Genomic DNA, 144,179 nt, shown 5'->3' on the forward strand with positions numbered 1-144,179 from the left:
AATCACAGCTGGAAGAACTGGGTTCACTTCCTGTTAAGTTTGCTGGGTGACCCTGGGCCAGTGGTTATTAGGTCGGATATGATTAGGGGGTGGGGGAGGTATTCTGGATCATGTTTCTCAACTTAACCTAATTCAGATTTATTTCAGGATAAAACCTAGGAATATATGCTCTGCCCTCAGCTCCTTGGAAGAATGGGAATAAAGGGCAAAATAGTCTTGGTCAGGGAATAAGGGAGGAAGAGAAAGGAGAAACCTCCTGCCATTGTGCAATAGCAGTCGCGCAGTAGTAGCTGATACTGCAGCAGCCAGGCAAATGGCTTGGGGGATGTATAGGGAGTAGCATAGAAATCGAGCACTTTCTCTAATTCCACCCCTTTTGCAAGGGTAAATTTGCTTTGGAATGTGGATAGACTTTTCATTTTACCTAAAAGACCCCATCCACCCCCACCCCAAGAACTATCTGAAAAAAACTCAAAACCCCCACACTAATTATGAAATGAGCTGGAGAGATTACGCCCATAACCCACTATAACTTGGAATAAGACTTAGTCTATACAGAGAGAAGATGAAAGATGTTGTGATTGAGGATGATGAGGAAGAAAATTTGCCTCAGGGTTCAAAATCTGAAACAGCCCTCAATTCAGGTATGGTCTTAGCCAGGGATGGCCAGCCCTGGCTGTCCTATCAAAGATTGTGGGATATAAGGATTCCATATTTGTGTGTGCTCATTCTCTCCTTCTTCTGTTATATGTCAATGCTGTGCCTGAGCATACGGGCTGTAAGACAGTGATGTCTGTGGTTAGATGATGCTAGGTTTGTTACAAAGTGGAGTTCTAAAAATCTCATCCCAAAGTGTACCTTCCATGAACCAACAAAAAACAGAATATAAAATAAGATGCAATCTAAACATATGTGTTAAATTCTTTTAATTATGGTAATGTTTTAAGGATTTTATATTGTGAAGTGCCCAGGATCATTTTTGTATGGGGCGGTATATAAATGTATTAAATACAAAAATAATTTAAAAATAACAGTTTTGTGGATTTTGTCAAAGCTGGTTTACTCCAGTGCTGAACAAGTTGTTGAGGCAAGTCTCACAATCAGTAAGACTTGCCGGAGGGGGTTCTGTGGGGAGAGCAGATTTAGCCCACTCTCCCCACAGATGATCCAGGCTGTGGCCCTGGGCAGCTGGATCTGCAGCCCTGGGCAGCTGGATTGGCCACCCACAGGACTGCTGGCTCCATCATGGAGCTGGCAGGAGCTGTGAGGATCTGAGGCCGCACGGCACCCAGAAGTTCCAGGATGCCCCGCTCGAGGGGGGGGGCATCCTGGAGAGACCCGCAGGGCTAGGAGGCTGGTTTCAGCCTCCTGGTGAGGGTCTCCTTGTGTTGCCATGGTGTGGAGCCACACCGCGGCAACACACGATTGAAAAGATGGGGTTAGCGAAGCACTCGCTCCACTAACCTCATCTAACCGGAGGGCTATCTAAGCAGGTTACCCACTTTGAGGACACTGGGCTTGCCAAAAAGTGGGCTAGGCTCCCTTAGCCCGCTTTTTGGCAATCGTGAGAATCGCCTTGTTGTCTTTTCATTTAGAGAGATGTAAACCCCCCTCAAACCATCTTGGTAATTTTTTAGCTTTACTTGAAATTTCTGAATTGGGTGAAATTCATTTCACACAAGTGAGTTCTTCCAATTTCACCTTAAATTCACTTTATGTGAAAAGTGGCAAGTGAAGGTGTGTGGAGAGGACCATTCTTCCTATATATGCCCTTGAAGAATATCCGGAAACTGCAGCTAGTGCAAAATGCGGCAGCTAGGGTTTTATCTGGAGCTGCCCGGTGGGAGCACATCACACCCATTTTGAAAGAGCTGCACTGGCTACCAGTTTGTTTTGGGGTCCAATTCAAGGTGCTGGTTTTGACCTTTAAAGCCCTTAATGGTTTGGGCCCAGGATACCTGAGGGATCGCCTGCTCCCAAGGGTTGCTGCCCGCTTGAAGAGGTCATCTGAGGGGGCTCTGCTTCGGGTGCCGACAATGAGGGAGGCTTGGTTGTTGTGCACGCGGGACAGGGCCTTCTCTGTTGCTGCCCCCAGACTCTGGAATGCTCTCCTGGTGGCTATTCGCTCCTTGGTCTCCATCACAGCTTTTAGAAAAAGTGTAAAATCTTGGCTTTTTGCCCAGGCATTTATTTGATTCTCTGCTGCTGCTCTTTATAGTCTATACTGCTTTTATGCCTTTGTTTTAAATTTTTTAATCAGATTTGCTTAATATTTTTTTCACCTAATATTTTAATTGTGTCTTTTTTACCATCTTGTGTTTAATTTTTTTGCTGTAAACCGCCTTGGGACTGCTTTAATGAAAGGCGGTATATAAATTTAACAATAAATAAATAAATAACACTGTGTTGATCTTATCAAAATCCTTGAGATTCTTACAGAAGTTTTGACATGGCAACTCAAACTTAGATGCTCTATCTGGATGTGGATGTTTAAAAATTCTCTGTGCCCAGAAGCATAACTTAGCAATTCTCTCTCATCCATTTGACAGCAGCATACTCAAAATTATGCATTCAGCTAATGCATTCTAATTATCAAAAAGTAGGTTTAAAATATTGGTAGGAGTTTTCACCTATCCAATGAATGAAATTTTACATCAGCTCCAGCGTAGTGTGTGTCATGTGTATGTTACTGTAAAGGAGCTACGTAGTTACTCTCTTTCAGATGATTATCCATTATTTTATTCTGCTAATGTATAAACCACATCTCCTGTGTTGCAGGTAAGTGCTCTGAACAAGAATCAGGTATATATTTATCTTCAGCATACCCGTTGCTAATCCCATGCGTGGCAGCTCCTGCAAGATGGTCTATATCCATGGTCTTTGGGGTGAGAAACCTCTGCCAAGAATTAACACATAAAGGTGCCCCTCAAGATTCTCTGAAGCCTTGTAAGAACACTTTTTATGTGTGCTCCATTTTGGTTTCTGATGTTAGGGGATACTGTAACAACAATATGTATAGCACAATCATATGCATCAGAAATAAGTCCCACTGTTTTAAAGGGAAGTTACTCTCAGATAAATGTGTGTAGGGTTGCAGATTTAGTATTAGTATAAAGACAACCACAAGGCCCTGTGGTCGCCAGGAGTTGACACCAACCTTAATGACACACTTTATAGTTCTTTTGAGTGTTCAAAGAGATTCACATGTATCATCTAGGTATAATGCTTAAACAACCTTGTAAGATAAGTGAGTATTATTATCTCTCCATATTGTGGGGAGTGGGGGAACTGAATGCTCTTAGCATTCAGCTTATTTGAATGGTAAGAGCAAATGCTCTGGAATGTAAATAACTAATGAGGAGAAGATTTGGCTTGCCTAAGATCACCTAATTTGCTCATGGCAGAGGTGAGATTCAAACCAGGGACTCCCTGAGTCATACCACAGACTCTTAACCACTACACACCAGCTGCAGTGAGTATGATATATGACTGAGTAAAGTGAGAGGATTATTTTTGTGTCATTTTACTAGGATGTGCCCATTGATCTTCCTACACTAGGCTGTTAGTTCTTTGAAAATTCTTTATCATTCAGATTCTATTCCCATGCAGTGGGACCAGGCAAGGCAAAAGCAGAGGGTGGGAAGCAAATGTGGTCTGTATAGAACAAGATCATCTGAGCAATATTATTGCTTAGATCAGTGAACATGCTTCAGCCAGAAGCTTGTATAGGGTTCAGGCAGTATCACTTGAGCCACTCTGGTCATTTGGTGTTTTGAAGAGTTGAGATTAAGTCCTCCATTTTGCGTTCTGTTATGGTTAAGTTGTATGGTTTAAAATGGCAACCTAAAGTCAAAAGGTTAGGCTAGGAAATAATTTACTGGGGTCAAAAGGTTAGCCTAGGACATTAGTCTGAGATGTAAAATTAGCCTAGGAAATTCGTTTCTTCCTGAGGTTAAAAGGTTAGTCCAGCAAAACAATTAAAGCCTGAGGTAAAAAGGTTTGCCCAGGAAACAGAAACCAAGAATTCAAAATCTGCCCTGACAGGGTACTGTGCTGAGGGGAAGTAGTTTTAGTGTATAAAGGCAGAGTTGAAGAGGGGTTTGGGTGACAGTTAGAGGGCATAAGAGAGAAAGAGTTGGAGAAAGCCAGAGGAAGGATCAAAGGTGTTGCAGGAAGAAGAAAGCTGCTGAACGCCTGAGGAACTGGTGAGACTGACTGCATTGGGGACACAGTTTTAGACAGGATAGCTGGATGCATTTATCCTACTTTTTATAATTTTTTGCTCAGTTTTTTTTAAAATTAAAATATTCAGGAAACAATTTCTAAGACTATAATTGGATTGTGTTGTTTTCTTTCTAGGGAAAGACCTAACTTTGTTCAAATCTCCTGTGGACTCTAAGGGTGTGAAGTGCTGGAGGGGGTTCTGTGGAGAGAATAGGCTTAGCCCGCTTTCCCCGCAGATGATCAAGCGGCAGCCCTGGGTGGTTGGATTGGCCTCCCACACGACTGCTGGCTCCATCATGGAGCCGGTGGGGGCTGCAGGGGATCGGGGGCCACATGGCCCCCGGAAGTTCCAGGATGCCCCACACGAGCATATGGGGCATTCTGGAGAGACCCTCAAGCCCAGGAGGTTGTTTGCAGGCTCCCGGCAGGGGTCTCCTCATGTGCTGCCATGGAGTGGAGTCGTGCTGTGGTGGTACACAATCAGAAAACTGGGTTAGTGGAGTGCTCGCTTCGCTAATTTGGGTAAGGGGAGGGCTACTTTGGCGGGCTAGCTGCCAGAGAACCACTGGGCTCGCCCACGAACCTGCTGGTTCTCACGATGAGGAAAAACCGGGCTGGGCTTCTTTATCCCAGTTTTCCCCCATTGTGAGAATAGCCTCTAAGTGTTGTTCCCTATCCCACACTTACTTGCCATCATACTCTACCTGAGTTGTTGTTGGAGACTGAGAGATACTGTGGGCTGTTTGATGGAGGGAGCCAGGGAATAAAGATTTCCTCGGTGGCAGTGGTGGAGTCCAGAAGGTGGGAGAAACATGAGGTTGGTTTGCTTGCCTCCCCCTGCCTCCCTTATTCACAGGGCTGGTTACTACCAGACTGTGAAAGGTGTAAAGATAGGAACATAGGAAGCTGCCATATACTGAGTCAGACCATAGGTCCATCTAGCTCAGTATTGTCTACACAGACTGGCAGTGGCTTCTCCAAGGTTGCAGGCAGGTAATCTCTCTCAGCCCTATCTTGGAGATGCCAGAGAGGGAAGCTTCTGCTCTTCCCAGAGTGGCTCCATCCCTTAAGGAGAATATCTTATTGTGCTCACACATCAAGTCTCCCATTCATATGCAACCAGGGCGGACCCTGCTTAGCTAAGGGAACAAGTCATGCTTGCTAACACAAGACCAGCTCTCCTCTTCACAGGATACTGACTGGTCTCCCTATAGTTTCTTTCTTCGGCCTGAGTTGAGATACACGGATTGAATTCTTGCCTGAAAACCCTCAAGCCATCAATTTAGAAGTTGCTGTGAGCCTCAAGTCCTAATATTAGATCTCTGTACAGTAGACAAGAGAACAATGAACTTGTTATTCTCTGGTTTCTTTTTTAGAATAATAGTAACCTGTCAAAGATAAGGAGCTGAACACTAGAGGAGATTTAAAGGACAGGACAGGGTGAGTAGGCTAAAAGGTTTGTATATTTATGTGTGTTCACATTCTGGGGGTGAATAATACTCACAGGGGAAAAGGTGGCTCATGGATCAGTGGGATCAAGATCAAGAATATAGCTCGGCCTAGCTTTCCAACATCCTTTTTATCCATCCCTAATGTCTGATTTCCCACCATCTGCAACTCATTGTTTTTAGGGTTGCTGTTGAACAAATATGATATGTGGATAAATTGTTTAAGGAATTCATACTGACACCATCTTTGGCTGTGAAGGACTGGCCTTTGTTCAGTGACCCTTCATAACATGTACATTTGCTTTACTCAAAATCACTGTGAGGAAAACACTGTTGATTCCAGCTGTGAGTTTATAATTCTATTTCTTCCTTTTTTTTTGGTGTGTGGACTATTTAGAATGACACCACAAAAATTCTGTATTACTGTAATTTCTTGTCTTGAGGAGGGATTATAATACAGATTCAGTTGGAATCCTCACAGTCTTTTGTGCATTTATCTATTTTGTGCATCTTTGTTCTGGGGCCTTCCACTAAATACTGGAAGTGGTTTAACAGTCGTTCCTTCTGGCTGGACAACTCAAGGAACTCAGTTCTTGGTGAAGCTGGGGAACAGAATGGTTTGCACCCACACCAAATCACAATTTCCAGGATTATGTGGGGAAGTTACTACAGTAACGTTGCTAGAAAATGGATATTTTTCTAAGACACATCCTCAAAAGCAAACACTAATGTAATGAAATGAAGATATTTTCTTTGTAAGTAACACATTATTTATTATGTATTTTGGGGTGTTGGGCCTGTATTATTTATTTATTTATTTATTTATTTATTTACACAGTCAGACAGGTGTTATTGACTGGTTTGTTTTATCCAGACATCAAGTCCTTCCCAAGGACCTGGGATGGCTGGATTTTATTGACAATGTTGTTGCTGTTATTATTATAGATATCATCGCAGAATATAGGCTGTTCCCAGTAAAGCTGCTTTTTGTAATTGGCTGATGGTGATTTCTGTGGCCTCTATGGTGTTGAGGTGCTCTTCAAGGTCTTTTGGAATTGCACTTAGGGCGCCAATTACCACTAGGATTATTTTGGTCTTTTTCTGCCACAGCCTTTCAATTTCAGTTTGTAGATCTTTGTATTTTGTGATTTTTTCTATTTCTTTTTCTTCTATTCTGCTATCCCCTGGTATTGCTATGTCGATTATTTTAACTTGTTTTTCTTTCTTCTCAACTACAGTTATATCTGGTGTATTGTGTGGCAGATGTTTGTCTGTTTGTAGTCGGAAGTCCCATAATATTTTTGCATCTTCATTTTCGACAGCTTTTTCAATTTTATGGTCCCACCAATTTTTGGCTACAGGTAGCTTGTCTTTTTTTGCAGATGTTCCAGTGTATCATCCCTGCTACCTTGTCATGCCTTTGTTTGTAGTCAGTCCGTGCAAACTTTTTACAATCTTTGCTGTTTGTTGTTGATTTTTCTACTTTTGCTCTTATTGCATTTGTTCTTAGTGCCTGTCCTTGTGCAGCCAGTATTAAACCCTCAGTTTTCTTCTTCTTCTTCTTCTTCTTCTTCTTCTTCTTATTATTATTATTATTATTATTATTAATTCGATTTCTATACCGCCCTTCCAAAAATGACTCAGGGAAGTTTACAGAGAGAAATAATAAATAAATAAGATAGGATCCCTGTCCCCAAAGGGCTCGCAATCTAAAAAGAAACATCAGATAGACACCAGCAACAGTCACTGGAGGGATTCTGTGCTGGGGGTGGATAGGGCCAGTTACTCTCCCCCTGCTAAATAAAGAGAATCACCACATTAAAAGGTGTCTCTTTGCCAAGTTAGCAGGGGTTAGCACTATTTACATTAGTGCTTATGGTTTAATTGTTCAGAAATTTCTCCACACTCCTAAAAATGAAAAGTCTTCATAATTGCTCAAGGAAGAGATTTTCATTGCACCATTAGATGATTGCCCTTAAGTCTGATGAGAAAGGGATTTGTGCCAAAGTTCTATACGGAGCTCCTCTATATTGTGATATCTAGATGAGGGGGGAGTGGGATTATGGTCGTTGTCTTTTGCCAAATATAAATGCACACAAACAAAATAATATGAGTTATATTGATGAAATTATGAGAATAAAAAACTCAGAATGGTTTTGTTGGTTTTTTAAAAATGTCATTATTGTGCACTTCAAAGTGGAATAACAGGGAACATAACCAATCAAAATGTCTCAGTTGGTCTCTCTCTCTCTTTCTCTCTCTCTCTCTCTCTCTCACACACACACACACACACAACTATCCTTGGGGCTGACTGGACCCACATGCCTTTTAGTTGTCTCTCTGCATATCTGTCTGTAAATGTCAGCAGGCTTGGCTTGCATTTTTGCTTACCAGACCAGACTTTGCTTTATTGATCTCTCTCCCCCTCTATATTCATCTGTCCACCTGGCTCATTTCTTTGTGCAGCTAGCTTTGTCATCACACTCTGTGCCAACATGACTGTATAATGAAACATGTCCTTTGCTATTTTGAATGTTTTTTTTAGCTGCTTCTGGTCGCGTTGGAAGCCAGTTGTCCTCAATGAGTGAAGTTGCACCAAATGCAACTGCAGGAAACAAAGAGAAAACCCAAATGCCATTGTTTCAGCTGATCTGCTCTAGGTGGCACTAGCAGATGGAGCAAAAAACACCCTCCAGCTCTCTTCAGGTAACCCTGGCTTGATAAAGCATTGCCATCTCCCTGCAGCAGCCTAAAGCAGTGTTAACTGTGGCTAGGAAAAGCACCACCCTCTCTCTTTTTGAGTCATGTCTGGTCTATCTAATTGGACAAATGAGTCATTCATTCTGGGTGCCAGTCCTAAAGTGATTACCCAGCAGCTGCTTAAATGGCTCATCAGTGGGATGAGGAGAAATGCAACCTGCAAACATTGCCCCTTTGCAGAGAAAGCAGCAATTGATCAGATGAATTACTGGCAACCAGCCTTTTTGACAATGGGGCCACAAGTCCAGCCAAAGAATGAGAAGGTGCCACTGTAGTGTGCACAGACAGTGGATGACATGATGTTCAGCCTAGCAACTCCATAATGATCCATCCTGGGGCTGCTATGGATTTCAGAGGCAGCCCTCATGCTTTTCTGAAGCAGCATTGAGGCTGTCTTTGAAATCTGAAGTCTCCCTGGGGCAGACCATTATACAGAGATGGTAGGCTGTGCATCATGTCAGCTAGTGTATACACAGCCTTTGTACCTCAGTGTGAGGAGCAGGCAGTGGTAGAGAGGCAGATAGTAGCTGTAGGCCCAACTCTATGGTATAACCAGGCCCAGAGGCCTTCCTGCCTTTGTCAAGGCCTGCTACGAACTTCAAATGTTACGAGGTATTCCTTGATGCAAGTTTGCCACTCATGGGATAAGAAATGCAAAGCAAATGCTTCGCTTACTCAGTTATGGCTCCTCAAAAATAATGGTGGTGGGGTGAAGAGAGGCAGCTGCAGAGTGGAGCGGAGAAGATGTGACTGGGTCAAAAAGGGGACTCTGTAGAAGGAAAGCAGAGCTGCAAAGAGACACTGAAAGAAGACATCCTATGGTATCCTAAACAAAAAGTTTTTGTCTTGAAAATAAGCTCAGGGCCAAACTAAGTGATACATCTATTGCATGACTGGGACGCAGGGGCTTGATTTTTCAAACATAAATAGAATGTACAGGGGTACCCAGTCCTCCACAGCAGAGGGGGTTTAACTCCTTACCCCCTCCCCATCATGTCTTGATCTAGGTAACCCACCCCCATATATGTGGCTTCTATTTGATTCAAGAGAAACAGTCCTATTAGAGTCAATCGGAGCTTTCTTTCATGTCAAATAATAGTTATTGGCAGTGGGAGGGAAGGTTGATCTGAACTGTGGTGGGGACAAATGATTAAAATGTCCCTTTTGCTGCAATTGTGATCTGGATTGGGTACCCTCATGTGTTCCATCTACATTAGGGATGTGCTCGAAGCATTTTGCGCACATGTGGGGCAGCATAGAGTAAAGAAAAGAAGTAAGACAGGTCATACCTGTAGCTGGGGCTGATGGGAGTTGTAGTTCAACAACATCTGAAGGCTCCCAGTTTGGGAACCACTGCTCTGGAGGCTTATTTTCTGCTACCTTCCAGGCAAGAGAGCATGAGCTTCTTCACATTGGTGTAGCAAAAGTGGGGCTGCCCAACACCTTCAGGAAGCCAATATCCAGATCTACCTGCCAACCGCATCTCATAACTCCAGTCCCTTATACACTTCCCCCTCTTCCTATTTGAGCTTTGAAGAGAATGGGTAACCTAGATGAGTATTTGTTGAACTGTGTTCCTCAGTCCTTTTGATAAAGTTCTCATCATCAAGGGAGGGAAGGAGAAATTCCCGGACACCAAGTTAGAAACCCAAGAAAGGCAAATATTAGGGATTTTTGCAGGCCTCTCAATGAACCTTTTCCCTGCTTTTCTGTGTTTCATTACATTATTGTCCTGCCCTTCCTCCAAGAAGGTGTGTTCGTCAGATCTTCACTTGACCATTTTATCCTTAGAACAACCCTGCAAGGTGGACTATGCTGAAAGAGAGTAACTTGTGAAAATCTGAACCTGGCTCTCAACATTCTTGTTTTTAATGCCTGCATTGCCATTCTTTCAACATAATCAAGGCAGCGTGCAATCATAGTAAACCATTATACATCACAAAACAGTTTTAAACAATCTAATGTTTATTATATGCAAATATATTACAACAAACAACAACATAAGAATTAAATCTAGTGGAACACCCACTCTTTTCAATTGGAAAGTACTGGAGGGAGAGCATCTTGGCAAGCTCGAGGTATTTTGGATGAAAATTGCCGTGATGAGGAGATTCTTTTCAGAGCCCGCAACAAATTAAAAATTATCACTGTTAATTAAATCTCTTCAATTAACAATTTAAATAGAATTTGAAGAAAGGGGGCTATAAATAATATTATGGGTGTATTGATTATGGAGGGAGGGCTCAAGAAGTTCTCACCCCATCTCATCCTACCAATTACTGTAGTTTTACATGGAAGAAGGCTGGGACTTAGCAGCTGCCCTCATCTGTAACAGAGAAACTCTCTATTTGTCCGTTTGACCCACAAACACATAGAGCTTATTTTTTTCACCAAAGATTCCAGTTACAGACATCTGCAGAATTGCTTTTTGAGCTAACTAAAGGAGACCAGTCCTTAAGAATGCATGCAGGCCTCCTAAGAAGAGCTGGCAACTCTTACCCAAATTGTCCTTATTATTTTATATTGATTGATTGATTTAGCATATTTGTATACCACCCACTACTGAAGTCTCTAGGTGGTTTAAAACATTAAAAACAAGCCACAAAATTTTAAAACAATTTAAAACATAAAAGTTCAAATTAAAATAACTACCCATAAAAACCACTAAATAGCTAGAAAGCTTGGTTGAAGTGATGTGTCTTCTAGGGATTTGCAAATCAATTTGGATTTGAATTGATTTGACATGAATCTAGTCAATTCAGGTGATTCGAGCTCAAAACGAATCTGCCCAGACACTCCTGGAGCTCGATTCGAGCTCGAATTGAATCATGCCAGATACGATTAAAATTGATTTGAGATTTAGGTTCCTCCTATTAATTCCTCCAGATTCTCAGCTTTCATTTTTTTAAAAGCTAAGCTCTAACCCTTGTAGAAGTGGGGCTATGAAGCAAAATGTGTGATCACTATTTTTCAATTGTTTGGATTCTTTTGATGTATAATAACTTTTCCTCAGTGAAGAGGATTCATTACACACCTTCATTTCTTCTATTCATTTTGACTGTCTTTGGACAGTGACAACTGTCAACTGTAATGTGCCATCTACATGCCCCCCTCCACAAGGCAGTGGGGTACAACTCAGTTCATGTTCTAGGAATTTTTTCAAGTGTTTAGACTCTTTGATGTCTAATAACCTTTTGTCATAATGAATCCCTATGAGGATTCATTTCATACCAAAGAGTCTAAACACCTCAAAAATTCCTAAAATATAAACTGAGTACCCCAGTGGCTTGCAGGTTGTGGGGTAGTTGACACATTGGATGCCAATAATTCCCCACCCCCACCTGCAAAGCAGTGGGGTCAAAATGAAAAAGAAATGAAGGTGTGCAATGAAGACACCAAAGAATCTAAACACTTCAAAAATTCCTAAAAAAAGAAACTGAGTACCCAGTGTGTGTGTGTGTGTGTGTGTGTGTGTGTGTGCGTGCGCGCGCGCACGTGTGCGGGGTGAAGTTGGCACATGGCACTTGGCAGTTGGTGCTCCAAATGAACAGAAGAAATGAAGGCATATAATGAAGGATTTCTTAACCTTGAGGCCCCAGATGTTGTTGGACTTCAACTCGCATCATCCCCAGACATGGCCTATGTGGCTGAGGATGATGAGAGTTGTAGTCCAACAACATCTGGGGCCCCAAGGTTAAGAAATCCTGATATAATGAATCCTAATTGGGATTCATTATGAGGAAAGGTTATTAGACACCTATCTAAACACTTCAATATTCCTAAAAAAATAAATGGTGTACCCCACTGTCTTGTAGGTGTGTGAGGGGGTAAGGTTGGCACATGGCAGTAGGCAGTGTCCAATGACAGTCAAAATGAACAGAAGAAATGAAGGTGTGCAATGAATCTTCATAGTGATTCATTATGAGGGAAAGTTATTATACACCAAAGAATCCAAACACTTGACAAATAGTGACTGCACATTTTGCCCCAGAACTGCACTTCTACAAGGGCTGGAGCTTAGCACTTTAAAAAAAATTAAAGCTGGGAATCCTTGTTATTTATTTATTTATTTATTTATATAACATATTTTTATACTGCCCAAAACTTACATGTCTTATGGTTACATCTGTTAGGGTTGAGACAGGGCAACTTCAAATACCCATTATTTCCTATGGCAGAAATATACAAAATCAGTAAAAACTTTTTTTTAAAAAATCAACCAAGTGCCCCGCTGCCTTCAGATTTGGGTGGTAGATGATACACATGGGGATCTACGTATCACTCAAATTTGGTGCCCCTAGGACCTTTAGAAGTGGGCCAAGTTGATCCAAATATGAATCAAATCAGATCCAACTAGAATCAAAACTGATCAGATTTGAGTTTGCAGATTCAGGTTTGAATCAAATCTGGCTGATTCGATTTGACCTCAAATCGAATCTCAAAAAATCAATTCGTCCACATCCCTAGTGTCTTCAGCTGTTTCCTAAAAGTCAACAGGGATGGAGCAGCTCTAAGCCAGCATGGTCTAGTGGTTAGAGTGCTGGACTAGGACTGGGGAGACCCGAGTTCAAATCACCATTCAGCCATGATACTAGCTGGGTGACTGTGGGCCAGTCACTTCTCTCTCAGCCTAACCTACTTCACAGGGTTGTTGTGAGGAGAAACCTAATCATGTAATACACCGCTCTGGGCTCCTTGGAGGAAGAGTGGGATATAAAATGTAGTAGTAGTAGTAGTAGTAGTAGTAAGAAGCAGCTCAGCAGGAAGTAAGAGATTTATACACCTTTTCCTAATCAGAACCGTCATCCAAATATGGTAAACCTTCTTTACATGTTTGATGATCAGCTCTTGTCAAGGTTCCTCATTCCGAGCATATGCCTAATTGGCTATTTCATTTGTCCATGAGCTCAGTTCATGTTTCCCTTCGTGCCTCCCCGCAATACATTTTTTTGCTTCTAATTAGCTGTGTGACACCTGTGGTTCCACACACCCACCCACTCGGTTCTATGTGGAAATCCTCGCCCCAATGTACTGTGTTGTAAGGCCTATACTTCCTGAACAGTGATTACCTGACAGCAAGACATCTGTGCCTGGAACTGTATGTGACTAGGGTCCAGAGACATAAGGCCTGCTTCTTTAAAGCAAGCGTTTTTAAGCCACTTCAAATTGATCCCTCTTATCCATACTATCACCTATCTTATCAATGTTTTCTTTATCAATAAATTCTACATCTTAGAATTTGCTTAGAGAGTCATATTCAAATATGAAGCTCTCTAAGTTCAAGGCCAGACCTTCTGGCAACACAACAAAGCCACTGGCACCGCTCTAAGTAGCCCACCTCTATAGCAGAAATCCCTCTTCATCTTCCTGCCTTCTATCCCATTTCTTCTCCCTCTGCCAAGTTCACTGCAGTGTTCTCACTCACTGCTGACCCAGGAGCAAAGATCAGAGTTCAGATGTGAAAGAAGAGCCAGATAAGAGGGCAGGGGATGAATGAACATTGGGGATGAATGAGTGTGTGTCAAAGGGAATACGGACTGGCATTTGGTTCCTGGCTTCGGGCTCCAAAATGTCTTGGGTGAGCCCTAACTAGGAGATCTTGGGCCAGTCATTCTCTTTCAATTTAACCTACCTCACAGGGTTGCTGAGAAGATAAAATAGAGTGGGGAGAACGTTGAACTCTGCCCTGAGCCCCTTGAAAGAAGGACAGAATAGAAATGAGAGAAAACAAAACCAACACCAACTGTTTTTTGTTTCCCTTCAGCCAAGACAGACGAGTGTGATGTGAGATTCATTTTGGGGCCAGTCCAATTTAACACCAAAGTGAATTTCTGTGAGAACTCACCTCAGGTTTTGAAATGGTAAAGCTCTGGAATGGCATGACTCTAAGATGTTAAAAGTGAAATTTGGATGCTCAGGGCTTGCTGCATCAAAGAGCTCTTTAATCAAGCATTATTGCCAGTTCTGTGCCTCTATAATTCTATTATCTACCATTGTAACACAGAGATTTCTGGATTAAATTTGAAACTTCCACCATACACATATAATACCTTATCTTTTAATACCTTATCTCCTGTGGTGCCCCTTCTTAAATAAATCTTCAGACAGGAAGAGGCTCCTTTTCAAAATGACACTGAGAAAACAATAGTGCTAGGTAACATGCAGAGATGTCACATTATCTCAGTACAAAACGCACATATTTGCTCTTTCAAGTATAGTATCCTAAACACCCAAGTTTGAGAATACTATCACAAGGTCAGGAAGGAGTAAGTAAGTAAATTTATTGTATCCACTGGTCATAACACAAAACACATACCACACAAACAGAACAGAAAGTCTTAATAAAATAATTAAAAAATAGTGAACTAAAATACCTATCTGCAGTTACAGCAATAAATATAGCATATAGAGTAAGACTAGACCTAAAACTACAATTTAGAAGAAGGCTTAGTAGATATAAATCCCTTTCTAAGTTTGAAAGACAATAAAGCAAAAGTATCAACTAAGTAACTAACATGTGTAGGCTATTCACACACACATGGAGGAAACCGGGCTAAGGGAGCCCAGCCTGGTTTCCCCCATGCGCGTGAGCCACCAGGAGCCTTGTGGCTCCCAGCAGTAGGGTTGTGCATGGAACCGTCTGGCCCAGTTCGGTTCAAGGCCGGATTGGCCTCGAACGGAACAGGGCCAGTTCGGTCCGGCCCCCATCAAACCCCCACCCCCAGTCCAGTCTGGCAGGTCGGCAAACTTTTTTTTAAAAAAAAATTAAATGTAGGCCTCACAGAGGGCATTTGTGCATGTGCAGCGGCGGCCAAAGTGGCCACCGCTCAGCTTTACAGAGGTCCAAAAGGGCCAAAAAGACTATCTTTACCCGGCCGCAGCAGTGATGAGGAAGGCTGGCGGGGGGGAGGGAACCCTCGCGGACCCCCCTGCAGCTACAGCAAGCCCTCCGAAGGGGCTACAGGTAGTTACTTTACATTTAATTTTTTTCTTTAAAAACAAAAGGTTTGCAGACCTGCCAGACCAGACCAGCGGTTCAGTTCCGGTCTGGATGGAACTGGGGTGTGTTTGTGTTGGTTTGATCACAAACCCCCAGACTGAATCGTTGGACTGTGGACCGCCGGACTGGTTCTGCACATCCCTACCCAGCAGTTAGCCCACTTAATTGCCCCCCCCCTTAAATGAGGTCAGTGGAGCGAGCGTTTCATTAACCCCGTTTAGTTGATTGTGAGTCACCATGGCGTAGATCCATGCTGTGGCGACTCACAACTAGACCCCCAACCGGGAGGCAACAGGAAGCCTCCCAGCCTGAGGGGTCTCCCAAAAATGCCCCAAATACTTGCGCAGGGCATCCTGGGTCTTCCGGAGACTGGATGGCCCCCAATCCCTACTACCCCTACTGGCTCCGTGACGGAGCCAGTAATCATGTGGGTGGCCGATTCAGCTGCCCGGGGCAAGCTCCCTGCTTGTCTGTGGGGAGAGAAGCCCGCTCTCCCCACAGAGCCCAGTTAGGCTCTACAAATGGAGCGTGTGTAGAGCCTCATGGAATCACATCCACAAGATGGTAATTTAAACATTCCACATCAGAGTCCTTAGATTTTTTTAAATTTATCAATAATCTGCCTCAACATTTCCCCCCTTATCACATAATAAAAGGGGCAGTGTAGGTCATAGTGGATAATGTCCTTCTCTTGAACTGAACCACAAGGTTCAGTCAGTACCAAGGTGGAAACTCTGAGGACTGCACCGCAGCAGCATCTCAGCTAGCATCCAGCTCAAGGAGCCAATCACAGATGTTTTCTCTGCTCCAAGACCCTGGAGCTCAAACTAGGAGCCTTGGGACCTAAGAATGGGACCTTGCCTTGTGAGTACCATGATTCAGACCTTGGAGAGTTCTGCAGAAAGGAATATGCACCATTGGCCTCTGCAGTTGGTCAGTAGTGTGAGGCCCCTGGACTGGTCAGTATGAATAGAAATACTAGGAGGTTGCCCCTCTGCCTTTGCTTGGTCAATAAAGCAGCATCTTCTGCTTTCTGGCTGCTGCTGCTGCTACTACTACTACTACTACTACTACTACTACTATGACAATGACAATGACGTATATTTATATGCAACTTTTCAACAAAAGTTCCCCAAATGGTGTGTGTGTGTGTGTGTGTGTGTCCCTTTCCCCAAAGGGCTTGCACTCTAAAAAAGAAATATGATAGACACCAGCAACAGCCACCTAAGGGATGCTGTGTGAGGTTGGATAGGGCCAGTTGCTCTCCCACTGCTCAGTAAAAAGAATCTCCACTTTAAAAGGTTTGCTCAGTTTGCAGGGGAGAGCTAACTTCTTGCTTTTCCACCTTCCCACTGAAGTGATCTAGGTCTAGAGTTGGATAGAACTATCCATAGTCTCTAGCCTGGCCCTGACAGATATGTGGGAAGACTGAAATATCTGTGGAAATGAAAGGACAAGCTTCACCCATCCTTAATGCAATGAACTTTTCTCTCTGCTTCTATTCCTCCCTCTCTGTTTCCCATTCCCATCTGCCAATGTTAAAACATTCAAACTCTAGGCTTCTGTCTCAAATCCCCTCTTCAGTCAAAATGGCCCTTTTTGTTGTAGTATGCTTTATTGTGCACCTGCACAGTCAAGGCACATTGCTTGACATTAAATATAATGCAGTGGGCGTAGCTGCTGTTTGGTGCAGGAGCTGTAAAATTTGAACATGCCTCACTAGTTGACCGGTTGCCCGGGCAGCAGTAGAGGGGATGCTGAGAAATTTCCCTTAATGGTCTTGTTACACCTGCTTTGATTGTAAAGAATTGCAAGCATTTCTGCCTCTTAATATGGTGGAGCAGGCGAACCGTGCCTTCCGAGGAGGATATGGAGACATAAAGAAACTAAATTAATCATGTATGATTTTCCATGCTCATACAGATGTTCAAAGTTTGAGCACCACCCTCAGTGCACAACATTCAGCCCATTCCTACCCAATATTACTGTAATTTGCTTCATAGCATGCAGTACACATAAACTAGCAGATGATTTTACACACACACACACACACACACACACAAACACACGCTGTGCATTCCAACTGGAGTTGCTGCCAAAACATCATCACAATTCAAAGTGGAGGGTCCTTTCTCAGGAGAAACATCTGCAGAAAGTTGAGGGAAGCCAAAAGAGTTTTGATAAGAAAAGCAACATTTCTCAGAGAGGTTTAACACACTCCTTGTTGAAATTGTCCCATGGGTTACTTTGATCTAAGATCTGAAGCCATCAAGCCAATTCTTAAAGCAAAGTCTGTATGTAACATGGGATAAATCTGCATTGACATCATACAAATTATGAAGCCCTCCAGCTGCAACTCTGTACAGCACACATGGAAAAGGGACCATAAGGGATGGGTGTGCATCCAACTTTCATCTGTAACTTCACACTAGTACATCAGAGAGGCTCTTTGAGTTTGTCAAGGAACACAACAACTTACTCTGCATTCAGTCCAACTGGTGCTGATAATCTTTGTTCCCTTTTCTAGAAATGGTTCACTTGTATCATAGCCACAAATGCCATTGCCGTATTGTCAGCATTCAGTGGCCACAACAATCCAGCCTCCAGAATCCCAATTTTCAGTTATAGGTCAGTCTTTAACCTTTTCCATTCTTTTTTTAAAAAAAAATTAATTAAGTGATGTGTCAGGGAATTCAAAGCTGACATCTCCTGCAATGTCCAACTTTGCTTCAGTGTGGTACACAATATATAGGCTACTGACAAGAGTGATCGATGACTTGTGGCAGCTCTTCCATCTTGATTGCACTTGATTTGTCAGCAGCTTCTGACAGTCTGGGAGTTGGGTATTGTAATTGCTAAATAGGACCGTAGAGAACATACCTACATTGGCTAATTAGTGGTTTCCAACCCTCTGGTGTCATCTATTGTGGGTAAGTACCACTAATCCATATTTATAATGTTGGGTTTTATATGGAAAATGTGGGTGCCATCCTGAAAAAGGAGGGTAGCCTGTTTGAGCTATTCACACAATCATTGTTGACATTATGAACTCAACACTGGTTGATTATGGTGTGCTGCACTGAAGTGAAAGCTTCAGTGCATAAGCCTGCCTAGTGTCTTATGCAATGAAAGGTTCATTCAACTTTTTCAAATAGCTCTTAAGGCATGACAAGTAGTGATTTAGAACTGGAGTGGAAAATTCACAATATTAGTTTGATCTAGCATATCAGCTCACCAGGGTGGCTGCAAAGAAGCAGGAATCAGCATTTATTGGCTTAACCAAGTAAAATGATCAAGTACAATGTTCAAATCATGGGGGAAATGAAATCCACAAGTCCCATCCCTTGACTCCTCCAGTTTCATTTACTTATTTATCACATTTATATACTCCCTGATATGTGTATCTCTAGATGGTGTACACAATTTAAAACACAATATAAAACAGTAAAAACAATTAAAACAGTTTCACAAAATAAAAGTTAAGAATTTCATGAGGATAAAAACAATTAACCAGTTTAAAATGTAATTTCAGTTAAAAGCCTGAGAAAAGATGTGTGTCTTGAAGATCTTCCTAAAAGCAATCAGAGATGGAGATGCTCTTATTTCAACAGGGAACATATTCCAAAGCCCCGAGGCAGCCACAGAGAAAGCCCGGTCCTGAATTGCTACCAAATGAGCCAGTGGCAACCATGATCAGACCTCTCCAGCTGATCTTAGTGGGTGGCAGGGTTCATGACAGAGAAGGCGCTCTCTTAAGTACCTCGAACTCATGCCATTGAGGGCTTTATAGGTAATAACCAGCACTTTGTATTTCACTCAGAAACATATCAGCAGTCAGTGAGATTATTGTTTACATCAGTGTTACATGGTCCCAGAGATTAGTCTGGCTGTAACATACTGTACCAATTGTTATTTCCAGACTATCTACAAAGGCAGCCCCATGTAGATTGAATTACAGTAGTCAAGCCTGGAGGTTACCAGCATATGCACCACTGTTTTAAAGTCATTTACCTCCAAAAAGGGACATAGCTGATGTATCAGCCGAACCTGATAAACAGTGCTCCTGGCTAGGGATGTGCAAACTGGCTTAAGGTTGAGCCGGTTCCCCATTGACTGGGCTTGTTTGATGGCTTGCCCTCTAGCCAAACAGAGCCCAGTTTGATTGGTTAGGCTAGGCTTCGAGCCAACCTCCCACCCCAGCTGGTTTGGGGGTTCTAAATATGAGGAGAAATTCATCCGGCAGCCTCTGGGGTGCTGCCACAGCTGTGTGGGGTGTCTCAGAAAGTCCCCCCTCCCCCCATCAGCCTCCCTACAGTCTTCTTTGGGTCATTAAGACCCATTTTCAGGCCTTTCTGGCCCTCTCCCAGCTTGCTTTGGCCATTTTTGAAGTCCGCATTGGCCATTTGTGTATCCAGAAAGGCTTGAAAAAGACCGGGGGTGGCCAGCGGAGGAGGGGGAACCTTCTGAGATGACACCCCCCCCAAGTTTGGATGACTCGCACGTGGTGGTAAGTATGATTTTTTCTTTCACATTTAGAACTGGAGCCAAGCTGGAGGGTGTTTAGGGGTGTGCAAAACTGAACATGCTCAGTCCGGTTTGAGTCCGGTCCAAACTCAATCCAAACCAAGCCAGCTAGTTTTGTGCATACCCCTACTCCTGGCCACTGCCTCAACTGCCAATCCAGAGACAGTTTTGGATCCAGGAGCACTCCCAAACTACTTACCTGATCCAGGAGCACTCCCAAGCTACATACCTGATTATTTTAGTCAAATAATCATCCCCATAGCTTCAAAGGGGCCAAGAGGGCTTGATTCACCCTCCTGTAATTCTCACATTGTCCTAGCATAGCATAACAGATCAAAGGTTGGCCCTGGAAGAGGAATCTTCCCAGTCTAAATCTAATATGTAATCACTACACCATATCATCTTTCTACTGATTGTGTGTTGTGATTTTCCATTTGCAAATTCATGGTTTAAGCATCTGAGTAAGAATTTCAGGTCAGTTTTTAATGTCTGCTTAGAACAGTGGAATGTGCAATATATCTCTGCTAATTATGGTTATATGGAATGACTCAAAATCTTACACAGATCTACTTTCTCATAGCACTTGGTGCTTAAAAGCAGAGAAATACGAACTTCAAAATCTAAATTGTTTTAGCTGAGACTCCTGATTTATCATGGAATTTGGAATGTGCATACAGCCACATGCATGCACACACAAAGAAACACTCATGTTGTTTAGCAAAATGTGCATTTTTATTTTTAAATTTTTAAATTCATATTTGACATGCAGCTTTACATTAAAAATATGATTGGAATTCTGCATACATTGACTGGGTTTGAGGGTTTAATTTTGAAGGACAAGTTGACAGAAGCCAATTCTTGGTATCTACAGTTTTTGCATTACTACTGAATTTTGCTTAAAGTGAAGTTTTGAGGCAAATCTGGAGGCTTTCTTCGTCAAAATATCCACAGCATTTTGAGAGAAGCAAAAAAGAGTTTTGAAGAAAAAAACCTAGTAAAATTCCTCGGAGCATTCTGCACAATCACTACTCTGTGTGTGTGTGGGGGGGGTGTCTGTGAGTTGTTTTAACTGTTACTAAATATGTGTGATTTTGAAGTTATGAGCTGACAGCAATTGGAATGATAAACATTATGAGTACACCTAATGGACCCTGGAGTGCTGACACACTCAGTAGCTGCCCAATTGCTTTGAGAGCTGGGAAATTACTTAATAATGGAGCACAGCAGTATTATCTCAATCTCTCCTGTGCAGCCTTTGTGTGTGTCATTGTAGCATATCTATGCCTTCTCCCCCAACCCCCTCCATCAGCACTGCACAACTTTGGACCCACCAAACTGAAATCAGCCTTCTAACCATGCTGGCACATTTGCCAGGTGTTTGACACCACCTTGTTTTTTGCACCCCAAGCAGGAAACAAAAACAGAGACCTTGTTGAGCCCCTAGTGGACTGTCGTACTGGCTGATAGGCTCTTGTTTGTTTGTTTATTTGTTTACATTTATATCCCGTTCTTCCTCCCAGGAGCCTAGAGTGGTGTATGACTTACTCACAATCTCCTCACAACAACCCTGTGAAGTAGGTTAGGCTGAGAGAGAAGTGACTGGCCCAGAGACACCCAGCTAGTCTCATGGCTGAATGGGGATCTGAACTCGGGTCTCCCCAGTCCTAGTCCAGCACTCTAACCACTACACTAGATAGAGCAGCTCCATCCCTGTTGGAAACAGCTGAAGACACTAGGGATGTGCACGAATTGTTCCACCTGTTCAATTTCTTCCTGCTGATGGTGGCAGGGCCAAGTTTATTTATTTATTTAAATTTTTAAATTTATTTTTACATTTTATATCCCTGCTCTTCCTCCAAGGAGCCCAGAGTGGTGTACTACATACTTAAGTTCATCTCCAGGCACCATCCTCTGCCACAGTAATTGCCACTAAGTTCCACACCAATCTCAGACTTCATCCTCAGATCTGTCAGGCAATACTTAAAGCAACCCTGCACATGTCAGCCATGTCTTGATGCTATACTCATCATGAATTGATATGTAAAGTCACCCTTAGAGGCGATTCTCACAATTGCCAGGAATGGGCAAAGAGGGCACGGGGGGAAGACTGCTGTCAACTTACCTTCCCCCAAAACGACCAAGCAGGCTATCTTTGGTGCGACTCCCATGCACCCACACATTCCACACTCCATGAACTAGCGCAGAGGGATCTCCAGCCAGAACTTGTTCCGGCTGCTCGTATCCCACAATGCACTGTGCAACATGTGCGTTACACTGGGGGATTCCATGTTTCATCAGGCTGAACTCAGCCCGACAAGACACAAAATACCCGGCAGGCAGGTTAAGGATGAACTTGTACCCTTAACCTCAGCTAACAGCCAGGTTGATTTGGAGGGTTAGGTGGGCACGAAGCAGAGGGATCCATGGGGATCCCACCTCTTTTCATGACCAGCCTAACCCTGTCTGAGCTGCCCCAGCCTGGGTAAGGCTAGCCACGAGAACAGCTTCTTAATCTCATCGGTTATGTGGTTATTCTAGACCTGAAGGAGGTATATAGCAGTACACTAGCATTAGCAGAAGGGCTGCAGTTTAATGGTAGAGCTTCTGCTTTGCATGCAGGAGGCTCCCAGGTTCAATTCCCGGCATCTCCAGGTAGGACTGGGAACAACCACTGTCCAAAATCCTGCAGAACTGCTGCCAATCAATGTAGACAATTCTGACTTAGACCAATAGCTGACATGGGAGCTATTCTGATAATCAGTGGAAAGTGGACTAAGGGTGTTTAGCCTGATTTCCACTGATCATGAGACTCACTGGGCTTGCAGCCGAGCCCGGTTGAGTCAAAGTGGGTCACCCATTTATGTAGCCCTCCCCTAAGCCTGAATTAGTGGAGTGAGCACTCTGCTAACCCGGGCTTCCAGATCGTGAGTTGCTGTGGCGCGGCTCCACGCTGCGGCGACTCACAAGTAGACCCCCAGAGGGGAGGCGAAAAGCCGCCTCCCAGCTCCAGGGGTCTCTCCAGCATGCCCTGTGCGCTTGCGCAGGGCATGCTGAAGCTTCTGGGGGCCAATCGGCCCCCGCTCCCCCCAGCACCCACCAGCTCCGTTATGGAGCTGGCAGTCGTGTGGGCGGCCAGTTTGGCCGCCCAGAGCGTACTGTCTGCTCATGTGCGGGGAGAACAGGCTAAGCCCACTCTCCCTGCTCAACCTTACAAGTAAATGTCTTTCGAGGATTACAGCATTAATCAGGCCACCCTAAGGAGGGTATTACATAACAGTAATACCACGTTTGAGAAAGTCTTGGGTACTACTAGACTTTACTTCTTGAAAAGAGTTTCTAGAACAAGACCTTCCTGAAAGTTCTGAGATCAGAGAGGGTCATTTGGGAAGAGATGTTTCTGCATACTGACACAAGCATTCCCATGTCACTCTCGGTTTTTATTTTGGAGATGTTTGTTTTGATGTTCATTTTAGAGTTGATGCTCTGGAATTGCTGTGCTTAAAAGTGGCTGGGCCAGTCATACCAAAACAATGCAGATTATTTTACAGAACTATAGTATCTCACAACATTATAAACACAGAGACAGAATGTGCCAAATTATCCAATTTTATTCTTCAACAACCCCCTGCTCAGTTCAGGAAACTACAGCAGCAGAAGGCAACCATATGTATTACTAGATTTATATCCTACTCCTCTTTAGAAAGCTGTGACCAACTGACATGCACTCCCCAGTAGTGTAGGTAGGGGAGAGGGGGCCCGTGTTCACCCCTCTCCCTGGGAGCCCTTTGGAGTGAGGGAGTTAATGAAGAAAATAGGGAGGGGTGGAGCTGGAGGGTCCTCAGGAGCTGGGAGCCCTGGGTACTTTGAACCCATCCACTCAATTATAGCTACATCCCTGACTCCCAAATTCTGCCACCTAGGTTCTTCTCTGACCCACATCTACTTTGTATGATAATCCTATAGCCAGGGACGTAGCAAAGTTGGAAGTGGCCCTGGAGCAAGATTTGGGGATGGTCACCCACCCACCCACCTGTCAGCCTGTCTTCTTCACCACCCCAGCCTGGCCAGCCAATTGACCAACTTCTGCTTCACTGTCTGGCTGCCCAGCCATCTTTGCCATTGTTGTGCCTATGCACTGGTGCAGCCTAATGATGCCACTAAGCTGGCATACAGGTGCAGGCTCAGTGGCATTCAGCTACAGATGCCAATGAGAACAGGAAACCTGTTCTCACTGGAATTGAGGCAGCCCTGAGATAGTGCCCAGTGTAGATTTGGGGTGTGAGGTAGGCAGCTGGCGTCCCCTCAAGAAGGGGAGGGGCAGTGGAGGCCGTGCTGCAGCCACACTGCCTGTCACAATTGTCCCTATGCCGCTAGGTATTCCCAGAACATTCACCAGATTTATATCAAACCCCTGGCTAGAAAATAGGATGCAGATAGGATGATCCATGTCCACACATCTTTCAGTGACCAACGCACACAAACCTGATTATATAAAATAGCACATAATTTATTCTTTACAGCCTCAACTCAGGAAAATCTTATTGACAAATCAGGCTTTTTTCCTAGACCCTCAAACACAATAAAAGAGGAGCTTATACAACCCGCCAAGTATGTGGGCACACTGGTATTTATTGTGATAAATGTTGTTTATATACACACCGCCAGGAAATGAACTGAGACTACAGCTTGCTCGGTTGCATTTTTAATAGTAGAGGATTTGAACAATCACTAGGCTAAAAGGTATATGGAGATTAATAGGGTTCATTTTCCTTAAGAAGGAATGTATTTATTAAACTATTGAAGAAATTTAGGTGGAGATAACCTGTGTGAGGGTTTAAATTAATGTTTGGCAATGAATAATCAACTGTGTGTGTATGTGTGTTCTGTATTCCCAAGAACATAAGATCACTGATGGCTGATGTGACAGTTATTGATCATATAGGTAAGCTAAGATAGATGGTAGAGTTGACCAAACAGGAAAGCCAAAATGGAGACATCATCGAGCCATCTTGATGATTCTTGAAGCCTCCCTGCAGTCAGCTCCCCAGCACATAATTTCTATTTCACACCACAGTCTCAATGTGTACAGGATAGTTGTTATTCACTGGTGAGAGAAAGACACTCTATACATGCTCAAAAGTCTTGGTCTTCCCCAGAGAGCCTACAGCTAATGCATTTGTAGGCAGAGCTTGGTGATATCATAGGTAGGGTTTATAGTGGGGTTGTCCTTTCCTAGTCAGGACAGTTATGCTTCTCTATGGACAGGGCTGGATTATGACATGCTGAGGCCCTAAGCCAGTAGTTCTTAATGTGGGGTCTGCCAGATGTTGTTGAATATTTATAGACCGCTTTTCAACAAAAGTTCCAAAATTGGTTTGCATTGATATAAATACATCAATAAAATGGCTGTCAATCCCCAAAGGGCTCACAATCTAAAAAATAAATAGAATATAGATACCAGCAACAGCCACTGGAAAGATGTTGTGCTGGGGATGGATCAGGCCAGTTGCTCTCCCCCTGCTAATTAAAGAGAATCACCACATTAAAAAGGTGCCTCTTTGCTCACTTTGCAGGAGACTACAAAGTATGTCCTTTGTATTCCAAACAGCATTGATGGTAACAGGGGAAGTAACCTCCATATCCCCATGGGTAGATGTCTGATGGCTAAGGCTGCAAGTGCAGATCTGATGTAGTGAGGAGTTTCTTGTAATAGAGATGGAAATGATTTGTTGGCCATTTTTTGGGCCATCGCGCATACGCACTTGCCATATCCATGACCTGGGCCCACTGCGTGCGCACACACACACACACACACACACACAGCCAAAATGGCCTAAAATGGCTTAAAATAGCATGAAGCAACCCGGGGGTGGGGAGGCCAGTGGGGGGAGGGGGAGCCACCAGAGACCCCACCATGGCTGCCACAGCACCCCCCAAACCCCCAACACCATCAGCGGTGGTAAGTCACCATTTAAAAAAAAAAATCCCCCCCGCCCACCTCGAGCCAGGCCCAAATCATTTTGAACTCATACCAAACCAGGTATGTACTGTGTACAAAATCAAATCAGGCCCAGTTCAGCTCGAGTACAATTTGATTCAAGCGGAACCAGGTTTTATGATTTTGTGCACATCCCTATCCCCAGTTCCCTTATATCGAACAAAGTATACAGGCTAAGCCCTGGGGAAGCAAGAAATGTTCTGTTCTGCACCTATCCCAATTCTACATAACCTTTCAAATAGTTTCCTGTTTGGTTTTTAAGGGGCAAGGAAGAGCACTAGAAACATTGTCCCTTCCCTACAATCTAGACTTGACTTCAGGAGGGGGAAAGGTATATTGTGCCCAGTGCATGGTCTGTCAGTTGCAACTGACCACCCAGAGTTATGGTTAGTAGATAGATTTTGCCCTCAGTGCAATGTTCTCAGGTGCAGCACATTGGAATGAATGTCCAGGGATTAATTTATTCATAGGAAACTGAATGATAGCCAACCTCTCATACAGGTGAAAATAAAGGGGTACACTTGGGAAGATATCTAGGGTAAACATAATCCAGTTACTGAGAATCAAGCCCAATCTGCATACTCCATCATGGATTCTGTTTCTTGGTTGGAATATATGGAATGATGGTATGTTGGGGAAGTGAGAGAGACTGCAAAAAAAAGCTCACATTTTAGCATAGATTTTCTTCAAAACCACTATTTTGGGTCAAACCACATGCAATGCATTTTCCTTTAGCCCTCAGCAATATGTGGAAGAAAATCATCCACTGATTCCTGCCTTCACTAATATATATATATATATATATATATATATATATATATATATATATATATATATTTGGCAGTTCTACTGAGCTGATGTTTAATCTCTGCTATATACTACAAAGTGATTCTCATTCAGAAAAATCTCCATTGCTGGCAGCATTACTATTCAACATAAATCAGAGTGCATTTAGAGTTTTGATAAAAGCATCCAATGAACTTTTGTCTATATCATAAAATGAAGCCTACTCTACTCCATTCATTGTCATCATCACCCTTTGGAACAAATATTAGTGAAGTGGATATTCCAAGACTTACTACAAGGAATTGAGATTCATTTTTTTCTTTTTGCTCTGCTTATCTTTAACCTTTGCAGCCCACCAAAATAGTGTAATAGCAGCAGGAGGGGAAAAGTTGAATATTGATATTATGCTTACCAACATATGACAGCCCTGTATTTACTATGGTTGAGAGTGTTGGTAAAATGTACTCTGAAAGATTACGGTCCAAGTATGAGTTTGTGGAGGAATTTTTTGTGGCAATATTTGTGCTTCTGTTTATAGCCATAACACATAAGTTGGTCTGGGGGAAACATTTTTATTATGAAATTAAATCGCCTAATTTTAGAAATAACGCTTTTAGGAATCTATTTTTAGCCTGCTTTCCGGTAGGGTTAAGAGATCATCCAGCTTTCTGTTTGTGTCCATGTGTCCCCCTTATCAACCTTGCAACGTCTGGACCAATATGAACCAAATCAGGTACAGTTGTAGGGACACATAGGACACCTCAGTGGTGTAGTTGTGATGATGTCATCCACCACAATTCAAGATGGCAGACGCATAAACTTTTGAGGTGCAATTGGGCTAACTTGTGAACTGCCTAATCAATCAATCATGTTTATTTATGGTCATAGACCAAAATTTTACTGCCTAATCGATTTGAACCAAATTTGCTACAGCTGTAGGGGCACATGGGGAAAACTCAATGGCATAGTTTGTGGTTATGTCATTCACCCCAATTTAGGATGGTGGACACGTGAATGTTTGTGGTGCAAGTGGGCTAACTTGTGGACTGTCAAACCAGTTTGAACAAAATGAGGGACCCCTGCTAATTGAACATACCCCTGCTAATTGAGCAAAGAGGCACCTTTTGTAAAGTGGTGATTCGCTTTATTGAGCAGGGGGAGAGCAACTGGCCCTATCCAGTTCCAGCTCAGCATTCTTCCAATGGCTGTTGCTGGTGTCTTCCTTTATGTTTCTTTTTAGACTGTGAGCCCTTTGGGGACAGGGTGCCATCTTATTCATTCATTCCTTCATTCATTCCTTCATTCATATCTATGTAAACTGCTTTGAGAACTTTGGTTGAAGAGTGGTATATAAATATTTGTTATAGTAGTAGTAGTACGTACGTACGTACAGTTGTAGTGAGTGACACACAGGGGCACCTCAATGGTGTAGTTTGTGATGATGTCATCCACCCCAATTTAAGATGGTGGACACATGAACATTTGAGGCGCAAGAGATCTGGACCTTGATTTAAACCAAATTTAGTGCAGTTTTAGAGATAGTGAGAGGAAAGTAGACAGATTAGTTCTTACTAGAACTTGTTTATTTATTTAAGAATATATACTACACAAATATATTGGGCATCCAAGCCATCCCATCTTAATACTGATAGATTTTGTGCTGAAAAGGCACAATCGCACTGAGCATGACCCCTCAGAGATCATGGTCAATGGTTGCCATCTATGGTTTCTGCATTACTGATGTCCTGATGCCTTGCCCACAGTCTGGTGATGCGAGTAATACAGAGCTTGCTGAGATGCAGCCCCGGCAGACCAGGAACAGAGAGGAGTCCTTCTGCCCAGCTTGCAAAACCACAGTTGATCGATCGTCTGCAGAATTATTTCCAGCTTCACAGATTAGCCTCTGGTTCATCTACCCAAGCTTTCATGCTATGTCCAAACGGGACCAAGGTATTGTTTTACTTGTTAGTCCATGCACCTGTGGTCTCCTTTCCTTATATAATATGAGGACTTCATCTCCATAGAATAGCTAGAAGCTGTTTAGAAGTTGAGCATCATGCCTTGGGAATCACTGTGAGTTGTTGCTTATATTTTACTTTTTTGTAGTTACTGTATTTTAGTTTTACTTGCTGTATATTATTCTATTCTATATATTTTTCCATTCATGTCGAGGTTTTATTTATTTTTTTAACCTGTATCTGGTTTAGCTATCCCATGTGTTATATGTATCTTAATATCTCTGCTATACTGTTTGAGCTTGGTAGCTTGTTGGTTAGAAGTTATTTATCATAACCTTTATTGTCCTTGTACTAGAGGTTTTATCTTATTTTTATTTGTTTTATAAGGTTATAATTATGGTTTGTGTTTCTCTCTTCTAATTTGTGCAATGTGACTATTTTGTTTTATATAGTTCTTTTGATTTTATATCTATTGCTTATTATTTTAATCGGTATATTTTACATATTGTGGTCCCCTGGAGAAGAGAGCACTGTTCCTGTTTTCTTCCTTTATTTCTACTAAATATAACACAGCCACTATTCCAAAAGGTGATTCTTTGTCCATTTAGTAGGGATAAAGGGAAATACAGCAAGATTAGAAATGTGAAGCACTTTGAACACTCTAAAGTGCTGTGCAAATGCTATGTATTACAATTTGACATGGTCACAGAAGCATGAAATTTTAGAGTTGGAAGAAACCTTGGAAGTCTGATCCAACCCCCTGCAGGAAACTGCTGCAGCATCTCTGATAGATGATCATCTAGATAGCTTGAAAGCTTCTAGAAAAGAAGAGCCTACCACTGGTCTTCTGAGGGCTGGTCATTCTTACTTTCAGACCATGAAAGCAAACCTTTTCAGGTGTGAGGGTGAACTGCGCCTACAACTTAGATTTAGAAAAGCGTGCAATGAGAAATTTGGGACACAGAAGGTTTCCAAAATGTATATTCTGCTCCATGCTGTGTGTGCTACATGCTCCTACCATCCACACAAATATTATAGTACAGCACATGAATGTAAAAGGTCAGATGACACAGAACACAACAGAAAATAATCTGAAGACCATGCACAAATGCTTTACTCAGGTCCAAACTGATTACACTAACCATTTGGGTGAAAGCCCATTAACTTGGATTATCAAAGTAGAGCCTTAATCTTTTTTGAAACTATAGTTTCGGTAATATTTTTCAACTCTTTCTGAATGTGGCAGCCTTAATGCTATGTAAGGAGAAGAGGCGATCATCTTTTTAGGTTTTTGTGTAGCTTGCTTAAATATTTTGGAAATATTACAAAATGGGTTTATGTTACACTGGATTTCACCCAACATAAGTGGAAGGTGACAGTTTGGTTGATGTTATCAGAACTGAAAAGGTTAAATTAATGGGTGGCTTTGTTGTGTTTAGTTAGGGTTTTTCTTCTTCTTTCATTAGCAATGAATTTATTCCTTGAAGAAATGGAATATTTTCAGTTGTTTTATTATGTGTCTATTTAGTTTTAAGAATGCCTCAAGGCCTGATCTGTTTAGAGGATATGCTAACAGTGAAGAACACACACACACACACACGCAATCATGGAAATTCATTTGATCTTGACTGCCTTAATGAAGTTATTATGGACACGTTTGTAGATCTAGCTGTGAGCAAGCCTAGGAAAGGTGCAGGGTTAGGGCCAAATGAAATGTGACCCAGGAGCTGTGCAAATGAATCTCCTGATGTATTTTTCTTTTTCTAACAGAAAAAGAAGAGACTGATTTAGATCAGGGTTATGGCTCAGAGCAAGGGGCAGTCTGACCCTTTCACCCCACATCACAGTTCTGATCCAAACTGTGCACCCTGCCCCGCCCCACACACACTTAGGCTACTATTAGCCACAGAGTAGAAAACATACAGGCATAATATGAGTGTCCGTATATTATTCCTGCATCATGAATAGCAGCTGTAGGGAAGGGGGAAATGGGAACAGAGCAATTGTTAGATAACTCCATCCATCAAAGCCATAGGGCCCCTTCACACATAATGGTTCAGTTCAATGGACCCATCCATTCAATGGACCCACAGTTTGCCTCCCTCCCTCCCTCCACTCCACCCCCCACCCCCACCCCCACCCTGATGAAACATGTTCCCAGATAATCCACAATCTTAGTCTGGTATCTGGAAAAATGAGCGGGACAGGCTGTGTGGGCTTTCTTTGACCCTGGAAGGACAGCCTGTGCCAACCAATAGCAATGCAGTCCGCGAAAGGAGCTTCCTCCCTGAACTCTGGTTGGAAATTCAATCCCAATCCAGACAACATGGCAGTGGCAACGAATTCTCATTTGATGGATGAAACTCACTGCAGATCGAGGATTCATTCTCAGGTTTGCGGGTGAGATTGGAACCGTGGTTGGATCAGGGAACTGCAGTTCCGAACATTCGGACAACATGGATGGTGAACCTGAGGTGAGTTTGCCTCAGATTCCCTGTTCTTTCCAAAGGCAGCCAAACTCTGATTGAAACTGGGCTATCAGCACCTGCTTTTAGCAAATAAAAAAAGATGTTAGGAGATGAATGAACACATCTCCCCAACAATTTCATTTTTCTAAACATTCTCGTTTGCAGGAATTGTACTATTTTTATGTTTGAGCAATTAAGGAAAATGAATTTGGGGCTAGTGCCTGCTGTCATGATAGTTTGACTTCTGGTGACTTCTATAATCTGCCCATAAACAAGTACATTCTGCATGCTAAGCATTCCATGGATAATTAAAGACAGTGAAAATTCTTCACAAGTTGCAAGGGTTCCTTCCACATGCTCACTGCTTCTAAGATGTGTATGTGTTTTTTATAGTGCTTCTTCTTTGACTCTCAAGTGCTCAACTGTTCACTCATTCTCAGACTCTTCATCATTAAAACATGTGGCTTGAAAGTCTCTGCAACAGCATGACAATAGGCATGTCTGAAACGTTCTGCAACAACACATGACAAATTATGTGCTATTTTGGAAAGCAGAAGAGAAGAATCCCAGGCCAGATGGCCCATAGCATCACCAACGGCCTGAAACACCTCTGCTTTTTAAATAAAATATATTTTGCATTTCTGCTTTTTGTTTTGGTATGTTAGGCTAAAACCTGCCTTTGGTACCTTGGCAGGAAGGCAATATATATGTACAATAACTAGATAACTTAACTATTTAACTAACACAAACAACTAGGCAATATTTTTTTAAAAAAAATCTGACTGTTTAAACAAGTGTGTAATACCATTTTCAGGCTGTCTCCTTATATCAACTGGTTGAGGTCAAGAAGTAAGGATGAGCCCTGCAGGAAAATCTAGATTGTTACTTTATGTGGCATTGATGACTCACAAGGTGACATTCCTCCCCTTGAGTAAATATGGAATGAACCCTCCTGTAGCAACTAGGCTTGAGGAAACAATAGGTGTGGTTATAAAAGGGATTTTTGCAAGAAAAAGTGTTGTCTTTCAATCCTCTGGCCTTAGTTAATTTTTTGCTTGCAGCACATTGCAAAAACAGATGTTCCCTGTAGTTTCACTTAAGAGAGAAGATCTCAACTCCACATCCTCTTGAAAAACAAAAACAAGAATCTCATGTGGTGTTTTGTCATGCCACAACTGCTTTGTTTTACCCAGGAGGAGTCTATAATATGAGAACTGTTTGGTCGCTGACTGGAAAGTTCTTCAGTTTCCCTAAGGCAGGGGTTTTCAACCAGGGGTATTTGAACCTCTGGGGATACTTTGAAGCCTCAAGAGGTACAAGGGGTACACAGAACCCTCCCACCTCCCTGACACATTTATTTATTTATTACATTTTTATACCGCAGCATCCAAAGGCTCTGGAAAGTGCACAACAAAAAACATTTAAGAATAATTTTAAAACCTTGGAAGGCCAGACCAAACAAATAAGTTTTAAGGGCTCTCTTGAAGGAACCCAAGCTATGGATTTCTGCTGAGAATGCAATCCACAGTCCAGGGGCAGCGACAGAGAAGGCCTCATTCCAAGTCGCCACCAGATGTAATTGTGTGCTACACCATTGATTCTCTTCCTGGCTGGCTGGCTAGTGCTCACATTCAGCCCACCACTCCCTCAGCCTGACCGGAGTGCTTTCCAGACTAACTGCTCATTGGCAGTAAAATGCCTCCATTCGGGCAAGTCTCATTCAGAACAGAAACAGCAGGGGGAGCAGTCTCGCAGCAACTAACAACCTGACAAAACAGCAACTTTTCCATGCTGGATGTATGATGTCGTAGCTTCATTTCGCAGCGATTAACTTCGAAACAAGGCATTGAACATGTGAATGGCACCCTGCTGTCCCCGTAGGGACTGCGGTGTCAGGACGCAGGAAGTGTGGAAGCACACTCCCAAGATGAGTCCTGACCCCGTTGCAGGGTCTAGTCTGGAAAGTGCCTGGCAGGCTCAGAAGTGAGGAAAATGCTGGCTGATGCCATGTGTTGGCATTGTCTCCCTGAGCAAACAATTTTATCTGGCCCCATTCAAAATTTTAATGAAGGCATGGTAAAAATGTAACAATTCTACTTTCATGCTACGTTTCTCTTTTGGATTTTGTAAGTACCATGTATGCACAATGAAAATATACATCTTTGTATGCAATGCTTTGCCTGCACGCAATTGATTCATAGCTTGAGCCCCTACTGCTAGACAGCACCAACTTCATTTTGAAGCCTCAGAACTGATGATGGGATCTGTCTGTAGGGCAAAAAAACCCATTCTACTCTCAGAGCAGAATTGCCCCCTCCCCAAGAATATAGAAGCTGCCTATCCCTGCCCTGCCCTTAAGGAAAACAAGGATTAGGGTCTTTTGGGGGGGGGGACTTCTATTTTCACCTTTAATACATAGTAGTGGAATGCAATGAATGATATGTGCATAGTGAAACTGTGCTGTCGTTGTTCACTTTTGTATGCCCACATTTATTATTGGCCCTTTGATTCCAGGAAATTTTATTCCAGGATTCCAGGAAGGTTGTCCCTTTCTTTAGTATGGGATGTGTTGGTTACTAGGTATGCAAACAGGACTGAGATGAGAGTGTTGATTCGTGTAATGGCTGCTGAGATGTCACACAGTCACTGATGGGCCCCTAAAGCTTGGGAAAGCAGTGGCATAACCCAATGCAGCTGTAAAAGGAAAATAACACTTGAAGATTTCTCCCTCAGCTGAATGATTGCAGGTATCATCTTACTTATTATTTATTTTTCTATGTAAACCACTTTGAGTACCTTTGTTGATAATAAGTAAATAAATAAATTATTATTAGTAGTAGTAGTAGTAGTAGTAGTAGTAGTAGTAGTAGTAGTGTATTTCCCAAGTATAGTCAATTACATTCACCATTACCCTTTTAGATTTTCAGTTGTACCTATTACCTTTTCCCAACTTCCCCACCGGCCTTACCGGCTCCAATGTTCCCTCGGCAGCCGAGGTCAGAGAAGCCCCAGGTGGGGTGGGCAGCTGGGCAGAGCAGCCCGACAAGTGGCCAGCTGAGACGCTGTGGGACCAAGGAGCTGGCTAGAGGGGCCAGGGGAAGGGCAGGGGGCGAGTGAAGAGGCAGCAGCAGACAGAGCCGCAGCTGAGGCGGATATGGGTGAGAGCAGCCTGATATGGTAGGGCAGAGGTCCAATTAGCGGGGGCGTGTGGGATGCATCAGTTGTCAGGAGGGTTTTAAGGCAGGCTTGGCCAGTGATGAGGGGCCATTAGAGGGTGATATGTGGAGGCCTCCGGAGAGAGACTGCCACAGTGACCCTGAGGAGCCTGGAGGAGGAGGACTGGGGTGAACCAAACCCCCTCCCCTCAAAAACTTTGAGGACCTGCCTGGGGGAGGTGAGAGGGAGAAGTAAAACAAGAAAATGGCCACAGAGAGGCCAGTGTCATGACAAAAACATAACGTACAAACCCAACACATGAAATCACACACACACACACACACACACACACACACACACACACACACACTATAGTACAAAACAATTTAAAAACGTTTTCTAAGTCAGTTTTTAAAATCAAATTTAAAAATCAAAACTTAAAAGCCCTGAGTGAACAAAACAGTCTCTATCTGGAGTCTAAAAGAAAAATGTGATGAAGCCAGGTGAATTTCACTGGGGAGGCTATTCCGTAAATGGGGTACAACCACCGAAAAGACCCTCTCCCTAGTAGCCACCCGCCTCACCTTGTTTGGCAGGAGCACTTGGAGCAGGTCCTCTGAAGAAGATCTTACGGTCTGAGTCAGGACATATGGGGCAAGGCACTCTCTCCGGTAACCCAGTCCCAAGCCATTTAGGGCTTTAAACGTTAAAATCAGCATTTTGAATTGGGCCTGGAAATGGACTGGGAGGCAGTTTGTTTGTTTGTTTGTTTGTTTGTTCACATTTATATCCCACTTTTCCTCCAAGGAGCCCAGAGCGGTGTACTACATACTTGAGTTTCCCTTTCACAACAACCTTGTGAAGTAGGTTAGGCTGAGAGAGAAGTGACTGGCCCAGAGTCACCCAGCTAGTTTCATGGCTGAATGGGGATTTGAACTCGGGTCTCCCCGGTCCTAGTCCAGCACTCTAACCACTACATCACGCTGGCCCTCTCTCTCTCTCTCTCTCTCTCTCTCTCTCTATATATATATATATATATATAGAGAGAGAGAGAGAGAGAGAGAGAGAGAGAGAGAGAGAGAGTATATAATTATTTGTAGTAGTAGTAGTAGATGCAATTCTTAGATGCAATTCATAGAAGCAATTACAGAAAATTGTCCAAAATAGATAGGAAAGAAGAGAAGGATAATATTGAAAAGGATAATAAACCCCTTTTCCCCATAACAGGGGGAAATGATTACACAAGAAGATATATTTATAAGACAAGATAACAGTTGTTGCTCGCACATTTCATTACTTCATTGTGGGCTGAAAAAAACTAAATTTGGACCTGAGACATGAGAAGGGATACAAATACCAATTCTTAATGTTTTAGTTACCTGGTTAAAATTCAGCTGCTCCACGAAACAGCAAAATCTGCTCAGTGCCATCTGGTAGCTGCAAAGTGGGAAGAAAATCCACTTTCAGTACAGGTACAGTTACTGACATTTCACTAGCAGAATGCAATAAAAAATACACATGCTATTTAAAGCATTGACATACTTTAATGTAACTATAATGCCTTCAACATTTTGGTTTGTTTCTGAAGTCTTTGATTCCATTAGTGTGTATTCATAGAAGCAGTAGAAGGAGCATTACGCATCATATGTACAATAAGGTCTATGGAAAATAAAGGTATTAGAATTGGCATGCTTTTGATGAAGCATAACGCTGCATGGCATGGAAGGTAGAGTACTAGTTTTTTGGACCTCATAAATCTACTACTTATTTATATCACTTTTTACATTTGCAATATGGCTTGCATTAGGCTCCTGAATTGGTCTCTACTCCTGCTTCTGATGGAAGTACCCCATATGCTGGGGACTCCAGGAAAGGATACTTAAATGGGACATGTAGGTCTGAAATCAAGAGCAACTAAGATGGTGAGGGATCTGGAAAGCAAGTTCTATGAGAAATTGTTGAAGGAGCTGGCTATGCTTAGCCTGGAGAAGGGAAGTCTTCAAATATCTGAAGGGCTGTCACATGGAAGAAGGTGCAAACTTGTTCTCTGTTGCTCCTGAGGGCAGGACTGAAACCAATGGGCCTCTGCATGACCGGCATCATGACCCAGCCATGCAGGGGCCCATTGTGCATGTGCAGTGTCCTTCAAAATGGCCACAATGATGGGGGAAAGGCCCGGAGAGGGCCAAAGAACAACTGAACTGGGTGATTTTTACCACAACAAAGGTTGGTGGGGGAGGGGGAACCTCCATGGACACCCCCCATGGCCTCTGAAAAGCCCCCCGGAGGGGGTGAGTACTATTTTTTTAAAAAATGTGACTAATGAACTCCCCAAATGGTCGAGGTGGGGGAGGGTTTCGGTCAGGCGGTGGTGCGGTTCGACCCTGAACTATTAAACCTGTTTGTACATCCCTACCACCTTCAGACATCACGCAAAACCGGTAGACAAACTCATTTCCAGTTCGCCCTCCGTGATGTTCAAATGATCAGAACCACAGTTCCCGGACCCAACCACAGTTCCAATTTTGTCCCCAACCTGGAAATGAACCCTTGGTTTGCAGTGGGTTCAGATCACCCAAAGGAGGGTCTGGTCCCTCCTCCATTATGTCCAGATTGGGATTTCACCCGAAACCGGAGGGAATGGAGGAAGCTCCTCCCAGGATCTGCCAGCTAGGGTTGCCATATTCTGGCAACCAAAATCTGGGTGCCTAATTCGCATATTATGTAAATTGGCCTGAAAATAATTTTTGAGCAGAATAGTGACTGCACGTTTTGCTCCATAACTCCGCTTCTACAAGGGCTAAAGCTTAGCTTTAAAAAAAAAGAAAAGAAAGAAAGCTAAAAGCTGGGCGAATCTGGGTGGGCTAAGCAATCTGGGTAAGATGCTTAAAATCTGGGTAAAACCCAAAATTCCAGTGGGCATGGCAACTCTACTGCCAGCCCATTGGTTGGTGCAGGCTGTCCTTCCAGGGTCAGAGGAAGCCCACGCAGCCAGTCCCACCCCATTTACCAGCTCCCAGTCATCATAATGTGATCATCTGGGAGCACGCCAGGGTGATGGAGGCAAACTACTAGTCTGTTGGTCCCACAGTTTTCTATTGTGTCCTAAGGGGGGCACCTTCTTTTGGTAGACAGATTACTGGTTAATTGCCCGTGATGGTTGGGTGATGTTTCCTCAGTCAGGCAATAGTTAGGCAATGGTCCCCTGATAGCTGAAGATTTCTCTTGAGTGTTGTTAACCATCAGGACTTGGGGAAGGTAACTCTGCACCCAGCTAAAGGAAAGAGGACTGTGCATGTATGTAAAGTAGCAGGTTGAAGACACTTTTTGGTACAGGAGTCTCTTTTGCTGGGGATCTGATGAAAAAGTAGCAGATCTGCGATTGTGGAAGAGTGCAAGAGTATATTGCTGGTTGCCTTCATTTACAAAGATACTTTTATAAATAAAGCAATTGTTACAGAAAATGCCATTCATTCAGTACGCTCTTTTCTAATCCCCAGGAATCACTGCCCCTGGAACTACTCACCACTGGGGAAAGCGAAAGCACACAAAGGTTGGACTGAAGTTTGAAATGCATAGTAGGTGGGTTCACAAGACCCACTGCAAGTAAATAGGAGGGAACTGGAGTTTCCCAGAGACCACAAACTCCCAATGCAAACTGGAAGTTTAGCTCATTTTGTGATGATCAAACCTGCCATGCTGAGTGGAGAATGTTGGGTTCTCATCTTCACTCAACTGTCTCCTGACATTTTCAAGCCTTCAAAAGTTGATTACAGATGATGGGCAAATGTCAGGCAGTGGCAGAAACCCAACATTCCCCACCCAAAATGGCAGGGTCAGACATCACAAAATGAGCTGAACTTGCCATTTGAATTGAGAGTACATTGATTGATTGATTGATTGCTCCCCAGTAATATCTGGTTCCTTCCTACTTTCTTGCAGCGAGTCCTGTGAACTGCCCCCCCCCACACACAATAAAGCCTGTGATCAAGATATGAAGAACTTGGTGGGGGAGAGAAAAGAGACAACTTATTGTTACACAGCTTCGATGTTTTAATCAAATGTCTGCATATTCTTCAGGGTACTTATTACAGTGCACAAGGCATTGGAATGCAATGTTTATAACAAATATTTAATCTAGATTCAGTGATTAAATAGGCAAATGTAATTTTGAAGCACTTTTTCCCCCTACCAGGTAATCAATGTAGAAGTGATTACATGACAAAACTGAAGTGCTTTCGTTTTGTGAAAAGGCAGATCAAACAGAGAAACTTCACCTTTCAATTGAGCAACACTGATGAATACAGAGACCTTTCTCAGGGATTAATGGTTAGCTGAAACAGTTGATGGCTGGAAGCTTTTGCTATGGGCCATTAACCCCAGGTGGTCATTCATTCTGCTAATAATGCCATGTGCCTTGATCATTATTGCACTTCTCCTATGGTGGAATATCAAAGACTCAGTCCAATAATATTAAAATATGCATTGGGGAAAAATATTTTTCCCCCAAACCTCCTGACACAGAACAAAAGAAGCCCATTTCTGATAACAGTAAATGAGTGTTTCCCATTTGTTTTATTAAAGAGGCCCACCAGCAGCCCTTTTCCCCCTTTGTTTGCCACCTGCCTGTTAGAAACACCTGTCTTGGGAGTGAAAGCTCTTTACAGCCCAGTCCTAAAGGCCAGTTCCTAGATGATTGCATCCTATGACAACCATCCTGCATGTGTGCATGGGCTATTTCTGATCTAATCCCACAGACAGAATTGTACACCACCTCAAGCACATTTTCCCCCAGTGGTGTCACCTCTCACATTAGCAGTCAGTCATCAAGTTTACAGTACTTCAACAGAGAAATCAAGTGATGTAGATGCATATATGAACTCACCTTAGCCAGTGGCAGCACAAGTAACTTTAAGTGCTTAGGATAGAATAAAATGACCACCATAGCATCAAAATGCCACAAGCCATTGGGTTGTGCCAGAGTTACAGCCTGATTTTCAGACATTAGCCAAGGAAGATAGATTTTAACTGTGACAGATAGAATGCTGTGTCACCTAATACACAATGGATTGCTTTGGTCAACATTTTCTTTTACAATTTATGTTGCACTTCTGAAGGCAGGAGTGGCAGCACTAATCATGATGTAGTGTTACTTTGAGCAGGATTCTGGGGGGAAATGGCTCACAGTAGACTAAGAAATTGCTCGAGTCTGCCCCCAAAATTGTAATATTGGCCTCTCCATTTTCATCACCTGAGAAAATGGTGGAGAATATGGGAGGTGTATTTTGAAGCAGCACTAGCTGTGACAGTGTGCCTCAGTCAGACTCCACAGCCTTGGTTAGTAATAGAGATGTGCAGAAATCGGATTTTGTGATTCAAATTAGAGCTCAAATTGAATCACAAAATCCTCAAATTGATTTGTTGAAACAGCCGGCTCGGCCAGCTGTTTTGACGAATTGACTTGGAATTGATTTGAGTGATTCGAGCACCATTTTTTTCTGGGGAGAGTTAGTCTACCAATTGGGGTCAGCAGGTAGACCAGCCCTCTCCCCCTGACATAGCTTATTGGCCCAGCTTGGAGGAGTGGTCTACCCTATGCCAACCCCAATTGGGAGACCAGCTCTCCCCAGAAAAAATGGTGCTCGAATCACTCAGATCAATTTAAGTCAGGCGTTCCATTTTAGGGGCAATTTCACCCGATACTATAATATCTTAGAAAGAAAGTCTGCAGTAATGTCAGGGGGTGTTTATTATGTTCAGGGAGGGGTGATAAATGTAATTGTTATTATAATGCATATTTAGAATTTGGATGTTACCTTCCTTTTTCAGTAATGACCCCCAGCACACGTTAGGCTTCCACAACTGACTGTTGCACCTCAACTTGCCATATTTCTTGCTGGGTTTTGATCTATTCGTCTCTCAGGTTAATTTTCTAAAATAAATTTTTGCCTTGTATTAGCTTATCTGCATGAATACAAAATATATTAGCATGAATTATGCTCAAATTAGAGTAAAAGACTCAAGATTTTTTGACACTTGGATGATTAAAGTTGATTATGACAGCTAAATGTTAACAATATAATATGTTCCCCAATTATGCCTCCGAATATTAAATCCTATGTTGCAAATGCTTTGCTTGTCATTGAGTTGCTTTTGCTTAAAAACAGTTTTTGTTAAATATTTGTTTGGAATTTTGAATGTATACACACACAAAGCAGATGGAAAACTGGATCTTCCCTATTTCATTAGTTGGGCTTTTTTCCTGGTCTGACTCTGTTCCTTGTCACAGACATGCCTCACCCCACTTTACTCCCCTCTCTTTTTCCTTGCCACATTGCACCTAGCCTTATCTTGCTCCCAGAACCTTGCCCACTAGGTTTGTCAAGTGCCAGGCTTTACATATGACAACTCCAATCGCCTATCACATTTTCACGACTGGACTGAGCAACTGATGCTTCCCCATATAATTCCAGTAATGCACCCCATACTGAATTGCCTTGTCTCAAGCAGCTGTGCCTATAACATAACCTTCAACATCCCCTACACACACACACACACACACACACACACACACACACACACTATAAGCAGATTATGGCTGGGCCATATTTTCCCCCTAGCAGGGATGTTGCTGAGATTCATAATTACCTGGTTTAGAATACAACTTTGGCAAGCCCAGAATGTTTTGATGTATTACAAATTGAACATCATTCTCTTCCCAGTTCTTTTCAATCCCTCGTCAAGTTTGTCTCTGGCTCAGAAGGTAAAATGAAAATTTGCATGTCATAATTTCAACATAGGTATCTTTTTGAGCTATTGAAGAAAGTGTGAGATAACTTTGGTTGATTAGATTGTGTTATCTCATGTTGTTAGAAAGAAAGCCCCCTTTTCTTTTTCATTCCTTATTATAGTAACACAGCAGAACCAAAAGCTTCATAAAAGAAGCAAGAGAGCACTTAATTCTCAGCCTCACCAATTAATCAACTAAAACACTGGTTGATTGATAAGTGAATTAAGGCATACAGTGGTAATGCAAATGAATCATTCACTCAGAACATAAGGACAGCCCTGCTGAATCAGGTCCAAGGCCCATCCAGTCCAATATCCTCTTTCACCCAGTGGCCCACCAGATGCCTCTGAGAAGCCCACAGGCAAGAGCTGAAGGCATGCCTTCTCTCCTGCTGTTACTCCCCTGCAACTGGTATTTAGAGGCATCTTGCCACTGAGGCAGGATGTGGTCTATAGCCCTCAGACTAGTAGCCATTGATAGACCTGTAGCCATTAATAGTAATTCCTTTTGTCAGTCCTAAATTTCTTGGCAATCCGTTTAATGGGTTCTAGTATTACATGAGAGGGAGATGCATAATTAAAACCATGCATTATAGACCTTGGTTTTATAAAGCCATGCATGATTATAGTGACCTCTATGATGTCTCCCCTCAGTCATCTTTTTTTCTAAACTAAAAAGCCCCAAATATTGTAGCCTTTCCTCATAAGGAAGGCGCTCTAGGAAGGTGACCAGAACCGTACGCAGTTCCAAGCATGGAATTGGCCATTTTAACTGCTGCTGCACATTGAATCAACACTTTCAACAAGCTGTCCACTATGACCCCAAGATCCCTCTCCTGGTCAGTCACTGACAGCTCAGATCCCATCAGAGTATATGTGAAGTTGGGTTTTTTTGCCCCAATACGCATCACTTTACACTTGCTCACATTGAACCACTTTTGCCATATTGTTGCCCACTCCCCTAATTTGGAGAGATCCTTTTGCAGTTCCTCAGTCCTCACAATCTTTTTTGGATCTCACTACCTTAAATAGTTTGGTGTCATCTGCAAATCTGGCCATCTTTCTGCTTACCCCAACTTCTAGATAATTTATGAATAAGTTAAAAAGCACTGATCCCCAGTACAGATCACTGGAGGACACCACTTCTTACTTCCCGCCATTTAGAGAATTGTCCATTTATACCTATTCTCTGTTCCTGTCCTTGAACCAATTACCAATCCACACATGAACCTGTCCCGTTATCCCATGACTGCTAAGTTTCCTCAAAAGTCTTTGAAGAGGAACTTTGTCAATAACTTTGAAAAAAGCTTTTTGACAAAAGAAAAAGGGTCCGGATATACTGTACTATGTCAACTGGATCACCTTTATCCACACACTGGTTGACACTGTCAAAAACTCCCAAAGGTTGGTGAGGCAAGAGTTACTCTTGAAGAAGCCATGATGGTCTTCCCTCTGCAGGACCTGTTCTTCTATAATTGAATTTATTATTATTATTATTATTAATAATAATAAATATTATTAATATTATTAATAAATAAATAACACTAAAATGTTTAGAAACAACTGGTGTCAGCAAAAACATTCAGATATTTATTTTAAAAAGCAATGAGCATGTGGAGTACACAGTTAACAATCAATGGCGAGACACTTGGACAGGTAATACCAAGGGGACTCACTATCCCCTCTGTTGTTTGTAACCGCTATGACTCCACTTTCACAAATACTAAACAAAACAGGCCTCGGAAAACAAACATCTAAAACATCAAGTAAAATCAACCATCTGCTGTACATGGACGATCTGAAGTTGTATGGAAAGTCCCAGTCAGAAATGGAATAACTGCTAAACATTGTCTTTATATTCAGTAGCGATATAGCAATGGAGTTTGGACTAGACAAGTGTGCTGCTTAATAATGAACAGAGGAAAAATAACAAAAACAGAAGGAATAGAAGTGCCCAATGGAAGCAACTTCAAGACCCTGCAAGAGAAAGAACCTTAAAAATACTTGGGCATACTCCAGGCTGATAACAATGCACACACTGAAGTTTAAAAAAAAAATGGAAGTGAATATATCAGGAGAGTTAGAAAAATCCTCAAGTCCAAACTCAATGGCGGGAACACCATACATGCCATAAACACCTGGGCTATGCCTGTTATCAGATACACTGCAGGAATAATAGACTGGACCCAGGCAGAGCTAGAGACGCTAGATCGTAAGACGAGGAAAATCATGACCATCAATCATGCTCTGCATCCCCGCAGTGATGTAGATAGGCTATACCCCCCTCGCAGCTCAGGTGGAAGAGGAATGCTGCAAGTCCATCAAACAGTAGAGGAGGAGAAAAGAGGCCTTGAAGACTATATCAAGGACAGTGAAGAAGATGCACTTCAAATGGTCAAGAACGAGAAACTATTCAACACCAATGAAAGAAAGCAGGCCTACAAGAAAGAACAAGTCAAGAACCGAGCAGAACAATGGAGAAATAAGCCCCTGCATGGTCAATATTTGCACAATATAAGTGGAAAATCAGACATCAGCAAGACCTGGCAATGGCTTAAGAATGGCAACTTGAAGAAAGAAACACAGGGTTTAATACTGACTACACAAGAACAGGCACTAAGAACAAATGCAATAAGATCAAAAGTAGAAAAATCAACAACAAACAGCAAGTGCCGCCTTTGTAAAGAAGCAGATGAAACTGTGGACCACCTAATCAGCTGTTGTAAAAAGATTGCACAGACTGACTACAAACAAAGGCGTGACAAGGTAGCAGGGATGATACACTGGAACATCTGCAAAAAATACAAGCTACCTGTAGCCAAACATTGGAGGGACCATAAAATTGAAAAAGTTGAAGAAAATGAAGATGCAAAAATATTATGGGACTTGCGACTACAAACATACAAACATCTGCCACACAATACACCAGATATCACTGTAGTCGAGAAGAAAGAAAAACAAGTTAAAATAATCTTCATAGCAATACTAGATAGCAGAACAGAAGAAAAAGAAATAGAAAAAATCACCAAATACAAAGATCTACAAATTGAAATTGAAAGGCTGTGGCAGAAGAATACCAAAATAATCCCAGTGGTAATTGGTGCCCTAGGTGCAATTCCAAAACACCTTGAAGAGCACCGCAACACCATAGAGGCCACAGAAATCACCATCAGCCAATTACAAAAAGCAACTTTTACTGGGAACAGCCTATATTCTGCGACGATATCTATAATAATAACAGTAACAACACTGACAATAAAATCCAGCCATCCCAGGTCCTTGGGAAGGATTTGATGTCTGGATAAAACAAACCAGTCAATAACACCTGTCTGACTGTGTAAACAACAATAACATGCTTAACAATTTTATCCTTGAGAATGCTTTTCATCAGTTTGCCTGCAACAGACGTTAGTCTAACCAGCCTGTAGTTTCCTGGATCCCCTCTGGATCCCTTTTTGAAAATCAGTGTTACATTGTCTACTTTCCAGTTCTCCAGTACAGAGCCTGATTGTAGGGATAAGTCATATATTTTTGCAAGGAGGTCGGCAATTTTACATCCAAGTTAAAGACTCTTGGGTGGATGCCATCTGGCCCTCGTGATTTGTTAATTATTATTTTTTCTAGACAGTTTTCTCATCACCTCTATCTGACTCAGTTCTTCAGCCTTTGTCCCTGAGAAGCCCAGTTCAGGGACAGGTTAATGATGAACAATTGTCTGGTCTCTCGAATCTCATTAGCCTTTGATGAGTGTCATCAGAACCATCCATTTTGGATTATACTGTTAGCTTTTTAACAGCCTTATTCTTCTGAAGACTCTGCCTAAATACAGTCTGTCTAAATGCAACTAAATGTACATCCACTTGGGGAAAGACTCTCAAACAATGTGAGACCCTCCCCAATACAGATTGCCTACACTGTGAACTGGGTCCTGCTTGTGAATGCGTGATTGCATTCTCCACCTCAAAAGGTGAAGAAGAATCACGTGACTTGTGCCTCTGTCCATTCATGAAGAGGTCCCAGTTCACAATGGAAGACATAAGCCCTCTTCAGACATTATGAGCGCCCCAGGCACTCATGGTCACAGTGGGCAAATGCAGGGAGGAAGTTCTGCCTCTAGAGGTGTGTGGCTTTGCTTCGACCGGTTTGATCTCAAACCAGACCCCCCCCCCCAAAAAGAGGGGGCCGATCAGAGTTGAAACCAAACCAGGCCCAGTTTGGATTGAACCAGTTTGGCCCGGTTCAACCGGCTCAATTGCCTTGCTTGTAAAGGGGAATCTGATAAGGATCCCCTTTTACAAGCTAAGGGCATTGGCAGGCGAGAAGACACCTTACCGGCTCTCACTGTGGCAGCTGTGGCAGTGGTTCCCCAGTGGCAGTGGCTCCATGGTGTTAGCAGCCCCTCTCAGCCCAGCTGGCACTCCTCTCCTGCACTGCAGACTGGCGGACAGCCTGATTCCTACCTCTGCACATACACAGAGGCCATTTGCGTGACCTCTGCACATATGCAGATGCCAGAACCGTGCCACCTGCCAACCACCACAGGCACCACCACAAGAGCCAGTAAGGTGCCCTCTCGCCCACACCCAAACCCATTTTTGATAGGCAATCCCCCTTTGCCTGTAAAGGGGAATCCTTACCAGGCCAAGCCACATGCGTGGAGGCCAGAACTGACCCACCTGCTGGCCTGTGGTGTTGGGGGGAAGTTCTAATGGGTCCAAGAGGGGCCATTGCTGCCACTGTCACAGAGCCACTTCCACTGCCGCCAGGAAGCCACTGCCACAGCCACTGCCATGAGAGTCGGTAACGTGCCCTCTCACCCGCCCTCCTGAACCCATTTTTAGATAGGCAATACCCCTTTGCTTGTGAAGGGGAATCCTTATCTGATTCCCACTTACAAGCAAGGCATTCAAACTGGGTCAAATTGGTTCATCCTTGTTTGAGAGCTTGAACCAAACCGGCTCATGGACCGGGCAGTTCGGTTTGAATTCGATTCAGATTTGAAACAAACCACCCGTGCCAGTTCTGTGCACACTCCTACTCACCACCCCATTGTCAATCCCCACCTTTGTACCAATGATCACAGTTACAGTGCCATTTGTCTGAAGCAGCACCGTAAGCATGATCACAGCAAAATCAGTAAGCTGAAACCTGGTCGATCTAGTTTGCAGCTCATGGATTTGTCATGATCATGCTTACGGAGGTACCCCCTTCAGATGAACAGTGCTGTAACCATGATAGTCAGTGCAAGGGGATGATTGACAGTGGAGCAGTGAGACTTCTTCCCCGCTTTTCCCCGCTGTAACTGTGACTTCCTGAAGCGCTCATAACATCCGAAGAGGGCTAAAGTGTGATGGAAAGCAATGCAAATCTATCCCCTCCACAGATAATTCAACTTGGGGCAGTGCTGAAATATGAACTGGATGATCAATGTTGTCTGAAGCATATCGGTATGTTCAAAGCTTTAAAATAAGCAACATGGAAACAACAGGTTATAAATGAAGAACTGTCTGCTCTCGGATCTTGATCAGATAGATTTCACTGGTGGTAGACAGTAATGCTCTCTGTCACTCAAAAACTATTAAATTCTACCTCAGCAAACAGGCTTAAGTAAATAAAGGCAAGATTTGATTTATGTTTCATGCTGGAATGACATCCTTGGGAAAGGCTTTCTTTGTTTTTTTTGCTCATCTGAAGTTCAGAAAATACATCCATAGTTTTAAACGGTTCAAAGGGCAGATAGCTCTTGTTCACCTATTATGTATGAATGGCCCCTTGTGCATTTGTCTCGTAGGTTCAGAAGACAACCTCAAGTTAGGCATACCAGGGCAACAATTAACTTACACATACGGTATGCACTGAGGATCTCTCTCTTGGCTGTAACCCATCCTTTTACCTGTTTGTTTGTTTTTTAAACGCCTCTGCACAGCAACAGCAGCAGTAGCAGTAACTGGGGGGAGGGGGAACAAGGGGAAAGTTTTTCTCTGCCCCCACCCCCATTCTGCCACACAGCAGCCTTTTCAAAGGTAAAAGAGATGAGTTGGATCTTCCTCTGCTGGGTAGGGTTACATTCCCCCAGAAGGAACAAGTATATAGCTTGGGAGTGCTTTTGGATCCAGGCCTCACCCTGGTATCCCAGGTGCAGGCTATGGCCAGGAGCGCTTTCTATCAGCTTCAGCTGATCCAACAGCTGCACCCATTCCTTGAAGAGAATGATCTCAAAACAGTGCTACCTCTGATGGTAACCTCTTGCTTGACTATTGCAATGCGCTCTACGTGGGGCTGCCTTTGTATGTAGTTTGGAAACTCCGTTAGTCTGGTGGCAGCCAGACTGGTCTCTGGGATAACCCAGAGAGACCATATTATGCTTGTTCTTAAACAGTTGCATTGGCTGCTAATATGTTTGCAGGCAAAGTACAAAGTGCTGTTTTTCGCCTTTAAAGCCCTAAATGGCTTAGGTCCGGATTATCTTAGAGAGTGCCTTCTTCTGCATAATCCCCATCGCATGTTGAGAAGACCCAGAGAGGTCCATCTCCAGTTACCACCGGCACGTCTGGTGGCGACTCAGACCTGGACCTTCTCTGTAGCTGCTCCTGACCTGTGAAATGTGCTCCCAGCAGATATCTGTAATTTTGGCTCATTGTTGGACTTTAAGAGAGCCCTACATTCTTACTTGTTTGGCATGACCTTCCAAGGATTTTAAATTGTTTTTAAGTATTTTTAAATTGCTCTGAACTGTTTAAAATTTGTTTTTATATTGTTTTAACCTGTTTATTTTAAGTGGTGTTTGTTCTTGTATTTTACGCCCAGAACCTTTGGATGGGGCAGTATAGAAATGTAGTAATAATAATAATAATAATAAAGTAGTTGAGAAGAAAGAAAAACAAGTGAAAATAATCAACATAGCAATACCAGGAGATACAGTAGCAGAATAGAAGAAAAGGAAATAGAAAAAATCACCAAATACAAAGATCTTTGCTGGGAACAGCCTATATTCTGCGTCGATATCTATAACAACTGACAATAAAATCCAGCCATCCCAGGTCCTTGGGAATGACTCGATGTCTGGATAAAACAAACCAGTCAATAACACCTGTCTGACGGTGTACACAAGAAATAATAAAAATACCACCTATATTCAAGGAAAATTAGAGAAGTCCTGGAAATAATAAAGCAGCACATAACAGCAGTGTCAAAGAAGATTAGCAGATATGAAGCCAGAACTACACAACACAGGCAGAATCTCCAATTCCAGTCGAATCAGAGACGTTTCTACCAAAGCATAGAAGGATGAAATACAAAGATCTACAAATTGAAATTGAAAGGCTGTGGCAGAAAAGGACCAAAATAATCCCAGTGGTAATTGGTGCCGTGGGTGCAGTTCCAAAAGACCGTGAAGAGCACATCAACACCATAGGAGCCACAGAAATCACCATCAGCCAATTACAAAAAGCAGCTTTACTGGGAACAGCCTATATTCTGCGACGATATCTATAACAACTGACAATAAAATTCAGCCATCCCAGGTCCTTGGGAAGGACTCGATGTCTGGATAAAACAAACCAGTCAATAACACCTGTCTGACTGTGTAAACAAGAAATAATAATAATAATAATAATAGCAGCAGCAGCAATGGAGTTAGGACTAGACAAGTGTGCTGCATTAATAATGAACAGAAGGAATAGAACTACCAAATGGGAGCAACATCAAGAACCTGGAAGAGAAAGAACATTAAAAATACTTGGGCATACTCCAGGCTGATAACATTGCACATGCTGAAGTTAAAAGAAAAATTGGAAGTGAATACATCAGGAGAGTTAGAAAAATCCTAACGTCCAAACTCAATGGTGGGAACACCATACATGCCATAAACACCTGGGCTATACCTGTTATCAGATACACTGCAGGAATAATAGACTGGACCCAGGCAGAGCTAGAGATGCTAGATCATAAGACGAGGAAAATAATGACCATCAATCATGCTCTGCACCCCCGCAGTGATGTAGATGGGCTATACCTCCCTCGCAGCTCAGGTGGAAAAGTAATGCTGCAAGTCCATCAAACAGTAGAGGAGCAGAAAAGAGGTCTTGAAGAATATATAAGGGACAATGAAGAAGATGCACTTCAAATGGTCAACAATGCGAAACTATTCAACACCAATGAAACAAAACAGGCCTACAAGAAAGAACAAGTCAAGAACCGAGCAGAACAATAGAAAAATAAGCCCCTGCATGGTCAATATTTGCACAATATAAGTGGAAAATCAGACATCACCAAGACCTGGCAATGGCTTAAGAATGGCAACTTGAAGAAAGAAACAGAGGGTTTAATACTGGCTGCACAAGAACAGGCACTAAGAACAAATGCAATAAGAGCAAAAGTAAAAAAAATCAACAACAAACAGCAAGTGCTACCTTTGTAAAGAAGCAGATGAAACCGTGGACCACCTAATCAGCTGTTATAAAAAATCGCACAGACTGACTACAAACAAAGGCATGTCAAGGTAGCAGGGATGATACACTGGAACATCTGCAAAAAATACAAGCTACCTGTAGCCAAACATTGGTGGGACCATAAAATTGAAAAAGTTGCAGGAAATGAGGATGCAAAAATATTATGGGACTTGCGACTACAAACATACAAACATCTGCCACACAATACACCAGATATAACTGTAGCTGAGAAGAAAGAAAATCGACATAGCAATACCAGGGGATAGCAGAATAGAAGAAAAAGAAATAGAAAAAATCACAAAATACAAACATTACCAATTGAAATTGAAAGGCTGTGGCAGAAAAAGACCAAAATAATCCCAGTGGTCATTGGCGCCCTGGGTGCAGTTCCAAAAGACCTTGAAGAGCACCTCAACACCATAGGGGCCACAGAAATCACCATCAGCCAATTACAAAAAGCAGCTTTACTGGGAACAGCCTATATTCTGCGACGATATCTATAACAACAGCAACAACATTGATAATTAAATTCAGCCATGCCAGGTCCTTGGGAAGGACTTGATGTCTGGATAAAACAAACCAGTCAATAACACCTGTCTGACTGTGCAAACAAGAAATAATAATAATAAATTGTTAACAACAGCAACAACAACAACAACAACAACAAGAACTCTCTCATTCTCACTCCTCACCCACCCTCCCTCCCTGCAGCCACCACCACCGTGCCCCTCCCTCCCTCCTGCAGCATCATTCTTTACAGGGCAAAACGGGAAACTTTTTTTATTTTATTTTTACATTTTTATACCGCCTTTCGTTAAAAGAAAACCCCAAGGCGGTTTACAAAAATTAAAGCATACAATAAAAGCAGTAAAAACATCAAGCTAAAAACATACATAAAAACAAGACAGCAGATAAAAAACACACAAGAACAGCAGTAAAAAATTATTATGTAAAAGCCTGGGTAAAAAGCCAAGTCTTTAAAAGCTTTACCCTTGTCCTCCCTCCTCACAGTTACCGTGCAGTGGTGTGTTTTTGGTTTTTTTTAAAAGGTAAAAGGGCAGGGGGACTTTCTCTTCACTTGCCCCCTCACTGCAGCCACCGCTGCCCCCAGAGAGGGGTGGCAAAATTTGAGGAGAGGGAAAATTTGCCACTCCTCAAATTTTGCCAGCATATGCAAATGCCCACTCCGCCTCTCCCTTAACTCACCACTGGTTGTAAGGATGGAGCCTGTTCTTCTGCCTACCTGCAGCTTGCAGTCTTTTTCCCAACCTGTCCTGGTCTAGGACATTCTACAAGTTGTTGCCGTATTATATCTGGGACAGTGCTGACACTCCCATGCTTGCTACTGCTTTCTGCCTCTTTTGGTGCCAGGTTCCCCCTGGGTTCACGCTGTAAGTAGCTGCCCTGTGATAGGTAGGGTGCTTACCTGTCAAGTCTCATCCTTGCCTGCTGCTTCTGTGTCCCAACACTGCTATTCATTTCAGTGACTAGTGAAGAGATACTGGTGACCCTTGTGCTCACACACTGCTGTCCACTTCAATATGAAAAAGAGCAACTGTGCTTGCACACTCCTGCTCCTGCCAGCTTCACTGAGGGAGTGAGAAGGAAAGACTGGCCATTGTGAGCACCTGCTGATGCTGCCTGCTTGAAGGAGAGAGCCTGGACATTATAATTCACGCTGCTGCTGCCTGTTTGAGGGAGAGAGACCAGTCACTGTGACCTTATGTTGTTGTTTGTCTGAAGGAGCCAGACTAGCCATTGTGACCTCAGACTCATGGTGCTTGCCTAAGGAGAGAGGCTGGCCTTTGTGGCCACAGGCTGAATCTGCTTGCCTGGCCATTGTGGTCTTGTGCCATGATAGTTTCATGCTGATGAAGAAAAGAGTCAGTAGCCTCCATGCCCATACACTGCTGGCTGCTTATATTGCAAAAGTGATCTTTACATCCTAGATCAGACTTCTTAATGTTCCTTCCTATGCTCCCATCCTCTTAAATGCAAGTTTCACTTCTTCTCAGGTGGGTGGCAGTGGGGTGGTATGGTTTTTCACTATAATTTTTATTATTTTATTCATTTATTTAACATATTTTTATACCATCCAAAACTTATGTCTCTGGGCGGTCTTAAGAAATTGGATGATTGTCCTCTGCCTTCTACCGGCTGTTAGCAATAGGTGTCTCTGGGTTCAGTCCATATGCTGCTTGCCAGACATTTTTCTAAATAATAGGAACCATTGAAGAGTTAGCAGTCACCATCTGGTATGAGAAAGGCTGCATCTGAGAGCATTTTCATTCAGAACAATGAATAAAGAAAATGTGAAACCGAAAATAAAAATCCAAACTAAAATGAAAATACTAGGTTTAGGGTGCATATTCCTAGTACAGAAAAGGGAAACTGAAAAGAACAGAAAAGGGAAACTGAAATAAAAGGCAAGAGGTGGAGCATCCTAAGAAGTCAAAGCTTTTAAAAAATTAACAATTAGAGAATGGGACATGGTAGAGGTTTACAAAATGTCTAGTACGTAAATTCTGCAGGCATAGAGATAGTGTTGGCTGGCTGCCACTTAAATGGTCCAGCTCCCACAGTCTAAAGATTGTTAAAACAGGTGGGTCAGCTTGAAATTCCCACATGCCTCCAATCTGTCTCATGTGTGGCTTCTCCATATGAGACATGTCTACTAACTGGGCAAAGAGCGAAGCACCTTTTGAACATGGTGATTCTTTTTACTTAGCAGGGGGAGAGCAACTAGCCCTATTCATCCCTTAGCACAGTACCTCTAGTGACTGTTGCTGGTGTCTTTTTTTTTTTCTCCCCCTCTTCAGATTGTGAGCCCTTTGGACAGGGATCCACCTTGTTCATTTATTCATCATTTCTCTATGTAAAACACTTTGGAAACTTTTATTTAAAAGCGATATATAAATATTTGTTATTGTTGCTCTCCTATTTTCAGACTTCTGTTTCTGGCTCCCACTGTAAATTCTGTTTCCCCCAAATTTGAGACTGGATTAAAGCATGTGAAAACTCAGTTCCCACACTCTTCCAAAACAAATAACTATGTTCTCATCTGCAGCCCCTGTTTATTGCATTCACAGATTGCATGTTTAGGTACACACCTTTAAAAAACCATGAGGGGTACACCTTTTAAACATGTGTTATAAGGCTCTACCTGTTAGCTTGAAGACTGCTGGGATAGTAGATTGGGTCTCTCTCAGCCCTATCTTGGAGAAGCCAAGGAGGGAACTTGAAACCTTCTGCTCTTCCCAGAGCGGTGGCTCCATCCCCTCAGGGGAATATCTTACAGTGCTCACACATCAAGTCTCCCATTCATATGCAACCAGGGCAGACCCTGCTTAGCTATGGGGACAAGTCATGCTTGCTACCACAAGACCAGCTCTCCTCTGTTGTTGTTGTTGTTGTTGTTTGAATACCCTTTCTCCACATTGCATTTGCTCATCAGTCCTCCAACAGGTTACAGCAGCTACAGTATTAGCTGCAATTCACAGCCATATACTGCTGAGAAGATTTATCTTCATAAAGGAGATTACAATTAGAGAATATCAGCCTGGCAAGCAGTCCTATCTATTTCTTAGACATCTCTCAGTTAAGGAAGCCTAGGTTGAAGGCAATATTACAGACATATAGGATATTTCATTTGTCAGAAATATTACAAATTCCAAAGCAACAAAAAGATCTACCTTTATAGTTTCTTTCAGCAGCCATTTAAGTAGTCGGCTTAAGGCTGGTTCATATGAAATCAATTAACAATTTTTCACAGTTAGCGTTCTGCTACCTGCTGCATTTATTTTTGATGATTAAGATATTCCTGCAGTGAGATGTGGTTCTGTGGATTGGAGCTTCGGGCTTTAAGTAAAAGGTATCTAAAGAGATATCTTTATTCTTGGGGGGAAAGCTGAAGTAGAAACTTAAGAACATGTTAGGAGACAAAGCTGGAAGTGGGGAGAAAGAGCCCATTGCTATTGATTTCCACCCTCCTGTAGGATACCAAGTTCCTCTGCACTCACCACAGAAGGTAGGCTGTATCTCTTCATATGTGGATGTACCATTTCCCCATGTCCTTGTTTCTGTGGAGAACCAACTAGAAAAGATTAGTGCTGGGCAACTTGTTTCAGCACCAGTAGGTGTGTGTGTGTGTTGTGTGACCAGAAGGACATAACCAGAGGGCCTTGTCCCTTTGGTGAGTCACTTTGGTGAGGAGCATGGCTGAGGCCTGGAATTATGGCCGAACTGTGTCTCATCAATGGCTTGGAATTCACAACACAGCTGCTGTTACTAAGATAATAATAGTAATTTTGATGAAAGACAAAGACATATGAATGTGCTGGTAGCTTGTTCTTGGTTTGGTTTGGTTTTTTAAGTGAACTCAATAGTACGTTCTATAATATTTTAACTGCTGTTTTATTAGAAGATTTAAGAAATTAACTAATGGATTATTTAATTGTTGAATTTTGTGGGAACCAAATGGTGAATTAAATGATGATTTAACTAATGATTTACCTAATAATTTAAATTGTTCTTTGATTTATTTGATGATTTGAGCTAACTAGTATATAAATTGATATATTAACTGATGGTATGCTAAGTTTAATAGTTGTGAAAAGAAACTATTGTCAACGCACAGAATATGATATCTGTTGATTATGGTCATACAGAGATGTTGTTCTTGATCTGTGGTGGGTTCTTACAACCCACACAAGGCTGCCTGTCCAAGAACTGGGGGATTGGTGCGGCATGCATGGAGATGTTCACTGAAGTCAGGTTGGTACTACACCAACCTGACATTTAACCAGAATCAGTAATCGAAGATCAATACCATATTACCAGCCTCAGTTAAATATTGAGTTGGTGTGATCAATACCATATTTTATCAATACCCATTGATAAAAATTTCCCAGTGATTATGATCAGAAATCGGGAGTGTGCACAGCATGCAAATCTCTCAGTTCCCTGTCAGACAAGCTCATGTGGGTTGTGAGAACCTACCCTAAATCTTGAAGAGGAGGGCGTCAAGTAAACATTAAGATTTACATAGGGGGAAAGTCTCATTTAGAAAAAGAAGGTGGAACAGAACTTGGGGCAGAATGAACCCATGGAATAATAGAGGAACAATGAAAGGGAAATCAAGTAGGGATGTGCAAAAGTTCAGTTTGTGTGACTCAGCCTTGAACCGAAATGGGTCTGGTTCCATTCAGGTCTGAACCAAAATGATTGGGCTGGTTTAGGCCCAGGTTGGAGCCCTACCAGCAATGGAGAATCTGGTGAGGATTCCCCTGTAAAGGGGTAAAGAGGAAGAGAGAGTGGGGGGCTTCTAACAGTGTTTTAAAATGCAATGAAAATTATCAGAAATGACTCAGTGTGCCAGCGACAGTGGTGCCAGCTGCAGTAGCTGCAAGGAGGGTGGTGGTGGCTCCTCCAACCCCCGCCAGCCTCTCCCTGTGTCCAGGGCTGGCTCAGGCCTGATTTGGGACCAGTTTGGGCCTCCTTCAGCCCATTTTGTGCCTCTGTGCATGTGTGGAGGCTATTTATTTGACCTCCATGCATGGACGTTGTCCATTTGCATGTCTTGGGTCACACAGCCAGAACTGAGCCCAAGCTGACCATGGACCCAGGGTTGAGGGGAGGCTGGCAGGAGTCAGGGAGCCACCACCACTGCCGGTGCTGCCAGCCCACTTAATGAGTAGCTTCCAATAATTTTTACTGCTTTAAAAAACATTTTTAGAAGTCAGTAAAAGGAGAATCCTCGCCAGATTCCCCTTTGCTGGTGTGTCTCCAAACCGGGCCTGAACTGGTTTGAATTTGAATCAAATGTGTCCCAGTCCGGGGTGGGGGGTGGGGACCCAACCAGTCCAGCCCAGTTCAAATCCAGCTTGGATTCGAACTGAGTCAGGAAAACCAGTTTTGTGAATATCTCTGAAATGTCTATTGACTATTGCAATGCACTCTTCATGGGGCTGCCTTTGTACATAGTTCAGCAACTTCAGTTAGTTCAAAATGCGGAAGCCACTGGTCTCTGGAGTTACTCAGAAATACCATATTATGCCTTTTTAAAAACAATTGCACTGGCTGCTGTTATGTTTCTGGACAAATATAAAGTGCTGCTTATTAACTTTAAAGCCCTGAACGGCTTAGGTCAGGATTACCTTAGAGAGTGCCTTCTTCTATATGATCCCCACTGCACGTTGAGGTCTTCTGGAGAGGTATATCTCCAGTTACCATCAGTACGTCTGCTGGTGACTCGGAACCGGGCTTTCTCTGCAGCTGCTCCAGGGCTGTGGAATGCACTCCCAGCAGCAATTTGTAAGTTTGGGCTCATTGTTGGCCTTTAATTGTTTGACCTGGCCTTCCAAGATTTTTTAATTGTTCTTAAATGTTTTTTAACTGGTTTTAAACTATTTTAAAACTTGTTTTTATATCGTTTCAAGTAGATAGTTAAGTGGTTATTTGTTTGTTGTTTTTGATTGGTGTACACCACCCAGAGCCTTTGGATGGAGAGGGCGGTATAGAAATGTAATGAATAAATAAATATAGTCAAGTCAAGTCAAGTTTTATTTACGGTCTTAGACCAAACAATCCATACATGCAAAAGGCAAAACAAATTTATAAGAAACTCTATAGGTTCTCATTATACATCTTAAGAGCAATGTAACAAAATTTGGCTACAGAGTTAAAATTTAAAACATCCTCATCAGAGAGTAGAAATTTAACAAGTTGTTCAGCAGATTGATCTGGCTGTTTACAGACCAGAGGTAAAATTAAGTGCTCCCTTGATTGCCTATGTATTTTACAGGATAATAGAATATGCTCAATGGATTCTATTTCCCCACTGCCACATCTACAGTAGCGTTCTTCCAGGGGAACACCATTGTATCTCCCGACTAATAATGCAGAGGGAAAAGAATTTGTTCTTGCCCTTGTAAATGCCCACCAGAATTTGCTGAGTGTAATATGGGATAAATAGTTTGCTGGTGAAAGATCCCATCTAGTTCTTACTCCTTTAGAGAATTCTGTTAAAGAGGCCCGGTTATTTTGCAATTCAATATCTGTCAAATACTGTTTTACTATTCTTTTAGCATTTGCCAAGTCTAACTCCAGCAATTGTTCAGGGTCTATTCCTAGAGCAGCAAGCTTTTTACTAACTACAGTGCACCACTGCGGTTGTGGAATTAACAATAAAAACTGAGGAATTAGGCCCAACGGACATAGGTGGACTCTCAACCAAAAATAAATGATTAAAAGCCAGGCACGAGATTCGATCTTTATGAGGCCGGCCTCCATGCGCAGTGTTACATTTGAGGTGCAACTTGTAGTCCCAAAGATAGCTCTCAAAAAGCCGGATTGAATTCTTTCTAGCATGTCAAAGTTCGCATAAGGTCCCAGTTGGATCCTGTATAAGAGCTGAGGGATAACCTTTGCTGAATACAGTTTTAAAGCTGCAGGAATGAAACCTGCTCCCTGCGTTCTGAAAAATCTGTTAATTGCCACCACACTGCATTTTGCTGAGTCAGCTACCATTCTCATGTGTGCCGCTTTCCCAGCGTTTTGCTGAAAAACCACCCCAAGATATTTTATTTGATTGACCTGTTCTAATTTCTGCCCATCCAAGGTCCATGTAAATTTCCTTGGATTATTTTTAAAGCACATAATTTTAGATTTGTTATGGTTGATCTTCAAGTGTTTCTCTTGGCAATATGATGATAGAACATCTAAAGCTCTTTTGAGCCCAACCCTGGTTTGAGATAAAATGACTGTGTCATCCACATACATCAGGATTGGGATCTTTTTGTTGGCTAATTTAGGTGCGTGGATATCAACATTTTGCAGCCGTTTAATCAGGTTGTTGATATAAAGATTAAATAAATAAGGGGCCAACACACACCCTTGCCGCACACCTTTCTCAGTTGGAATTGGATTGGTGAAATTGCCGGCAGTGTCTAAACATACTCTTAAAGAGGAGTTCTCATGGAGTTTAATGAGCAATAATAGAAGCCTTTGATCTATAGATGTACTAGCCAATTTGGTCCATAGTAAACTCCTTGAAATTGAGTCAAAGGCCATTTTAAGGTCCACAAAAGCGGCAAACAGGGGTTTTTTATGGACCCTAACTTGTTTGTCCACAAGTTGTTGTAGAATTAAGCAATGGTCCATAACCGATCTATTAGGTCTAAAACCTGCTTGCTCTTCGTGGATTATATGCTCCTGCTCCATCCAAGAGCAAAGTTTTACACACAGATGTTTGGCGTACAATTTACCTATTACAGTATACTCAAAAGGCTAATTGGCCTGTAGTTAAAGGGATCCTCCCTATTGCCTCTTTTATAGATCGGGACCACCATAGCTGAGCTCCACTCCTGAGGGAGTTGTGCAGTTTGATCTATATAGGTGAACAAGAGAGCTAGTGCTGGGGCCCACCAGTCTATATGCGTCTTTAATAGTTCTGGAGGGATGTAATCGTTCCCGGGTGCTTTTCCAACCTTCAGCTGCATAATTAATTGTTCCACCTCATAGGTGGAGACCGTAGGCCAGGAAGGTAAAGTATCTATATGTAGGTCAATCTGGGGTTTGAATGTGTGGTTGCTATAAATAAATATACATGCATAAATAATAAATAAAACTGAGTCCTTCCTAATTCAGAACAAGGAAAAGTGTCCAACCTTCTTTTAAAGATTTGCATTCAGCTTGTGAAATTGCTGCCTAGATTGAATTCCTCCATTGATTTAAATAGATAAGGTTAATTCTTATCTTAATTATCTTATTAGATAATTCTACATGGTCAAAAGCATTGATCACATTGAAAAAAATAGTAACACTGGAATACAAGTAATTCCTTTATTATTTTTACTAAACTTCCTATTGTTGCTGACCAAACCTCTGCCTTCCATAAATCAGCTTAAACCTAATCAGTATAATTAGTTATTACATTATTAAGTCCATTACCTTAAAAAGCAGTCAAGTTCTTATAGATCTGCTTCACACAATCCGCCAAAAGTCAGACAAAAAGTGTGGGAGATAAAGCCAGAGGTTCCCGTGTCATGTGCATCCCCTTGCACTATGTTGTCTAACCCACCCCCACCCCGCCCACAAGTCTGGATGGCAAATGGTAAACCTGATTTTTTACCGACTGAGGTTAGGGATGTACAAACAGGTTCGACTATTTGGGGCCAAACTGAACCACCCCCTATTCAGTCCGACTTGGGACCGAACACCACCAGGGGTTCAAGATTTATTTATTTATTTAAAAAAACCAATCACTTACCCCCTCCGGGGGACTTCCTCTAGTGGTGGTGGGATCTGCAGGGTGTTCCCCTCCCCTGCCAGCCTCCTTGCCACCATAACTAACCATTCGGCCAGTTCTTTAGCCCGTCCAGGCATTCCCCCTCGACATGGTGACCATTTTGGAGGCTGTCACGCCTGCACAATGGGTCTCTGTGTGGCCTGGGCTGGTTAGGGTGGCAAGGAGACTGGAGTGGGGAGGAGGAAACCCCATGGACACACATCCCTGCCACCTAGAGGAAGTCCCCCAGAGGAGGTAAGTGATTAAATTTATTTTTTAAAAAAATCATGAACCCCCCAGACTGGACCAAACAGCGGGGTTCAAGGGGGTGCCAGACCAAACTGTCCTGATCTGGTTCAAGTCTGGTTCAGACTCGAACCAAATCGGGTCAGCCAGTTTCGTGCACACGCCTAACTGAGGTTCATAACCAAGGGCTAAAGTTAGCAGGACAAGATCAGTAAAAAGTCAGGTTGGCCAATTGCCAACTATATTTGGGTCGGGTTCAGATGACATGCTGCATGAGAGTGCTTGTGCTGTGGGAAGCACCACTTTCCTCTCCCAACATCTTACTGACTTCCAGCAGGTCATGTGAAGTCACCCATTGTCTCTGTTTAGAAGGGATGTTCACCTATAAGACTTGCCCATAGTCAACTTTCCCTCTTTTGGTATTAAAATAATTTTTGCTTCATTCCAGGAATTAGAGGTACAATAATAAAATGTCCAACACTGGTACAAATAAACCTCACATGTTTGATAAAGTTCAGTGGTAAAGCCATACAAATCAGCTAATTAGTTCAGATACTTAGGTATCTTTGTCCCATTAAAATTTGTCCCATTAGTCATTCATAGGGATGTGCAAAAAATTTCGGGCACAGAACGATCTGTGCCCGAAATGAACAATTTCTGGTAATTTGGAGCTGAACCAAATCACCCCAGATGTCTCCCGATATTTTTCAGGCACGAGCCAAATCACCTGAATTTCGGACCCAAAAAATTCTGGTGATTCAGTTCATGGTTGATTTTTGGAGATTTTTTGAAGTTTTAGTGACTTTGGGGCAGTTCGGGCGCATAGCATGGGATCTGGGCAAAAGGAGTGGGGTGGGGTGGTAGTGCCTAATGGGTGCAGGCTACCACCCCAATTTCAGGGGGATTGGGCAAAGAGCTGATTTTTGGTAAATTTCTGAAATTTTCATGTCTTTGGGGCAGATTGGGGCAGATTGGGGCAGAAAGTGGGGCCTGGGGCAGAATAGTGGGGTGGGATGGTAGTGCCTAATGGGTGGAGGCTACCACCCCAATTTCAGGGGATTTGGACAAAGGAGTGATTTTTTGAGAATTTTTGAAGTTTTAGTGACTTTGGGGCAGTTTGGGGACAGAAAGTGGATCTGCCCCAAAAGAGTGGGGTGGGTGGTAGTGCCTAATGGGTGGAGGCTACCACCCCAATTTCAGGGGGATTGGGCAGAGTGCTGATTTTTGGGGAATATTTGAAGTTTGGGTGTCTTTGGGGCAGATTGGGGGCAGAAAGTGGATCTGCCCCAAAGGAGTGGGGTGGGCTGGTAGATAGTGCCTAATGGGTGGAGGCTACCACCCATCCCCAATTTAAGAGTGATTGGGCAGAGGGGTGAATTTTGGTGAATTTATTTTTATGAGGTTTGTCTTCATAAGGTGAAGTGTGCTAAATTGATTACTTCCTCATATTATTCATAGTAATTGAGGTGTGAAAAAGTGAAAGTGGGGTCATGAGAGTTGTTTAATTGAAAAAAATCTCATTTGCTATGATAGAATGAGAATTCACACCTCAGAAAAAACTTTATTCCACCCCATTGCTTTTGCCCAGATCCCATGCTATGCCCCCAAACTGCCCCAAAGTCACTAGAACTTCAAAAATTCACCAAAAATCAGGACTTTGCCCAATCCCCCTGAAATTGGGGTGATACTCTACCCATTGGGCACTACCACCCCACCCCAAGATTTTGCCCCTGGGCCCCTTTTTACCCCCCTGAATTGATTCAGATTCAGATTCAGATTAAATCTGAATCCGAACCAAATCAAGGGTGATTCGGGTGACCCAGATTCGGGCACAAAACAGAACAGGGGTGATTCGGTTCGGGTCCGAGCCGAATCACCCAAAAACCCGAATTGCACACCCCTAGTCATTCATTCATTCATTCATTCAGTTTCTATACCTTCTACAGTTCTATACCCTTCCAAAGATGGCTCAGGGCAGTTTACACAGAAAAATAATAAATAAATAAATAAATAAATAAATAAGATGGATCCCTGTCCCCAGAGGGCTCACAATCTAAAAAGAAACATAAGATAGACACCAGCAACAGTCACTGGAGGTAATGTGCTGGGGATGGATAGGGCCAGTTACTTTCCCCCTGCTAAATAAAGAGAATCACCACATTTAAAAGGTACCTCTTTGCCAAGTTAGCAGGGGATTTAAATTGCTGTGGAGTGATCATACAGAAAACTACAGAAGATTTAGAGTGGTGGAGTCAATTAGAATAGTCCTGCTTTGTCATCATCACTACAGATAAGATATCCATGATACCCTTATTTCTGTTCATGATAATCACCTTTGTTGGTGAATTATGAGAGTTTCAGATGTGACATAAAATGTAGAATAATTTCATATGGGCAAGCAAATACTGCACAGTCTAGCATTTCCTATCCTCTTCTCATTACAAAGACATTCTATCTACTTCACTGGCTAGGTTTTTCTCTCTTTCAGAATAAGACCAGGTGTGTGTGTGCATATTAATCTTTACTGTCTTGAACAAGGATTAATACTCACGCAGACACATATGCTGCTCTGCTTTGAGTAAATAGAGATAGGTATTGACTTGCTTAGTCAAAAGTGTCAATTATTGTCATGTATTGAAATGCTGCAACCAATGTAAGAACACGTCAAGTCTAGATATCTCACAGTTAGCTTCAGTTATAAAATATGATGACTGATATCCAGACTAATGAAGTGTACACGCACTTAATGCTGCATGCATGCCACAGGGGAGAGGTAATTTTCAGTGATATTCCCTCTGAAGTAAACTGTGACGCCTGAAAATATGTCCCTGGGAACTGTGTGATCCTCGGAGACATATTTTTGGGAGTCACAATTGGCTTCAGAGGAAAGGGGAGATCAACAAAAATTGTCCCTCCCCTGCAGAATACACTCAGCATTGCTGCACATACACTTTGCTAGTCTTTATGTAGTAGTATGTTTATTGTGGTCACAGATTAGTCTTTATTTCAGCCAATAAATTTAACTGGGAAGGTAAATTTGAAGATATTTCTTAGTGGTAAGAAGATAATTGTTGGACCCTAACAACCACAAGAGGACTCAAATAATGAGGCTTCCTCCACAATTCCTGCTGTAATTCCCTATGTCCCTCCAAAGCTAGTTGTGAAGATCAGGGGACTGTAAGGCTCAATGTGAGGTATTCTATGAGAGACTGCCCCTAGAAGTGGAATAAGTGGAAAATCAGAATCCCAAGCCACATGCATAAATTGATACAGGGCAGCTTTGTCACTCACTACAAGGTCAGATTGGAAACACAAGACTTGGATCTCACCATGATTCTAATATTTCCAGGTTTGGCATTTTCTTTAGATAAATTTCACTCATGGGCTATTATGTAATCTTGTACCTTGGGAAGAATGGAAGAAGAACAGAACTAGGATGAAAGGAATGTTGTCTACACTGATTAGAACCTAAATAAAAGGCATATAAATATCTATTGACCAGGGATATGGAAATTTGCACAGCAGATGAGATCGGATGTAAATGAGATCTGAGCCAATTTTCACTGTGTTCTTCATCGGGAGATGCACAATACGAAGTGATTTATTGCTGGAATACAACTCTGGTGAGACTAAACAAGATTTTTCACATTAACATTTGAATGCTAGAAGTGAATTGATGACAATGCAGATTTGATACTTTTATGGTGGGGTTGTTATGACATTCAATCCATTTGGTCTCAAGTAATTGAGGTAATTTCTCAAATTACTAGTATAAGATTACAGTTTGATTTGGTGACTCTTGGACTAGTTGGATGCAGATTTACAAAAAGGAGTAGTGAAATTTCTTTTAATAAGCTTTCTGGTAGCAGCTAAGATTGTGTTAGCATAGAGTACATGGTGAACACACTGGTGGGATTGGGACAAGCATTGAGGGCCCAAAAGACTGAGCTTAGGCCTGTATCTGGGATGGCTGTTTTGCAAGAAACTGGAGTGTGAACTTTGGTTCTGCTGAGCCAAAGTAACTGAAGGAATTGTTTATTTTATAGCCAAGGCCCGACCAGAGGGGAAGACTCGCCCCTCCCCTTGAAGTTTGTTTGTGCATTGTGCTATGCCAAGGGTAATCAAGGGAACCAGCTTGAAACTTGCTAAGAGTAATCATATTTAGAATGTCTTAGGAAACAACATGTAGATATTAGGGGTGTGCAATTCAGATTTTTGGTGTTTCAGCTCGGACCCAAGCCGAAACACCCCCGTTTTGTTCTGTGGCCAAATATGGCCCTCCCGAATCACCCCCCGATTCGGTTCAGACCTGAATTTATTCGGGTCTGAATCTGAATCAATTCAGGGCAAAAAGTGGGTCCAAGGGGCAAAATAGTGGGGGGAGTGGTAGTGCCCAATGGGTGGAGGCTACCACCCAAATTTCAGGGGGATTGGTCAAAGGGCTGATTTTTGGTGAATTTTTGAAGTTTTAGTGTCTTTGGGGCAGATAGGGGGCATAACGTGGGATCTTGGTGAAAAGAGTGGGGTTGAGTGGTAGTGCCTAATGGGTGGAGGTTACCACCCCAATTTCAGAGGGATTGGGCAAAGGGCTGATTTTTTGTGAATTTCTGAAGTTTACACATCTTTAAGGTTTCCCCCCATGAAGGGTGTATTGCTTCATGTCGGGGGGAAAGGGGTGTCCTAGTGCCAGGTGGGGTTGGTGGTAGTGCCGGGTAGGGGCAAGGAAGCTACCTGAAATTTTTCAAAGGATTTGGGCAGAGGGCTGATTTTTGGCGAATTGTTGAAGTTCACGCGTCTTCAAGGATTTTCCTCATAAGTTATAATGGAGCTTTCATCAGCCCCATAAGTGCACTTGCAGGGTGCTGGGGTGGCCCAGAGAGAGTGGTGGTGTAGTGCACATAGGGTTCCAACCACCCCCATGGGTTTCTAACCCATGGGGTACAGGGTTCTGTTGTTTCAGAGGTTTTCTGAGTATGGATTCTATGAGAGCAAATTAGAGTGGATTCATGGTGTCTCATTGAAAATTTCATTTGCTATCATAGAATCCACACTCAGAAAACCTCAGAAACAACAGAACCCTGTACCCCATGGGTTAGCAACCCATGGGGGTGGTTGGCACCCTATGTGCACTACACCACCACTCGCTCTGGGCCACCCCAGCACCCCCTAAGTGCACTTATGGGGCTGATGAAAGCTCCATTATAACTTATTATGAGGAAAAACCTTAAAGATGCGAAAACTTCAACAATTAACCAAAAATCAGCCCTCTGCCCAAATCCTTTGAAAAAATTCAGGTAGCTTCCTTGCCCCAACCTGGCACTACCACCAACCCCACCCCACTCTAGGACACCCATTTTCCCCCGACATGAAGCGATACACCCTTCACGGGGAAAACCTTAAAGACGCGTAAAATTCAGAAATTCACCAAAAATCATCCCTCTGCCCAATCACTCTGCATTTGGGGTGGTAGCCTTCACCCATTAGGCACTACCACCCCACCCCATCCGTTCGGCACAGATCCCACGTTATGCCCCTATCTGCCCCCAAAACACTAAAACTTCAGAAATTCACCAAAAATCAGCCCTTTGCCCAATCCCTCTGCAATTGGGGTGGTAACCTCCACTCATTAGGCACTACCACCCCACCCCACTATTTTGCCCCTGGCACCAGAAATTCAAGCAGACGTCACATCCAACCCTTTTGCATTGAAGTCAATGGGATGCAAAAAGGCGCGAAATTCAAATAGACGTCATAGCTCAAAACGGGGGGTGGGGGAGAGAAGGCAAAAAATGGAGGTCCGAATCACCCGAATTTTTGGGCCCGAAATTCGGGTGATTCGGCTCGTGCCTGAAATTTCTCGGATCTTTTCGTGGGTGATTCGGTTCGGCCCCGAATCACCCGAAATTCGCTGTTTCGGGCACAGATCGTTCTGTGCTCAAAACGTTTTGCACATCCCTAGTAGATATCAGTACCTACATATTTTAGGGGTATACCATATTCACACAATTAGTTGCTGAAATTATTTGCATGCTTTCTCTTAACATATTTCTTGGAACTGAAGGGCACCATCTCTCCTTCTAGACAACCACAAACCTGTCAATCTGGACAGAAACAGGAATGTTTTGAGAACACCAAAAGGGAAACAGCCCCATCTGAGTGAGTAAACAAGTGCTGAAAACGGACCCCAAGAACAGTAGACTCCTAGACCAAGTATGGTGAAAGTCCGTGAAGGGGAACCAAAGTTGCTGATATCAGATTGGGGACACAGGACACGATATGACTGGTTTTGATATGAAATATGAATCACAGGCCGGGAGGAAGGTATAAAGAGGGGCACACCCTCACACGAGGGGAGGGGAGGCATGGTCTCACTCTTGGGAGGGGTAGCATGTAGCCCTTAACGTGTGTCTAGCAGATTGCTTGAATTGCCCCAGTCTCTAAGATTAGAGGGAATTCCATTCCTGCATATTCGATTGCCCTGCAAGGCCACCTGGACAGGTGGAAGCCTCCCTGCGCACTCAAGACCTTCATTCCTAAAACCAATGCTAGCCTACGGACACAGTAATTATACTGCAGTGCAGATGTGCCTTCAGTCCAGTATCTTCTAAACTAACATCCCAGCCCAATCCCCCCTTGTCCTATGGATCCCTTTCCCTCCCCTTCTGCTTCCCGGAAAAGTCTCTCTTTCTCCTTAAGCTTGACAGCTGTCAGTAAGACAGCGTATCTGCTTCAGTCCGTCTTTCCCTGCCCCTCCTCTCTCTCTCTCTCTCTCTCTCTCTCTCTCTCTCTCTCTCTCTCTCTCTCTCTCTCTGCTGTCAGTCTGTTCACTCTGGACTGCTGGCCTGAAGCCAGAATGAGCATCTCCTCCCTCCTCTGTGTTTCCTTCTCCTCCATTTCCCACCCCCCTCCTCTTTCTCACACCTGGATTTTGCCCTCTTCTCTCTCCCCTCCCTCTCTTTGCTTAAAACTGAAACTGTTTAATGTTGTGTCTTAGCTAAGGAACAGCAGCAACATATCACACACACACACACACACACACACACACACGGTTCACTGCTAGTGAGAGAGAAAATGCTTTCTACTGCTATTCATTTCTAGTGAGGGGAAATGATTTTTAACTGTTGCTGAAGACAATACACTATGTTGGGGAGGAAAACAAATTGATTGATTTTGCTTGCGTGCTTAATTGCTTAGATGTGACAATTTGCCTTAATAAAACTTATAAAACTACAGTTATTGTAACGTCTCTTCTCCTCCTCGCTCCTGATTGCTCCGTGACCTCAGAACCAAACCAGGGGTAGCTTCTGTTAGCTAAGTTGGGAGGGGCTGTGTGCTCCCTCTCTCTCTGGCAGGGAGGGCATTGCAGCTTGCACACAACACTTTGCAGCTGCACATCAACTCCAGAAGTCACAGAATGGTTCATTAAAGGCCCAGGTACTGCTGAAATGGACAGACTATCAGATTCCTAACAAGAATGGTTCAACAGCTCCAACATATCTAGGTCTCTTAATTTCCAATGGGAACAAGAATTGTAATAATGAAAGGTGAGATGGCAATTCCGTTTTTGCAATATAGTTAAGAGGGTTGTTTGTTTGTTTGTTTGTTTGTTTGTTTTAAAAGACTGTAAGAATTGCTCTGCTGGATCTGACCAGGCTCATCCTCCCTAAAGTAAAATGAGCAAAGGTGCAGGCCCCATCCTGCCTCATCCTCAATATCAGGTGGAAGGATTTAATCCCACAAAAGTCTAGCATTCAAACAACTGATCCACATGTTCCTCAAAAAGGAAAGTGGATGGGGATGATGACAGAAACATACTTTCAGTAAACCTACAGAGAGGTTTTGTAAAATAAACATACATATATACCTTGTTACTCATGGGGGTTCCGTTCCTTGCCTAATACAATGGGTAATGAAACTGTGAATAATGAGAAATTGTGCCTATGGAAAACAGGAGGTTACGTTCCTGGATTTTTAAGAAGATTAAAAAAAAGTGGGAAAGTGGTGAAAAAACTTAAAGTAATTACTGTACCATGTTCCGTGGGAGTCTCCTTGTGCCCAGCAATGCTCCCACAAATTGCCCCCCCCCAAACTGTGAAAAATCACAGGAAAAAAACTTTTTTTCCTTCTCAGAAGAGCCACAAAATGGCTCTGTTCCTTAAAGTAGTGGCCAGAAATAACCCCCGAGGACATTTCTGGCCACCCCCTGACTTGCGGATACACAGGTCTTAACCCTTTCCATGCCACCCCCACCCCACCCCGCCCCTGCGCAAATGCAGAGGTTGGATGTCATTCACCCAACTGCGGATACACAAAACCACGGATCCGCGGATCACAAGGTTTACCTCTATACTACAATTTAGCTCACTTTGAATCTCTCTTTGTTCCACGCATTTATATTCATATCAGCAGCACTGGAACATACATCATTTACCACAGCCATTAATCTATCAGATACAGGGTGATTTTTGGTGTTGTTGTTTTTTAATGGCTAGTAGAAGTAGCATAATCAAAGATCTTTAGGAAATAAGGGCTGGGTTAATCTTTATGCTGTATATGAAATGCAATATGCCATGTTCAGTCCCAGCACAGCATCTCTCCAGTGGTTACTACTGGTGTGAATCTTTTACATTGTGAACCCTTTGGGGACAGGCCACCATCTTATTATTTTCCCCCATTTAAACTGTGTTGAGAACATTTTGTTGAAATGCAAAAATGTGCACATATGAATTCCAAGTCCCACATTTTGTTTTATGGTGTGACATTCAATCTCAATCTCTCCTTCCTCATTGGAACTCACTGGTTCTGTCTCAATCTCCCCTTCTTGATTGAATCTCTCTGGTTCTGTTTCAATATCCCTCTCTTTATTGAGTCTCTCTATGATATCATAGTCTATGATCACCTGTTAGAACATAAAAACAGCGCTGCTGAGTCAGAACCAAGGCCTATCTAAATCAGCATCCTGTTTCATACAGTGGCCCACTGTATGAATGTGTGAGCTGGCTCACACTTGAACTGGAGAAGGATGTGCGAGCCGACTTGCACTTGAACTGACCCAGTTCAGCTCGACTTCGAGCCAAAACTGCTGGTCTGGGCCAGGGTTGGTTTTTAAATTATGATTATTATTATTAACCAAAACAATTCAGACTTACCCCCACTGCGGGGCTTTGGGCAGTGCTGCCGTGGGTACCGGTAAGGGTCTCCTGAGGTTCCCCCTCCACCTGTTGGCCTCCCACAGTCTCAAATAGCCCATTTTCAGCCATTTTCAGCCTGAACTGGACTTCTCTGCACTGGCAGCAGCCATTTTGGAGGCCACCGCACATGCACACTGGTCTTCTAGTCCAGCTAGTCCAGCATCCTGTTTCCCACAGTGGTCCATCAGATGTCTCTGGGAAGACCACAAGCAAGAGATGAAGGCATGCCCCCTCTCCTGACATGGCTCCCCTGCAACTGATATTTGGAGGCCTCTTGCTTTAAAGGCTGGAGGTGGTCTATAGCCATCTGACTAGTAGCCATTGATAGACCTATCCTCCATGAATTTGTCTAAGCTCTTTTAAATTCATCAAAGCTTGTGGCCATCACCACATCTTGTGGTAGATAATTCTATAGATTAAGTATGTGTTGTGTGAAAATATACTTCCTTTCATTGGTCCTAAATTTCCTGGCCTTCTGTTTCATGGGATGACCCTGCATAATTTTATACACCTTGATCATGTCTCCCCTTGGTTGCCTCTTTTCCAAACTAAGAAGCCCCAGATGCTGTTGCTTTGCCTCATAAGGAACGTGCTCCAAGGCCCTGATCATCTTGGTTGCTCTCTTCTGTACCTTTTCCAGTTCTACAATGTCGTTCTTAAGATATGGTGACCAGAATTGTATGCAGTACTCCAGGTGTGGCCACACCATAGTTTTGTATAAGGGCATTATAATATTCACATTTTTATTTTCAATCCCCTTCCTAATGATCCCTAGCATGGAATCTACCTTTTTCACAGATGCCGCACTCTGCGTTGACACTTCCAATGAGCTGTCCACCACAACCCAAAGATCTATCTTCTGGTCAGTCACTGACAGCTCAGAAGCCATCACTGTATATATGAAGTTGGGTTCTCCCCCACAAATATGTATCACTTTAGACTTGCTCACATTGAACCACATTTGCCATTGTGTCACCCACTCATCCAGTATGGAGAGATTCTTTTGGAGGTCCTCACAATCCGTTTTGGATTTCACTACCCTAAATAGTTTGGTCTCATCTGCAAATTTGACCACTTCACTGCTTACTCCAACTTCTAGATCATTTATGAATAAGTTAAACAGCACTGGTCCCAGTGCAAATCCCTGGGGGACCCCACTTCTTACCTCCCTCCATTGTGAAACCTGTCCATTTATTCCTACCCTCTGTTTCCTGTCCTTCAACCATGACTACTAAATTTACTCAAGAACCTTTGGAAGGGAACTTTGTCAAAAGCTTTTTGGAAGTACAAGTATATTATGTCAACCAGATCACCTTTATCCACATGTTTATTGACACTCTCAAAGAAAGATTAGTGGGGCAAGAATTGTCCTTGCAGAAGCCATACTAGTTCTCCTTCAGGAAGGCCTGTTCTATATATTTAACAGTTTTGTCCTATTGCTCTTACTGCCATTTGTCCTTTTTGACTGGCTGTCATGCGTTTCTGTCTGCTTTACTCCTGATTCTCTGTCCCATTCTGGTTTATCTGAAATGATTGCATCCTCGCACCTCAGGGGATTTTGCTTTCTGAACCAGATACCATCCGGTTCCTGACAGCACTCCAGGAATCATTTTAAAAGCTGCTCTGTGACCTTTTTGGTTTTAAGCGCCATCAGTCTGTTTCCATCTTGGTTCAAGTGAAGCCCGTCCCTTTTGTACAGGCTTCGCTCTCCCCAAAATGTATCCTAGTGCGTAACAAATCTAAACCCTTGCTCCTGGCACCACCATCTCATCCAAACATTGAGATGCTGCTCCTCCTTGGTGGCCATGTGCATGGAACAAGTAGCACTTCAGAGAACACTACCCTAATGGTCCTTGACTTCAGTTTGCTACCTAGCAGTCTAAATTTGGCTTCCAGGACCTCCTAACTACATTTGCCAAGATCATTGGTGCTGACATGAACCATGACAGCTGACTCCTCTCCAGCACTGCCTAACAGCCTACCTAGATGCTGTGTGATGCAATAACCTTTGCACCAGGCAGGCAAGTCACCATGCAGTCTAAATGCGGGTCAAAAACCCATCTCTCTAAGCCCCTAATGATTGAACTGTCCACTACAGCACCACCTGGAGTTTTCTATATCAGGCGGTATAGAAATACAATAGATAGATAGATAGATAGATAGATAGATAGATAGATAGATAGATAGATAGATAGATAGATAGATACTAGGAGGCCCCTAACTCCCAGAGGAATATCCTCTGTGTGAGATGATATGAGTGCATCAACCAAGCAAGGGTCCCTTCTAAGAGAGTACTCCCCACTTCCTCAGGCTGATCTCTTCCTTCCCCTAGAACTTTATTCTTCACTAGTCATTTAGCCCGTTACATTAACGGGTGCTAGAAGAGTTGTGTTGAAAGTTTGCTGGGGGGGATACTCGGCCTTCCTTTGGCGAGAGGTGGCGTCTGCAGCTGCAACGGCTGTGGCAGCCGCAGCCCGTCCCCGCTCCCGGTCCCCCCGGAGAACGCGGCTGCCGCCAGACTCCTCCCCTTGCTCGGCGGCGGCTGTGGGAGGGGGAGGGGGACGCCGGCGGCTGCTGTGAGGCGGAGTCCGCGCCTCTTCCCTCTCTGGCTGTGGTGGCTGCTGCGGCGGCTCTTCTTCCCGGGTCCCCGGCTGCTCGGACGCCCCTGGCATCAGAGCAGCTGGCGGAGGGAGCCCCAGCGGTGACTCCCCCGCCTGGCCCTGTCAGCCCTCGCCGCTCACACTGCCTCTGTATGACAGCCCCCCTCAGAACAGTAAGCCGGGCTGGCACTCTATGGACCAATCAACACCTCGCGCGCGGGCCACGCATGCGCAGAACACCCGCAAGAGACACAGATGCAGGTACCTTAGGGTTTTATTATATAGGATGACAACAGAGGAGCTGTCAGTCTGGAGTGGTATGCCTCTATCACATCCCTGAGTGTCTTATCCACATTCCTCTCTGTCTTCCTGAGCACTTCCAGTTCAGTCACCTTCACTTTGAGAGAACAAACTTATTTCCTGAGAGCCAGGAGCTCTTTGCACCAATGCACATCCATGACTTCTGTCCCTCAGGCAGATAGTCATACACACAAAATCCCAACACATGTAATAATATGTATACTCTTTTACACCCTTCCTAGCGATATAGGAGGCCTCTGGCCAAACAAGGGATTCATTCAAGTGCTGAGAACATTGTTTTAGCTTCAAGTACCCCTTTTTAGATGAGCTCCCTTTGTCACTTAGCAGAGGTGCAATAACTAGAAGTGGCAACGTTTGATTTCAGAATTCACCTACTCATAGGCAGCATCAGAGCAGATGGAGTTAGGGTAAAACCATTCATGTCAAGGGTAGAACTATGATGGAATCTGTGAAGTCATTAATGGATCCTGGTAAAATGTAACAGGTTATGGGTGAACCCTAGCAAAGTTTCTTCACTTGCTTTTCAGGCCCCAGTACTGTATTCTTTAAACTTATAGAACTTGGTGAATTGGCTGGACCAGAAAATCCTGGCTATAACTAGCCTAGAAAGAGGGGGGGTGGAATGACTGTGCTCTCTTCACCATGAGTGATTTCTGGCAAGTTCAAGTCCCTGCTATTATGCAGATCCCTGCTATTATATCTCTCTGTTGCACTTGTATGACACTTTATGAATTCAAGCAGAATCGTGGATATTGTATTACATATGCATCAGGATTGTATGTTTGGCCCTGCCATGAGACGAGACTTAAAGAAAACACACTGCGTGAGCTTTCCAATTTGAAATTCATCTTCATTTCCTGTAAAAATGGCTTCTCTTCATGACAGGAACGATACTTCCTTAGGAAAGGGCAAACCATTTAACCCTTTAGTTTCCAGAGAGAGAAACAGAGAGAGCAGCACTATAGTCAGTTTTAGGGGGTCCATATCTTTTCCTTCAGCACCACAATAAAGACTGATTTTACTGGAGCACTAAGGTAACATGTGCAGCACATTATCTCTAAAAGTTGTTACGCCTCTCTGTGCCAGATGTTACCCGCTTTCATCAGCCAAGCCATCTCCAAAGACATAACAACATTGAGCCAAACAATTCCCAGTTGCTACACTCAACTTCCAAGCTGCAAGCTTTCACATAAAGATTCCAGGGTTACCCCAGCAACCTAGTGGGCCTAGATTTCTCCCCGTCTGCCTCATAAAATTGTTACAGATCATACCAGTACTGATCAAAATAACCCATGGAAATTATGGGAAGACAGTCTGGAAGATATAATTTTGGAAAGAGCATAGGCTTGAAAGAGTGCCTTAACAGCTGTGTGATGGATGGACAAATGAGAAGACTGTTGCAAGAGGAAGAATCATTGAAAGAAGTAGGGGCTATCCACATAACTGCATGGGTGGGCAGTTTGGAGGGCCGGGAGAAATGCAGAGTTCAGCCTGCCTTTCCCCAGATGATTGAGGGTTGCTTCTTTGGCTTGCAAGCCATGCCCCACATTATACAACAAAGGCTGGGACTCATTTTCCTGGCCTCTAGATATCCCACAGGTCACTGTGTGACAAGCACAGTGCCTTGGGAGATTCCTCCATCAGAGAGGTGTTCTAGGCATCCATCTCCATGTCTCCTCAGGTTCCATGGAGCCCGAGACACATCTTCCTGGCAACCAGGTTAAGGGAGCACCTCGGCTAAGAGCCAGGCTTGGGAGCAGGGTTAGGTTGAGTGGGATCCTGGTGCTCCATGTGGTCCCTGCCATGCCACACAAGCAGCCTAGCCCAGGCTAGGCTGCCCTAGCCTGGACTGGGTTCCTTGTGAGAACAGCCTCGTAGTCTTAGAAATGGAGATCTGAACAAGGAAGTCCTTGCTCAGCTCTCTCTTTCCCAAGGATACGTAAACTTGGGCAGGGGAAACTGTCTGGAAGAGCTAGAACTTCCCTTGGTTTTTCTTTCTTGGTGAAAATCCAGTCTTCAAACCTTTTTTGAGATTTCTCCAACATAGGTCAGAATAACCAAATTCATTATGAGGTTAGCTGGAGAAGCTCACACATCACTACTGTGTTCATAATGCATGAAGTAGATTAGGCCTTTTTTCCTCTGAGGAAGTGGTAGCTGGCAGAGAGGCCTACACTTATAAAAGGTAGAGTGAGGGAGCAGGACTGAAACAAGCAGGAATTTGTGCTAGGCAAGTGCACAGCATGTTATTCCATTACATGGTAAATACAACCTCCACATGGTGGAGTGCTAATTAAAGGAATGCTAATTAGATGTGGGATTTTTTTCCTGGAATTATTGGAGTTTAATTCAAGAGCAGTGAAGTTGCAGGCTATACCTCACACAGTCACCTTTAAGCATTCAGATCTCCAATGCAGTATCCATGTACTTCATACTTATGTAATCCTGTGTAGCCGCCTGTTGGAGCACAAGGACAGATGGGGTTTTTTTGGACATTTGAGGTTACCATAGGGTAGGGATGTGTGAGCTGGCTCAAGGTTGAACTGGTTTGCCATCAAACCAATCTGGCTTGAGGGCTTGACCTTGAGCCAAATCCCCCCCCCCAGTCAGCTTGGAGCCAGTTCGGAGGTTCTAAAGTTAAAATAATTAATAATTATTAATAATAATTAGCCCAGGAACAATCACTACAAACAAATGTTATAAAAGCAAAAATTGACAAGATCTAGAAAGGCAGTAAGTGTTGATTATGCAAGGAAGCGGATGAGACAGTTGAGCACCTTGTATGTTGTAAGAAAACCATGCAGAATGATTATAAGGAAAGACACAACAAAGTTGCTGCAATGATCCACTGGAACTTTTGTAAGAATTACAAATTGCCAGCAAGCAAGAATTGGTGGAATCATTTGATTGAGAAGGTCACAGAAAATCCTTTGGGATTTTTGAATACAAACTGATAGGCATTTGGTGCACAATATGTCTGATCTGACAGTCATGGAGAAGAATCAGGTTCTCATAATTGATATTGCAATCCCAGGGGATAGACGATGAAAAACAACTTGAGAAAATAACTAAATATAAGGACCTTCAGATTGAAACTGAGTGGCTCTGGAAAAAGAAAACAATAGTGGTGCCAATAGTTGTTGGTGCCCTTGGTGCAGTACCAAAAGAATTTGAACACCATCTCGACACTTTGGTCATCATTAAAATTACAACACATCAACTACAGAAGGGCACACTACTCAGGACAGCATGAATACTACAACGATATCTTTAATACTTCTTTAGCTATCCTAGACCTTTGGAAAGGGCCCAATAATTAAAGTACCAAATCCTGACAATAACACCTGGTAGACTGCGTGTAAATCGCATAATAATAACAAGTTGCTGGGCTGGGCGCAGACCATCTGCGCCTCTAGTGTGCTGCAGCCATTTTCTCCCTCCCCCCCACCACTGCCAGTGCTTATTTTCCATGCCGGCCAGCCCACCAGCCACACGGCCACCCACCTTCCTGCTGGCCACCTCGGCCCACTGACCTGCCACCTCCTCCCGCCTGCCAGCCAGCCGGCCCGGCACCTCCCACTGGCAGCCGCCTCTTCTCACCTGCTTGCTGGCCTGCTGCTTCCTCCCACCAGCCACCGCACTTCCTCCTGCTGGCCCGCCACCTCCTCTGGCCCACCGCTGGCTGCCTTCACTGTTTTCTTCCCCATTGCTATCCGGGTAACTGCTTGAGAACTCTCATGAGAGCTGCCACACACGGGATCAACCCTGGGTATGTCTTAGCAAATTATATATAAAGATGATAATAATAATAATAATAATAATAATAATAATAATAATAATAATAACAACAACAACAACAACAACAACAACAACAACAACAACAACAACTCTTCAGCTCCATAATAATATCATAATAACTCTTCAACTCCACTTGCATTTGTTCTTAGTGCCTGTTCTTGTGCAGCCAGTATTAAAGCCTCTGTTTCTTTCTTCAAGTTGCCATTCTTAAACCTGGCAATGGCTTAAGAATGGCAACTTGAAGAAAAAAACAGAGGGTTTAATACTGGCTGCACAAGAACAGGCACTAAGAACAAATGCAATAAGAGCAAAAGTAGAAAAATCAACAACAAACAGCAAGTGCCACCTTTATAAAGAAGCAGATGAAACAGTGGACCACCTAATCAGCTGTTGTAAAAAGATCACACAGACTGACTACAAACAAAGGTGTGACAAGGTAGCATCAATGATACACTGGAAGATCTGCAAAAAATACAAGCTACCTGTAGCCAAATATTGGTGGGACCATAAAATTGAAAAAGTTGCAGAAAATGAAGATGCAAAAAAAAATATTATGGGACTTCCAACTACAAACATACAAACATCTGCCACACAATACACCAGATATAACTGTAGTCGAGAAGAAAGAAAAACAAGTCAAAATAATCGACATAACAATACCAGGGGATAGCAGAATAGAAGAAAAAGAAATAGAAAAAAATCACCAAATACAAAGATCTACAAATTGAAATTGAAAGGCTGTGGCAGAAAAAGACCAAAATAATCCCAGCGGTAATTGGCGCCCTGGGTGCAGTTCCAAAAGACCTTGAAGAGCACCTCAACACCATAGGGGCCACAGAAATCACCATCAGCCAATTACAAAAAGCAGCTTTACTGGGAACAGCCTATATTCTGCAACGATATCTATTATAATAACAGGAACAACATTGACGATAAAATTCAGCCATCACAGGTCCTTCGGAAGGACCCGATGTCTGGATAAAACAAACCAGTCAATAACACCTGTCTGACTGTGTAAACAAGAAATAATATATAATATAAAAACACTCATCACTGGGTCCAGTGGTCTTGGGAGATGCTTCCGCGGGGGGCTCTACCATTTCTGGGTTATGACCAGGCCACAGAAATAAACAGGGTGCATGTGTGGAAGCCGCCAAAATGGCCACCGCCACCAGAGAAAGGCCTGAAATGGCCTTTAGAAGAGCAGCGGGAGACCAGCATGGGGGAGTGGGAAATGGCAAAGAGTTTCTGTGGCCGCAGCAGCAGCCCCCAGGACCACCAGACCCAGCAATGAGTGGCTTATTTAAAAATTAAAAATGTTAGAACCCCCAAACTGGCCCAAATTTGAGCCAAGCCAGGGGTCGGTTCAGGGAGCACAAAACTGAATATGCCTGGTTCAGTTCGAGTCCAGTTCAGACTCAGACTGAACCGGGCAAACTGGTTTCTGGTTAAATATATCTGAAAAATAGCTCACTAGATTTGTATCTTTACCCAGGACAGAATCAGTGTAGGGTGGGATTGTCACTCCCTAATCTGGGCTTTTTGCTGTATTATTCTTCACCTCTCTCACACTTAATTGAGCTTGGGCACTACCATCTCATTCATAACCAGAGAGGTGCTGTGTGGGAAAGTGAGGGTTACATTTGGAGGTTCCACTGAGATACTTTTAGAAATTGGTGTGAGGAGTGTGTTTTAGTTTTTAAAGAATACGGGTCGGGAATCCTTTATCCAGACTCCCAAAATCCAGAAAGCTCCAAAATCCAGAGGAGAGAGAGAGAGAGAGAGAGAGAGAGAGAGAGAGAGAGAGAGAGAGAGAGAGAGAGAATACTTGTAACTTCAACCTCCTCCAGTTTGCAGGAGCGATCACTTATGGCCCCTAAACTTGCTGTTGTTGATTCCTCAGCTCATTGGCTCTCCTTTTAGTTGCTATTTGCCTTTTGTTTACTTAATCTTCACTCCCAGTAGGAGGGAAGGAAAGGAAAGGAGGTGGGAGGAGGAAAGAAGGTGTTTTTTTTAAGGTATATATACACAAAAGTCTAGGAGATAAAAGGGGCACACAGAAAACAAATGAGTAAAGATCTAGCAGAATAAATAGGAACAGGAATAGATGAGAAAGGAAAGAGAGAAATGCTGCCTAGGCTTCAGCCTAGGTGATGATGATGAGATGTTGAGATACTTTTCATCTGAGTTTCATTTCCACCTAAAATGCCATGTTTGAATGAATTCAATGCTTATTTGATTATATACTTTATATCAAACCTTTTAAAAAAAACACACACACAGTAACCTTTCATGCCCAAGGTATCTCATTTATGAAAATATTCCGAAATCCGGAAAAAATCTGAAATCCGGAACAAGCAGTCCAGATAAAGGATTCTCGACCTGTATAACCATTGTGTGTGTGTGTGTGTGTGTGTGTGTGTGTGTGTGTGTGTGTGATTTCCTAGAACTCTCCCTCTGAATTTAATTCTGCTCATATGACAACTGCCAGGTTGGTTGAATGGTGCAGGTGGGAACATCTTGATCCCACTCAAGCTCTTATTATAGGTGGCATCCAAACTGAACAGGAGTTCTCTTTGATTGAATCTGTGCTAGATACCCTGCAGATATTAGGGACAAAGTCAAGAGTTTGTTTAGACAGATTCCAGCATCTATGATTAATGGTTTAGTGCAATATAGTATGGATGTCACAACAGCAAAATTGTATCCTAAAACTGAAGGAACTGCTAAAGGCATTGAATGGGCTAAAACTCTCCCCTCTGAGTCATACTACGGTTACCTCAAAGGTAAAAACAAACAAACAAAAAACACCCTCTGTCCTTTTGCTTATACGTAGGGCTGAATCTAAGATAAATAGTGCCCTGGGCAAGAAGCACCTTTGGCACTTCCCATGGTAAAACTATAAAAGTATATGTTTGTAGTTAGTAACCAAACAATATTAAAGACACTGCTCCTCCTCCGCCGGCTCATTGCAGACAGTACCCTGCAACACTAGTTGCAGAGGAGCAACAGCAGGAGAGAGGGCATGCCCTCACCTTTTGCTTGTGGGCTTCCCAGAAGCATCTGGTGGGCCACTGAGGGAAACAGGATGCTGGACTAGATGGGCCATGGGCTGGATCCAACAGGGCTCTTTTTATGTTCTACTCAACAAACAGTGAGCCACAAAGCTAAGCTTGGTGCTCCCTTCATAAAGGTGCCCTGGGTGATCACTCAGCTTGCTCACTGCTAAGGCTGGTACTGTAGCAAGCTCACTCACACTTATTGCTGTAGAGAAACAGGGGCATAGCAAGGTTGGAGTGGGCCTGGAGACAAGATTTTAAAATCCTCCCCACCTCACTGAAGCTCAGCTCATGAAATAAAGAAATCTTAAATAAGGCTGAATAGTGGTAACAAAAAGCATAGTAAAATTTATATGTGCCAAAATAGAACATCATCCTAAATTATTTTTTTAAAGGTTTTGTAATTTGTGGACAATGCAAGTCATTTAATGGTACTAGAGAAAGACATGCTGTTCTGGTAGCTCCAGGTCTTAACACTCACATCAGTTTTGGAGGATGAATACAAGTGAAGGAAGCCCGGGTGGGTGCATGGCTGGGGGAGTAAGTCACGTGGCTTGCCTCTGGAAGCCCCCCCCCCAAGGCAGTGGGCCCCCAGACAACTGTATCCCCTTGCCCTATTATAGTTACGCCCCTGTAGAGATAGCTTTGTGTTCTTCTTCCTAAAGAACTTTGGCTGTGCAACATAAATCTCTTTTTTTCCAAAGCAGCATAAGTCATCACTAAAAATGTGGACAATGAACATCTAGGTAGACAAGGAAAGATCTTGAGCCCTCCTCGCTTCAATTCAGTGATCTTAAAGTGAAGCGAAATGATGACATTTATAAAATATGGATAGAAAGAGTTAATTTGTGTTTTATTGGCTGATTTCCTGCAAATCAACTTTGATCTTCAGCCTAAGATTAGTTGGCAGGCATGCTGCACAAGAAGAAGCCACATGCAAATAGGCCATAAGAAACAGGGGTCTCCTCGTAGGAGGCATACATACTGCATGTACTGATTATGAGACAAAGGTATGATTATGATCATACAAAGGTATGATTATGATACTGATTATGAGACATGGCTGAGTGGACTTCATTTGTCTAGCTCTCCAAAGCAACATAAATAGGCCTCAGCTGGTCATCCAATTTTGTGTGAGTAAATATATTAGCAATGAAATTGTAGCACAGCTGAGTAAATCAGTGATATCTACATGCCAGCACAGGTGAGACCCTATCTTCTTAGCGGCTTGCTCATGCAGTGACTCTGGATCTCATTTCATCATCAATTACAGGCTGCTCATAAACATGCTTTACCTGGCAGTCGCAAGTGAGTACTGATGTATGCAAAGAATAAAAGTGGCTAAGCTCAAGCAAACCTTTGTTTTAAAACTTATTATTTTAAAGTCTTGTTGCATATCTCCTTTTCTAAGTCACACCAAGACACCAATTAATCTTTGTTGATAAGTGTTACTTACTTTACCATTATTATCTATCAGCAGAAAAACGACGAGCAAGTGCATGACATTTTAGTTCAGGTGCACAAAGCAGATCTACTTCTGAGATTCTAAAATTGGAAATACAAAGAATTGGAATGCCAAGTTGCAACATAGAGAACCCTCATGTTGCTTTAACAGCTTGCAGCTGTGAAAGAGGATGCACCCATAGATTCTTGTACCCTATTCCTCACTATGATCCAATAGGCCACCTCACCCCCCTGCACATATTGTGTGACAGAACCAGAGTTCTGTTTGCCCAGCTGGAAGAAACAGTAGGTTGCAAACCAGCAACCCTGTTAAAGTGGTAAAACTGAGCTATGTGCATAAATCAAAGAAAAGCCTGTGTTTAGGTAATTGAGGGAAAGAGTAAATTTTTGATTCACTCATAGTACTAATAGAAAAATAAGAATTTAAGGTCATGATGACCCTTATTTATCACTACAAGTAATTTTGAACATGATAAAAAGGTTTGAACAGAAAGCATAATTGCCTTGTACTTCCTGTTTCCTGTAGTTCTCCTTATTCCCACCCACCGAACCCACCCACCCCACTTTAGGGTTGCCATATTCAACCTTTCCAAACCTGGGCACCCTAATTTGCATGTTATGCACATTAGTCCGGAAGTAATTTGCATATTATGCAAATTAACTAATGCACTGTCCATACGACTTGTATTTACTCTGGATATCTACCAACAATAGTTGGGGCTTTATCTGACAATTTACCTGAGCATTAAACACACAGACTTTATATCCCAACACTTTCTAATATACAGGGCACATTTGCACATAATGTGGAACCGCAGGTCCAATGGACTCGCGGTTCTGCTCCCACCTCACTCCGTTCTCCTATACGAACTCAGACATTACAGAGAATGTTCTAATTGCAGTCAGTGAGACTGCAGAGTGGAGGAGTAACTGACTGTGTGGGCTTCCTTCTGGCATGAAGGACAGCCTACACAGTCAACAATGGTCTGAGGGAGGGGGAAGCTTCTTCCCTCAACTCTGGCTACAGCTAATGCAGCCTGTGGTTCCAAATTTGGATGGCACTCAGGCTGCATGGAACCTCGGGTTGGGGAAATGAAACTCACAACAACCCAAGGGTTCAAATTGGAGTTTAAAAAGTGAAACCAAAGATTGGTCACCATGCAGAAACAGAGTTGCAAACATTCGGATGACATGGTGAGAAAAAAACCCTGCCCCCTAGAACTCCAGTTCCACATTACCAATAAATTGGTGAAGGTGAAGATACCAGATAAGATTGGTGAAGATACTAAATCATGCATTTGAAGATTGGTGAAGATACTAAATGCATTTTCATTACAATTGACCCTACAAAATTGGCACTAGCGACTAAAGCTTTCATGCCTGAGCTTTGTCACGGTCACCTTTTATATCCTGTACATAAAATGTAACTCCAAAATGATTCCTTTTGATTTAGAATACTAGTATTCCTGGAAAAGAGCAGAGACAGAGGGAATCCATGGTGGCTTAAAACATATATTTTTTAAATAATAATAATGATGATGATGATGATGATGATGATGATGATGATGATGCCTTTGATTCATTGCCTCACACATGGATACTAAAATGTTTAGAAACAACTGGTGTCAGCAAAAACATTCAGATATTTATTTTAAAAAGCAATGAGCATGTGGAGTACACAGTTAACAATCAATGGCGAGGCACTTGGAGAGGTTAGCATTAGAAGAGGCATTTTCCAAGGGGACTCACTATCCCCTCTATTGTTTGTAATCGCCATGACCCCACTTTCACAAATACTAAACAAAACAGGCCTCGGATACCAAACATCTAAAACATCCAGTAAAATCAACCATCTGCTGTACATGGACGATCTGAAGTTGTATGGAAAGTCCCAATCAGAAATCGAATCACTGCTAAACACTGTCCATATGTTCAGTAGCGATATAGCAATGGAGTTTGGACTAGACAAGTGTGCTGCATTAATAATGAAAAGAGGAAAAATAACAAAAACAGAAGGAATAGAACTGCCCAATGGAAGCAAGATCAAGAACCTGGAAGAGAAAGAACATTACAAATACTTGGGCATCCTCCAGGCTGATAACATCGCACACACTGAAGTTAAAAGAAAAATGGGAAGTGAATACATCAGGAGAGTTAGAAAAATCCTCAAGTCCAAACTCAATGGCGGAAACACCATACAAGCCATAAACACCTGGGCTATACCTGTTATCAGATACACTGCAGGAATAATAGACTGGACCCAGGCAGAGCTAGAGACGCTAGATCGTAAGACCAGGAAAATCATGACCATCAATCATGCTTTGCAGTGATGTTGATAGGCTCTACCTCCCTCGCAGCTCAGGTGGAAGAGGAATGCTGCAAGTCCATCAAACAGTAGAGGAGGAGAAAAGAGGCCTTGAAGAATATATCAAGGACAGTGAAGAAGATGCACTTAAAATGGTCAAGAACGAGAAACTATTCAACACCAATGAAAGAAAGCAGGCCTACAAGAAAGAACAAGTCAAGAACCGAGCAGAACAATGGAGAAATAAGCCCCTGCATGGTCAATATTTGCACAATATAAGTGGAAAATCAGACATCACCAAGACCAGGCAATGGCTTAAGAATGGCAGCTTGAAAGAAACAGAGGGTTTAATACTGGCTGCACAAGAACAGGCACTAAGAACAAATGCAATAAGAGCAAAAGTAGAAAAATCCACCACAAACAGCAAGTGCCGCCTTTGTAAAGAAGCAGATGAAACAGTGGACCACCTGATCAGCTGTTGTAAGAAGATCGCACAGACTGACTACAAACAAAGGCATGACAAGGTAGCAGGGATGATACACTGGAACATCTGCAAAAAATATAAGCTACCTGTATCCAAGAATTGGTGGGACCATAAAATTGAAAAAGTTGAAGAAAATGAGGATGTAAAAATATTATGGGACTTCCGACTACAGACAGACAAACATCTGCCACACAATACACCAGATATCACTGTAGTCGAGAAGAAAGAAAAACAAGTCAAAATAATCGACATAGCAATACCAGGGGATAGCAGAATAGAAGAAAAAGAAATAGAAAAAATCACCAAATACAAAGATCTACAGTAATGGATTGCACCTAAAGCCCCAAACCTTAAACATTAAAAGGCACAGGTAGGCAGTGATTTACATCAAGATCATCAAGCTATCCTCTCAACTGCCCTATAGGGATTCCCTGTGGACAAAAAACGAAGGCAACATTTCTCGGGGGGTGAATTATTGTGAACCAGCCTCCTGTACTTCACCTGCCTTTCATCCAGTAGTTCAACAGAAGAGTGACCACACATTTTGCTCCTCAATTCCACTTCTACAAGCACTGGAGCTTCACTTTTTTAAAAAAAAGAAAGCAAGCTGGGAATCCAGGCAAGCTAATGGGCTAACCGGGCACTAGGGAACACATTTAAAATCCAGTAAATACCAGGAAATCCGGTGGAGATGACAACCATACTCCACTTATGTTTCCATTTTCCCATGCACCCTGCCAGGATGAATATGATCTAGTAATAATTATCCAAAATCAATTGTGTGAATCTCCCAAAACATGAGAAATAGGAAGTATGAAATTTTTGCATCTCTCTTCCTCCCCTCAGTCCACCTTAGCTGTATACCCACAAAAATGTCTGTTGTACCTGAAGGAGCTCTGAGATTTCCGGCAGATATGGAAAACATCTATGATGAATAATAAAGGCATCCAATCCTAGACTGGGTTTCAAAATACCTTCTTTTTAAAACCTTGAATCTACCACATGCTAAATTTATCTGAACATGAGAACTCTACAGATACTTTTCTGCACATCTGCTCTCTGCATGCAGACATCAGAAGGAGCTGAACTGTATGCCCTTGAATTTTGTCAAAATGACAACATAGGAATTTCATATCCTAAAAATTTAAGCTTCAAAATCAAAGACTTCAGGCATAATTGACAAAAGATTATTTCTAACACAGCAGTTGTGTGTCGGCGGGGGGTGGGGGTGGGGGGGTGTTAGCACCTATAAATAGCTTCCACAACACAGAGTGTGTCAACCAGCCTGTATTTTTAGATGGAATAGTTTTGCTAGTGATAATGTCCCCAGTTTTGTTTTGTTTTTTAAAAAGCAGATTGCTGATATTGTCATTTCAGCCAAAATGTGATGAAATGATTTTCTTTGCTGTTTGGAAAATCCAGCCTCTTGCTGCCTGAATAGGCAGCGTGACCCGTTTGCCCCAGCCCATTGCAAAAAGGCACAGGGCAAGCTTTGAGCCTATTGGCTCATGGGGGTGAGGAGGAGGAGCCACTGTGGAGCAGCTGCTCTTGGGCTTCCTTCCTCCTCAGTCCATTCTCAGCAAGCAAGGAGGAAAGACGGGTTTGTTGGTGCTCTGCCACGAATGGCGGCTGGGCCTGCAGGGTTTCTGCGGTGATAGGCAGCAAGGCTGCTGGTAGTTTGGAGCATCCAATGGGGGATGCTTTGCATGGCTCAATGGGAGCCTCGGGGGGGGGGGCATGGGCTTGCCAGGTGGCATCCAGTTTCTTTGGGGGGGTGCCTGGCCATCAGTGGAGGGCACTCCCCGCCCTTGGGGCCAAATCAGAGTGTTTGTTGGGTAGTTATGGGGCCTGGCTCAGCATTTTTAGCCCTCTTCGTCTTCTCTCAGGTAGACTGAGGCAGGGATTCGGTCAGGCTTGAAAATCCTTGTACCTTGTGGGCGCAGCCCAGGGGTTGGCGTATCTAGCGGTTGCCGTGTTCTGTGGTGGTGTCTTTGCAGTAACAAATTGATATGGGCCCTAAGAAGGCGAAAGGCAAAAAAGGGGAAGATCCATTCAGCCACCAAGAAGGCCCGCACCAGAGTCGTCGTCTTCTGATGAGTGGGATATGGGTACCATAAGAGCCCTCATTGTACTTTGGATGCTTTGGAGAAGGAGAGACGCGCTCAGCCTGATGGCAAGGACAAGGGCGGGCACTCAGGAGTTCTACCTGGGCCCCAAAAGTGGACCAGGGGGCTAAGCAGGCTAAACTCCTGCAAACCTTATCTGACAGGTTAGTCACCTTGGGAGCTGACAAGCCAGGACTTGAGCCTGCTCCACTGGGCCTGACACAAAAAAAAAGAAGGAGCAGTGCCCAAGCCTTACACACACACCCCTGGGGGAAGTCCAAGAGCGTGCAGATGCTGGATCTGGTGAGTCATCACAGGGGTCCTGGCCTTGGGGCATGCCCCCATTTGGGCCTGCCCTTTGGGTGATATTCTGGCACATTTGAGTAGCTTTCTCTATATGGCACCTGTAACCAAGTGTGACAAGGGGCACACCCTTGACACTTGACTGGCTGGCCTGTTGCTAACAGTGCAGGGCCTACAGTACCTGTCCCCCCATGCAAGCACTACCCACCTGAGGATACTTCCCTGCCAACAGGTGATCACTTTATGCTAGCTGTTAAAGAGCAGGTTTGGAGGGGGGAGTTTGTGGATGTTTTCTGACTCCTTTTCAGGGACCCTGAGCCTGTCCCCAAGGAAGGGGAGCAGTACAGGAATCAGGAAAAGACCAAAAGAAAACACATTGAACACAACTGGACCAATCGGTTGTCTGCCTTCACAATTTACATGGGGGTTGTCCTGCAGGTGCGTCCTGCTAAGGGTCCTGCATTGGTTAAATACTTTGATATTATTCATCGGGAATATATGGATTTTGTAGGTAATACATGGGAGCACTGTTTGTTTGTTTGTTTGTTTGTTTGTTTGTTTGTTTATTACATTTATATACTGCCCCATACAAAAAAGGCCCTGAGCGGTTCGCAATATAAAACCATTAAAACATATAATTGTATTAATTAAAATAATTTTAAAAAATTAAAATGCAATAAAAACTCTAAAACCAATGCTTTAAAATTATAAACTAAAAGCCCGACTAAACAGGTATATTTTTAGGTCCTTCTTAAAAACATTTGGAGAAGGGTAAACTCTAATTTCATTAGGAGGCATGTTCCAGAGTCCCAAGGCAACTCTAGAAAAGGCCTGGTTTCGATCTGCTACCAGTCAAGCTGGTGGCAACCGCAACCGGACTTCCCTAGATGATCTTAACAGGTGGTGAAGAAGAAGGTGTTCTCTTAAATACCTTGGACCCACGCCATTTAGGGTTTTATAGGTAATAACCAGCACTTTGTATTTCGCCCAGAAACTTATTGGCAGCCAGTGTAGTTCTTTTAAAATGGATACAATATGTTGTTGTTGTTTATTTACGATCTTAGATCAAACATGGATACAATATGATCTCTTCAGGCAGCCCCAGAGACCAACCTGGCTGCTGCATTCTGTACTAATTGCAGTTTCCAAACTATGTACGAAGGCACCCCAACGTAGAGCACATGGCAGTAGCCAAGCCTGGATGTTACCAGCATATGTACCACTGTTTTAAGGTCATTTATCTTGAGAAATGGACGAGGCTGTCGAATCAGCTGAAGCTGATCGAAAGCACTCCTGGCTAGGGGTGTGCACAAACCATTATGGCAGTCTATTCACAGTCTGCAGAATCGGTTCAAAACATCGATGTTTGAGCCAGTTTGGAGGTGGAGAGTGGGTTGCTTTCAGGCACGGGGAGGGTATCCTTACCAACACCTGCAACACCTGCTACTTCACAGGCCACTGCACGGTTGTTCAGAGGCTCCTGCTTGTTGGAGATGAACTTCCAGTGCATCGACCTTTTGCACCAACTGTCCTAATGACCACTAGGGGCATTGGGAGTAGAGACAGTGAGTCAGGGTCTCCCTATCTGTCCCTACTCTATGACCCCTGAACTGACTCTGCAGCACTTCCTGTGCTGAGTCACAATCCTTCCTTTCCTCCTAGAGAGCAGATGGAAACATCTCTCTCTCTCTCTCTCTTTACTTATCCACTATGTAGTCCTTTAGATTAGAGATAGGTCTTTCCTATCTAAGTGTATTTAACCAATAAATATTTAGTGTTTAGTCATACAAGGATCTCCATGTCTTTTCTTTAAATAGCTGCAATATCCGAACCATCCTCTGCTACCTACTCTGTAACTGGAGTGTGTGCTCATTCCTTAGTGCTCTGCTGTTTTACCTATTGTGGGGGGGAGGGATCAACAACCTCTAACACTGCTGTGTTGCAAGTTTAACAGCAGCGGCAAGTGCACGTGTACTCCATGCAGGTTCCATCATGACTGAGGTTTCTGCGAGGTCCGGCATTCTGGCAACAATTGCCCACACAGCAAAGGCTTCATAGGTGGGTTCAGAGATCAGGCCTCTGGAGACAAGGCGGGGGGCATGGTACTATCCACCAGTGGCAATGGTAAAGGGTCCTTGCCCTATTAAGCTGCACATTCCTACCCACCTGTTGTGAGATTACCCAGAATGGGCTGCATATTTACTTTCATTTACTTTTCATTCTGGTTTTAGAATCCCATGCACATTCCCAAGGGTTCATAGAGAGGCCCCAAATCTGAAGTCAGTTCAGGGTATGGAGGCAGTGGTTGAGAGGAAGATTCAGAAAGAGGTTGGGCTGGGAGAGGTATTAGGTCTGTTTGACTCACTCTCCCTGCTCACTCTCTCTGCCCACGGATCTCACCCTTGGGTGTTGTACCCAAGAAGATGCCAGAGGAATTTTGTTTGATGCACCATCTGCTGTTTCCCTGGGGCTCTTCGATGAATGATGAATTCCCAGCTGAGTTCTGCTCAGTGAGGTACACTTCCTTTGATGAAGCAATCCAGATGGTTCGTTCCTGTGGGTGGGGGGGCATTGTTGACAAAATGTGACATTGAATCCATCATTTGCCTTCTACCGGTTTACCTCAGAGATTTTGATTTGCTAGGTTTGCGTTCCAAGGTCAGGATTACTTCGACCAGGCACTACTGATGGGCTGTTTAGTGTCCTGTGCTATGCTTGAGTCATTCAGCTCCATGTTGGAATGGCTCAGGTCATTAACTTGATGACTTCATTTTTGCAGGATTGGGGGATACCAATCAATGCTCTCACCTGTTGGCACCTTTTTTCCCCTAACACTGTTAGTTAGGGGATCCCTTAAGCCCAGGAAAAGACACAAGGCCCAACCACTAGGCTCACATTTCTGGACATTGAATTGGACACACAGGAGGGGTGCTCCTGGCTTTTTAGAGAAAAGCTTGAAGTGCTGGGGTTGCTGGCTGAATGCTCAAAGGGGAAAAATATCATGCTTAGGCAGCTGCAGAAGTTGATAGGTTATCTCAACTTTGCGTGCAGAGTGGTGGCTCCTGGCTGAGCTTTTTTGAGGTGCCTTTGTGATGCTACTATAGGGATCAGAGAATCCCATTTCGCATTTGGGTGATGGCCCCCATGTGGGTGGACCTTGAAATCTGGGCCTCTTTCATCAACTCCTACAATGGGGTTTCCTTTTGGTGCAGCACTCACCTGCTCAAGGCTGACCTGCAAGTTTATTCTGACACAGCTAGCAGCTTTGGTTTTGGAGTTTATTTCAGAGGTGTGCTGAGAGATGGCCTGCTAAATAGGTGGCTAAGGACATCACCAAGGACCTGATATTTCTGGAATTTCCCCCCATCATTGTGACAGTCCATAGCTGAACTTACCTGTTTTGGGACTCCTTTGTCAGGTCCTGGTGTGACGACCAAGCCACTGTTCAAGTTATCAACTGCCAGATGTCCAAGTCCCCCAGAGTAATGGGTTTGGTCTGGGCCTTTGTGCTCACTTATCTAAAGCATAACATTCTGTTCAGTGCTCAGCACATCCCCAGAATTCAGAATGGCTTGGTGGATGCACTATCTCATTTTCAGGTACAGCATTTCCACCAGCTTGGACCAGGGGCAGCGCTTTGGCCTGATCTGATGCCCAGATGGCTCTGGAACTTGGCACCTAGAAGTGCACAGGGCTTTTCATGCCTCTCTGGCTCCGACCCCAAGGGCAGTCTACAATAGGAAATGCAGGGCTTTTCAGGACTTTAGGGACCAGGTAGGACTTGACCAGTGCTGTCCGGCACCCCCTGAACACCTGATGCAGTATCTAGTGCAACTGCAGTCAAGGGGGTTAATCCCTGGGACATTGGCCAGCCACCTGGTGGCATTCACCTTCTATTCTAAGTCAAGGGGTTTGCAGGACCACATGAGGGACTTCTGGGTATGGCGCATGCTGGAGGAACGGTTTCGAGAGCAACCAACTCGGCTGGATGCCCGGAGGCCCTTGACCCCTGGAGCACTGGAAAGCACTACTGAACAGTTCCAGGCCATCTGCTTATCCTGTTAAGAGGCTGCACTCTTCCAAGCTGCCACTGTAGTTATGTTCTTTGGGGTGTTCAAGGTAGAGGAGCTTTTTTTTACAAAAGGCAGAGGCAGCCCCTCTTCCCATATTCTTCAACAGGGGGACTTCCCACACTGCTTCCCACACTGCTGTCAAGGGCCCTCATGAACCTTGCATCATCAGCATTGCTCCCATTGCAGCAGCAGCCAGTGATGTGTAGAGATGGCAAGGAAATGCAGAATACTTTGGCCTCATTTGTTATACTGGGTTCATTTTGTTATACATGCTTTCATACAATATTTGACATTACCAACCTTTAAAATCATATACAAATATGTTTGTTCAAAAGAAAACTAAAGTGTCATTTTATTTCCAATTCCAACAAAATAGTCAAAAGACTGTAATCGCTAGTTCAAGCTGACAGTAATTTTAATAAGAAACATACACCTAATCCAACTCATTGTCTGCAGAATTGGGGTCACAAATAATATTCAGATGTCAAAATCCTATTCAGATAATGATGTCAAAAGTTCTTTAATTACTTCAGGGTTTTGAGTCTTCTTCAAAAGATTAATTTTTTAAAAAATCCTAGAAAATTCATCTGCACAATACCTTTCAAAATTAAGGGCAAGAAATGAAAATAACATCATGTACCCAAGGAAAAAAAAGTGTATTCTTCAGAATTGTTTCCACTACAGTAACAATATTATAGCCACACAAATCTGCACCATTGTTGTCCTTCTCTGAGCAATTTTTGAAGAGCTGAAAGTTAATCTAAAGTATCCTTTACACCAGTCAATATGTGAACAACTGTTAACTGCTTTGCGATAAGAAAAGAAAGAAATCCAAGGCAGACTGAAACTCCTGGTATTGCCACAGTTTAAAATATTTCACCCCAGTCTTCCAGCAAATAGATTTTATTTCATCCATCCTGCTTCTAGAATATAACTAATATAGAAGATCTTCAAAGTGGGCTTATAAGACCCACATCAGAGTTTGGGGTCTCTGCAGTTGCTGTTTCCCTAATCAAATACTCAACAAAACAGAGTATTTATCTAAACAAAAATATTTTCTAGAGACTGATTGGCTGGAACATTCAGTTACTAAGTTATTAATTCTTTAATTCTCTGGGGCACAGCTAGGTAAGTTCAGGGTCTGGACCTAATGGCATTATGGGATTCCCCTTGTCACACCGTCCAGGGCAGAGTTAAGGGCATCCATGCTGCGTGTTTGTTAAATCTTTGCACATATCCTTCTTGGTATTTAATGATTTCCCTGTTACTGTGTCTACAATGTGGAGAAGATTTCATTTGATTAACTTCACCTGATTAAACCCCCAAACACACACACACACACAAAACAGTAATATGCATGATTTTATTAACCCAGGCAGCTCGTGTCATCTGGAGCAGGAATTCTCAACGTTGGGTCCCCAGATGTTAATGGACTTCAACTCCCATAAGTCCCAACCACAGGGGCTGGGGATTATGGGAGGTGAAGTCCAATAACATCTGGGGACCCAACATTGAGAATCCCTGATCTGGAGCACCAGGAGCCCTCCACTCCTGGCTGCTCCAGGGCTGGGTAGCTCACCTTCCCCACCCAGCTTTTTGCCTTGGCAGGTGATCGTGTGGGTGATTGCCATCGAGTAGCTGCCATTTTGAACAGTGAGCCAGAGGGAAGGAGTGGCTGCACAGAGTGGAGCAGCTGCTCTACTGAAAGCAGCTGCTCTGCTGCTCATTTGGGGTACACTGGGATGTGGGAGGACTTCCTCCTCCCAATCCCAGCTCAGGACACCATGGCGGTGCCACTTGTGTGGGCACATGGTACGGTGGATCCTGAGACACTGCTCATCTAGGGGGAAGGCAGGAGCTGGTATGCCTTCCCCTGTCCCCTCCCCAGAAGTGTTCTCTCTCTCTTTTTAATCTGGGCGCAGAATGAGTTTTATTCTGTGCAGCAGTATCAAGGCACTGTGTGCGCACATACATGCAGAGTGGGACCTTCCCGATTCAACCTGAGTGGGATCTAAAATTGACTGAGCGGACATCAAAAAAACATTTGAGTGCCCGCACATACACACACCTTAGAGGAAACACTGCTGCTCAGCCCTGTTTCCAAGGTTGTGAGAATGACCTGATTCAATAGTGTGCAATGCATGTGTGTGTATGTGCATCGAGGGAAAGAACCTTCAGGACTCCTGAATCTATATGTCACATCACTCCTGAACAATCACATATAGGTTTTCTTGGTGTGTGCAATGGGAAGCAAATATTGCCAGCTGACTTGAATACTGTATATGCCTATTAAAGGTAAGACATATGCCTTGTCTGATCGTTCTCTTGGGTCACCTTTCACCTGTTTAAAAAGGCAGGGAGTTCAAAGTAACTCTGCTTAAATTCTGTAATATGGTAAGAGAAAATTATGAAAAAAGAACTGTATTTAAAAGCAACTGTGAAGATTAGTAACCCTCACATGCAAGACCAGACAGTGAGCCGGGTCTCACGATCCGTGAGACCCAGTTTCTTCAGGTGAGTGGGGAGAGCGGGCTAAGCCCTCGCTCCCCGCTCATGAGTGGAGAGGGAGCCCAGGGTGGCTGGATCGGCCGCCCACACAATTGCTGGCTCCAAGACGGAGCCGGCGGGGGCTGGGGAGCTCGGAGCCCCCGCAAGCCCCAGTATGCCCTGCGCAAGCGTGCAGGGCATACTGGGGAGACCCCCGAGCTGGGAGGCGGCTTTTCGCCTCCCGGCTGGGGGTCTACTCATGAGTAGGCACGGCGCGAAGGTGTGCCGTGGCTACTCACGATTGTAAAAAGCAGGTTTGCGGAGCGCTCGCTTCGCAAACCTGCTTTTTACCAGGGGTTCCAGAGCAGGTTACCCACTCTAGAACCACCGGGCTCGCAGCCGAGCCCGGTGGTTCTGATGATTAACAAAAATCGGGCTAGGCTCTCCTAGCCCGATTTTTGTTAATCGTGAGAATAGCCCCAGTGTTATAAGTGCTATGAACTTTGTAAGACTGACCTAATTCATGGCTGAAGGCTCTTGTTGGCCCTACCCAGGTTAAGGAGGTGGTAAACCTTTGACAAAGAAAACAATCAGCATCTCGAAGATGCAAGGAGGACAAGCAAGCCACTCTGCAAACTGCTTGAAGGCAACTGGCTTTTGTGTGTGGTTTACTGGGCTTGTTTCTTTCAGATCATTGAGAACTTTGATCTTAAGCAGTGGGCTTCTAACTGAATGTCGACTCCTAACAGCACTGCTGCTTGATCTAGGCATACATCCATAAATCGACTGTGAGAGTCGGTACTGACCATGCAGTGGCGTAGAGAGGGCATTGGTGGCCCACTTTCAGGCTGCTTGCTCCCCCAACCTGGCAGTGGCACCCCCCGGTGCCCCTTCTCTCCCCACAGCACATGCGGCAGAAGCCCTGATTCAGCAGCCTGGGGTAGTAGGCTGACCCAACTTCACTGCTCCGCTGTCCACTGTACAAGGGATGCCTTGTGCACGTGGTTGGGAGAGAATCCCTGCATGGAGCTCCCTCTCTCCTCTCCCTCTCCCTGTATATGATCCAGTATAATTTCCCACCCTGACATAGTCAGCACCATTAAAAAATGGTGGGCACCACACTATCATTTATTGTGCTAGCTGATAGTATTTTTCATTCAAAACTTTTTAAAGGGTTCACTAAAAGTATGCTATCATGGCAGATGGCAACAAATGGGGGTAAATATCCAAACCTGGGGTGGGGGGGAACACCAAGTCATCATTATTATTTGACAGTATTAATCAATCATTTATGACCCAGAGCACTGCAGGGGGGCTGTTGTACAAGCCATAGAGAAGCCAGATTGGAGGTTTTGGAGAAATGTTACGGAGACAGATTGTCAGGGAAATGGCTGCCTTCCAGAAATTCTTTGTAGAATATGGGGGAAAGGAACAGGTTTCCATTTTGCCAATTATCACACAGCTGATTGAAAGATTAATTTAGCTCTCTTTCAGAACAGGGCAGCTCCATGAGAGCTGAAAGCAGATATAAAGCAAATAGTTCATTCTAAATAAAACTCAGAGGTGACATTTTGCAACGATGATACCTATTTGTTTGTTTGTTTGTTTGTTTGTTTGTTGCTTTTTATCTCATTTGTTGGCTGACAAGGCTCCCAGTGTGGCTTATAGAACATTAATAAAAATAGAAAATCATTAAAACAGTACAAATATGGGGGTGGGTGGGCGGGCGTGTTTCCCTTTGGTAGCATCTTCCTCCCCTCCTTCTCCTGGTCACAGAGCCATTGGTGGTTCTATTGGCCTCTGTGGTTCTCCATTCCAGCTGGAGAAGCAGCAGCAAATAGAAATGGCAGTGGTGACATTTTGCCTTGCTCCTTTTGTCTCCTTCTGCTCTTCATAGGGCACTTTTGACATGCAAAGAGTCCTTTGCCACCTTCAAATATAAAACATTCATTGTTGCATTGTCCGGAACGTATTCCACAGCAGGTTCTAAACCAGAGAAGTAGGTGGTTATCAGGTAGAGATTCATCCTGTGTGTGAATGGAGGGGAATGCAGGGCAATCAGCCAGAAGATTCCTAACAAGCAATAGGCTAGATCATGGACCCTTTCTCACAATTACGCAAGTGGGCGAACAGATGGGAGGTGGGGAAGGCTACTAAAACTTACCTTCTCTGCAGACAAATCCTCTTTCCTTGCTGGGCACGTTGATTGCATGCCCAGATGGTTGCTGGCTTCCCCAGAGAGTGCAGAGGTTGCGGGGGCAGGATACATTGTCCCACCCTCCCCCAGAAATCCCATAATGCACTGTGCAACTGTGTGGTACATTGTGGGGATCCCCCTAGCACTGGCCGGGAGCCTGCTCCTGTGTTGGCACCATGCAGCGCCAACACACAAGCACTTAGCCTGAGTTAAGGGTACCCTCATACCCTCTATTACCTTTTGGACATTCTTACCTCTTGACTTTTTCTTTGCTTTGCTTTTTCACTGCTTGATTAGGGGATGGGTCTGATACCTATGAGGTTTCACATATCTCATGAGGCAGCCTCTTGAATATGAAAACCCTTGACACAATAAATTTGTTAGGGCCAAATTTGACATGACACAGGAGACACATGAAATGCCTCCTGTTAGTAGTAGTTGTTGCTGCTTTTACTTCGCTGCCACTGTGGGGACCTCTGAATTTGATCAGGACAGCAGCCAAGAGGGTGCGAATATTAAACCTTTTCTCTGCGGGTCACACTTACTCTTCCCCAGCTATTTACCTTCCCATGGGAACAATGGCACTGGCTGTCATCGCTACTAATGGTGCAGAGTAATCCAAAGACCCACTGTGCATGTGGGGGAGGGGCAAATTTTGCCAATCTCTCCTTCCACTAGAAGTTCTCTTTAACACCCCCAATATGACAGAAGAACATAACAACAGCCATGCTGTCCATCATGTGGGAAGGCATAGTCATGTGGAAGGGCATAATCATGTGGGAGGGCATAGTAGTCGTCCAACTGTTCATCATGTGGGAGGGCATTTGAAATAATTCTGAATTAAAACTCAACTGTTGCATTTGTCCTGGGCAGCTGAAGTCCAGTGGAGGTGCCTGTACAAGTGAACTATGTGTGCTACCAAGGCTTGCTTAGTTTACTGGAGCTCTTTGCACTGCTGAATAGGCAAGGTCTAGGAAGTTACCACACGGCTCTGTGGGTGCCAGGAATCGAAATTGACTTGACAGCAAACCTCACCTTTACCTTTAGGAAGATTCTATTTGGTTTACCTTTTTAAACGAAGCCAGGTTGGTTCTTGTGATGGAAACATCAAAGAAACCAACTTCTTTAATCAAAGAAAATGTTGACTTCCCATCCCTCCATTATCTTCTTTGTGGTTGCAGAAGTCAGCTGAAAATGGGCTAAGGGCAACTGGTAGTCCCCAGACCAGAGTTGAAGGAATTTTCATATCACCTTTAAAAATATAGAGGGGAGAAACTCGAAAACACCAGGAATACTCTGCATGCCTGAACAAGAAGTCCCTGGGGCTATTCTGACGATCAGAAAAATCGGGCTAGGAAAGCCTAGCCCGATTTTTGTGGGTCGTCAGAACCACCGGGCTTGCAGCCGAGCCCGGTGGTTCTTGAATGGCTAAGCTGCTCCTGTAGCCCTCCCCTTAGCCCGGGTTTGCGGAGCAAGCACTCCACAAACCCAGGCTATCTGCTCGTGAGTAGCCGCGGCTACTCATGAGTAGACCCCCGGCCGGGAGGCTTAAAAGCAGCCTCCTGGCTCAGGGGTCTCCCCAATATTCCTTGCGCACTCGCGCAGGGCATACTGGGGCTTCCGGGGGCCGCACAGCCCCCGAGCTCCCCAGCCCCCGCCGGCTCTGGCTCAAAGCTGGCAATCATGGGGGCGGCTGATCCGGCCACCCAGGGCTCCCTCCCTGCTCGTGAGCAGGGAGAGTGGGCTTAGCCCGCTCTTCCCGCAGACTTCCCCAAACTGGGTCTCATGGATCGTGAGACCCAGCTCCCTGTCATTTCCACATACCCTTTCCTTCTCCCCCCACCCGCCAATTATCTATAAAGATTTTCCACTGTGATTCCCACCTGCCCTCCAGTACTGCATCTGGAGATTTTCCCCACAGCATGGCAACTCACATTGCAGCAATACTATCTCTCTCTCCTATCCACTGCACATAGACAAGATATTGTGCTGCTAGCAATGAATCCAGGTGAGTGCTAATTCAGAGCTAGCATTTGATTTGTCATCTGGAAAGCCGCACACACAAATTCAAATGATAAAGAAGCATATTAAATCAGATCAGAAAAACAGGCATGAAAGACGGATGGTTCAGAGGAGCAGCCCAGCTACTAGTGAATTTTCTCGCTCTCCAAAAGTCTCTCTCTTTTACAGTGGTGGCCTTGCAGGGCAAGATATAAAGATACCCAACTCTAGGAAATAAATGTAAAATGGAGCAATCTAATAAGATCTGAACGGCATGAAGAATTTGAGCTCTAAAGCTGCACCAAGTTCAGCTTGTCTCTCCGTCTGTCTCTTCTGTCTGTCTTACCAGTTTAATGCATTTATATTTATAAATGCAGTATTTATCATTGTATTTATTTGTTTGTTTGTTTATTATTTCTCTGTGTAAACCACTTTAGAAACTTGTGTTGAAAAGTGGTTTGTAAATATTTGTTGTATCTGCATTTTATAGACTGCCTTTTCTGCCATGACATTCAAGACAGATTACCATAAGAAGATACTAAATCAACAACCAAAAGATTGGTTATTGAATCATCCAATCAGATGGTTCAACAACCAGAATCATCTTGGGTCATTGATGGTCGCTGCAGAAACTGATGGAGGTAGGTCTCACGATCCGTGAGACCCGCTTTTTTATAAACTGTGGGGAGAGCGGGCTAAGCCCGCTCTCCCCACAGACGAGAGGGCAGGGAGCCCTGGGCGGCTGGATCGGCTGCCCACACGGTTGCCGGCTCCATGATGGACCTAGCGGGAGGTGGGAGAGCGGCGGCTGCGCGGCCCCCACAAGCCCCAGTATGCCCAGCACGAGTACGAGCACGCAGAGCATACTGGGGAGACCCCCGGAGCTGGGAGGTGGCTTTTCCATGATGGAGCCAGTGGGGGGTGGGAGAGCGGGGGCCGCGCGGCCCCCGGAAGCTCCAGTATGCCCTGCATGAGGGCAGAGGGCACACTAGAGAGACCCCCGAGCCAGGAGGCTGCTTTTAAGCCCAGTCGGGGGTCTCCTTGTGAGTAGCCACAGCACGGAGCTGCAATGTGGCTACTCACAATCCAAAAAAATGGGTTTGCGGAGCAAGCTCCACAAACCCGGATTAAGGGGCAGGTTACTTGAGTGGGTTACCCACTCAGGAACCACGGGGCTTGCAGCCAAGCCTGGTGGTTCACACAATGGGATTAAATTGGGCTAGCGGAGGCTAGCCCGGTTTCATCCCATTGTGTAAATAGCCTCCATGACTCACTGGATTTTAGATTCAGTCAAGCAAGTCATGCTGAAAACCAGTGTCTGAACTGCCTCTCTTGGAGGACATTTATTCAGACTTTTTGTTTTAAGTGGAATGTCTGAGAGAACACCCATAGTGGTAACATCTTTTGGAATCATCCCCTCCCACTGCCCCACCGCCCAAAAACAATACCTTGACCTCTGGAAATCATCAATACCAAGATCAGGGTTCTAGAAACTAGAGAGCACACAGCTCAGCCATCATCAACACCTCTTATCTAAACTATCTCCATCTGCAGAAAAATTGACACTCCAGTATTTTATGCATTGCCATATCCTGCACAGTATGAGAAGATGCCTTTCAGCATCTTCCTATATCGCTGCTGCCTAATATAGGTGTTTCCCATAGTCTGGGAAACATACCAGAGGGGATTTGAACCAACAACCTCTTGCTCCCTTGGCAAGTTACTTCCCCGCTGCACCATTAAAGTAAAGTTGTGCTGTTGAGTTGGTGTCGACTCCTGGTGTCCACAGAGCCCTGTAGTTTTCTTTGGTAGAATGCAGGAGTGGTTTCCCATTGCCATCTCCCACACAGGACTGGGTCTCATGATCAGTGAGACCTGGTTTGGGGCAGTGAGATGGAAGAGTGGGCTAAGCCCGCTCTCCCCACTCACAAGCGGGCAGGGAGCCCTGGGCGGCCGGATCAGCTGCCCACACGATGGCCGGCTCCGTGATGGAGCTGGGGTGGGTGGGGGGAGCAGGGTCCGCGTGGCCCCCACAAGCCCCAGTATGCCCTGCGTGAGTGTGCAGGGCATACTGGAGAGACCCCCAGAGCCGGGAGTCTACTCGTGAGTAGGCGTGGCGCGAAGGTGCGCCGCGGCTACTCACAATCATAAAAGGCAGGTTTGCTGGAGCGCTCGCTCGGCAAACCTGCTTTTTAGCAGGGGTCCTCGAGCGGGTTACCCGCTCAAGAACCACCAGGCTCGGCTGCAAGCCCGGTGGTTCTTACGGCCAACAATAATCGGGCTAGGCTCTGCTAGCTCAATTTTTGTTGATCGTGAGAATCGCCCCACAGTATGAGATGATGCCCAGCATTTATAAAATACATTTGGAGGTATCACTGCTGACAGCTTTGTAGAGAAGTCAAACTGCTGATACAAGAGCTCCTAACTCTGCTACTGCTTTACAACTGGTTAACTAAATGTGAAACATGTCTCTTAAATTATTAGGCGAGTAGTACAGTGTACAAGCAGTGCCTTTCACAGATTTTGTCCCCAGCAAGATTCTGTGATCCAGGTCTTCCCCTCTGCCCTACCCATGGTTTATTCCTCTGTAACTGCACTCTGGCTCTCTTTCAGAGCCTCAGCTCTGAGCTGAGAAAGAGCGCGGTAATTCAGATGTCAACAGTTTCTATGGGTAGGAAATATTGTTAAACTTGTCTCAGTGGAAATGGCAATGCTTTTTCATCTTTAGATCCATTTTCCCAGCCCAGCCCAGGTCAAGTGTCCTTGAGGATTAGCAAAGCATGCTCTAATCTCTTATTTCTTGCTTTCTTCCATATATAATGTATAAATCACCTTTCTAGTTGTTGTTGTTGTTTTAAGTTCAAGACAATTTGAAATAGAATCAACTCGAGTAATAGAGTATCACTGTCAATAAGACAATAAGAACCAGAAGAACGCATCCAGTATACAAGACCTGGTTTTCAAAAAATCTCACAAGCCCTTCCTTGTTTGCCACATCTTCATCTGTGAAATCTGCAGAGTCTGACAGTTCAGCCAATGAGAGCTGCTGATGCTTGACTTAAGTCTCCTGTAGGGTGAATTCATGTTAATTGGATTGTGTGGCCCAAACCTAACAAAGCTTGACAATGCCATTTTGAATAGCTGTACAGATCTATTCTGTCATTTATAGTTAGATAGGGGAGAATGCCTTGTTAACACCTTGTTAACACATGCTCTTCTTTCTCCATCACCCCACCCCCATGAAGACTCTTACTGTCAGTGCATAAAATGAACGGTTTCTCTGGTGTTCTAGAGCAGGGATTCCCAACTCTGAGTGCTCAGATGTTGTTGGACTACAACTCCTGTCATGCCTAGCCACAATGGTCAGAGCTCATTGTGACTGAGGATGATGGGAGTTGAAGTCCAACCATGAGATTTTGCACACGGGGTTGCTAGGTGGCTGATCTGGCCGCCCAAATGAGTGGTGGCTTTGGTCGGGTGCTCCCACGCCAAGCCACGGCTCGCTCAGGAGCTCAGGGGGTTGGGGAAGGGGGGCACTGCTGTGTGGTGCCCTGGCCCCCAGAGCCACAGGAATGCACTGCATGAGTACACAGTGCAATCCTGGGGTCCCCCCTCCCCTCTCCCCCCACCCCGAGTGGGTCTGCCATGTCTGCAAGCAGCCGCGGCTGACACACAATTACAAAAACAAGGTTAACGGAGTGCTCGCTCCGTTAACTTCATTTAGGGGGAGGGTTACTTAGGCGGGCTCGCCACCGGCGAGCCTGGTGGTTCTCATAATCGATGGAAACTGGGCTATGTTCCCTTAGCCTGGTTTCCATCAATCGTGAGAATAGCCCTAATGTCTGAGAACCCAAGGTTGGGAACTCCTGTTCTAGAACCAATGGATGTAAAGCCCTGTGGTTAACAGGCAACCCACCCCCACCCCCTGCTTACCACCTACTCCAGGATATGAAGGGGGTATTTTTTTTTTAAGGAGATATGAAGGAGATTTTTTGAAAACCAGGGTGTGCATGGTCTGGAGTCCCCCCCGGTCCGGCACAGGGGGGACTGTAACTTTAAGTGGGGGGGAGGGTGGTAGTACTTACTACCCCCCGCCGCTCTTCCCCCTCCGGCGCTGGTCCTTTGAAAAATCTTCTTGGGGCGGCAGAGTTCCTCCCTGCCTCCCCTGCCCCCATCGTTGTTCCTTAAGGTGCAAAAGAGATGAGCGCTAGCGGCACGCATGCGCCCTGCACGGCGCACGCTCATCTCTGACGCTGCCACGCGCGCGCCACATAGTATGACGACGGGGTCAGGGGCGGCAGGGAGGAACTCTGCCGCCCCAAGAAGATTTTTCAAAGGACCAGCGCTGGAGGGGGAAGAGCGGCAGGGGGTGGTAAGTACTACCACCACCCCCCGCTTAAAGTTACAGTCCCCCGCCCATCCGAACCTCCGGACCGCCAGACTTCCGGACCAGTCCGGAGGTCATTCCAATGGCGCCGGACCAAAACCATGCACACTACTAGAAGGAGGCAGCAGCAGAACATTTTCAATCAACCTGTTGAGGATGCTGCAGTTTGAACTGGATAACTTAAGCCCACACTAAGGCCACAACTACATTAACTCTACACAGAGATCTGTAGCAACCGGGTATAAAGAAAACAGGGAGGGCTGAGGCAGTGTTCATCACACAAGCAGCTACCTCTGCTTGACTATGGATGAGGCCATCAGTTCAGAACATAGGAACCAAAAACCATCATTGTGCCATTCCTGTTTCCTCCCTGCCACACAGTTTGCTGTGTGAGGGTGCACTGGCAAAATCACCACTCTCCAAGCTCCATGACTCTGAATGGGTGAAGCAGATTAATCCCAAAGGGGTTCTATTCCCAGCCCCACAGACCTGAAAAGTTGGTCTCTGGGAAAAGTTGGTCTCTCCCTTCACCTTCGTAGTGCCTCAGGGTACTCACCTATCAACTGCTCTTTCATCTCCCCTCTGTCTCCACCCTATCCTCTTGTCCTGACCAGGGACCTATTCTAATCACAGGCACCCTCTGTATTCATTACAAACCCAAACCTTCAAAGACAGAGGCGGGTCTCACTATCAGCGAGACCCACTTTTGCCGATACAGCCGATACAGACAATTGCTGCAGGAGCCCTGGGTGGCCGTATTGGCCACCCACATGATTGCCGGTTCCGTGGCAGAGCTGGCGGGGGCTGGGGGGCCTCTGCAAGCTCCAGCATGCCCTGGGCGAGCGCACAGAGCATGCTGGCGAGACCCCTGGAGCCAGGAGGCAGCTTTTTGCCTCCCCTCTGCGGGTCTCCTTGTGAGTAGCTGCAGCGCGGAGCCACGCCATGGCTACTCATGATCAGAAAGCCCGGGTTTGTGGAGCGCTCGCTAGGGGTGTGCATGGAACCGCAGAGCTGCGGTCCGGCACTGGGGTGGGGGGTTCCATTAAGGGCGGGGGGGCTTTACTTATTCTCCCGCGCTTTCCACCTTTGGCACCGTAGTTATTGTAAAAATCGGGCGGCAGGATCTCTCCTTGCCACCCGCTTCAATTGATGATGGCTCCTCCTCTAGTAAATAATCGGTCAGCAGGATACCTCCCTGCCACCCCCTTGAAGCCCCCTTCAATGCCGCCCCCTTCCCCCCCCTCAATGCCGCTCTTTAGAAACGGGCGGGCGACAGAGAGATTTCCTCCCGCCCCCTTCCCTGCCAGCAGGCTGCAAAAGTCTGTAAGAAGTCTTTTGCGCGTGCACGCGCAAAAGGCTTCTTAAAGACTTTTGCAGCCCGGCAGGGAAGGGAGTGGCAAGGAGGGTTACTTAGGCGGGCTCGCCACCGGCGAGCCTGGTGGTTCTCATAATCGATGGAAACTGGGCTATGCTCCCTTAGCCTGGTTTCCATCAATCATGAGAATAGCCCTAATGTCTGAGAACCCATCTTGCGCCACTTTTTTGCGCCCCCCACGTGGCCCGCCGGGGTGGCGCCCAGGGCACGTGCCCCCCTGCCCCCCTATAGTTACACCCCTGAGTGGGGAACCCTGCATTCTACTGCCAGTTTGGATGAAAGGAAAACATTCCAACTCAGCACAAAAGATACTAGCTAATCTTTCACCTGAGCAGGTGGGTGGGTTCCAAGCTGCTTTAAATGTTTCCACTGAGAGGAAGAGCATGTGGTGATATTGCCACTGCTATCCCCCCCCCCCAGCTCACAAGGCCCAAACAGGGCTGTTGGAGGTCAGCTGTTGACTACACTAGTGTTCTGACACTTTACCCAAGGCCATGCACAATGCCTCTCCCCGGCACACATAATTAAACCGGGGGAGGAGCAGTCTTCCTTGTGGCATACTGCTGTGGCTTTTATTTTTCTGTGTTGGTTAGGTTCTCAGGGGCTATGATAAAACAAGATGGCCCCTTTGCATGGCCCCACCTCCAAGGAAAGCAACTGGATCCAGCTGAATTCTGTCTGCAATGATTTTCACAGCAACCGGGTACTTTACTCTTCGTGTGCACAATAGGTGTGAACACCTTATCCCAAGAAAACCGAAAGCTCCAAAACGAGATATAGTAGCCCTGGTGTACTTGGAAGGAGAAACCGTGGTTTTCCGGGATAGGGATGGTACAGTGTGTAGGATGAATTATAGAGACCCAGAGTATGAAGGTCCTATTCAACGTGATAATGAAGAGGTATATAGCATCAGTTATAGAGATCCAGAGTATGAATATGAAGACCCAGTTCCTGATGATATCTTGGAATATGAAGTGTTAGTCCACCCAATGGAGGAGGGGGATTCTGGTTATCTTGAACAAATCTGATGAATCAGATTTGCGAAACAGAAAGGGGGGACTGGTATATAGGCTATACAAGATGAAACCAAATGCTTGACATAAGCTTTGCCATTTTGTTTGAGTCCTGCTACAAGATTTCTGCTAATGCTGAAAAACTCTTCACCCCTGGTAGTTGTTTTCCCCTCTGTTAGCAGAAATCATATTTAGCATGGTAACTGCAAGTGCTGAGGGAGCAAGTTACAACTGGCCCAGACCGGCCAGCTGCTTGCACGCATATTTTGTAACCTACTCCCAAGAAACCGGAACTTTGGCTAACCACGAGTTATGACATATAACTGCCTTTCTCGTGTAATTGTTTTCTTAAGAATAACTTAGTGTATAAATGTGTTGCTTTTGTATCAAGCCTCTGTCCTGCTTTGAGCACGAGCCAAGCAGCACCTTTGCAACAAGGGCAAATAAAATCTTGATCTTAAGTCCTCTCACCTGGGCTGATTATTGGGCTTCATCCGCCTGGTAATGAACCTCCCCTATTGGGGTCAGGGGTACCCCAATACTTCAGTTTGGTCTGCTTCCGATGCCTTGTGGAAATCCTATGTCTGCTACCATGTTTTCTGTGCTCAGGTACCCTGAATGAACCACATGCATAGCATCCTAAACCCTCTGTGTATCCTGAAATGTGCAGAATACTCTGCCATCTTTGTTGCCTCCAAGAAGTCTAACTAGTCATATGGAGGGGACAGACCTATTCTAATTGTCTGATCAGCACCATAGTCTGAACAGTCCTGATCTGCACCATTGAGGACTATAACTGTCTTGGAGGCCCTGGCTGCAAAGTGATGACATCTCTACACAAGAACCTGGAGGCTTCAGGGCCAGCCAAAGGCTGCTGAAGGTCATTTGGGACCCATTATGAATGGGTTCAGAGGCATTCCAAGTCTGATTTGAAATGTGCTTGATGAAACTCGATCCTTGGACTACACTGGGGGTGGGCAGTCATAGGGATGTGTGAACCGAATCGAGGCTGAACTGGTTCACCATCCAACCAGGCCTGCCCTTCATGATGGCACGTCCTTCAGCCAAACAGGGCCTGGACTGGTTCGATTCAGCTCGACTTTGAGCCGAAACCCTCTGCCTGGGATGGCTCAGTGGAGGGGGTCGCCAAAGGTTGCCCCTCCCACTGCTGGCCTCCCCCTGGTCTTCTTCTGGCTGGTTCGGCCTGTTTATGGGCCTTTTGGACCCTCTGTCTGCTCGTGGCAGCCATTTTGAAGGCCGCTGTGCATGCACACCGGCCATTTGCATGTCCAAGCAATACCCAGGCATGCCAAAAAAAAAAAAAGTTAAAAAAATATATTTTTAGAAAAAACACAACTCTTTGAGCTGGGCCCGAACTGGTTCAGCCTTGAGCTGAACTGGGGCCTGGCTCAACATGCAAAGAACCAAACCAGGCCTGGTTTGGTTTGAATCTAGTTCTATTCAAAACAAACCAGGTTTCCCAGTTTCATGCACACTCCTACAGATTTATGGCTTCCAAAAGCTCACCCCACATAGCCTTGGAAGTTGCAAGCACAAAATATTGGCTTGGGGAGGTAGAGCCAGTCACAAAATGGTGGCTCATAAAAATGTTATATCTGTAGAGATAAGGATTTTAATAGAGCTGGACAAAGACATGATCTAAAACAACCAATTAACACTGAGGCCAAGAAGTCCAAGGCCAGCCGTTGAATCCAGGACAGCAAATTCTTCTTTTTATTTTTAATTTTTCAATATTCTTGATCATAATCTCATTTTAAAGATAGGAAAAACTGAGACATAGTGCCCAGTTCTTCCACTACATTGAAAGATCTGCTTCTATTTTTCTTTCCAACCCCTTCTGCTTCTGCCCAGCCTTCTAATCAGTGAGTTTGGCATGCAAGCAGGAGCTAGTTGATCTGAAAGTACTGGGGACACATGCTTGGGTGCATGAGTGAGCAAAGGGAAGGAGGATTTTTTTGTAGAAGTGCGGCAAGACAGCCTACATTTGTGGGAGAATGAAATGGAGAGAAATTAACAGGAGAAAAAGTAAAAGCAAGCCTGAGCAGGAGAGAGAGAGACAGAGAGAGAGAGAATGAATTGTGAGGTCATACACTCCCATTCAGCCAGCCAATCAGATTTACAGTATTGGCTGGAATGGAAGAAGGGAAGCCCAAGGGGCTAGAGCAGCTAGTCACCTAGAGCACCAATTCTTGGGGCCACTACATGCCTCTCTTCCCCTCTCCAAACAACCACTGATATGTCTGACTGGCTGAGAGTGTCCACTGAGAGTGCAGGGAGGGAAGAAAGAATGAGTGAGCAAAGCCAACCTTGCTATGCTTTGCTCTCTCACACATCCAAGATTCCCTTCTGTCCTGGCAAAGGAGTAGGCTGCGCAGCTCAAGTTAAAGCTGGGGTTCCAAACTTCTTGCCTGCGGGGCACCAAAGCTAAACTTTGCCTAGAGTGCCAAAAACCCGAGGGAGTGTACCTGGGACCTTCTGCATGCAAGCAGATGCTCTGCCATGGAGCTATAGCCCCATCCCTGTGAACTGTCCACCTTACAACTCCAAGATCCATTTGCTACACAAGTTGCCACATACTTAGTTCATCTTCCATCAGTGTCTATGTGCAGTTAAGATTTTGTGCCCCAGTTTGGCCTGAGGAGATAGTTCAGATAAGTCTGGAAGCTTCTGAACTAAGTAATGTCCACTCCTGAACTAGATACTACAAGTTTCATGAATCCATTTCCAAAATCTGGGCATTTCAGGATTTCAGTGGCAACTCTAACAACAAAGAACAACAACAACAACTTATATACCACTTTTCAACAAGCGTTCCCAAAGCAGTTTACAAAGAGAAATAACAAACAAACAAACAAGATGGATCCCTGTCCCCAAGGAGTTCATAAACTAAAAAGAAACATAAGATAGACACCAGCAACAGTCACTGGAGGTGGATGGTTTAAATCTCCCCATGTGGTAACTGCCTACATGTAGCAAGTCATTCATTTGTTGGTGGGTGCAGGGGACTTGCTATGCAGAGATGTTTGCTTTTACCACACTGCTACAGATTCACATTCTGGTCAGCTTATGGCCAACATGTAAGGAAGTGTTGCTTCACCACATGCTGGGTTGCTCCAGGCAGTCTCCTGGTATGATGATGATAAAGGGTGCTTCTCTAAGAGAGACAGTTTGTGAGTAGCTGTATTAAAGATTGAAAAGATATGCAAAAGCACTCACAGTTAATACAAATGATCTTGCAAATGTGTGAGGAGTAAGAAAAACAATTCCTAGGTATTCTTAGCAAGACTGGCAAAAGATGTTAGAATACAGGAAGAACAAACATGGATAACAGAGCTAAGAACTGAATTTATGAAGAAGGATTAAGAGCCCCAAGTATTATAGCTAGGTTTAGCGCTCACTGAGGGAGATAATAAAAAGCATATAGATATTTTAACAAGGAGAAAGGGGATTTATTAAATATAATATTATACATGGTGGTGTAACTAGGAGAGAAAGAATGGACTTGAAGAGAGGAAAAAGTTTTTATGGACAGCTGGATTAGGATGTACTGAAGTTCCTCAAGGGAATGAGTTGGAATAAAATTGCTTTGGACTTTCTTTGAAAAATTAGAATCCTCAGTAAGGAATGATTTGATACAAGAAAGAAAATGAGTGCAAGGTCTAAAGCAAAGATAAATGTGGGGAAGTGCCCTGCCTTTCCATTAGCTGGTGCGCTCTCTCTCTCTCTCTCTCTCTCTCTCTCAACATAGGCTAAATAGATACTAATAATCTGCCAGAAGATTTATCAAAGATACTGCTGCAGAAAATAGAAGTTTTACAGCAACAGGAGTAGAACAAATGGTATTGTGACTGGCACATCAAGCTGAACGTATTCCACTAGCCATGTTAGGCAGCCCACAAAAGGCTCAAGAAACCCCGATTTTGCTGCATGCCAGGATCTACAAAAAAGGGGTTGCCAAACACTTGGCCAGCCACAACCCATGCTTGCAGGTCTGTGATCAGCTTAGTGTATCCCAAGATATGCATACCTGTTATAATAAGGATATTCCTGTACCAAAAAAAGTCTATCCATTTGTCCCTGGGGTCAATGCCAGCAGTACATTATTTCCTTTCCATTTGAGACATTAGAAAAAGGCAACAGATGATAAAGTTCATGCAAGTTTCTTTCTTACAAATCTGTAGACCACACCAAACCTCTGTCTCTGGGTGATTTACAACAACATAACACAGATTAAAAATGAAGACCTTAAAACAATTTAAAACGACAATCCAGTTAAAAAGCTTGGGGGTGGGGGAGAGAGAGAGAGAGACTGAGATTGAGAGAAAGAGAGAGAGAGAGAGAGAGAGAGAGAGAGAGAGAGAGAGAGAGTTCAAATTTGTAGAAGTTATGCAGGTACTGTGGTGGTTTTGGTTAATCCATTCATTGAGCAAGGCCAGGTTTCGAATGGTGCTTTAGTTACCTTTGTTCCAGTCCCAGAGAGTAAAGGTAGGGCTAACAAACAGCCAGCAGCAAGAGCATTGCACTTGCCACTCTGAAAATAATGGACCAGGTCTCACGATCAGTGAGACCCGGTTTAGCAGGATGCGTGGGGAGAGTGGGCTAGGCCCGCTCTCCCCACACACGAGCAGGGAGGGAGTCCTGGGCGGCCAGATAGCACTTGGTAAGATAGCAATAGCAATAGCAATAGCACTTACATTTATATAACGCTCTATAGCCAGAGCTCTCTAAGCGGTTTACAATGATTTTAGCATATTGCCCCCAACATTCTGGGTACTCATTTTACCGACCTCGGAAGGATGGAAGGCTGAGTCAACCCTGAGCCCCTGGTCAGGATCGAACTTGTAACCTTCTGGTTACAGGGCGGCAGTTTTACCACTGCGCCACCATTCGAAGATAGCAATGAAGGCCTTGGAAAGGATATTTAGATGCTGTGATGTGTCTACACCTACAAAGTTTAGAATCGTTTGGACAATGGTTTTCCCCATGACACTCTATGGATGCGAAAGCTGGGGTCTGAAGAAGCAAGATAGAAAGAGCATTGATGCTTTTGAACTTTGGTGCTGGAGAAGACTTTTGAGGATACCATGGACAGCCAGGAAAACAAACAAATGGATCATCGAACAAATCAATCCAGAATTGTCACTCGAGGCACAAATGACCAGGCTCAAACTATCATACTTCAGACAGATTATGTGAAAACCCAGCTCCCTTGAGAAGTTCATAATGCTGGGGAAAGTTGAAGGAAAGAGAAGGAGGATGACCAGCAGCAAGGTGGATGGACTCGACTACAACAGGAATGAATGCACCACCGAGAGACCTTAAAAGCCAAGTTGAAGACAGATCATCCTGGAGAGAATCTATCTATGTGGTTGCTAAGAGTCAACACCGACTTGACGGCACTTAATCAATCATTCAATCAATGCCGCTCCAACTCCATTGCCTCTGTGTGGCATGTTCCAGGCACATTGTACAGGTGAAACTCGGAAAATTAGAATATCGTGCAAAAGTCCATTAATTTCAGTAATGCAAATTAAAAGGTGAAACTGATATATGAGACAGACGCATTACATGCAAAGCGAGATAAGTCAAGCCTTAATTTGTTATAATTGTGATGATCATGGCGTACAGATCATGAAAACCCCAAATCCACAATCTCAGAAAATTAGAATATTACATGGAACCAAGAAGACAAGGATAGAACAATATCGGACCTCTGAAAAGTATAAGCATGCATATGTATTCAGTACTTGGTTTGGGCCCCTTTTGCAGCAATTACTGCCTCAATGCGGCGTGGCATGGATGCTATCAGCCTGTGGCACTGATGAGGTATTATGGAAGACCAGGATGCTTCATTAGCGGCCTTCAGCAATTCTGCATTGTTTGGTCTCATGTCTCTCATCCTTCTCTTGGCAATGCCCCATAGATTCTCTATGGGGTCAGGTCAGGCGAGTTTGCTGGCCAATCAAGCACAGTACACTGTATACTTTTCAGAGGTCCGATATTGTTCTATTCTTCAATCCTTGTCTTCTTGGTTCCATGTAATATTCTAATTTTCTGAGATTGTGGATTTGGGGTTTTCATGAGCTGTACGCCATGATCATCACAATTATAACAAATTAAGGCTTGACTTATCTCGCTTTGCATGTAATGCGTCTGTCTCATATATCAGTTTCACCTTTTAATTTGCATTACTGAAATTAATGGACTTTTGCACGATATTCTAATTTTCCGAGTTTCACCTGTACGTTCCAGGACACATATGCCCCATGTAGCACCTAGTGGTGATACCTTGATCACCTATTACACGGCCAAGACCCCTTGGCATTCATCACAATGCTCCAGACTATACTCCCTGATCCACTTCCTTTAAACCTCCACCAGTATGAGCATATGTTTCAAGGCATTGGAAAGTTGAAAAGGAAGCACGTAAAATTTAACATTGATGAAAATGTTCAACCAGTTGTCCTGCCACACAAACATATTCCTTTCCATATTAGGAAACTGGTTGAAGAAGAGTTGAGACACTTGGAGGAACTTGATATCATTAAGCGTGTAGATGGCCCTACCCCATGGGCCTCCCCCATAGTTGTTGCCCAAAAACCTAAACAGCTGGACAGAATCAAGATATTTGTGAACATGTGCTTCCCCAATCGAGCCATCAAGTGGGAGAGACACATTACTCCCACTGTGGATAACATCACTGCTGATCTTAACAGAACCACATTTTTCTTCAAGCTTGGACTTTATCCTGGTTACCATCAACTTGAACTCCACCTTGATTCAAAATATATCACAACATTGTCAACTCATGTGGGACTTCGCCACTACAAACGCCTCAGTTTTGGCATTTCTTCTGCAGCAGAAATACTTCAGAATACAATTTGTGAAGTGCTAGCTGGACTCCCAGGTGTATTCAATGTCAGTGATGATATTTTGGTGTTTAGCACCTCAGAAGAGGAGCATGACTTCCATCTTACTTCAGTCTTACGATGTCTGCAGGAGGAGAATCTGACTCTTAACCAGAGCAAATGCAAATTTTAAAAAAAAACCACCATGGAGTTTGGGGGCTATATCTTTTCCAAGGATGGTATCTCTGCTGTCTCCCAAAAAGTAATGGCAACACACAATGCTGCTGTACCCACCACTCCTACTGAAGTGCGTAGCCTTTGGGGGGTTGCAAATTATTGTGGCAGATTCATCACATGACTTGCTGCAATATCCTAGCCTTTCAAGGATCTTACAAAAAAGGATCAACCAAGGGGATGTCTGACTGAACATCAAACTGCTTTCATAGAGCTCAAGTATGCCCTTGCAAGTGACGTTGTTATGCCATATCTTGACCCCAACAAACAGACTGAACCTTTTGTGGATGCTAGCCCTGTTGGCCTGAGTTATGTCCTCACACAAGTAGACCAACATGGCCATATTTCTAGTGTGGCTTATACTAACAAAGCTCTTTCACCCACAGAACAAAGGTATTCTAAAACAGAGTGGGAGGCACTTGCAATTGCCTGGGCATGTTTTATTTTCACTTATACATTTATTGCTGTCCCTTCACAGTCATAACTGATCACAGGCCTCTGGAACCATTGTTCAACAATCCATCTTTTCAACCTCCAGTGTGTATTGAACGCTAGATGCTTAAATTGCAAGGATATGACTACAAGGTCATCTATCGCTCTGGTAAAGATAATCAAGTTGATTACTTTTCTAGACATCCTATCTCCAGCACAACTTCTGATCATGAAACTACAATCAAGACAGAAGGACATGTCAACTTTCTTCTCTCCCACATAGTTCCCAAAGCTCTCTCTTTGCAGGAGATAGAGACTCCTACGTGTTATAACTCTTGCCTCCAGGTTGTCATTAAGACCATTCACAGTGGTCTATGGAAAGCACTTTTGAGTTATTTAGCACATTTGACTTCGTAGGCACAAGCCACCATTCAGTCCTTTGGCAATGTGCACAAAGTGTTGAAAAACTGCTTAAGGGAGAAGAGGCAAAGTGGGCTAGTGACTTTCAGTACCCAGACAATCAGTGCATAGCAACCTCTGCTGCAAACAGAAAGAATGGAGTTTCCCAGACTTTGATCTCAGGAGAGAAGATTGTATGACTGACCAAAATGAGCTTAGTGTGCTTCCACAGCAGGCTCAGCATGAAAGGTCTAAATGCCCCCATGTTTACATTTTAAGGTGCATGATTGTGTAGGTATGCTCCCAAAAGTGTAAAGTGAGCAAAGGCTCATAAATAAACAACACATTTAATGCATGGAAACTGCCGTGTTTTTGCTCATAGACTTTGAAAGTGTCACAGTCATCAGTAATTGTTCTAGTTTCCATTTCCCCAGAGAAAGATACAAACCACATCTGTTTTAATTATTCCTATGCTATTCCAAAGAGACCAGAATTCTTCAGACTGGTTTAAGCAAATCCTTTCCCTAAAAAATGTTTAAGTATGCATGATTAGAGCATTTAAATAATCAACTGTTTTAACTAAACCTGCCATCATGGCTGATTGACAAAATATTGTTCAACCGGAAGTTGCAATTAATTACTTGATTGGGCCATTAAGCATCTGCTAAGCCTTTATAACTCAATAAACTTAACCAGTTTCATTAAAAATCAGTGGAACATGACTGGAGGGGGGGGGATCTCTAAAGCCAGGTTTGGGTTCCTAAACAGTGTGTGTGTGTGTGTATGTGTGTGTGTGTAGCATAGCTATGATCATTTGCTCCTTTTACCAGCAGACATAATTCCTTTCTAAAAATGTGTGCTCTTTTATTTCCACAATAAATCAGACTGTTCTCTTATGTTTTAGCAGGCAGGTGGTTAACGAGCTATCTTATTAGGCCATCCTATTGCCCCATTTGTCTACAGATGGAAGTAGATGTAATAAGAAGCACACTGAGCTGCTGCCACCAGCTCATTGTTTAAAAATCTTCCTCCTCCTTCCCAGTAATATGAAGCATAAGACAATACACAACCTGATGTCACTACATTGTACATTTCCCCTCTACTGCAGTGCACAGCACCATGATGTCATGGGATCCATTGTGTTGTAGGATATGTTACCAGGGAGAGGGGAGAGAGGCACAGTAGCAGCAGCTTCATGCTTCTTGTAACACTTAGTTCTGCCCCAAAACAGATTTCCTGTATCGTTCATGTTGTGTTTGTCTCTATTAAAATCTTAACATTTGTATAGCACTTCCAAGTTTCCAAAGAACTTCACATTCAAGGAGGTCATTCACATCATCAAAAAACTATATTCTCTCTGGGTTTGGGAGCTGTGTGTGCTCCCAGTTTTCACTTGTGTGGAAGCAAGGTAAGAGGAAAACAGTAGCAGTGATTGTGTGGAAGCAAGGCAGGAGAAAAAGCTACCCAGTTTTTCCTCCTACCTTGCTTCCAGACAATGAGAGGAGAGCTGGTCTTGTGGTAGCAAGCATGACTTGTCCCCTTAGCTAAGCAGGGCCCACCCTGGTTGCATATGAATGGGAGACTTGATGCGTGAGCACTGCAAGATATTCCCCTCAGGGGATGAAGCCGCTCTGGGAAGAGCAGAAGGTTTCAAGTTCACTCCCTGGCTTCCCCAAGATAGGGCTGAGAGAGATTCCTGCCTGCAACCTTGGAGAAGCCACTGCCAGTCTGCATAGACAATACTGAGCTAGATAGACCAATGGTCTGACTTAGTATATGGCAGCTTCCTATGTTCCTATGTTCCTAGAAGGACATGTGATGGCACTTGTGAGAGAGCCTTCTCCCTAGTGGTGCCCAGGTTATTATGACACTTAGGAGGCTTGTCTTGCCCTTCCATTGACAGATGAGAAACCATCTTTTTAAGGTGGCTATGAATCTATATTATTTTATTTGCTCTTTGCCATTTTAGTAGATTCTACGGGCAGTTTTCACTCATCTGCTTTAGATCAAGTTTGTAATTTCTGTTTTTATTATTTTTATTTGTTTTATATTGTTGCTGTAAGTCACCTTGTGTGCTCTCAAAAAGGTGAAATATAAATATTTTAAAGAAATAAATCAGTAGCCCTGAAAATCCTCATCTGTATCAAAAGAGGCATCTGTGAATCTTTGGAAGATGGATGGACACTACATTGTGAATAGGGATCTACTTCTACTCCTACTTCAGTGGTGGACACAGAAACCTGCTTCCATGCATGGACCTCCTGATGGAGGGGTCACCTGTGCTTTGCAATACTGACCCACTCTTCCCACATCCATCCAGCAAGGTGAGATATAATTGTTTCCATTTTGCAGATGGGAAAAAGATGCCAACAGAGATATACGAAGAAGGCTGCATCTTAAATGGATGCAAATAATGGCCAGTTTACACTGCTGTTATTCTAAATTCCCCCTGCCCCAGTAAATATTTTGTAGAAGCTGGGAGTGTAGTCCATCAGCTCATATTTTAATCTTCGGGCCTACCGTAAGTGATATGTTATGTGCTGAGGTCCATAAAAACTTTACCTGCACATGAATGCAGCATTGACTTTTCAAAGGGCAGGGGAAACCTCAGTGCTATTAAACAGAATGGGCTTCATTCTGCTCACTGACACCTGCATATGTCTGGAAGGGAATGAGATTGTATTCACGTCAAAGTTGTATAACGGAGAGCTAAATCTGCCTGGCTGCCTATATCACTCCTGCTTTGCATCCCTTTTACAGGCCCTGTTGGGTAAGATTATTGAAAATCAAACAAGCCTATAGCACGATGAATATTTTACTGGGCCAAGGATTCTCAATATAGGAATCTGGTTATTCCAGTTTTCATGGCAGGCATACAGAAATAAAGCAAGCAGCCAACCAGCCTTTGATGAAATATATCAGGACAAGCTTGAAAGTACTGCAATTACTAGGCAAACTTGTGATGTTTTCCATCTTCTAATTGACCAGGTTTGCTGTCTAAGGTTGTAGTCCTATCTACATTTTTTAGGAGTAAGCCCCACTGAGAACAGTGGGATTTACTCCTGAGAAAACCTAAACAGAATTGGTCAGTGTGAGTTTAAAAATAACAAATGATTGGCTCCAGCAAATCTTACAAGATCTGGACAGCCTATACAGAATCTATCTATCTATCTATCTATCTATCTATCTATCTATCTATCTATCTATCTGTCTGTCTGTCTGTCTGTCTGTCTGTCTGTCTGTCTATTTAAAATATTTATACCCTACCCCTCCAGTACACTACTCGGCATTTCAGTCTCCCAGGCTTTTCTTCTGAAAGCCCAGAATGGGAATATTTAAATGACATTTCTAATGGTCTGTTGTCCTTCCTTCTAGGTGCCCTTCCAGTCCAGTCTACCATAGTCTAAGTCCTGAGTTAGGCTAGTCTGTGATTAATCTAGGGTATTTTATAATATTGGGTTGGATCAAAAAAATAAGTGTGTTAGAATGTGGACCATTTTCCAGGTTGATATCTCAAATAGTTCAGTAAATTATCAAAGTTCTTCCTGATTATTGAGAGAAAAATTTGGATCTTAGACAAATTCAAGGCAAGTTTGAAGAATTTGCCCATTACTAGTATTCGTTGTGACATATAGAGAAACACTCTCTCTCTCAATCTCTCTCTCTCTCTCTCTCTCTCCTGTTTAGCCTATTTTGCATCCCAATTCTCATTCCTAAAGGTCTTTGTCCTTTTGATCACTACAGTGACTAAGACAGCAACAATGTGCAGATTGTATGAAGCTTCTGGGTTGGCCTGGCCTTGGTCATTGGGTTCCCCCCCTTGTCGGTTCAACAGAACAACACTTTCTGCCTTTGGAATTTAAGACTCTAGCCTCAGCTCTCACTCTGGCTCCAGATTAAAGTTTCAGTTTCAGATACTGGTTTTAGGGAACCTGGATTGGAGATCACAAACTGTAGCCTAGTTCAGATGTAACAGGAAACCAGAGGTTCCTTCACCTCCAGGTTCCTAACCAGAACATCCAAATTCAGGGAAATGGAGTTTGCGGGAGAAAGCGACCCCCGTTTCCTTTGCCAAACCATACTCTGAACCTTTGATCAGAGTGGAATTTCACCGCCGCCAACTCCATTTTTTGCAGTGCTAGCATTACATCCAAACACTGGCACAGCAGTTTGGACCCCATGGAACTGAAGTTAAGGGAGGAAGCTCCTCCCTGACTCCAGCCCAATTGGCTTTGCGGGCTGTCCTTCAGGAAAGAAGGAAGCCCTCACAGACAGCTCCCCTGCCTCTCTACAGTCTTGCTGACTTCAGAGAGGCAGCTCTCCTGCACATCCTAACACAGGCAAGAGAGTGGGGAGGAGGGGGCATGGAACCATGGGTCCATTGGACCCACAGTTCTGCGTTATGTCTGAACCAGGGACAGATACTTTGCATCTGGATTTGGACAGATCTTCCCATGATGATCTGGTCATGGGAGAGCTGGTCTTGTGGTAGCAAACATGACTTGTCCCCTGAGCTAAGCAGGGTCCACCCTGGTTGCATATGAATGGAACACTACATGTGAGCACTGTAAGATATTCCCCTTAGGGGATGGAGCCATTCTGGGAAGAGCATCTAGGTTCCAAGTTCACAGCTCCAGTCACAGGAGCTTGTTCTATCTGGAATAGTGTCAGTGGAATCTCATGGAAATGATAGAGGTTTCATCCAAGTCTGAGGATCCCTGAGACAATGGGGCTATTCTCACGATTAGCAAAACTCAGGCTAGGAGAGCCTAGCCCAATTTTTGCTAATCGTGAGAACCACCAGGCTCGGCTGCAAGCCCAGTGGTTCTCGAGCGGGTAACCTGCTCCTGTAGCCCTCCCCATAGCCCGGGTTTGTGGAGCGAGCACTCCACAAACCCGGGCTATCTGGTTGTGAGTAGCTGTGGCACAACTCACAAGCCACCTCCTGGCTCCCGCCTCCCGGCTCTGGGGGTCTCCCCAGTATGCCCTCCCACGCTCGCGCAGGGCATACTGGGGCTTCTGGCCATGTGGCCCCCGAGCTCCCCAACCCCTGCCGGTTCCATCACGGAACTGGCAATCATGTGGACAGTGGATCCGGCCACCCAGGGCTCCCACTCTGATCGTGAGCGGAGAGAGCAGGCTTAGCCCGCTCTCCCCACTCTGCTGCAGAAACCGGGTCTCACTGATCGTGTTTTTCAAAGTAAGCAAGTCGCTTCCAATATGAAACTACAGTGCATGCAACACTTCTGTGCCCTTAGACTGTGAGGCTGTTCTCATGTGCAGCCTAATGGGAAGCGTAGCCTGGGTTAGGCTGCATGTGAGAATCGCCGCCTAGCCCGGCATTCTAGCCTAATCAGGTTTAAGGGAGTGTGTGCTCCCCTAACCTGGGCTTCCTGCTCATGTGTCTCCACGAGCTGCATTCAACTCAAGGAGATGCAGAGACAGGTGCCTAGAGCACCTGTCACCTGGAGGAATACCCCAGTGCACTGCACTTGGTGCAGAGTGCATTGTGAGATGCCCGGAGGCTGAAACACATCATCCTGGCTGTCCGAGAACAGATCATGTGAGAGCCATTTATGGCACTCCCAGCAACCTTTGCCAGTCATCTGGGGGGAAGGTGAGTGAAGCAAAGCCTTCCCCCCACCTGCTCAGTTGTGTGAACAACCTTAGTGAATGTTGTAAAAAACAGTTGGCCAAGTCTTCATATTTAAAGAATTTTCTAATGGAGTTTGATTTGAATTAAGCTGATAGACATCTTAATGTACCCTCAAATTAACCCTGTAGAATTGGCCATTAGGTTCCACTTGGCAAATGTACCCATTCTTGTGTTAGTTGTTTCTCTCTTAATGGAAGCAGCAGGAACAAAAACTAAACACCATTTCAATTGCATACACAGTGCTGAATGTAGAGAGGATGCCAATTGTATTGACCTTATATGGGAGCATATTGACTTCATGAAACACAGACGTTTTTCATGAATTAAATTACTAGTGGCAAAAGAGTTCGCCCACCTCTTGTATGAAATAACATTCATAAGAAGAAAAATATTTTAAAATAATCAGTGTGGCCCACTCTTTTCTTGACATTTCTTTAATATCTGTAATTGAAGTGAAAGTTTTAGCTGTTTGAGCTAGCATCTTATCTTCCTGTCCCAAATATTTGGAAATGACAGAGAAAGAATGAAACCTTCAGGTTTCCTGTCTTCTCTTTTTTATTATTAATCTTTGTGTTCTTCTCTCCTTTTCTCCTTCCTTGCCCTCCCCATCTCCCCCCCCCCGCCGCCAAATTAGTTCTTAGGCCCACAACAACAGAACAAGGCATGTAGAGATAAGAATGAGACATACCAAAGGAATTCCATTTAGGTTCCATAATATTTATGCACATATGAAGCTGTCTTATACTGAGTCCTTGATTGGTCCATCTAGCCCAGTATTGTCTCCTCTGATTGGCTGAAGCTCCCCAAACCTTTTCCCAGCTTTACTGCATAAGATCCTTAAAGTGGAGAAGCTGGGGATGGTATTAAAGATGCATGCTATGCTTATACCCTGCTACTGAGCTTTAGGGACTCCGCCCAATACAACTATGACATTAGATACAAAACCCTATGATATGTGTACCATTAATGACATAACTAAGTGGAGATACTAAATTGAGCTCTTCCCACGAATGGAGAGAAGAGCTCCAGGGCAATCTGTGGGGAAGGTTTAACTTACCTTCCCTGCAGACAATCTCCGTGCCTTCCCTGGGCAGGCACATTGCCCACCCAGACAACCAGCAGCTCGCCCAGCAGCTCCAGGGGTCAGGATGCCAGGACGTGCTGGCACATATCACCCCACCCCCCAGAGCTCCAATAATGCGCCGCGCAAGTGTTCAGTGCATTATTGGGATCCCCCTCAAGTGTGCCAGCCATGGTTGCAAGCAACTGCAGCTGACACACAATTTTTAAAAAATGATGTTAAGAGAGTGCTCACTCCTTTAACCTCATTTTAGAGGGAGGCTACTTTGGCGGGTTTGCTGCTATGTAGCTGCCGGATCGGGCCTGATCCCAGTGGTTCACATGCATATGCAAAACCGGGCTGAGCTCCTTTAGCCCGGGTTTGTATGCATGTGTGAATAGCATCTAGATCTGCAGGAAGATTCAATTGAGAAAGGAAACAAGAATTCTTGGGGCAGGGAATCTACGGATGGAGCCCCTTCCTCATTGTGGCTTGCTTAGAGCAGAGTTGAAATCACTCAGTTAAAACACAAATAAAGATCTTACTTCCAGTTTAATGTCTTCGAGTGCTTTATGCTAATAAATTTTGAATTGAAAACTCTGTGGTACTGCATTACAATGAACTTGCTATTAGGACTGGAATTGAAAATTTTCCAAAGTGAAAAGTGAAAGAGAATGAGAATGTCAGTGACAGTGTTCCTCCAATGAGAAACTGAAATTAGAAGAAAATATTCAGTTCCTTCCAAAGCAAAACTGGTTTATCTTCAAAAGGAACTGAATTCCCCAATGTTTCTCCTTGGGAGGAGCCCTAAACTACCACTAGGAAGCAGCACTAACTACAGCATGTACCGGGACCGGGAAGACCCAAGTTCAAATCCCCATTCAACCATGAAACTCACTGGGTGACTCTGGGCCAGTCATGTATCTCTCAGCCTAACCTACCTCACAGGGTTATTGTGAGGATAAACATAACCATGTAGACCGCTCTGGGCTCCTTGGAGGAAGAGTGGGCTATATACGTAAAAATAAATAAAAATAATAAATAAATAAAATTCAAAGAGAATTTTAGGTTCCTCCCATGGAGAAACCTGGGAAAATTTTCTCACATGGTTTTTCCACTTCCAGTGGCTGTTGTTAAGCCTATAAACTGTTAATGAAAATTGGAGTCAAAGAGAGTAACATAAATTTTACAACCCCTCCCTCCCCAGGACCACTTTGGATGGGAGGCATTTTTCTTTCTTGAAACCATAGACATCAACACAGCAACCACCTTTACCTGTTCAAAGCTCACCTATATGAATCTCTTTCCTAATGAAGAGCCTGTAGATATCTGTCTAGGAGAGCTGCACATTCCACAGCAGATAAACCCCAAATCTCGCTGTTTTGGAGCTTGGATCCAAAGCTCCAATATTGCTCACAGGGCTGTTTGATGTGCTTAGCAACATACTGCTTTGATGTTGACGATGAGCTGGCACCTCACCCACTGAGTGAAGCTCTGTATTCTCTGAGTTAGGCTGGTGAGTAACTTAACCTTGCAGGTTGTGTTGAACATTGGGTTCATCTGGTTTTTAAGTAAGTGAATTAACCTTGTCTTTGCTGGAAAGTCAGCTGGTGAATTAAACTATTACTTGCTGGATAAAAGGGATGTGACTCCAGGGATGAGCTAATAATAGGGCTGGACATCGTGTTGGCCCAATAATTAGGTCCAAGCTGATGCAAGCCCCATTAGGATGTTTCACTGGAAATGATTCTGATGAAAGCTTCCTTCAGTATCGGCAAGCCATTTGATATAATACTACACCATATTGGTACTTTTTCAAATAATATCAGAGCGGGAGGGGGCTTACCTTTAATGAAGAGTCAGAGAGTCTGAAGAAATCAACAGCTGCAGCTGTGGCCCTTCAAAACACCACCTTTCACTGCCTGTTCTTACCCTAAAAAGCACCAAAAAAGGAAGCTTCAATGTAATGACATTGCATCCTTTCCGTGGTGTGTTACTGGTGGTGAGGATGGCCATGCACTGTTGTTGCACAGAGTGGAGAATTAGTGAGCGAAAGCTTGACAATGTGGAGATTAATTGCTCCAGGGGGAGAAGGGTAGACCACTATATGGGAAACAGAGCAACCCTCATAGAAGGTTCTTGCATGGAGTGCTGCTGTGGAACTTCTCCATTTGGATGTAATGAGTTTTCACAGCCAGAAAATGGCAAAAATGCCTGCATGTTCAGTTGGCCACATCCAAGGTTGCCTCAGTGACCATGATAAACAAGACTGGCACCAGTACATGATCCAGGAGCCAGGTATGTTTGAAAGGCTCACTGAGTCATGCCTCCAGTCTAATGCAATCCCTAGCTCACCCTTCCTGCTGCTCTCCCAGTGTTATTTCAGTCTTTGACCAGCACAACAGCGAAACAAACAAAAATGGTTCAAACAATCTACACCTACAAAATAAAAGTCTCTGGGGCTATTCTCACGATTAACAAAAATCGGGCTAGGAGAGCCTAGCCCGATTTTTGTTAATCGTGAGAACCACTGGGCTCGGCTGTGAGCCCGGTGGTTCTAGAGCGGGTAACCCACTCTGGAACCCCTGGTAAAAAGCAGGTTTGCGGAGCAAGAGCTCAGCAAACCTGCTTTTTACAATAGTGAGTAGCCGTGGTGCACCTTCGCGTCATGCCTACTCATGAGTAGACCCCCGGCCGGGAGGCAAAAAGCCACCTCCCAGCTCCGGGGGTCTCCCCAGTATGCCCTGCTTGCTCACACAGGGCATACTGGGGCTTGGGGGGGCCACGCGGCCCCTGCTTCCCCACCCCCTACCGGCTCCACCATGGAGCTGGCAACCATGTGGGCGGGTGATCCGGCCGCCCAGGGCTCCCTGCCCACTCGTCTGCGGGGAGAGTGGGCTTAGCCCACTCTCCCCGCAGTTTTTTAAAAAGCGGGTCTCACGGAACTTGAGACCCGCCTCTCTGAGGTCATTCACACAATCGAAAACTGTGTTCTACCTGGGTTTGGGAACTGTGTGTAATCCCAATTTTTGATTGTGTGGAAGCAAGGTAGGAGGAAAACCTGGGTAGAAGTGATTGTGTGGAAGCAAGGTAGGATGAAAAGCTACCCAGGTTTTCCTCCTACCTTGCTTCCACACAATCAAAAATTGGGAGTACACACAGTTCCCAAACCCAGGTAGAACACAGTTTTCGATTGTGTGAATGACCTCTCTGTAAAGTGTAATAAGTAGAAAATACCAAAAGTTAAAACTATGAAGATAAAACTATATATAAGGGTTAATCAAGACTAATAACAGAGTGACACTGATTACTGCTATCATGTTCCCCTAAATCTTTACATTTAAAAACTCCAATTCTGTTATTTGACATATCACCCAACTTTTTAAAGATTACTGATGCTGTCTTCTGAATCTTCTCCACCATAGCCCTGGTCATTGAATGAAGGCATGAAGGAAAGTCCAGATCATGCCTTCCTGCAACCTCCACATGCTCAACATCTCATTTCCAAGGAGCCTAAATGCATAGTAGCCCTCCCTATTAACCATACCTTCCATTTTTGAAAGGTAAGGATTGTGTACTAGTAGTCGGTACACATGGAATATTGGATACATTGAAGCTCTTCCCACAATCAAGTGGGAAGGGCTACTCTCTTCTGTGGGGAGGAAGCCTGAAAGCTCTTACCGCCCCACAGACGATGACGGACAGGGCTCCAGGCAGGCAAATCAGCAGCGCAGATGAGCAGTGGCTTCCCTCTGGCTCTCCTGCTGGCGCCCCAGCCCCGGAGTCCCAGTAATGCACTGCGTGGGTGCGTGGTGAATTTCTAGGATCCCCTCCCCAAGTATGCCTGCTGTGGCTGCAAGCTGCCATGGCAGTCACATAATCCTGTAACCCATTTGGGGGGCATGCTTGCACCCCAAACCCAGGTTAAGCAGCAGGCTATCTATCTAAGAGGGCTAGCCACCACGATGACACCGGGAGCTGCGCTGCTCCCACTGGTTCACACACAGAGCAGAAAACAGGCTGAGCTCCCTTAGGCCGGTTTCTGTTGTTTGTGTGAATAGCCTCATTGAGTTTGAGGATGGGGCCAGTGGGTGCAGTCCTGATTCTGCCTTCCCACTCATCCATTTGTCCACTCAATTACTGGTGTGAGCAAAGAGCTTTTCCTAAGATTTGCAGCAAGAAAGTGGCTGGACACAAAATGCCTGCTGAGTCCTAAGAGCGGATGAGTAGAATGTGGGATGATATTATCTTTCATGCAGAAATTAAGAGGAAGAAAAGAATTGTAACTCACAAAAGAAAACAACACAAAATGGCAGAGGTTTAAATTATTTGGCCATGTCCAAATTGGGATTAGCTGTTAATGTGATACAAACTACAGAGCATGATATTTCATTAGATGTGTAATGAGTGATGCATTTTTGAAAACCTGGAGTTTTTGCTAAATGGGCTTTTCACTTTGGTGCTTCTGGAAGTTAAAGAAAAGGTAACGAAGAAATGAGACCAACAAATCAACAACACTCTGATCCAAGAAGGCACTGCTCTTATCCTTCACAGAACTGGCAGTAGAATTACCTGACCTCCTGAGATCAGCATTGCTAGACCTTAGGATGTAGGAGTCAAGTCTAAGAGCTAAGTGGGGGCAGCGAGGAGGTTGCCTGCCAGACCAAGGGGTAAAATCTGGAGTTAACTGGCTGTGGCAGAGGATGGCACCTGGTAGATCATGGGGAAAGCAGGAGAGGCACTGTAGCTCAGCAGTAAGACCCCTTTCTGAATCCCTGGAGAGCTGCTGCCAGTCAGTGTACACAGTAGACCATACTGAGCTAGAAGGGATAATGACCTGATTCAGGATGTGTATGGTTCTTTAGGGTAGAGTCTGGTGTACATGAGGTAGGGAGATGGAGTAAATAACAAAATCTTGAATCAAACCAATCAGAAAATGGACTGCCCTGCTAATTTTGGCCCCTCTGGCTCATATTTTACTCATTCTCATGGATAGCCTGAGAAAGAAACTGAACTCAAAAACTTCAGGTCAAGCCCTTAGACCTGGCAGTCCTATCCCGGAAATTACTCTAGATTCGCCTACTCAGAGCCCTTGCAGTTGTAAGAGTTCCTCAGTGTGGTGTATGACATGGGTATGGGTACTAGATGTAGTGCAGGCAGCAGAAGTAGTCTGTGGCACATCTAGGACCAGGCAAGAGGGTTGATGGACCTGACTGTGTCATAGAGCTTAGCCTAAGCCTACCCTCCCACCTGCCTTTTTGTTGTTGAACTGCTGCCTGCTCTCTGGAAGCAAAACCATGCCAAGGGACAGGGAGCTGCATGTGTACAATGATACGTTCTCATAAGTGAGTCATAAGTCAAAACCATAAGGGTTGCTCTCATTATTCTATAATTTAGCTTGGAAACTTCTTCCGTTGCTCAGTTTAATATATATATATATATATATATATATATATATATATATATATATTCCAATTGTTAAAAGCTTTTCACTTGCATTACATCACTAATCCTTACAGTAGCTCTATGAGAGAGATCAGCATTATCATCAGTTTTCAAATGATGGGAGGATGGAACAAAAGTCTGAGAGACTGTGGTTTGCCGAAGGCCACATACTGATTTCATGGATGAGATCAGTTTGAACCTGGGCCTTGCCAGTTCAGTCACTTGTTCACACATTCATTAATACCATGCTAGCCTTTACATTTAACACATGTTTTCTGACAGGCAAAATCTGAAACTATTTATTCTAACAGTCTTTTCTATATTTCACAGTTGCCTTTAATTCCTCTCCTTTCTTTTCTTCATATGAGCATAAAAGAGGACTTGTGTTGGATCATATCAAGGCCTATTTAGTCTAGCATCCTCTTTACCACATCTGGTCAACCAGATGCCTCTGGGAAATCCACCAGAAGGAGATGGAAGGCTTGCCCTCTCACTCACTGTGACTTCCTTGCAAATGGTATTCAGAGGTATCCTGCCTCTGAACCTGGAGGTAGCCTATAGCCATCAAGTTTAGTAGCCATTGAGGTCATTCACATAATCAAAAACTGTGTTCTACCCAGGTTTGGGAGCTGTGTGTACTCCCAATTTTTGATTGTGTGGAAGCAAGGTTAGAGGAAAACCTGGGTAGCTTTTCCTCCTACCTTGCTTCCACACAATCACTTCTATCCAGGTTTTCCTCTAACCTTGCTTCCACACAATCAAAATTGGGAGTACACACAGCTCCCAAACCTGGGCAGAACACAGTTTTTGATTGTGTGAATGGCCTCCTTGTATAATTTAGTAAACATCAGTAGTGTCCTCCACTTAGTCATCTTGTTTCTAACCTGAAAGCCTCAAATATTGTTGCCTTTCATAGTAAAGAAGTTGCTCTATTTATCTTTTGATTGAGCTTCTTCAACATCAACGTTCTTCAGCATTTGTTGTCAAGTATTTTTCAGATTATGACAGGTTCTAATGTTTCCATAGCATTTGGTATCTGGTGCCTGAACATTAAAGCATCATGATAATCTTTGTGACAGTTCATACTAGGGATGTGCAATCAGGTTCAAATTCGAACTGGTTCAAATTCAAACTGGTTTGGTTCAAAGTCAAACCAAACTCAAACCAAACAGGGCATTCAACTGGCAATGCCGGTCTGAGTTTGAACCAAACAGAGCCTGGTTCTATTTGAACCAGTTTGAATTGGTTCAAAGGTTCAAGCCTCCCAAACTGGGTTGGGGTGGGAGGTACCCATGGGTGTCAACTACCACCCCAACCCCAAAGCAATCAGATACTCCTGTGATTTTTAATGATTTATTTGAAGATTTTTCCATTTTTTTCATTCTCCCATAGGGTATAATGGGAACTTGAACTGGCCCATTATCCGCTATGCAGAGCACCTAGGGGCAGAAAGCCGGGATGGGTGGTACGCACCCAGGGATGCCTACCACCCACCAAACCCCCAAACAATCTGACACTCCTGCTATTTGTAATGATTTTTTGAAGATGTTTACTTTTTTTACATTTGTCCCATAGGCAATAATGGGGATTTGAGAATGCCCCAACTGCCCCCCTGAGAGAGGTCCTGGACACCAAAGTAGGTTCTGGGACAAGGCACCTTGTGCCACAACTCCCCTGAGCAGCCCAAAGCCGGTGAGGCTCATGGGGTTTTAAAAAATAATTTTTAAAAGATTTTAGCCTGTCTCAGTGCAATTTATAGGAATCCCCCACCCTCTGTGAACACTAAGGTCACACAGAGTCCATTAGGTCACACTCTGTTCTATATTTTTGAATGGGGGAGAAATTTCTATTCATTGCATTGAATTGTTTTGCAGCAAAAGCAACTTGGAGTTTCCCTTACCAAACTCCAATTTGAATCTTCGGTTTGTAGTGAGTTTTGCTGCTTCAACCTGAAGTTTTGTCACCCTGAGATTGCTGAAAATTCAGGCTCCTCTTTCTTGTGATTCCCCATGGCAACCAATCTGCATATTCGGCAATTCAGGACCAAACCCAGGGAATTTGAATGAGAGTACAGATCTATCCCTGGTCCCAAGGTTTCCCTAGTCTGTCCACCAGGTACCCCCCAGATACATGGAGTGGTGGTTGCATCTTGGAAATATGAAAGGCTTGCCTGAAGAGGAGGGGGTGTGGTGTACAAGTTATATTATTTACCAGAGAAAATAGTGGGGGGGTCCTTTGTTTCATTGGCCTAATTCATGAGAGTGATGTCCCATGGAGGACCGAAGGTCTTGAAATCCCTGTTCCTCCTTATTAGACTAGTCCTCTCATGAGAGGGCTAGTCCCCGGCCCTCAAATCGGAATGGGCACCAAATTGTGCTCAGCGGACTGCTTTGCCAGGGTCTGCGATCACAAAAGCATCCTCAGTCACAGTGGACCAGACTCCAGGATCCTTTGCCCTCCCTCATATAAATATTCCCTCCTAGGAAATTCTCATGATCTCTTCCCGGGGTAACAGAAAAATAATGCCCCTCACCATCCCCCCTGTTGCCAGAAATTGTGCTTGTGCAAGACTCTTGGTGTGGGGCTCTTACAGGGACAGTGGTGCAACTGCTGGTAGGAGAAGTGTTTAAATGCCCCTTCCCTGCAAAGGGCAGGGAGTCCATTCCGAAAAGGCATGATCACGCTTGGCACACCCCCTTGGGGATCATGGCCAATGACTGCCATCCAGCAGAAATTCTGATGCCTTCCCCACAGTCTGGTGACGTGAGCACTACAGAGCTTGCTGGGATGTGGACTCGGCGGACAAGAAAGGGGGAGTGACTTCCGTACCCTGAAACTGGAGGTTGCCGGGCTGTGGTTGGATGTACGACTGTGATGCGATTCAATGTACTTTCACTAGTTACTGTACTTTTCTCTGACATCTCTTTTGCTGAGGTTCCCCCAACCCCTTGAAATACTATTAACAAACTGGGACAAAGTGCACTAAATGAGATCTCAGCAGTGTCCCAAAGGCCATCACCGTGGCCTTCCATATCTCGCATGCAACACTTTTGCTTACGTCACCCAAATGACATTGGTCTTCTCTCAGTAGCATTGCCCACTGCTGACTAAATGCTAACTAATGAATAATGGGAAACATCTGACACTATAGCTTTGTTGAAGCTAAGCTGGTGTGAACCTGAATGGCTTCTGGATAGAAAAACCTCTTTGAGCCACCCAATGCAGAGTAAGATATAAATATAATAAATAATATACTATTTTGTGATCCGTTCTAGCTCTTTTCTCAGCAGTGTTCATGTTCTGCATATCTCCCATGCTGAATCTGCACATTTGCTTTCAGTGCTCCAAATCTCTGGATTTGTAGACCACCCTATTCAGGGGAGGGTTACAGTAATAAGGTATAACTGTCTAGAGTCAGGAGCAACCATCAGATCCAATGAGTGTTTCCAGGTTACTATGGTAACAACAGGTGTACCAGAACTGAAGCCTCTTGTGAAACAGATAAGTGTGAAGGGGGTGCAGGGGGTGAGAATGCAATCACTCCTAACATCATCCATGTTAAAACATTGCTACAGCAAGACAAGTAAGTTGGTTTCTTTGGCTTTGGAGAGTCTTCTTGAAAAATTAGTGATGATTGAAAAGGCAAAAATAAGAAAGAGCCTTGGTTATTTTCCTTGAAGGACCTCTTGGTGTTCAGCACTTGTCAATAGGCATAGAGATAACACCTTTATTGTGATAAAGGATGCATGAAGGACAGCCAGTAGTTTTTTTTTTTTTTTTTTTTTTTTTTGGTGAGTGGGGAACTGCAATGTTGTGAAAGAACTTGGATGCCAGGACCAGGCTGCCTCATGGCCAGGCAGTCACACTGAAATCTAGACTTGCAGGGTCTGTTCTCCAGATCATAGTTGGCATTTCTGAAATTCAGCCCCAGTGGATAACCTGTTGTAATTGGAGGTCATGTGTTGAATTTTTTCCCTTTTGATTGCCCTGTTGTTGGGAGGAAGTCTAACCTAGTAACGGTTGCTAATGGTGTTGCTAGGGGGTGTGGCTTCAGTGGGTTGGTTACTGTTAGGGAGAGAGAGAGAGAGAGAGAGAGAGAAAGTGACAGTTGGGAGTTATCAGCTGGAGATTTATGACTGGATGGCCAGGAAAAGCTGGAGAATTGAAGGAAGGAAAACCTGAAAGGGGGAGAAAAGTTGAGGTCACCAAGAGGGAACCCCAGAGAAATAATGGAGGAGGAGTGATGGTTCCCAAAGCAGCATGCTGAAAGCTTCCTCAGGTGAGAACCTGATTCCTTCTTGGAAGGTTGAGGCCTACCACATGAGTCCTTGACCCTTGCCCTTCATGGTTGGTGAAGGCTTCTAGGGAGGGACGGGGTCCATGCTTGGCAGGGGTGGTGAATGCCTCTCTATAGCAGCAGGTGGTTCCTCCTCGCTTGAAGGAGGCAGTCATTAGCTCCTTAAAAAATCCTCATTGGACCCAAATGACTTAAATAACTTTTGACCAGTTACAAACCTCCCCTTCTTGGGCAAAGTGCTGGAGAGCATTGTGGCGTCTCAGCTCCAGGCAGCCCTGGATGAATCTGATTACTTAGATCCTTTACAGTCTGGCGTCAGACCTGGATATGGGACTGAAGCTGCCCCAGTCACTCTGGTGGATCACCTACACTTGTAGGATGACCTACACTGGGAGATAGACAGAGGGAGTGTGACTCTGTTGATCCTCCTGGACCTCTCAGTTGCTTTTGATACCATCAACCATGGTATCCTTCTGGGACATCTCTCTAGGTTGGGACTTGGGGGCATGGTTATATGGTGGCTCCGTCTCCTACTTGGAGGGTGCGTACTCAGAAGGTGGTGCTGGGGGATGCCTGCTCCACCCCATGGTCTTTGGCCTCTGGGGTGCCACAAGGATCTATTCTGTCCCCCATGCTCTTTAACATTTATATGAAACCCCTGGGAGAGGTCATCCATAGGCGTGGGCTGCGGTGCCATCAATATTCTGAAGAAACTCAGCTCTACCTATCTTTTAAGTCAGCAGACACCAGGAAGGCAGTGGATGCTCTAAACTGGGGCTTGGAGGCTCTTCTGGACTGGATGGGGGCGAACAAGCTGAAACTTAATCCAGATAAGATGGAAGTGTTCTGGGTTGGTAGAACTGATAATCCAAGTAATGAGGTAAATCTGGTCTTGGATGGGGTCACACTCCCTCTGAAAGACAAAGTCCACAGCTTGCCGGTGCTTCTGGACCCAACGGTGTTCTTGGAGGTGCAGGTGGCGGCGGTGTGCAGAAGCACCTTTTACCAACTACAGCTGGTACAACCAGCTGCTACCCTACTTGGAGAAGCTGGACCAGACCTCAGTCACTCATGCATTGATAACATCCAGATTGGACTACTGCAATGCACTCTACATTGGGCTGCCCTTGAAGACTGTTCAGAAGCTTCAGCTGGTTCAGAATGCTGCTGCAAGGATGCTCGTGGGTGCAAGTCATTTCATCAGTATCACACCCATCCTGTGGCAGCTTCATTGGTGACTGGTCTGCTTCCAGGCTAGATTCAAGGTGCTGGTCTTGACCTTTAAAGCTCTACATGGCTTGGGGCCGGGGTACCTGTTGGGCTGCATTCACCCATATGCAACTGCCAGGGCCCTCCGCTCTTCATCTCAGGCCCTGCTCATGACCCCACCACTAACAGAGATCTGATTGGTGGGAACGAGAGACAGGGCCTTTTCGGTTGTGGGCCCTCAGCTTAGGAATGCCCTCCCTGAAGAACTTCACCATGCTCCCTCCCTCAGTGTTTTTTAAAAACAGTTTAAAACACACCTTTTTAAGGAGGCTTTTTAGTGCTCCATTTTTGTTTATACCTAGTAAGTTCTTTAGCTTTTTATAATTTTCAGTTTTTAGCTTTTAAAATAACTTTTAATTTGAACCTAATAATGAGTGTTGTTTTAACCTGACTTTTAACTTGTTTGTTAATTTCATTTCTTTTATTGTGTCTTGCATCTATTTTATTGTTGTGAGCAGTAGTGCACTGGAGGGGCAGGGTATAAATATTTTAAATAAAAATAAATAAATAAATGAATTCCTATTGATGAAGTGTCAGTGTAGGAAGTAACAGACCAGCTTCCTGTTACCAAAAAAAAAAAGATAAGAAACAAACTACATTGGGCAAATAAGGAATGGCTATGTAAAGAAGTAAGGTAAATGTAAAGTGTGCCCTCAAGCCAATTTTGACTCCTTGGGCCCACAGAGCCCTGTGGTTTTCTTTAGTAGAATACAGGAAGGCTTTACCATTGCCACCTCCTGCACAGTATGAGATGATGCCTTTCAGCATTTTCCTATATCATTGCTGGCTGATATAGTACCAACAGGGATTTGAACCGGCAACCTTCTACTTGTTAGTAAAGCATTTCCCTGCTGCACCAGTTAAGGTGACTTGTGTAAAGAAATATCTTTGTATAAAAAGGGGACATTGGCAAGTCGAACTTAACAGGAGGTGGTGGGGTGTGACTGAATCATCTCAGTAAAGCCACAGCCGTCTCAACTTCTCTGGAAGGCAGCTGGAAGATCCTGTAAATGTGTTCATAATATTCTGCAAGTAAAGAGGGAAGGAAAGAAGCAATCATTTAAAAAGCACATTATGGTTGCTTTACTTTTTAAGAAGTGTGGTTTTTTAATGCTTCAAAGAATGCCTATGGCCCAAATGAGCTACTGGGAAGAGAGGTTGTATGTTTAAAAGAGTTCTAGCTCATGGTTATATTGGTGGAAGCAAAGAAAAGCCTATCACACCCCCTTCCCAATTCCTTCTTGTTTGGAGTTGCAAGTTACATGGCCTTGTTTCTGGTGTGGAACCAGGATAATAGAAATCAACCACCGATTGTATGTTTGTTTAGCTCTCTAGCTCTCCCCTCCTTCTGCTCCTGCTCTCAAACAGATACATGCACTCCTCATGTTTCGATTTCACCACCACAACTGCAGCGCTGAGTAATTTGCACCCCGAACCCTAATGAAGACAGGGCACGCTTAGTTGGAGTAAAATAGTGCCATTTTATTAATGTACAGCAGAATAAGACTTACAACAAGGTATCTAACTAACCAGAGTGTGGGCTCTCCCTAGGGAGGGCTGTCCCACACCAGGGCGAAGGGCTGGGGCTGTGTACTGATTCTGTCAGGCACCAGGTCCTGACTTACTCTCACCACAAGGCTTTCCCCCACTGATGGGGGGGGGCAACCCGACCCTCCCCAATTCAAGCCGTCAAACTCTGAGTTGGTGAGTTGAACCACCCCCTGAGCAGGGGCCATTCCCATCCCCCTGGGCAGTAAAAACCCTGAAGGGCTGTTCTTTGCCCACCCCCACCCCAAATGGCCCTCCAGCCAAACAGCCTGAATCAAACCTACCCAACACAAGCTGCAGAGCAACTGCTCAGAAAGGAGGCAGCCAGGACCCAATCAGCCCACCTCCTTCCCTCACTGGCCAGCCCCTGCCACGTGGAAGAGGAGGCAAGATGGCACCCATGCCTGCCTCATGTGACAGAGGCACAACCTCACCCCCACCTCATCGCACTGCCATTCAGTTTCTGGGACTCTTTCATTTTCAGGCTGGCTGTTATTTTCCGGAGTTAAGCATACATACGACAAATTAATAACATTTGATAGTGAATGGCAACTTATTTTGTAATTCAGATTTCATTTAGATTAAATATTTATGTATCTAATCAATCAATAAAATGACATATACAGATGATTGCCAAAGTATTGTTGTGGTTCACCACCTAGAGTCTTGGAGGAGGCGGTATACAAGAAATTTTAAATAAATAAATAAATTAAATTAAATTGACTGTAAAGTAGCTGTGTCAATATATTTTTAATGTCTCATGCCTTTTAATTAGAATTCATGGTCAAAAATACTAATTTTGTGGTAGCATTTGATTTCTTCAAATAACCCCTAGTTATGATTCACAATCTGAAAGGAAGGGATCATCTGACTTTTCAGGAGTGTGTGTGTGTGCGTGCGTGTGTGTGTGCGTCTGTGTGCACATACAACATACATTCATTTGAATATTGTTAAACTGTGATTTTTATCTGCTAGTGTTCAAGTGAATGGGGAAATCTTTAAGACAATTTGAAAGGGGACTAGATTAATGGAAGCAACAAAGTCAGAAATATATGTGAAGCTCTCCATCTGGGAGTGTTTTCTTCTAAATAATGGAACTGTTGGCTTGCTGGCTTGGTTTATCCATGTATTTGCAGTTCCAATAAGGACAAATGAAGGCTACATACAGGATTTGAGGTAGAAGAATGATAAAAAGGATAAGCTGGATAGACAATGTTCCCGTGGTGTTCAAAATAACAAGAAGGAAAGAGATCTTAGTAAACCTGAAGATCTAAAAATGCTGTATTAGCAAGCCTCTCTAAGCTGATGGCATGGAGCAACCTCTTCAAATGACATTAAAAAGGTGGTGGGGGGAGAAGAAATTAATTTTAATGAAGGCAGGATAACCTGAAGATCTTTTTTGTTTTTGTTTTTGTTCCAGAATGAAAAATCCTCTGAGAACATGCTGGAGTAAATTTAAATTAATAATTATTAACATTTGCATAGTGGTGGGTTTTTTAACAAATTGATCAAAGCACTTCACAATTATCTCAATCATCATTACAGCATATATATAAGTGGGTGGTGAAATATGATGATTTCCTTGTCACAAATAATGCTTAGCATTTCTGAAGTGCTATAATGTTTGTAATCTTTTCATATATGATCCTATAATTCTTACAATAGCCCTGCAAAGTAGATCAGTATCATTAGTGTCATGTTACAGATAGAGAGATGCTGAATCTAAGACATAGTGAGCCTCTTCTCATGATCCATGAGAAGGGCTTTGGGGTGATCTGCGGGGAGAGCGGATTACACTTACCCTCCCTGCAGACAGTCGGCCTCCTTTCCCTTGGCGGGTGGATCACCCACTCAGACGACCAGTGGCTCCCGCAGCAGCTCCGGGGGTTGGGGTGCCGGGACAGGCTGCTGTGCAATGTCCCACCACCTGGAGCTCTGATAATGTACCATGCAAGTGCGCAGTGCATCATGGGCATCCCCCCCTCACTTCCCCGAGTGTGCCAGCCATGGCTGCAAGCAGCTGCGGCTGACCCACGAGCAAAACAGATGAGATTAAGGGAGCACATGGTCATAATGCTGGACTAGGACCAGGAACATCCGAGTTTGAGTCTCCATTCAACCATGAAACTCACTGGGTGACTCTGTTCTCTCTCAGCCTAAACTACCTCATAGAGTTGTTATGAGGATAAAAATAAGCACGTACACCTCTCCGAGCGCCTCAGAGGAAGAGCGGGATATAAATGTAATCAATCAATCAATCAATCAGTCAGTGACTGACCAGGAGAGGGATCTTGGGGTCGTGGTGGACAGCTTGTTGAAAGTGTTGACTCAATGTGCAGCAGCTGTGAAAAAGGCCAATTCCATGCTAACGATCATTAGGAAAGGGAAAGGTAGGAAGGAGGCAGTTTGCTCTCTGCCCCAACTCAGAATCAGGAAGGCAGGAGATTATGGGATCATCATGATCCTGGCCAACTGAAGATGTTAGTAACCCAGAAGGTGTGGAATGTAGTTACAGGGGACCCAGGCTAAACCCCTACATAGGTACCAGGTTGGTCCCTGAGACCAAACGCCCTCCCCCATGGCTCAGGAGCTGTTGCAAGCAACAGGCAACCCTCTTAGTAGCCATGAGGGCAGAGGCCTAGGCAAGCAGGCTGGGACCAATTGCCCAGCAGAGATGGAGGTAAATCTCAAGAGGAGAAGTGTAAGTTGTAGGTGATTGGCACAGATTCACTTGGAAAGGTGCAGAGAGGTAGAAATGTTTCAGGAGGTTTATTTGGTGCATGTGATGTAAAGGCTGGTTAATTGTTGGAAGCCAGATGGAAAGAGGCTGGTTTAGGAAAGGAAAGGAAGGTGTGAAGTACTGGAGGTTTGGCATGTTGTTTGGAGTTGCTTGTTGTGAAGCCAGGAAGGTAATGTTTGGGTGGTTGTAGGACAAGGAGGGACAGACAGAAAGTGGAGAAGCAGGGGAAAAGGAGAACAGAGAAGGAAAGCAGCAGACAGGGGAGAGGAGATAGAAAGGAAGAGGAGCGTGGAAAGGCTCGTGGCCAGAGGCAAAAGGCTAACCTTTTGCAGCCACCGTTTCAGAAGGCATGGGTAAGTTGAGCAAGAGAAGGAAGAGGCTAGGATGTAGAGGAGGGTCACAGGGAAGGAGGAGTGCCCCACGAGAAACTGGGAACTCCTGTCTGGGAGGCCAGTGGTCACAACACAAGTCTGGCAGAAGGATGCCACAGGGACAGGTGTTGGAAGACCACCATCACAGGGGCCCCCCGAGAGGCAAGAGCCAGGAGACTTTGTCAGCCTGGCCTCCCCAAGGAGGGCTAGGACAAACCGGTTACCATCAGCACAGGGGGCCAGAAGATGAGACACAGTAAGGAGATCTTCTGCCTCCCCAAGGTTGTTTGGTGTTCCCAGCAAGTGGCTGTTATGCACTGCAGGGGCCACCAAAGGGGGGATGGCAGGGAGGCACAAGGCAACAGGAGGGCTGACCAGGCAGCCCAAGGAGTGGCTGAGGGTCTGCAAACAGATCCAGCCTGACAGGGGATCCTGTTGTCCAACCCCCAGACCTCTGGGACCTACAACACCCAGAGGATGAAACCAGGATGGCTGAGTCACCAGCCAGGGACTGGGGCTGGTCCTTTCAGCCAGACAGCAGGCAGGCAATGCCCAGAGGGTTGGGACACGCTTTGGTAGAACACTACCATCAGTCCACCCACAGGGGAAGAAATGCCCCCTGAAAGGCTACTGCAGGAATCCCTACATGTCTGCAACGTGTCTGCTTAGGGGGGGGAAAGCTTGTGCACGTTACGTGACATGTGCCAGGATAGGAGCCCATTGTGCTCCTTGGGGCTCAGGCAGTAGAGGCAGCCCCAATTGAGAATATCCAAATTGACTTCACTGATTTCCCGGGGCAGGGACAGTTCACCAAGTCCCTGCATCTGCTCACACCAGCATGAGGTGTTGAAGCGTTCATTACATACACAGGGAGGGAGAGAAGAGGTCGCTGGGGACCTGCTGGAAGAGGCCATACCAAGGTTTGGCCTCCCCCTGACAACCGAGTTCTGAGCCCTCGCTTGTGGCCAGAATCATCCAGCAGGTAGCCCAAGCTCTCCAATTACCTGGAACTCCACACGAGCTGTAGGGCCCAGATCCTCAGTGAGAGTGGAATGCATGAACCGGATGATTAAGACCCCAGTTGGTTAAAATCATGCCAGGAGACCCATCTGACCTGGCCAGAATTGCTCCCCAGCATCTTCTCCCTGTATCAGGGCCACTCCAGTTAATCCCTCTGTTGAGGCCCTGTATGGGATGCTGCCACCCATTGTTTCTTGAGTGACCTCTGATCTGACCCAACTGGGGAACACTAGAGTGGCAGACCAGATCCGACAGCTGGGAAGCCAATTCAGGGACCAAAAACCGTGGATCCAGAGACAAATCCCAGTCTCCTTGTTGCCACAGTGCAACCGTTTTGGCCAGGGGACCAAGGCAGGCTCTCAGGCCCCTCTGATGGGACCTCATACAGTTCCATTGGCCACACAGATGGCTGTCAAGGTGGAGGGAATTGCTGCCTGGATCCACTGGTCCCGCCTAAAATTAGCACCACATGAGTGGACCACTAAATTAGATTCTAAAAGCCACTCCAACTCCGACTTCGCTGCAGGTGCCCTCAAACCCCAGGCCAACCTGAGGAAACCGAGGCTGAAGGCGAGACCTCTGCGACCGGGACTGGTGGAGGACACAGGTCGAGACCGTGGGCATCGGCTCTTTGCTTCAATCCCACCGGAACCGGATTGTTGCACAGAGTGAAGAAAGAAGGAACCAGCATCACCAGACCCCATGACCGGCTCTCCCGGTCTATCCTCAGTTACTGTAACCTCACATTCCACTCCCCCAGGCTGCCCAGAGATCCTAGTGTCTGTTAGGTTCAAGTGGGCGGGCAGTGCACCCATCTATAACTATGCCTTTGTTTCATGGCTGCGGGACCCTCCCCCACCTCAGCTTTCTGGCCTTATACTTAATCTCCGGCCTGTCCCTCCCAGAGCAGGAGACAGGGCCCAAAGGGGGGTGTAACCCTTGCTTGCGGATTACAACTGATGGCTGGAAGACCACTCAGACGTTGGTCTATCACTGTTCATACAGTTGCAATGGCACTAGCTCAGCCTGCCGCCACGCTAACACCACTTACCAGGTGTGCACAGAGGCCGGCTCCATAGTCTGCCACACCCCAGGCAGGCAGACCAGGTGGCAGCTCCAGTTGTATGGGCCAGATTCGGGGATGGGAGCTACCGCCTATAACAAACTCTTGAGGTACACCACCGTGCCTTCCTATAGCCAGGACAAGCCTTTGACCCTTTGCTTCGACACCTGTCATGCTACAGACCAGGACCCGGCTGGGACATATTGTGGAGGGGTAGAATGGGAAAGAACCTACCGCACAGCCAGGTTTTATGTAGGTTTCCACAGGGCTACTCTGAATAGGGCTCCCGCTCGGTCTGGGAAGTGGGACACGAACCGCCAGAGGTGGGTGAATGCCTTGGGAGGCAAGGTTACCCATGACCAGACAAAACCAGACTGCAAACACCATCGCTGCACCCCCCTCTGCCTCAGAATCACTCCTAACCAGGCCAAGAGTTCCTGGGTGCCAGTAGGAGAAGGAAATTATGAGGCTGAAGTTAGCATGGGAATCCATGTCCCAGAGGCCAGAGATCCAACCGGCTGAGTCCGGTTCCTGATGAAAGGGAACTGGGAGAAACCCACTGAACACCTTGCCCACACTACGTTCTGGAAGGAGATGGGCACAACCATGGAGGTGCCAGCTGTTACCAAGAACCTGTTTGTGGACTTAGCAGAGCGAGTAGCCCTAAGCTTGAGTGTGACAAACTGCTACGTTTGTGCAGGCACCAAGATGGGCGAGCAGTGGCCCTGGGAGGCACGGGAGGTGGATTATGTCAACAAGCAGGAGCCCAAATTTAACATGGGCAGATCAACAGTGCCCCACCCAGTGGGCCCTCCAGAACTCCATCATAGGGTCCAGAAGTTTTATTCGCCCGGCTGGGCAGAAATATAACATCTCCACAGGGACCCTGGCCTGTGAGGCAGGGATGGTTTGCAATACCACAAGGAAGTGGATGGACTTCAATCATGCAGGCTCAAAGATCCCCTCCAACCCTTATAATCAGTCTACCCAGAAGAGTCTATACAATCTCTGGGAAGACCCCTGCGGGACCTCCAGCTCTTGGGAGGCTCCAGACCACCTGTACTGGATCTGTGGGACAGCCGCCTATGTCAGTTTGCCTCCAACTTCGGCAGGAACCTGCGTGCTGGGCACAATCAAACCCAGCTTTTTCCTCTTACCCATAAGGGTAGGCGAACAACTAGGAGTCCCAGTCTATGAGAGCAGAGGGCGAACCAAGCGGGGTATTGGTTCACCTCTAAGAATAGGAAACTGGAAGGACAATGAATGGCCCCCAGAGCGGATAATACAGTATTATGGGCCCGCCACTTGGGCTCAAGATGGGAGTTATGGGTACAGAACCCCCATATACATGCTCAACCGTATTATAAGGCTACAAGCAGTGCTTGAAATCATTACAAATGAGACCTCTTTGGCTCTCAGCCTCCTAGCCACAACTAACACCCAGCTCCGCACAGCAGTATACCAAAATTGGCTAGCACTTGACTATCTGCTAGCAATGGAGGGTGGTGTGTGTGGAAAATTCAACCGGTCTAATTGTTGTATCCAGATCAATGACCAAGGGAAGGCCATAGAGGAAATCACTGATCGAATGCGCAAAATAGCTCATGTTCCAGTCCAGAACTGGGAAGGCCTAGCCACCCCCGATTGGTTTGAAAATTGGTTTGAGTACTTTGGAGGTTTGAAAACCATGGTGGGAGGAATTCTGATATTGCTTTTTGGTGTTTATTGATACCTTGTTTATTACCCGTTTATCTCCTTGGGACGAGAGGCCATTGAGAAAATAGTAAGAAAAGAAACTGCCCCCCATATAATGGCTATGTATACAAGGTTACCTCAGAAAGAGGAGCCATAAAATGGCTTCTAAGGGGGGAAATGTGGAATGAGGGGAAAATGCCTTTTCTGAAAGCTGCTTTGTAATTACTTTGCTCTCATGGAATGGGAAAGTGTCTTTGCAATCCAGTGCCTTTGTAATTGTTCCATTCTCCATTTTCTGAGACAGAAACTGCTCGAAGTTTTAGGGCGGTGGTTCAGCCGCAAAGAGTGTGAGACAGAACTCAGGTTTGCACTGGTCAAGAAATGGTTAATAGGGTTTGTAACTTGCCTTGCCTAATTGCCAGTTGTAAAACCATAAATTTGCTGACAGGCTAGAATGTGAGAAGAGGCCCCCCTTTCCTTGTATCTCCTGATAGCCAAGCCTGCAAAAGCCTGCAAAAGTTACACCTTCAAGGATAAGGGGGGACAGCTTGCTTATCAACATGTAGAGTAGAAATGCTTCATTGTACTAGAGGAATGTTTGTCTAATTAGCAATGATTATAATATTTGTAATATGACGGACAATGATGCTAACCAATGAAACGATTGGTCCCTCGGGGCTGAATGTTGACGCCCAGCTATGTAATTATGCCAAAGTATAAAAAACCTGAAACAAAGGCAGCTGCGCATGACTCTCTGGCAAGCCATTAGGCACAGGGAGAAGCCACCAGCGCTGGTTTTGGTCAATAAATGGTGATTTGCTTCCTTCAATCATCCTTGTTGTCTGGTTTATGAGAACTGGGTTCTCCAGGTAACAACCACGTCTAAAAAAGGACATTGTAGAACTGGAAAAGGTGCAGAAGAAGGCAACCAAGATGATCAGGGGCCTAGAGCACCTTTCTTATGAGGCAAGGCTACAACACCTGGGGCTATTTTGCTTAGAAAAAAGACAACTGTGAGGAGATATGATAGAGGTCTATAAAATCATGAATGGTGTGGAGAAAGTGGATAGAGAGAAATTCTTCTCCCTCTCCCATAACACTAGAACAAGGGGTCATCCCATGAAATTGATTGCCAGGAAATTTAGGACCAGCAAATGGAGGTACTTTTTCACACAACATATACTCAACTTGTGGAATTCTCTGCCACGAGATGTGGTGACAGCCAACAACCTGGATGGCTTTAAGAGGGGTTTGGATAACTTCATGGAGGAGAGGTCTATCATTGGCTACTAGGAGGGCTAAAGGCCATCTCCAGCCTCAAAGGCAGGATGCCTCTGAGTACCAGTTGCAGGGGAGTAACAGCAGGAGGGGGGGCACGTCCTCAACTCCTGCCTGTGGGCTCCCAAGAGGCATCTGGTGGGCCACTGTGCAAAACAGGATGCTGGACTAGATGGGCCTTGGGCCTGATCCAGCAGGGCTGTTCTTATGTTCTTAATCAATAATATCATTTTAATGGCTGGCTAAAGAGGTGGACTTGCCACTGTGTAGCTGCTAGAATTAGCCCAGTCCCGACAGTTCACACACACACATGCAAAACAAGTCTGGGCTCCCTTACCCCAGTGTCTTCTCTATGGTCACCTAATTAGTTAGTGGCTGCAGTGAGGTTTGAATGAAGATTTTGCAGCCCATAAGCATTGCAGTCACCACTACTAGAACCTCTGCAGTCTGAATGGAAACATCATACATTGCTGCTGGTAAAGGCCTAGGCACAGACTTTGCCAAATCTTCAAGGAAAAAGAGTTTTACAGCTACAGTTTAACTCCAGGAGTGCCTCTTTCCATACCCGAATAATACAAACTGCCACACAAATTGCAGAGTTAAAAAAAGAAAGAATGGTCTCAACTGATCCTCTAAATCACAATGGAGCATAGTGGAGTAGGAAGTGTGAATGCATAAGATATCTAGAATCCAAGCTATTTAGGGCTTTGTGGGTCAAAACTGGCAAACTGAATTGTGCCCTGAAGATAATAGAGAGTCAGTACACACCTAATGGTGCAGCGGGGAAATGCTTGACTAACAAGTAGAAGGAAGTTTGAATCCCCACTGGTCAGCAGCGATATAGGAAGATGCTGAAAAGCATAATCTCATATTACGCAGGAAAAGGCAATGGTAAACCCCTCCTGTATTCTGCCAAAAGAAAACCATAGGGCTCTGTGGGTGCCAGGAGTCAACACCAACTCCACGGCACAACTTTACTTTACACACTTTGGAGGTGGGTCACACCACTGCATGATATGGGTTAGATGAAAAGCGTCACCAAATAATACTTCAGTCAACCTTAAAAGTAGGACCTTTTCTAAGACCACAAACCAGAGCAGAATGCTGTTCTCAAATCTGCTGTAAGACTATCTGCTTTGATGTTATTTGGAAGAAAGCATGTAAGACTAGAAAGTTGTATCATATCTTAATTTTTTCCTTTAAAAAATTCCCTACCAGCTCATAGTTGCTACGAATAAATAAGTGGCAAACTGGATGTTGTGCTAAACACATGGCTGCCGGTGAAGGCAGAAGCTGTGTTTCTTACGCTCCTCCCTCCCTCCAGAATATATAGCAGAACATATCAATCTCCTGGTGTCACAACATTCTGAACTTCTTCTGCATCTGCAGCCAATAATGTGAAGCAAGGTAAGGAACCACGGAACATCATGACCATAACATAAGGATAAATTCTACTAAATGTTACCAAGTCAGAGAGAGGAGCTAGATGTGTGGATGCTGATTTCAGTGGCAGCTGCACATTTAGCATCATTCATTCATTCATTCATTCAATTTCTATACCACTCTTCCAAAAATGGCTCAGGGTGGTTTACACGGAGAAAAAACAAACAAACAAATAAGATGGAACCCTGTCCCCGAAGGGCTCACAATCTAAAAAGAAACATCAAATAGACACCAGCAACAGTCACTGGAGGTACTGTGCTGGGGGTGGACAGGACCAGTTACTCTCCCCCTGCTAAATAAAGAGAATCACCACGTTAAAAGGTGCAAAAGGGTCAAATGTCTTGTTCGACCCTAAGTTTTACTAATCACAGTGGTCTCCAGATGAAATCTAGAAAGCTTTATAGTAAAAGGTGGGGAGCGCATCTTCGGACATCACAGGAAACCTGAAGCAAACTCACTTCAGGTTCACCCCCAGTGATGTCTGAATTATCAGAACCATGGTTCCTGGACCCAACCACAGTTCCTATTACTTCCCCAAACCTCAGAATGAACCTTTGGTTGGAAGTAATGTATACTTACCAAACTGAGGGTTCGTAGGCTCCAATGTGACATCCGGTTTGTGCAAACTGCAACACCAGAGTTAAGGGGAGGAAGCTTCTCCCTTTCTCCGATGTAATTGGCTGCCGTGGTTGTCCTTCATTAGAGGAAGCCTGCACAGCCAGTTCCTCCCCTTTGCAGACTCCAGATTGTGATCATCTGGGAGCACGCCAGGGGACTGGATGCAAACTGTGGGTCCATGGAACCTGCAGTTTGAAGTTACATCAAAGGATTGGGGTGGGGAGAGAGAGAACAACCTGAAGATACAGTCTGAAGATATTTACAGCTATGTCCATTCCAGGCCAACATCAGTTTATGAGGAAAGGAAAGCCATAGCATAGCTTGAAACTGATTGTACCTTTGGCTCACATGTTTGTAAAGTATTCCTTACCCTCCAGCACCACCATTTTAAAACAAAGAATAGGTCCCCTGAAAGACATCTATATCCTGAAGCCTATGCCCCTCATTCTGTTGGACACAACTACTATATATATCTTGAAATTCTATAGTCCAATATTTTAGACGGAGGAAGTGGGGTGGGGGAGTATTATAACCATGGGATGAGGCAGATTTTTCTCAGGTTCTGCTTACATATTTTTTTTTATCTTTTTCATGAATAATAAAGCCAAGCTAGTCACCCACTCATGCCATTAAAAAGCCATATAAAACAGAAGAGGGGTGTGTGTGATAGATTTTGCTGACTATTATTACCCTCTCTGCAATATATGTTTTTGCTGGGAATTCTTTTGTGTGCATGAAGGTTCTGCAGTTGTGTCATGCAATAAACTTATGATTGGCATGAAAATATTAGGATTTCTGCCAACACATGGAAGCACTGTTTTGACAACTGTGTCATCTTGAATAGGAGTCAGGGAAAAGCAGGCTATAGGCTTCATTTTGGGCCTATAAGGAGGGCCGCTCAAGTGACTTATTAAAAATGTGCTTTCTGTTGCAAAAATCCTTTCACAAGGAAATGAATAAAGTCAGTACTATCGAAGGAAGTCCCCTTCAGCAACACATTTTTACATAGAAATGCATAAGCAATTTATTTCTTTTCTACAAAACATTCTATACTATGAAAGGAAGTGCTCAGAATAACTCTCACTTTGGGTGCTTCTGCCAATTATTGACTATAGAGCATATGTACACTATGAATTGCAATCAGTTCCCAACACTGTTTGTCATAGCTCCCAACCCAAGGGATTCTGGGAACTGTAGTTTTTTAATTAGTTAAAGATTCCTATCAAAGAATTCTCTTCAACCTTACAGAATTATCATCCCAAGAGTTCTTTGGGGTAAGCCATGATAATTAATCAAGTTTGAGACAGATGTCCCCCCCCCCCTTCTGCTTATAAACACATGTTCATCACTTGATGCTTGCAATGTCAAGGTCCATTTAGATGCTTCTTGGCTCCGATGTGATAGCATGTGAGACTGCATGAGGAAGTCTGCAGACTTGTGGCTCACCTGGGATCACACAGAGCAGAGGTACTCATTCTCTGAAGTGGTGCCTTCATGCGGGGTGACCACACAGCTGCCATGATTTGTGCAAACTGCCTCTGCACATGTACAGAAGTCACTTTAATGGCCTCAGTGCATGCATAGAGGCCCGAACTGGGCCACAGCCTGCCCGGCCTGTTATTTGGGAGCCTGGCGGGAGGGGGTTGAAGAGACCCCCGCTGCCGTCTCCTCTGTCCCCACCACTGCCACCGCCTTATTTTTAAAGGTAAATACTACTTTCTCTTTCCCCTCCTCCACATTTACTTTAGGGAAAGCTATGTGTAAAGGGGAATACTTGCCAGATTCTGGAGCCAGACCCAGCTCGACCCGAGCTCGGACTGACTTCACTTTTAATGGGGCTAATCCAGCTCGAGCATGAGCCTTCAAGCCAAGCCAGCCCACACTCAAGCCCAGCTCGATTCGAGTTGGCTCACACACCCCTAGTGACTTAGAGAAATAACATTTTCTTTTGTTAAGCAAATATTACAGGATGCATCTTCTTTATCCAATCCTAATACCATAATATAATTTATTAAGCCACTTAATGGCACAGCGGGGAAATGCTTGACTATCAAGCAGAAGGTTGCCGATTCGAATCCCCACTGCTACTATATCAGGCAGCAGCAATATAGGAAGATGCTGAAAGGCATTATCTCATACTGCTTGGGAGGAGGCAATGTTAAACCCCTCCTGTATCCTACCGAAGAAAACCACAGGGTTCTGTGGGCGCCAGGAGTTGAAATCAACTTGACGGCACACTTTACCTTAATATAATTTATTAACTTGGACATTTATGTCCCAACCTTTAGATTAGTAAACCATTATCCTGCTGTAGGGTGATTTTTGCTTCTAATATGTGACATACACCAACCTTACAGTTGTTGGAGATTTCCTTTCTTCCCCCTGAGACCTTAGTATGTCAAGGAAATAATTCAGACATCACCCTGTTCCTCCTCCAACCCAACAGAATGTCTGTTTTGGCTGGCTGAGTTCCGCGACCTGGCCTCCAGTTCACTGCTTTTTACCTCCTTTACTTGCTATCTGCCCTCTCTTAATAGCCTTTCTCACTACCCCATAGCCCCATGATAATCTGTTCCACCCATGGTCCCCCAATCATCCTCTAAGTCACTCCCACCTGCATTCCACTCAGTTGCCTGCCCAACTGCATTTGCAGTCAGCAACAAACTAGGGGTCTGGTGTGGTTTCAGCTTCCTTGGCATCATGCTGCTCCCAGAAGGAGTGACCATGCTGGGAACAGCAACTGTTCCAGGAATGGTGGCTCGGGTGGTAAGGATGCACTGTAGCAGAAGTCAACTGTAGCCTTCCCTTTGTCTTCAGACCATAGTTATTGTTAAGGAACAAGATCTATTGCCCTTGGAAGCAGAGGCGGAACCAGGGTGGGGCAGGCAGGGCACGTGCCCTAGGCGCAACTCTGGGAGGGGGCGCAGCGCAATGCCCCACAAAAGCCCCACCACCAAAAAAAATTTCTTCCCCCCAAATTCCAGGTGGCGAAGGGTGGCGGGGTGGCGGGTGGGGCTCCCACTGGCTGGCAGAAAAAGCACCCGCCCGCCCCCGTACTGCTGCGTAAAGAGCGCATGCCTACATGAACACGTGGGACTAGCAGCAAATGCTGGCCGTTCCAAGTGCTGCTGTGCTGTGCTGCTGCCCGTACGAACACAAAACAAAATAGACATGTTCTGCTTCCCTTCCCTTCGGCTGTGTTCAAAGATTTGTGTTGCATGTTTTCTTTGAAAATTTAAACATTAATGGAAGGTTAGGTGTGCATGTGGGCACAGGAATATTCCCAAATTGCTAAGCCAGGCAGCTTAGCTCAGCACAGACTTTTGAAGGGCTTGTTTCAGTTTCGTTCTGCTCCGGCGTTTCCACTGCCCTGCACCTCAAGAAACTAATTGTCATGTTTGCCCGCTGCTGACTGCAGCAAAACCAGCCAGAAATCTGGGAGTACCTTATGACAGAAATCCCCACGAAGCCCACTGCTCTCTTTGGTAAGTAGATCCGGTTTATTGGAAGTCTGGGGCTTCCGGTTTCATGGGTTGCTTCTTATTGTAGTTGAAGCAAAAGCTCTACATAAAGAGCGGGAATTACCGCCAGAGAGAGCATTTTCGCTGCACAGGTAAAGTGGGGGAGTGTAAGCTGGAAGTTGTCTCTGTCCTTTTCCTTCTTCTGCAATGGATCTCTGCTCACTTAAAGACCCAAAGGGGGCTGCTTCTGTATTTTACACTGACTCAAGGAAAGATTGTTTTAATTTGTTTTACTAAGTGATGAATGAGTCACCACTGAAGCAAAAGGATGTCCTCCCCACCGGCACTATAATATTGTGTCACCACTCACCAGGAGCAAGAGGGAGGACGTCCTTTGACTCCGTTAAACAAAAATAAAACAATCTTTCCTTGAGTGTAAAATACAGAACAAACAGAAGCAACCCCTTTTGGGGGAGGGGAATGAGGAATCGGAACTAAAAACTACTGCAGTTCAGAGGATAAAGCCCCCTCTCTTTTTTGCATTGGCAGCAGCGGTTAGAACTTTGTGGTGCTCGAGATTCCATCCCTAGAATGTTGGAGCAACAGCTGAGAAGCCACACAGGCATGTTACCTGAGGGCCAACAAATTCCTCAGAACCACAAACCAAGCAAACAAAGGATGATTGAAGGAAGCAAAATCACCGTTTATTGAAAACCAGCGCTGGTGACGCTCCCAGTACCTAACGGTAAAACCTGAGAGACGTGCCCAGCTGCCTGGGTCACAAGTTTTTATAATTTGGCATTACTACACAATTAGGCGTCAACATTCAGCCCCAAAGAACCAATCAGTTCATTACGTTCGTACATATGCTTGCATAGAGGCTGGACTTTGCGCTCTAAGTTTCTATTTCACAGCAGAGATATAATTAATTAATTGAAGAAGCCTTCACATTCCTAGAACAATACAGTTACTATTCAGGGGAGCCTATCTCTCCCCGCTGCTGCAAACCCCCACTTATTCTGCTC

The 144,179-nt window shown here is 44.4% G+C and overlaps 1 long non-coding RNA gene across 3 annotated transcripts; it reads left to right on the plus strand.

The window, feature by feature from the left end:
- Positions 1–9,052: 9,052 nt before the first annotated feature.
- LOC128349068 (uncharacterized) lies at positions 9,053–66,280 on the plus strand. Of its 3 annotated transcripts, XR_008318534.1 has the most exons (5): positions 9,053–9,253; positions 17,960–18,060; positions 28,504–28,690; positions 62,596–62,716; positions 65,175–66,280. It is a non-coding gene; the product is annotated as an uncharacterized LOC128349068 (long non-coding RNA). The 3 variants fall into 3 exon arrangements; XR_008318533.1 differs by lacking the exon at positions 17,960–18,060; XR_008318535.1 differs by lacking the exons at positions 17,960–18,060; positions 62,596–62,716; positions 65,175–66,280 and having other exon boundaries at positions 28,504–29,277.
- The last annotated feature ends 77,899 nt before the right edge of the window (positions 66,281–144,179 follow it).

Source organism: Hemicordylus capensis, chromosome 3 (genome assembly GCF_027244095.1).
Source record: "Hemicordylus capensis ecotype Gifberg chromosome 3, rHemCap1.1.pri, whole genome shotgun sequence".
Classification (NCBI taxonomy): domain Eukaryota; kingdom Metazoa; phylum Chordata; class Lepidosauria; order Squamata; family Cordylidae; genus Hemicordylus; species Hemicordylus capensis.